Genomic DNA, 144,179 nt, shown 5'->3' with positions numbered 1-144,179 from the left:
AAAAATGAACAGACTATTGCTGGTTAAATGCACTTGGTGTGACAGCTTCACCCTGATGTAGGCTTTAGCCAAAAAACAACCACACCATTGAGGGTTAAATGCACTTGGTGACAGGCGCAGCTTGCCCCTGATTTTGTATATGGCCAAAAAATGAACAGACTATTGCTGGTTAAATGCACTTGGTGTCACAGCTTCACCCTGATGTAGGCTTTAGCCAAAAAACAACCACACCATTGAGGGTTAAATGCACTTGGTGACAGGCGCAGCTTGCCCCTGATTTTGTATATGGCCAAAAAATGAACAGACTATTGCTGGTTAAATGCACTTGGTGTGACAGCTTCACCCTGATGTAGGCTTTAGCCAAAAAACAACCACACCATTGAGGGTTAAATGCACTTGGTCGCAGCTTGTGCTGGCGCACCACAAGACACAAAATGGCCGCCGATCACCCCAGAAAAATGAGACTGACAAACGGTCTGTGCAGCCTAAAAACAGTGAGCAATTGAGGATCAGCAGCTCAATGATCCACAGCTGCAGATCGATCAGTTAATCAAGTCCTTTGGAGGAGTTAATCTGCCTAATCTCGCCCTACTGTCGCAGCCGCAACCTCTCCCTACGCTAATCAGAGCAGAGTGACGGGCGGCGCTATGTGACTCCAGCTTAAATAGAGGCTGGGTCACATGGTGCTCTGGCCAATCACAGCCATGCCAATAGTAGGCATGGCTGTGATGGCCTCTTGGGGCAAGTAGTATGACGCTTGTTGATTGGCTGCTTTGCAGCCTTTCAAAAAGCGCCAAGAAAGCGTCACAAAAGCGCCAAGAAAGCGACGAACACCGAACCCGAACCCGGACTTTTACGAAAATGTCCGGGTTCGGGTCCGTGTCACGGACACCCCAAAATTCGGTACGAACCCGAACTATACAGTTCGAGTTCGCTCATCCCTACCTATGACATACAGTAGACAACCACACAAAGGCTATATGCCAAAAGCCAGGTATGTGCAAGCCAGCAATCTATCCATGAGACAAATAACAGTCAGCATACCTTACAATGGCAGCTTTGTGCACTATGAGACATTTCAAACCAGCTCTTATCTGACTGAGAGACAGTAAGCCTCAAAGTTGCTTCTTATCTGTTGGATGGCTTGGGTGGACCTGCGTACCTAGATCAATATCATTAGGGTGATAAAAAGTTTTCTGATTGTCCTCACATAATATTCAATAACCTTTCTATACAGTTTTGTCATGTAAACAAATTTGCATAAACATGGGAAAGACATGCAAATGAGCAGAATCTGCTTAGTTTTTAAGCTGAAAAACCATTTGCATGGAAAATTTGTTATCTACACTACTCATGAACAGTGTCATCTATGGGATTCATAGTCTTGTCATAAGAATATGAAACCAAAAGATGGTGCTGTTCATGACTCATGAACAGTGCCATTTATTTGTTTCATAGTCTTATGACAAGACTATGAATCCAATAGATGGTGCTTTTCATAAGTAGTGTAGATCGCGAAAATTCTAATCGCAAATTTTCCAGACATACTCGCAATGCTGTTTCCAAACTTTTTTGTGGGGTTTACATCAATTTTTTTACTTTTTTTGTGAACTAGACACCCTCTTTTCTTCTGAGCAGGGGGTGCCTGGGGTTCTCCCATTGGCTTCCATTGTGCTTGGTAGAGCACACAAGCATATCAATGTGTTCGGCCCGAGCACTTTGGTGCTCGATCAACACCACCACACATAGCAGTCTTATTATTAAGTTCAGAATATTACATATTTAGTTCTTAATTTGGCCTTAATGGCAGCCAGGCGAATCCCAGGGGGGTTCAGAGAGGGGTTCACCCAGCTTTCACTCTCCCAGGCACTGTCCCTGCCTCTTTATTTGCAACTGTCCCTGACTTTGTCCCTTTCTCAGCCTCAGATCTGCCCTCGCCTTCATCAGCCTCAAATCAGCTTCCTATCAGACCCCCATGCCTACATCAGCCTCATATAAGACCTCTCAGCCACAGATTAGACCCCATAAGACCCTCCCTAGCTTCAGATCAGACTCCCATAAGACCCCCCCAGCCTCAGATCAGACCACCATCAGATCCCCCAGCCTCAGACCAGACCATCATCAGACCCTCGCCAGGCTTAGATCAGCCCCCCAGCCTCATATCAGACCCCCCAGCCTTAGATCAGCCCCAAACAGACCCCCCAGCCTCAGATTAGACCCCCAATAGCCCCCCCAGCCTCAGATCAGACCCACCCAGCCTCAGATCAGACCCCTAGCAACAAATCTGATCCCCCCCACCTATTATTACCCTGAAACAAACAAACAATTGGTTGGGTGCTTAGTACGGGCTGGCCTGCGGTGCAACACAACAGTTCACAATCTTAATGTGCTGTATATTATTCCCCCTCCCATAACTAGTGCAATACCATGTGACTATTATTATACCTGAGCAAAACGCTGAATGGGAAGAGTTTGCGGGGGTGTTTATCAGCTCCCAAATGTGCAATGTCCATTTTTGTAATGGAGTCCTTGTCATACCGGTAGCAACTCTTTAGACCTGACACAAAGAAAACACCCTAACAATCTAACTACAGGCCTGGTCTAAGTCTCTAGGCACCAACATTGCAGTGTGATGTGTGCACGATCTTATCGACCTGGGTCTGCTCTTTATCCACTGATGTCTCTGAACCGAACAACCAGTCTCTCCAGTAAACCTGAAGTCCCACAGGGTATGCAGCTTGTTCTTTAGCCCTTGTCAGGCTTCCTGGATACAATCCTCCTTTACCCGGACAGGATCTGGGTCTTGGACAATGATCAGCTTCACTCAGCTGCAGCTGTGGTCACAGAGGAGGTCCTCCGACTCCTGGATCCATTAGCTTTTCTGCTCACACACAGTTTCTCAGCTCGCTCCTAGGATGGTTGCAGCTCCTTCTTTATGCTCTGAAGAACCACACCTCTCATGAATATGGAAATAGATATGCAGTCAGTCAGCTGTGCCTAGCAAACAGCAGCATCTTGTGGCCAAATAGCAGAATGTTAGTCCAGAACATTTAATTTAATCCACACACAGTGTTCAAAAAGAGCTGTTTCTCAATCTCACACATCAGACCCCCCAGCCTCAGATCAGACCCGCCAGCCTCAGACCAAACCCTCATCAGGACCCTCCCCAGCCTTAGATCAGATCCCCAGCCTCAGATCAGACCCCCAGCCTCAGATCAGCCCCCATCAGACCCTCTAGCTTTAGATCAGCCTCCATCAGACCCACAGCCTCAGATCAGCCCCCATCAGACCCCCCAACCTTAGATCGTACCCTCAATAGGTGCCCAGCCTTAGATCAGACCCCTAGCCACAAATCAGATCCCCCAGCCTCAGATCAGACCATCCCCACTCTCCATTAGCCTCAGATCATCCCCAATCAGACCTCAGATCAGACATTTAAAATAAATAAATAAATGTATTTCTCTAGCTCCGGGCGGTGCTGCCTATTGCCAGATTCACTTACCCTCCCTGGTATTCTTCCCGCTGCGCTGTACTGAGACCTGACAGCGCACAGTATCAGGTCATAGTGCGAGGGCTAGAAGAAGTCTAGGGAAGGTGAGGACAGCCAGTGCAGTTCTCGCCATCCTGTGCCTCCCAGATGCTAAAGACTGCCTCCATAATGGAAGCGGTCATTAGCATTTTCACAATATGTTCTGGTAGGGGAGTGTAGCCTCAGATAACTATAGTCTATAAGGTATGTGTGTATAGGTTACGTGTAGTCCACACGGCTTTTTATTTTTTTTATTTTTTTTATCTTCTGATGGTAAAGTGGAGGAGTACCATTTATCCTAAAGTCTGCCCTGGTGCTAGATATAAACTAGTAGTACAGATAGAAGCGATCACTGCTAGAGCACTGAGGAACTGTTCTGTTCTTACTGAATGCTCAGCTCCCCATGCTCCTTCCCTCAATGAAACGTTCCCTGCTTCACCATTCAGCCTTCCATAGATTGTGCTACCGAACTGTGTAGGTGCAGGCCCTGTGCCTGCTCACTCCTCTCATAAGGCAGCTCAGAGAGGGCATTACTACTATGAAAAGGCAGAACAACTGTTATAAGGGTACAAAGAGGGTATATCTACTGTGAAGGGAGCAAAGAGGTGGCATATCTACTTTGAGCGAGGGCACAATGAGATCATACTGTAACTACTCTACAGGGGTACAGAGAGGGTATAACTACTTTGAGGGTGAGCACAATGAGGGCATGACAACTGTGGGGAGGGGAATAACTAATGCCAAGGAGTCAAAATGAAAGCATAAGTACTGTGAGGGGATGCAATGAATGCATAACTACTGTGTACTGTGGGGAAGCACAGTGTAGGCATAACTACCATGAGGGAGCACAATGTGGACATAACTCCTGTTAGAGGTACAGTGTTGGCATAACTACTATGAGGGGGCAGGCAGAATGTGGACATAACTACTCTGAAGGGGCACAATGTGGGCATAACTACTGTGAAGAGACCTATAACTACTGTGAGGGAGACACAATGGGGGAATACTGTAACTATTGTGAGGGTTCACCATGTGGGCATAACTACTGTTAGGGGGAAAAATTAAGGCATAGCATCTGTGAGGGGGCACAATTTTTTTAAAGTAAGGGTGGGGGTGTCAGAGAAAGGCCCTGCCACAGGTACTGAACACCTTAGGCATGCCACTGTCTAAGAGTCCTTTAAGGTGCTTTTATGCAAATGTTCATGTTTATTTTACAGATGATAGGCTTCCTTTTGGCTTTTGACTTCTGCCATAAAGGCCAGATTGACTACTGACATAGAAGTTTTTTCCCATTTGCACTCAGGATCTTTGTGACCATTGGGTCCTTGGTCACCTCTCTCTTACCAAGGTCCATCTCCCCCGATTACTTAGTTTTTTTTAGGCAGACTACTTTAGTGGATCCAAACCTCTTCCATTGAAGAATTATAGAGGCCACTGTACTCTAGGGAACTTTCAATGCAGCGGAGATTTTTCTATAGGCAGTTCTTTTCACTCATTGCTTAGTTTTGGTCTGATATTCATTGTCAGCTGTGAGACCTTATATAGACACGGGTAAGTCTTTGCAGATCATGTCCAAACAACTGAATTTACCACAGGTAGACACCAATCAAGATGTAGAAATATCTCAAAGATGATCAAGAGAAATGGGAGGCCCCAGAGCTAAATTTCTAATGTAATAGCAAAGGGTCTGCATACTTATAGCTAATACAGTTGAAAAAAAACAAAACAAAAACATAAGTCCATCAAGTTCAACCAAGGGCTAGGTGCGGACCCAAATCCTAGAAAATGTATTAAATCTTAGTTTTTCCTTTTTAATAAGTTTGCAAACATTTCTAAAATTCTCTTTTCATGTTCTCACTAAGACTGCTATTGAATCTCCACCAGAAGCTCCGTGCGTGGCTTCCATCATAGAATTTGTCAAAAATAAGGGAGAATAAAGTTTTGCATCCAGGACTTTTTTCTCTGCTAAAAAAAATGTTAAAATTCCCAAATGGAAATCGAATGGATCCTATTATAGTCAATAGGATCTGTTAGGCTCGGGTGATGCTGCTTTATGTGATTCAACAGAGTTGTGGTGACTATTAGAGATGAGCAAATCAAAGAGGAAAAATTTGATTTGCAACAAATGCGAATTTTATTGCGCTTTGTGGTAATGAATCACAATTTTTCTTACAATTTCAGCTTAAATGGCAGCTACACGTGTGAGGATATGGGGCAAGGAACTCTGAGAAGGCGGTGTGACCCATAATGCCATGCATGCAGACAATCAACAGCCAGCCCCATGATGTTATAGCCCTATAAATACGGCAGCAATCTTGGATTCAGATATTTTCCAGTGTTCGGAGTGCAGGGACAGATGTGAGAAGGCGCTAGAGACAGCAATAGGAAAAACCTCACTGTGACAAAAAAAGAAAAAACAATTTATAAGTGCAGGGAAAGGATACGGAGGAATCAATTTGCAGCATCTTAGTGCAGGGGGAGATGTCAGAAGGTTCTAGGGACAGTGATAGGAAAAACCTCATTGTGAAAAAAAAAAAGCGATTTACAATTGCAGGGAAAGATTATTTGGGGATCCAAATAGAGAATACACAGAACTATCATTCCAGCTATTTGTTTTTGAAGTGCAAGTGCTATGCTGAAAAACCTTTAGTGGCGTTTTTGAGTACAAAAAGAAAAAATATATATATACGCAGTTCACTTCTGGAGCTATATGTGGTAAGAGCGTTTAGTGGAGTATTTCAGCACAAAAAGAAAAATATATACGCAGTTCACTTCTGCAGCTATATGTGTTGAAAGCGTTTAGTGGCGTATTTCATTACAAAAAGAAAAATATATTCTCAGTTCACTTCTGCACTTATATGTGGCATATTTAAGTAAAAACCTCAGCAAAGGCAGGAAACGGGAACAAGAAATCCCTAGTACACCCTGGTGAAGGGACAGGGACTAAATTACCCTACCTGCTTATACGAGGTACTTGCCCCACAAGGAGCGTCCCCGTCCGGATACCTATCCCTAAAAGCGGGTGGAATCCCTAGTACACCCTATAAAAGGTAAACTCCCGACGTGTCACGTTTCATTCAGGACAAATGCATTGCCAAAAAGCAAAAAGAGGGGAAAGGGGAGGGTTGTAGAAACAAGCATGCAGTGGTTAAAGCTGGTATACAAATGTTCCAGCAAATATAGAAGGGGCCCGGCCAGTGGAGCCAAGACCACCAAAAACCACAAGCAGCTTGAATGCAGACTCACCAGTGGGTGATGCCTGTGGGAGTCCAGATATGACCCAGGATAAATATCAAAATCGGCTGTCAGCAAAGGGCGCTTACCTGTCAGCGCTTTTAAATACATGGACCAGCGCGCCAGTATCCCGGACCCGCCCCACTTCCGACCACATGACTCCAGGTAAAGGAAGTCACGTGACCGGTGGAACGCAGGGAAGAGAGGCGGCGCATCGTGGCGATGCACCCCAAGGTCCACAACGTCATCTAGTGAAGTCGCGTGTCACATGACTACATCACATGATCGGACCAGACCTACCAAGGAGCCCAGCGCCGCAAACAAGCCACATCCTCCAAACGCATGCGTGCCACAGTAGGGGCGGTTAGATGTGTAGTCAGGGGGCGGGCTGTATGTAAAGCAACCCAGATGCCTCAGGCTAATGAGCCGGGCGTCATGGGTAACAAAGCCCCTAGTAACTTTATTTAAAATATTAATAATACAGAGCTATACATGGCTGGCTGAGGGGACACCAGCCTCAATCAGAGAACTAATAAGCTGGAGTTCACTATAGGGACCAGAGCAACAAAAAGAAACCAGAGCAAGGCATAATATGGAACAAAGAAGATTTTCAAATGTAACAACTGAAATTCAGTTGTTTATTCAAGCCTAATGGGGCCATAGTTTTTAAATAATAAATCTGATGAATCTCGCGTTGGAGAATGGCACGGTCCCAACCCCCCCTCCCCCAACGCCGTGGAGGAAAAACACCATCAATACCCATTACTGATATACAGGCTTTCCCATTGTGGTGGCTATGAATGTGATTGGCCACAGGTGTATCTTTGACCTATCGTTTAAATGTTCGACAACTCTTCTACGAAGCTCACGGATGGTCTTGCCCACATATGCCTTACCGCATTCGCATGTCAGGAGATATATCACCCCACGGGTGCGGCAGTTAATAAAATGATGGATAGAATATTCCTTGCCCATAACAGTGCTACGGAATGTCTTCCCGGTGCACAAATGAGTGCAGGCAATGCAGCCAATGCACCTATAGCAACCCTTAACATTAGATTTTGCTGAGGTTTTTATGTTGGCATCATCTCCTTATGGTAACACATCAACCTAATCTATTGTATGGGAGGTTGCATCCATCCAAGTGACAACATCCATGCCTACAGCATCTGATGGGTGAGAATGTTCCTTTTGTTTGCTTCCTACCTGTGGTACTATTCAGGGTTTGTGTGTCGAGGCCCATTTGGGTGTCTTCATGTTAGTTTGCCTGCCAGGCCCTCTGGGCTAGTGCTTTACGTCAGTGCTACACATTTTTTAGATTTAGTAATAAATGTTAAGTTTTACCCCTTTGTCCCCTAGGGGATCAGTATATGTTGTCACTTATTGGGAGTAATCTGTCAAGTCTAGAGTTGAGCGAACACCTGGATGTTCGGGTTCGAGAAGTTCGGCCGAACATCCCGGAAATGTTCGGGTTCGGGATCCGAACCCGATCCGAACTTCGTCCCGAACCCGAACCCCATTGAAGTCAATGGGGACCCGAACTTTTCGGCACTAAAAAGGCTGTAAAACAGCCCAGGAAAGAGCTAGAGGGCTGCAAAAGGCAGCAACATGTAGGTAAATCCCCTGCAAACAAATGTGGATAGGGAAATGAATTAAAATTAAAATTAAATAAATAAAAATTAACCAAAATCAATTGGAGAGAGGTTCCATAGCAGAGAATCTGGCTTCCCGTCACCCACCACTGGAACAGTCCATTCTCAGATATTTAGGCCCCGGCACCCAGGCAGAGAAGAGAGGTCCCGTAACAGAGAATCTGTCTTCATGTCAGCAGAGAATTAGTCTGCATGTCATAGCAGAGAATGAGGCTTCACGTCAGCCACCACTGCAACAGTCCATTGGCATATATTTAGGCCCAGCACACACACAGGCAGAGGAGAGAGGTCCCGTAACAGAGAATCTGGCTTCATGTCAGCAGAGAATCAGTCTGCATGTCATAGCAGAGAATCAGGCTTCACGTCAGCCACCACTGCAACAGTCCATTGTCATAAATTTAGGCCCAGCACCCAGGCAGAGGAGAGAGGTCCCGTAACAGACAATCTGGCTTCATGTCAGCAGAGAATTAGTCTGCATGTCATAGCAGAGAATCAGGCTTCATGTCAGCCACCACTGCAACAGTCCATTGGCATATATTTAGGCCTAGCACACAGGCAGAGGAGAGGTTCATTCAACTTTGGGTAGCATCGCAATATAATGGTAAAATGAAAATAAAAATAGGATTGAATGAGGAAGTGCCCTGGAGTCCAATAATATATGGTTATGGGGAGGTAGTTAATGTCTAATCTGGACAAGGGACGGACAGGTCCTGTGGGATCCATGCCTGGTTCATTTTTATGAACGTCAGCTTGTCCACATTGGCTGTAGACAGGCGGCTGCGTTTGTCTGTAATGACGCCCCCTGCCGTGCTGAATACACGTTCAGACAAAACGCTGGCTGCCGGGCAGGCCAGCACCTCCAAGGCATAAAAGGCTAGCTCTGGCCACGTGGACAATTTAGAGACCCAGAAGTTGAATGGGGCCGAACCATCAGTCAGTACGTGGAGGGGTGTGCACACGTACTGTTCCACCATGTTAGTGAAATGTTGCCTCCTGCTAACACGTTGCGTATCAGGTGGTGGTGCAGTTAGCTGTGGCGTGTTGACAAAAGTTTTCCACATCTCTGCCATGCTAACCCTGCCCTCAGAGGAGCTGGCCGTGACACAGCTGCCTTGGCGACCTCTTGCTCCTCCTCTGCCTTGGCCTTGGGCTTCCACTTGTTCCCCTGTGACATTTGGGAATGCTCTCAGTAGCGCGTCTACCAACGTGCGCTTGTACTCGCGCATCTTCCTATCACGCTCCAGTGCAGGAAGTAAGGTGGGCACATTGTCTTTGTAGCGTGGATCCAGCAGGGTGGCAACCCAGTAGTCCGCACAGGTTAAAATGTGGGCAACTCTGCTGTCGTTGCGCAGGCACTGCAGCATGTAGTCGCTCATGTGTGCCAGGCTGCCCAGGGGTAAGGACAAGCTGTCCTCTGTGGGAGGCGTATCGTCATCGTCCTGCCTTTCCCCCCAGCCACGCACCAGTGATGGACCCGAGCTGCGTTGGGTGCCACCCCGCTGTGACCATGCTTCATCCTCATCCTCCTCCACCTCCTCCTCATCCTCGTCCTCCTCGTCCTCCAGTAGTGGGCCCTGGCTGGCCACATTTGTACCTGGCCTCTGCTGTTGCAAAAAACCTCCCTCTGAGTCACTTCGAAGAGACTGGCCTGAAAGTGCTAAAAATGACCCCTCTTCCTCATCCTCCTCCTCCTCCTCCTGGGCCACCTCCTGTTCCATCATCGCCCTAAGTGTTTTCTCAAGGAGACATAGAAGTGGTATTGTAACGCTGATAACGGTGTCATCGCCACTGGCCATGTTGGTGGAGTACTCGAAACAGCGCAACAGGGCACACAGGTCTCGCATGGAGGCCCAGTCATTGGTGGTGAAGTGGTGCTGTTCTGTAGTGCGACTGACCCGTGCGTGCTGCAGCTGAAACTCCACTATGGCCTGCTGCTGCTCGCACAGTCTGTCCAGCATGTGCAAGGTGGAGTTCCACCTGGTGGGCACGTCGCATATGAGGCGGTGAGCGGGAAGGCCGAAGTTACGCTGTAGCGCAGACAGGCGAGCAGCGGCAGGATGTGAACGCCGGAAGCGCGAACAGACGGCCCGCACTTTATGCAGCAGCTCTGACATGTCGGGGTAGTTGTGAATGAACTTCTGCACCACCAAATTCAGCACATGCGCCAAGCAAGGGATGTGCGTCAAATTGGCTAGTCCCAGAGCTGCAACGAGATTTCGCCCATTATCACACACCACCAGGCCGGGCTTGAGGCTCACCGGCAGAAACCACTCGTCGGTCTGTTGTTCAATACCCCGCCACAACTCCTGTGCGGTGTGGGGCCTGTCCCCCAAACATATAAGTTTCAGAATGGCCTGCTGACGTTTACCCCGGGCTGTGCTGAAGTTGGTGGTGAAGGTGTGTGGCTGACTGGATGAGCAGGTGGAAGAAGAGGAGGAGGAAGCCGAGAAGGAGGAGGTGGCAACAGGAGGCAAAGAATGTTGCCCTGCGATCCTTGGCGGCGGCAGGACGTGCGCCAAACAGCTCTCCGCCTGGGGCCCAGCTGCCACTACATTTACCCAGTGTGCAGTTAGGGAGATATAGCGTCCCTGGCCGTGCTTACTGGTCCACGTATCTGTGGTTAGGTGGACCTTGCTACAGATGGCGTTGCGCAGTGCACACTTGATTTTATCGGATACTTGGTTGTGCAGGGAAGGCACGGCTCTCTTGGAGAAGTAGTGCCGGCTGGGAACAACATACTGTGGGACAGCAAGCGACATGAGCTGTTTGAAGCTGTCTGTGTCCACCAGCCTAAATGACAGCATTTCATAGGCCAGTAGTTTAGAAATGCTGGCATTCAGGGCCAGGGATCGAGGGTGGCTAGGTGGGAATTTACGCTTTCTATCAAATGTTTGTGAGATGGAGAGCTGAACGCTGGCGTGTGACATGGTTGAGACGCTTGGTGACGGAGGTGGTGGTGGTGGTGTTGGTGGTACATCCCCTGTTTGCTGGGCGGCAGGTGCCAACGTTCCTCCAGAGGCGGAGGAAGAGGCCGAGGCGGCAGCAGCAGAATAGGCCGAGGCGGCAGCAGCAGAAGAGGTAGCAGGGGGAGCCTGAGTGACTTCCTTGGTTTTAAGGTGTTTACTCCACTGCAGTTCATGCTTTGCATGCAGGTGCCTGGTCATGCAGGTTGTGCTCAGGTTCAGAACGTTAATGCCTCGCTTCAGGCTCTGATGGCACAGCGTGCAAACCACTCGGGTCTTGTCGTCAGCACATTGTTTGAAGAAGTGCCATGCCAGGGAACTCCTTGAAGCTGCCTTTGGGGTGCTCGGTCCCAGATGGCGGCGGTCAGTAGCAGGCGGAGTCTCTTGGCGGCGGGTGTTCTGCTTTTGCCCACTGCTCCCTCTTTTGCTACGCTGTTGGCTCGGTCTCACCACTGCCTCTTCCTCCGAACTGTGAAAGTCAGTGGCACGACCTTCATTCCATGTGGGGTCTAGGACCTCATCGTCCCCTGCATCGTCTTCCACCCAGTCTTGATCCCTGACCTCCTGTTCAGTCTGCACACTGCAGAAAGACGCAGCAGTTGGCACCTGTGTTTCGTCATCATCAGAGACATGCTGAGGTGGTATTCCCATGTCCTCATCATCAGGAAACATAAGTGGTTGTGCGTCAGTGCATTCTATGTCTTTCACCGCTGGGGAAGGGCTAGGTGGATGCCCTTGGGAAACCCTGCCAGCGGAGTCTTCAAACAGCATAAGAGACTGCTGCATAACTTGAGGCTGAGACAGTTTCCCTGGTATGCATGGGGGTGATGTGACAGACTGATGGGGTTGGTTTTCAGGCGCCATCTGTGCGCTTTCTGCAGAAGACTGGGTGGGAGATAATGTGAACGTGCTGGATCCACTGTCGGCCACCCAATTGACTAATGCCTGTACCTGCTCAGGCCTTACCATCCTTAGAACGGCATTGGGCCCCACCATATATCGCTGTAAATTCTGGCGGCTACTGGGACCTGAGGTAGTTGGTACACTAGGACGTGTGGATGTGGCAGAACGGCCACGTCCTCTCCCAGCACCAGAGGGTCCACTAACACCACCACGACCATGTCCACGTCCGCGTCCCTTACTAGATGTTTTTCTCATCGTTATGGTTCACCACAACAACAAATATATTATTTGGCCCAATGTATTGTATTCAAATTCAGCGGGATATAAATTTGAGGCCTAGTATTTAGGCGCTGGGTGACCGGTATGGATTTAGTGACAGAATTAGACTTGGAAATGCACAGAAGCGTGTGTGTGAAGTTATTCTGAATGACCCAATGTGCACCTTGAATATTATATACCCTTTTTGGGATAGATTTCAAATAGCTCTGATATAGCAGGAACCACTAAATTATGAAATTGCTAAATTGGGAATTGTACTTCAACCCAGAACAAAAAATGTGCTTTGACGGGCACTAAATAACTTTCCCAGCTACAACAGGACAGCGGTAACGAGAGATTTAGAGGGATTTAAATTTGAGGCCTAGTATTTAGGCGCTGGGTCACCGGTATGGATTTAGTGACAGAATTAGACTTGGAAATGCACAGAAGCGTGTGTGTGAAGTTATTCTGAATGACCCTATGTGCACCTTCAATATTATATACCCTTTTAGGGATAGATTTCAAATAGCTCTGATATAGCAGAAACCACTAAATTATGAAATTGCTAAATTGGGAATTGTACTTCAACCCAGAACAAAAAATGTGCTTTGACGGACACTAAATATCTTGCCCAGCAACAACAGTACAGCGGTGGGTAACGAGAGATTTAGAGGGATTTAAATTTGAGGCCTAGTATTTAGGCGCTGGGTGACCGGTATGGATTTAGTGACAGAATTAGACTTGGAAATGCACAGAAGCGTGTGTGTGAAGTTATTCTGAATGACCCAATGTGCACCTTGAATATTATATACCCTTTTTGGGATAGATTTCAAATAGCTCTGATATAGCAGGAACCACTAAATTATGAAATTGCTAAATTGGGAATTGTACTTCAACCCAGAACAAAAAATGTGCTTTGACGGGCACTAAATAACTTTCCCAGCTACAACAGGACAGCGGTAACGAGAGATTTAGAGGGATTTAAATTTGAGGCCTAGTATTTAGGCGCTGGGTCACCGGTATGGATTTAGTGACAGAATTAGACTTGGAAATGCACAGAAGCGTGTGTGTGAAGTTATTCTGAATGACCCTATGTGCACCTTCAATATTATATACCCTTTTAGGGATAGATTTCAAATAGCTCTGATATAGCAGAAACCACTAAATTATGAAATTGCTAAATTGGGAATTGTACTTCAACCCAGAACAAAAAATGTGCTTTGACGGACACTAAATATCTTGCCCAGCAACAACAGTACAGCGGTGGGTAACGAGAGATTTAGAGGGATTTAAATTTGAGGCCTAGTATTTAGGCGCTGGGTCACCGGTATGGATTTAGTGACAGAATTAGACTTGGAAATGCACAGAAGCGTGTGTGTGAAGTTATTCTGAATGACCCTATGTGCACCTTCAATATTATATACCCTTTTAGGGATAGATTTCAAATAGTTCTGATATAGCAGAAACCACTAAATTATGAAATTGCTAAATTGGGAATTGTACTTCAACCCAGAACAAAAAATGTGCTTTGACGGACACTAAATATCTTGCCCAGCAACAACAGTACAGCGGTGGGTAACGAGAGATTTAGAGGGATTTAAATTTGAGGCCTAGTATTTAGGCGCTGGGTCACCGGTATGGATTTAGTGACAGAATTAGACTTGGAAATGCACAGAAGCGTGTGTGTGAAGTTATTCTGAATGACCCAATGTGCACCTTCAATATTATATACCCTTTTAGGGATAGATTTCAAATAGCTCTGATATAGCAGAAACCACTAAATTATGAAATTGCTAAATTGGGAATTGTACTTCAACCCAGAACAAAAAATGTGCTTTGACGGACACTAAATATCTTGCCCAGCAACAACAGTACAGCGGTAACGAGAGATTTAGAGGGATTTAAATTTGAGGCCTAGTATTTAGGCGCTGGGTGACAGGTATGGGTTTAGTGACAGAATTAGACTTGGAAATACACAGTAGCGGGTGTGTGTGAAGTTATTCTGAATGACCCAATGTGCACCTTCAATATTATATACCCTTTTAGGGATAGATTCCAAATAGCTCTGATATAGCAGGAACCACTAAATTATGAAATTGCTAAATTGGGAATTGTACTTCAACCCAGAACAAAAATGTGCTTTGACGGACACTAAATATCTTGCCCAGCAACAACAGTACAGCGGTAACGAGAGATTTAGAGGGATTTAAATTTGAGGCCTAGTATTTAGGCGCTGGGTGACAGGTATGGGTTTAGTGACAGAATTAGACTTGGAAATACACAGTAGCGGGTGTGTGTGAAGTTATTCTGAATGACCCAATGTGCACCTTCAATATTATATACCCTTTTTGGGATAGATTTCAAATAGCTCTGATATAGCAGGAACCACTAAATTATGAAATTGCTAAATTGGGAATTGTATTTCAACCCAGAACAAGAAATGTGCTTGAACGGACACTAAATAACTCGCCCAGCTACAGCACTAGGGACAGATTTAGCTGGATATAAATTTGAGGCCTAGTATTTAGGCGCTGGGTGACCGGTATGGATTTAGTGACAGAATTAGACTGGGATATGGCCAAAAAATAAACAGACTATTGCTGGTTAAATGCACTTGGTGTGACAGCTTCACCCTGATGTAGGCTTTAGCCAAAAAACAACCACACCATTGAGGGTTAAATGCACTTGGTGACAGGCGCAGCTTGCCCCTGATTTTGTATATGGCCAAAAAATGAACAGACTATTGCTGGTTAAATGCACTTGGTGTGACAGCTTCACCCTGATGTAGGCTTTAGCCAAAAAACAACCACACCATTGAGGGTTAAATGCACTTGGTGACAGGCGCAGCTTGCCCCTGATTTTGTATATGGCCAAAAAATGAACAGACTATTGCTGGTTAAATGCACTTGGTGTGACAGCTTCACCCTGATGTAGGCTTTAGCCAAAAAACAACCACACCATTGAGGGTTAAATGCACTTGGTGACAGGCGCAGCTTGCCCCTGATTTTGTATATGGCCAAAAAATGAACAGACTATTGCTGGTTAAATGCACTTGGTGTGACAGCTTCACCCTGATGTAGGCTTTAGCCAAAAAACAACCACACCATTGAGGGTTAAATGCACTTGGTCGCAGCCTGTGCTGGCGCACCACAAGACACAAAATGGCCGCCGATCACCCCAGAAAAATGAGACTGACAAACGGTCTGTGCAGCCTAAAAACAGTGAGCAATTGAGGATCAGCAGCTCAATGATCCACAGCTGCAGATCGATCAGTTAATCAAGTCCTTTGGAGGAGTTAATCTGCCTAATCTCGCCCTACTGTCGCAGCCGCAACCTCTCCCTACGCTAATCAGAGCAGAGTGACGGGCGGCGCTATGTGACTCCAGCTTAAATAGAGGCTGGGTCACATGGTGCTCTGGCCAATCACAGCCATGCCAATAGTAGGCATGGCTGTGATGGCCTCTTGGGGCAAGTAGTATGACGCTTGTTGATTGGCTGCTTTGCAGCCTTTCAAAAAGCGCCAAGAAAGCGTCACAAAAGCGCCAAGAAAGCGACGAACACCGAACCCGAACCCGGACTTTTACGAAAATGTCCGGGTTCGGGTCCGTGTCACGGACACCCCAAAATTCGGTACGAACCCGAACTATACAGTTCGAGTTCGCTCATCCCTAGTCAAGTCCATTTACTTGGCGTTAGAGATCTTTTGCATATTTAAGTGCAAAAAGAAAAATATATAAGCAGTTCACTTCTGCAGTTATATGCGGTGAAAGCGTTTAGTGATGTATTTCAGTACAAAAAGAACAATATGTACATAGTTCACCATAGTTATTTGCAGTAAAAGAGTTTAGTGGCCAATTTCAGTAAAATAGAAAAATATATCCTCAGTTCACTTCTTTACTTATATGTGGTGAAAAAGTTTAGTGGCCTATTTTAGTACAAAATAAAAATATGTTCTCAGGTGTGTGTTATTCCCTCATTATCCCAATTACAATGAGCAGATAAAAGGTCCAGAGTTCATTTCAAGTGTGGTATTTGTATTTGGAATTTGTTGCTGTCACCTCTCAAGATGAGATCCAAAGAGCTGTCACTATCAGTGAAGCAAGCCATCATTAGGCTGAAAAAACAAAAACAAACCCATCAGAGAGATAACAAAAACATTAGGCATGGCCAAAACAACTGTTTGGAACATTCTTAAAAAGAAGGAATGCACCAGTGAGCTCAGCAACACCAAAAGACACGGAAGATGACGGAAAACAACTGTTTTGGATGACTGAAGAATTCTTTCCCTGGTGAAGAAAACACCCTTCACAACAGTTGGCCAGATCAAGAACACTCTCCAGGAGGTAGGTGTATGTGTGTCAAAGTCAACAATCAAGAGAAGACTTTACCAAAGTGAATGCAGAGGGTTCACCGCAATATGTAAACCATTGGTGAGCCTCAAAAACAGGAAGGCCGGATTAGAGTTTGTCAAACGACATCTAAAAAAAACCTTCACAGTTCTGGAACAACATCCTATAGCCAGATGAGGCAAAAGATCAACTTGTACCAGAGTGATGGGAAGAGAAGAGTATGGAAAAGGAAAGGAACTGCTCATAATCCTAAGCATACCACCTCATCAGTGAAGCATGGTGGTGGTAGTGTCATGGCGTGGGCATGTAGGGCTGCCAATGGAACTGATTCTCTTGTATTTATTGATGATGTGACTGCGGACAAAAGCAGCAGGATGAATTATTGAAGTGCTTCGGGCAATATTATCTGCTCATATTCAGCAAAATGCTTCAGAACTCATTGGACGGTGCTTTGCAGTGCAGATGGACAATGACCCAAAGCATACTGCAAAAGCAACCAGAGTTTTTTAAGGGAAAGAAGTGGAATGGTATGCAATGGCCAAGTCAATCACCTGACCTGAATCCGATTGAGCATTTCACTTGCTGAAGACAAAACTGAAGGGAAAATTTCCCAAGAAAAAGCAGGAACTGAAGACAGTTGCAGTAGAGACCCGACAGAGCATCACCAGGGATGAAACTTCAGGCTGTAATTGACTGCAAAGTATTTGCAACCAAGTATTAAAAAAGTGAAAGTTTAATTTATTATTATTATTCTGTCCCATTACTTTTAGTTCCTTAACAAGTGGGAAGCACATATGCAAACTGTTGTAATTCCTACACCGTTCACCTGATTATGATGTACATACCCGCAAATTAAAGCTGATCATCTGCAGTTAAAGCACATTTTGTTCATTTAATTTCAAATCCATTGTGGTGGTGCAAAGAGCCAAAAATGTTAGACTTGTGTTGCTGTCCTAATATTTATGGACCTGACTGTATGTGTTGAAAGTGTTTAGTGGACTATTTCAGTACAGAAAGAAAAAATATATAAGCTCTTCACTGTTGCCGTTATTTGTGGGGAAAGCGTTTAGTGGACTATTTCAGTACACAAAGAAAAATATATAAGCACTTTAATGTTGCAGTTATTTGTGGAAAAATCTTTCAGTACTGAAAGAAAAAAAAAGAAAAAAAAAATATATATATATATGTGTGAAGGCAGTTTGCCTGGATTTGTGGGAGGGGCTGAGGTCCGCCTCCAGCCTATTTAGGGCACCCCCTTTACCTGGCTCCTGCACCATCCGAGGTCTGAGCTTTGAAGGAGGAAGTCGCTGGTGGAGTTACTGGAGAGTTACCTGCGAGTTGCTGAGTCTTGGAAGTTTTGCGTTACTCGGTTCACTGTGGGTCACGTTTGCCCGGTATACTATGAGTCATCCATACGGTACAGCTGGGGCCTCACGGTTGCCCCCTGTACCGGCTCATTTCATTTCACCAAACTTTGCACTCATGTCACAAATTCTCGTTACAAGTCACTATCATTTCATGTCTGCGGTACAGCACAGGGCCTCACGGTTGCCCCCTGTACTAGCTCAATTCATTTCACTATTTTCATTTCAACCATGTCACAGTTTCACTCCAAGTCACGGTTTTCATGTCTGCCTCCATTTCCGGTCATGCATGCACGCGTACCACACCGCATCCCCACTCCTAGCACCACCAGCACGTGTACCAGGTTCCCATGGCGGCCACCAACGCCGTTTCCCCTCCTCACCAACATCTCTCTCACACACATTCAGGTCACAATTTTCGTCACAGTCACCATCATTTCATGTCTAGCAGGCTTGTTCACATGAAGATTGGTCACACCACACCACCACTCCGGTCTGTACCCCTGCAGCAAGCAGGCAGGTTGTCTCCTGGGCTCACCCCCCCCCCCCATTCCTGCTCATTTCACATCATGCCTCCCCTCGTTCATCACAGCGGCATGTTCACAAACACTCACACTTGCCCACAGGTTGGCTCGTTCCAGCAGCACCACACATTCTCCCCCTCCACATTCAGCGCTGCTGCTACGGACTTCCTCGTTCTCCCCACCGCTGCACCGGCCCATCCCGCTGCTTCTCCTGCCGCGCTGCCGATGGCGGCCGCCCGCGTCCCGGTCCCTGGTCTGCGCACGCGCGGCCGGGGTACTGCGCATGCGCGGCGGCGTCGGCGCATGCGCGGTATCCCGACGGCCGTCCGCTGGTGCGGCTGGTGTGTGGGGAGGGGGCCGCCACAGGTCTGCTCGGCCCCGGTCCATACCACAATACTCTGCCCCAGGCTGCAGCCACTGCCCCCCTCCCCCAGGCGGCGCAACCCAGGAGGGGCTCAGACTGTTCCCCATCACACCCACACCCCCCACCACAACAGCCCCCTTCATTTTAAAACCCGTCATTTCGCACCACAATAAAAATCCACACCATCTGTTACTTTTGTTGGATAAGTTGTTCCCCTCGCCCAGCTCAGCGGCACGCCCGCCCTCTCACAGTCACCAGTTGCTAACCGCAACCCGACCGCCCCACGCTCCCCCTCCACACACCACACCAGTACCACGGTCCCTCTCTTCCCCGCGTCTCCGTCCTCCTGCCACGCTGCCAATGGCGTCCGCCGCGTCCCGACGCCCGGTTTGCGCATGCGCGGCGCGTGCGCGGCCGCGGCGCATGCGCGGTGACCGGCGGCCGGCCGGATGCCGCGCGCGTGCGCTGTGCGGGGGGGAGGGGGAGCCGCACATACACCCCTGCACCAGGCACCTCAAGATTCGGCTACCGCTCCCCTCCATCAGCCAGCACATTCAGGAGGGGGGCGCCACATCCATGTACCAAAATCCACCGCAATAAAAACCTTAAACGCTTCACACAACCACCAGAACAACCCGCATGGGAAAATAGAAACGAAAAAAAAAAAAAAAAAAAAAAAATATATAAACCCGCCATATGGAAAAACAGAAAAACCCGCCACATAAAAAAAAAAAAAAAAAAAAAAAAAAAACGCCATATGGAAAAAAATAAAACAAAAAAAAACCGCCGTCTGCGAATCACACCTTCCTCCACGTCACGGGGGCTCATTTCGCACCACAATAAAAATCCACACCATTCAAAACGCATCACACAATCACCAAAGAAACCCGCCATATAGAAAAAAAAAAAAAAAAAAAAAAACCCATGGAGGAAAAAAAAAAAAAAAAAAAAAAACGCCATATGGAAAGGAAAAAAAAAAAAAAAAAAAAACCCGCCATATGAAAAAAAAAAAAAAAAAATCAATAAATAAATAAATAATAAAAAATAAATAAAGAAATAAATAAATAATAATAAAAAATAAATAAATAAATAAAAAAAAAAAATTAAAATTTTTTTTAATTCTGCCATTAGTCGCCCACGCATGGCTTCTCCGTTTTAGTTTCACTCGCAGCACTCCGCCATTTGGTCCTACGCGGGTCTTCTCCGGTTTAGCACGCACCCACGACTCCACCATTAGTCTCCCACGCATGGTTTCTCTGGTTCAGTTGCACACATACGACCCCGCATTTGAGTCTCACGCCTGGCTCCGCCATTAGAGTCTCTCGCGCATGGCTTTCTCCATTTTAGTGTTTCACATACAAATCCGCCATTAGTCTCACACATGGCTTCTCCGTTTCAGTTTTCACACATAACGCCGCCATTAGAGTCCCTCACGCATTGCTTCGCCGGTTAGTTGCACACACATTTCTCCGCCATTACAGACTCTCACGCATTACTTCGCCGTTCTAGGTTACACACAATTCTCCGCCATTACAGACTCTCACGCATTACTTCGCCGTTTTAGTTACACACAATTCTCCGCCATTTCAGACTCTCACGCATTACTTCGCCGTTTAGTTTCACACACATTTCTCCGCCATTACAGACTCTCACGCATTACTTCGCCGTTCAGTTTCACACACATTTCTCCACCATTACAGACTCTCACGCATTACTTCGCCGTTTTAGTTACACACAATTCTCCGCCATTACAGACTCTCACGCATTACTTCGCCGTTTAGTTTCACACACATTTCTCCGCCATTACAGACTCTCACGCATTACTTCGCCGTTTTAGGCTACACACAATTCTCCGCCATTACAGACTCTCACGCATTACTCCGCCGTTTAGTTTTACACACATTTCTCCGCCATTATAGACTCTCATGCATTACTTCGTCATTTAGGTCACACTTATAACTCCGCCATTAGAGTCTCACGCATCACTTCGCCGTTGGTTTCACACAATAACTCCGCCATTAGAGACTCTCTCGCATCACTTCGCCGTTGGTTTCACACAATAACTCTGCCATTAGAGTCTCTCACATATGACTCTGCCATTAGAGTTTTCTCACGTATGGCTTCTCCGTTTTAGTGTCACACACATGACTCCGCATTAGTCTCACGCATGGCTTCTCCGTTCAGTGTTACATACATAACTCCGCCATTAGAGTCTCTCACGCATCACTTTGCCGTGTTAGGTTACACATATGACTCTGCCATTAGTCTCACGCATGGCTTCTCCGTTGGTGTCACACATATGGCTTCGCCAGTAGAATCTCTCACGCACGGCTCTGCCATTAGAGTCTCTCACGCATGGCTTCTCCGCATTTACACATATGGCTCCGCCATTAGTCTCTCACGCATGGCTCCGCCATTAAAGTCTCACGCATGGCTTCTCCGTATTAATTTCACACACATGACCCCGCCATTAGAGCCTCTCACGCATGGCTTCTCCGTATTATTTTTACACGAATGGCTCCGCCATTAGCGTCTCTCACGCATGGCTTCTCCGTATTAATGTTCATACATATGGCTCCGCCATTAGAGTCTCACGCATGGCTTCTCCGCATATATCTCATACACATGACCCCGCCATTAGAGTCTCTCACGCATGGCTCCGCCATTAGAGTCTCTCACGCATGGCTTCTCCGTATTAATTTCACACACACGACCCCGCCATTAGAGTCTCTCACGCATGGCTTCGCCATTAGAGTCTCTCACGCATGGCTTCTCCTTGTTATTTTACACACACGACCCCGCCGTTAGAGTCTCTCACGCATGGCTCCGCCATTAGAGTCTCGCACGCATGGCTTCTCCGTATTCAATTTCACACACACGACCCCGCCATTAGAGTCTCTCACGCATGGCTCCGCCATTAGAGTCTCTCACGCATGGCTTCTCTGTCAACTTTCACACATATGGCTCTGCCATTAGAGTCTCACGTATCGCTTCCCCATTCAAATTCCACACACATAACTCCGCCAGTCGAGGCCGGCTGCGTGGTCCCACAACCAGCAGGTTCCATGTCTTTTCTGCCTTCAGACCCGCTCGCATGGCTCGGTCATCTGTGGCTTGCAATACATTATCTTGTGGTGACTCGCACGCATGGCTTGCGCCATTAGAGTCTCCCTCACGTTATCATTTTCTCTGACTTTTAATTTCTAGGTTGTCAGATTCCTCCTGGGGCACAACATCACCCCCCCTTTTGTCATGTCTTCTCTTCTGGGGTTGCTTCTTTTTGCCACCTTAAACTCAAATGTCATACAACGCCATCATACTCCATCTCACTGGCATTTTACACCGTGCATTTTACGCGTGCGCTGTGCGGGGGGGAGGGGGAGCCGAGGGGTGCCGCACATACACCCCAAATCTTACACCCTAATAACATCAGTTGCGTGGCCTCTCACCAGATCAAAACCATACTCAGAGGTTTTCGGAAGCGGAACCCGCACGTCCTGCCCAGAGGCTACCCGTTAACAATCATATTTTCGAGGCATCATCTGAATTACTAGACGCCAAGCCTTCTGAAGCAGATACCAACTCCATCCTCAAAACAGAAATTTACTTGGCCTTTTACGGTTCCTGAGGCCCGGGGAATTCACCACAACCTACACGACCCAAGCCACACCTTGTCTTCTTGTCTCCCACTTGGCAAACACATGGATCATTACGTCCTGACCTTACCTCACTCCTAGAGTAGTCAGCACTTACCCGTCAACATTTCATATCACCCCACGCACAACAGATGGTGTCCAGTCAGGGTTCTGGATGCTTACAGACAACGTCACAAGTTCTACCCTCTCAACCGCTACTTCACTACATGGTTCGGTACTCACCACCACCACCTTCATGACCCTTGTCAGGTCATCCCTCACACAACTGGGCCTCACGCAGCCAACTACTCAGGGCACTCCTTTCGCTTTGGAGCCGCATCCACGGCCTCCAGTGCCAACGCCCCTACTCATGTCATCGGGAATTGGGGCGCTGGAAGTCATCCGCTTACTCGCGATACATTCCCAATCCAACACAAGAGTTAAGAGATACTTTCCAAAGCATGTCGGGTTGAGCTATTCATGTATATTTGACTACAATAACTGGTTATTTCATTTTTGCCCTCTTCTTTCTCAGGCCTACCTCATCCTCGGTTTCGGCACACCACAACCGACTACGCTTATTCCCTGATTTCCTAGGGTTCTTCACTGTACTACCGTAAGCGCCTCACACAAGTGTGAAGGCAGTTTGCCTGGATTTGTGGGAGGGGCTGAGGTCCGCCTCCAGCCTATTTAGGGCACCCCCTTTACCTGGCTCCTGCACCATCCGAGGTCTGAGCTTTGACCCTCCCACCACTCCACTCATTCACAACTCATTTCTTCCATATCTCTATCCTTGGGTGGGCCCTCTTCTTTCTCAGGCCTACCTCATCCTCGGTTTCGGCACACCACAACCGACTACGCTTATTCCCTGATTTCCTAGGGTTCTTCACTGTACTACCGTAAGCGCCTCACACAAATATATATATATATATTTGTGGTAGGAGCTAATCGAGGAACAGAGTAGGCATGCCTATGTACTGCCCTGAACCAACTGGCTGGAGTGTGCCCGGTGCCAGTGACGAGGTAAGGCCTAGATAAGTGGGCCACCCAGAAGGAGTGAATGAAAAAGGGGATGGGAGGGAGGGGAAAAGAACGGGCGCCCTCCTGCTTGGACCAGGGGGTTTAAATAGGGTAAGTCGCTCCACCCACAATTACAGGCTGCACGCAGCCTTAACTATTTGTGGTAGGAGCTAATCGAGGAACAGAGTAGGCATGCCTATGTACTGCCCTGAACCAACTGGCTGGAGTGTGCCCGGTGCCAGTGACGAGGTAAGGCCTAGATAAGTGGGCAAAGAGAACCGGCCCAGAGTAGGGTGCAATGTATTTATTGGAGCATCATGGAACCCATAAAGCCCAAAGAACGAAAGGCTCCGGCAATCTCAAATCGTGGATTGGGAATGTACCTTGCGTAGCAGGACGACCGCTAACGACCCACCTTGTGGATGACGTGTGCTGGTACCTGGTGGCTAGATGCTGCGGAAGCGGCCCCTTCATGAGAGGAGTGCCCGGATACCGTGCTAGGGTCGAACCCCAACCCTGCCGCCAGGGTGCGGATATTGGAGACAAACTGGGCCGAAGAAGGGGGGCCTACCATTAATCGGGAGCAACGGGTCGTCTAACGCGGGATACCGGAGTGAGGCCAGAACTCTTGGAGCGTCTTGATGGGACATCAACAGTTGGCCGTGGGGAAGAACTCTACCTCGGTGGGAGGACCAGCCTGATTGGACTTGGTGGCTGGGATGGACAGTATAAAATGGACCGAATGCCAGGCGAGATGTCGCCTGAGCAGGGTCGCTCGGTTGACCGTGCCGCAGGTGAACTCCCCGGGTCTAAGAACCCATAGAACCCTAGGTACATGGCTGCTTTGGTGATGATGCTTGCCGAGTGCCCAAAAGGGAGACCGTCTAGGGCTACGGACAATCTGCGGAAAGCTCGCCTGACACTGGTTGCCTACGCACCTGGACCGCCGCGCTAACCCTGAGGGTGGCTTGATGGCCTGATACGAAAAATGGATTTGGCAGAGGGGTCGCCGAGCATCCGATGGTGTTGAATGCCGGCCAAATACAGCTTGACGGTGTTAAATGACAGGTGGCGGTGCGTGTGGCAATGAAACGTGACCTCCCCCACCTCCCCCCGAGGATGGGTGTTTTTTTTGTTTTTTTTTGGAGACTGAGGAGCCGGGAAGTGAAAGACCTGCCCTGGGCATGATCGTAAATGCACGGTGAGGAACCCTAACAGGGACTGGAGCTCCCACTTGGACAGGACCCTGGAAGAAGGCGCGGATGAAACGGCGGCTTGGATCTTACCCAGCTTGGCGGCCGCCATGGGGGTCTCAAGCCTGGCGAAAGCTGGAGCAACTAGCCCAGCCCGAGGGGACACCCTGAGGTCCCTTGATGATCAGGAATCAGGGTGCAGACTGCCTATGACGTAGCAATGAACAGGCAAATGCCGCTTGAGTGGGAGCAGAGTACAATACCTGATGTAACAACAATTGTCGAGATAATGGTTGACCATGTCCAAACCCCCGTGATGAACCCGGATCCAATGCAATCAGGGATTCAACATGCGGAACCCGAACCGGGTAAACAGGAACCACTGGATACTGCTGGAAAACCCCGAGCGTTTCAGCCAAATATATCGGATCCTGAGTGATTCAGGCAAATGTGTACCACCAGAGGGAAAAGACCTGAGCAATTCAGGCAACTGCGTACAACCTGTGGGACAAAAGACCTGAGCGATTCAGGCAAATGCGAACACCTGCGGAAAAAAGACCTGAGCGAATCAGGCAAATGCGAACAACCTGTGGGAAAAAAGACCTGAGCGATTCAGGGAATACATAACCTGAGTGAATCAAGAAAATACACACAACCTGGAAATGCCGCCAACCTGAAAGACAGGAAAATACAAAACCTGAGTGATTCAGGGAAATACGTAACCTGGGTGAATCAGGAAAAACATACCGCCTGGAAATACCGGCAACCTGAAGACAGGAAATACAAACCTGAGCGATATGCTTGCGTTGACACGAGACCCGGAGAGAGGTGTGATCTGGTGGCACTGGAAAGAGGCGACGGAGAACCAGGATGCAGCCTGGGCACCGTGGCCAACTGCTGGGTGACCCTGGACAGCCAGAATAAGAGCCCGAAGTTGCGCCGCATGCAACAAACCTGTGGAAAACAGGAATCCAGACACGAGTCGGGTAACCAGGAACCAGCCGGACGCTGCTGAACAAACCCCCGAGAATTACAGGCTGATGCAAGGAACCCTCGTAATTCGGGCGATACACTGAATCATGAGCAAAGCAGGCAATTACATACACCTTCATAAGGAGGATGGACACCTGGGTGGGTCGGGCAGTACCTTGAACCTGGTTGGACCTAGCCACTACCTACCCACTGGGGGACCAGGGAAAAACAGAAGCCTGGGTGAATCAGGCAAACCTGACCTGAGTGAATCAGAGGAATACATAACCAGACTGTTCAGGAAAATATGCAACCTGGGAAACAACCGACCTGGAAGAGGTAGGAAAAACAAAACTCGAATCAGGGAGAACATGGCACCTGAGTGATTCAGGGAATACATGACACCTGAGCGAATCAGGGAACACACACAAGACCCAAGCGATCCAGGGAACACACAAGACCTGAGCGATTCAGGGAACACACAAGACCTGAGCGATTCAGGGAACACACAAGACCTGAGCGATTCAGGGAACATTACCCCTAAGTGACTAAGGGGAGGCACAACACCAGAGCAATTCAGGGGACCTGACCCCTGAGTCACTTAGGGAAGACATGACACATGCAATTTTTGGGAACATGAATTTTCGAGTATGACACCATCATTCCGAAGGGTCTCAATGCTGAGATGGAGGTGTTCGGGTTCCTGTGAGTGATGGGGGGTTGTCCGGTGGAGATGAGAGATCGCAGGAGGGTCAGTAATTGACACTGTGATTCTCCTCCCCACCAGACAACTCCTCCTATATACGACTGTCAACTACCCTGAACATGAAATGCAATTAGCCATGTATAGGATTTAGATTATAATGACTGAATCTGGGTTCAATTTGCCTGACTTTATATAACATAGGAATGCAGAAACCGCAGGGAGAGCGCATTTTATATTGTTGCGCTTTCAATGCGGTTTTTTCTAAAAAACGCAGTTTTGACCTTGCAGTCCTAACTCTAAAATATTTTTATTTTTTTATATTTTTATAATTTTATATAGAAATTTTCTATATATATATGTTTATAATTATATTCTTATACCTCATATATATATATAAATATGTTTTATAATAAATCAATGAATGGGGAGTATATATGTATGTTTTTAACCATGTTCTAAATGTGAATCTAACATTGAAAAGCAGCAGTAATTAAATCCATCCCACATATTGAAACAAGCTGAAGATAGTGCTATTGTGGGAGGGTATACACCATATATAAGGAGTGAGAATCCACTCACTCGGTGGCCACTGAGGAAGGGGCGTAAGACCCCGAAACGCGTCTGGCATTGTGGAGTGAGCGTGGATTCAAGGAAAGCAAAAGAATAAAGAATAAAGAAACAGAATATCAAGTTGCCAGCACATGAGATCCGCTATCAGATTTGAAATTACCGCCGCATAGCAGTGACGTCATCTAAGCGTCCGCCCGGAACCCCAGAGCATTAGGTCACGTGGGACGCCACAGACGGCCGTGCTCGGCTACCTGGAAAATCAGCGCTACAGCCGTGCAACAAGGAGGGGTGAGACCGGGTGAGACTGGGAGACTGCAAGCAGCTGGACACTGTGAGTAATCTGCGGATCTGTGCATATATTCATATACAGACGTGGACAAAATTGTTGGTACCCTTTGGTCAATGAAAGAAAAAGTCACAATGGTCACAGAAATAACTTTAATCTGACAAAAGTAATAATAAATTAAAATTCTATAAATGTTAACCAATGAAAGTCAGACATTGTTTTTCAACCATGCTTCAACAGAATTATGTAAAAAAATAAACTCATGAAACAGGCATGGACAAAAATGATGGTACCCCTAGAAAACACAGAACATAATGTGACCAAAGGGACATGTTAATTCAAGGTGTGTCCACTAATTAGCATCACAGGTGTCTACAACCTTGTAATCAGCCATTGGGCCTATATATATGGCTCCAGGTAATCACTGTGTTGTTTGGTGATATGGTGTGTACCACACTCGACATGGACCAGAGGAAGCAAAGGAAAGAGCTGTCTCAAGAGATCAGAAAGAAAATTATAGACAAGCATGTTAAAGGTAAAGGCTATAAGACCATCTCCAAGCAACTAGATGTTCCTGTGAGTACAGTTGCACATATTATTCATAAGTTTAAGATCCATGGGACTGTAGCCAACCTCCCTGGACGTGGCCGCAGGAGGAAAATTGATGACAAATCTAAGAGACGGATAATCCGAATGGTAACAAAAGAGCCTAGAAAGACTTCTAAAGAGATTCAAGGTGAACTTCATGCTCAAGGAACATCAGTGTCAGATCGCACCATCCGTCGTTGTTTGAGCCAAAGTGGACTACATGGGAGACGACCAAGGAGGACACCATTGTTGAAAACGAATCATAAAAAAGCAAGACTGGAATATGCCAAACTACATGTTGACAAGCCACAAAGCTTCTGGGAGAATGTCCTGTGGACAGATGAGACAAAAATCGAAGTTTTTGCCAAGGCACATCAGCTGTATGTTCACAGACGAAAAAATGAAGCATATCAAGAAAAGAACACTGTCCCTACTGTGAAACATGGAGGAGGCTCTGTTATGTTCTGGGGCTGCTTTGCTGCGTCTGGCACAGGGTGTCTTGAATCTGTGCAGGGTACAATGAAATCTCAAGACTATCAAGGAATTCTAGAGAGAAATGTACTAGCCAGTGTCAGAAAGCTTGGTCTCAGTCGCAGGTCATGGGTCTTGCAACAGGACAATGACCCAAAACACACCGCTAAAAACACCCAAGAATGGCTAAGAGGAAAAAATTGGACTATTCTAAAGTGGCCTTCTATGAGCCCTGACCTCAATCCTATTGAGCATCTTTGGAAGGAGCTGAAACATGCAGTCTGGAAAAGGCACCCTTCAAACCGGACACAACTGGAGCAGTTTGCTCATGAGGAGTGGGCCAAAATACCTGCTGAGAGGTGCAGATGTCTCATTGACAGTTACAGGAAGCGTTTGATTGCAGTGATTGCCTCAAAAGGTTGCGCAACAAAATATTAAGTTAGGGGTACCATCATTTTTGTCCATGCCTGTTTCATGAGTTTATTTTTTTACATAATTCTGTTGAAGCATGGTTGAAAAACAATGTCTGACTTTCATTGGTTAACATTTATAGAATTTTAATTTATTATTACTTTTGTCAGATTAAAGTTATTTCTGTGACCATTGTGACTTTTTCTTTCATTGACCAAAGGGTACCAACAATTTTGTCCACGTCTGTATGTTATACTGGACATTGCTATCCAATCAGCAGTATTGTTCCATTGCATTTGAATTGAATACACCCGTTGGTGCCATCTTCTGGATACTTCGTACCATTCTGTGCCACTATACATCTTTTATAGCACAGTACGAATTGGGTAATCATTTGGATGAACTTTATTTTATTGTACCCACAATAGTATCCAGAGCACTGCAGTTGAACAGTGGACATTATCATCTATACCAGTGGATTTAAATACACATGAATTATAGGTTGTTATTTATACCCTTTATGTATGTTTTATATATATCTTTTTAGGGGAGTGTTTTTAGAGTAATAAATATTAATTATTCATCCATCAATTGTTTCCCTGGTGTGTGTGCCCCCTCATTTCACCAATTAATTTTTGGGAACATGACACCTGTGAATTGAAGAAAACATAACCCTGAGCGATTCAGGGAAGACATGACACATGCAATTCTTGGGTAAATGACACCTGCAATTTGGAGAAAACATAACCCTGAGCGATTGAGGGAAGACATGACACATGCGATTTTGGGAACATGACACCTGTGATTTGGAGAAAAACATGACGCTTGAGCGAATCAGGGAAGACAAACCTGAATGATTCAGGGAAGACATGACACCTGCGATTCCGAGAACATGACACCTGCGATTTGGGGAAAAACATGACACCTGCGATTTGGGGAAAAACATGACACCTGCGATTTGGGGAAAAACATGACACCTGCGATTCCGAGAACATGACACCTGCGATTTGGGGAAAAACATGACACCTGCGATTCCGGGAACATGACACATGCGATTTGAGGAAAAACATGACACCTGAGCGAGTGATTCTGGGAAGACATGACCTGCGATTCCGGGAACATGACACCTGTGACTCGGGGAAAAACATGACACCAGAAGACATAACACTTGAGTGGTTTAGGGGAGACATAACACATGAGCGATCCGAGGAGCCATACTACCTGAGCGATTCAGGTAAGACATTACACCTGAGCGATTCAGGGAAGACATTACACCTGAGCGATCCGAGGAGCCATACTACCTGAGCGATTCAGGGAAGACATTACCCCCTGAGGGATTCAGGGAAGACATTACCCCCTGAGGGATTCAGGGAAGACATTACCCCCTGAGGGATTCAGGGAAGACATTACCCCCTGAGGGATTCAGGGAAGACATTACCCCCTGAGGGATTCAGGGAAGACATTACCCCCTGAGGGATTCAGGGAAGACATTACCCCCTGAGGGATTCAGGGAAGACATTACCCCCTGAGGGATTCAGGGAAGACATTACCCCCTGAGGGATTCAGGGAAGACATTACCCCCTGAGGGATTCAGGGAAGACATTACCCCCTGAGGGATTCAGGGAAGACATTACCCCCTGAGGGAATCAGGGAAGACATTACCCCCTGAGGGATTCAGGGAAGACATTACCCCCTGAGGGATTCAGGGAAGACATTACCCCCTGAGGGATTCAGGGAAGACATTACCCCTGAGCGATTCAGGGAAGACATTACCCCTGAGCAATTCAGGGAAGACATTACCCCTGAGCGATTCAGGGAAGACATTACACCTGAGCGATTCAGGGAAGACATTACACCTGAGCGATTCAGGGAAGACATTACACCTGAGCGATTCAGGGAAGACATTACACCTGAGGGATTCAGGGAAGACATTACCCCCTGAGGGATTCAGGGAAGACATTACCCCCTGAGGGATTCAGGGAAGACATTACCCCCTGAGGGATTCAGGGAAGACATTACCCCTGAGCGATTCAGGGAAGACATTACACCTGAGCGATTCAGGGAAGACATTACACCTGAGCGATTCAGGGAAGACATTACACCTGAGCGATTCAGGGAAGACATTACACCTGAGCGATTCAGGGAAGACATTACACCTGAGCGATTCAGGGAAGACATTACACCTGAGCGACTTTAGGGAAGACATAACCCTAAGCGATTCAGGGAACATATGACACTCGGTGGTTACAGGGATGACATAACATCAGAGCGGGTCGGGGAACAAGTGACACCTGAGCGGTATCAGGAATGACATCACACCTGAGCGATTCAGGGAAGACGGGACCCCTGGGCAATTTTAGAGCAGCTGTAATCCTGAGAGGTTCAGGGAACACCTGGCCCCTGAATTCAAGGAATACCACAGCCCCCAGCCCCCAGGGGGTGAAGATTTACAAACGCAATAGCGTGATTGGCATAGGAGCCCAGGGTGACCGGGGCCTGCACCTGGCAGTAAATCACAATCTTCCCTTTTCTCAGCAGTCCGGGGGTTAAGGGCAGAAGGCCAACAGCCAGGCAGCCATCGACTCGCCCGCACGGAGAAGCGGCGCCCACTGCAGACAGGGCGGCTGTGCTGCTAGTCCTGCCGCCCGGGACCCCCGCACCGGGTAAGACAATCAGGAAGAAGGCATGACTGCCACAGTGCCAACCTTCCCTGGCAGCCACAACAACCCAAAAGTATTCAGTATAGAGCCTACAACAACGGCCCCAACATTCACACCTGCGGCGCCGTCCCCGTCTGCCCCCCTTTTTCCCGGGCCGTGCCGCACCAACTTGCGGCGCATTCGCCGGAGGTGCCCGATACCTGGAGGGGGGAGGCGACTGGGCGATGCATGCTCCGGCAGCCGGTGTGAGGCAGGGGGCCTGATGTGGAGCTACCGGCCGGGCTGTGAATCGGTGTAACACGAGGTGCAGGTGGCAGGCGCGTCCACCCGGGCCGCAGAGCGGTGATACTCTGCTAGGCTGCAGGGAGAGAAGCGGGGGTGCGTCCGCACTTCCAACAGGGCTCGGCTACCCAGCCGGGACCAACTTACCAGAGGCGCCGTGAACTGCATTCCACGAGGACTCGAAACCGGAAGTGATGTCACAGCAGGTGCCAAAACCGGAAGTGACATCACAGACGGGCGGAACATCAAAGAACGGGCGCCCTCCTGCTTGGACCAGGGGGTTTAAATAGGGTAAGTCGCTCCACCCACAATTACAGGCTGCACGCAGCCTTAACTATATATATATATATATATATATATATATATATATATATATACTTCACTGTTGTAGTTATATGTGGTGAAAATGTTTAGTGGCCTATATCATTACAAAAATAAAAATAAATTCTCAGTTCACTTCTGTAGTTATATGTGTTGAATGTGTTTAGTGGGCTATTTCAGTGCAGAAAGAGAAATAGATACGCACTTCACCATTGCAGTTATTTGTGGCGAAAGCATTTAGTGGCCTATGTCAGTATAAAAAGAAAAATATATACACACTTCACTGCTGCAGTAATTTGTGGTGAAAACCTTTTTGTGGCCTATAGCAGTACAATAAATAAAAATGTATTCTCAGTTCACTTCTGCAGTTATATGTGTTAAAAGCATTTATCGGCTTACTTCAGTACAAAAAGAAAAACATAAAAACTTCACTATTGCAGTTATTTTTGGTGAAAACTTTTAGTGGCCTATATCATTACAAAAATAAAAATATATTCTAATTTCAATTTCAGTTGAAGTTATATGTGTTGAAAGTGTTTATTGGACTATTTCAGTGCAAAAAAGAAAAATATATACGCATTTCGTTGTTGCAGTTATTTGTGGTGAAAGCTTTTAGAGGCCTATTTCAGTACACAAAGAAAAATATATATGCACTTTACTGTTGGAGTCATTTGTGGTGAAAGCCTTTTGTGGCCTATTTCAGAACAAAAAGAAAAGTATATACGTACTTTATTGTTGCAGTTATTTGTGGTGAAAGCATGTAGTGGCCAATTTCAGCAGAAAAAGAAAAATATATATGCATTTCACTGTTGCAGTTACTTGTGTGAAAGCATTTTTGTGGCCTATATCAGTAAAAAATATAAAAATGTATTCTCAGTTCAATTCTGCAGTTATATGTGTTAAAAGTGTTTGATGGCCTATTTCAGTACAAAAAGAAAAATATATAAAAACTTCACTGTTGCAGTTATTAATGGTGAAAGTGTATAGTGGCATAAAAAATAATAATATACAGTCACCAAAAGAATTATTAGGAACACCATACTAATACGGTGTTGGACCCCCTTTTGCCTTCAAACTCCCTGAATTCTACGTGGCATTGATTCAACAAGGTGCTGATAGCAGGCTTTAGAAATGTTGGCCCATATAGATAGGATAGCATCTTGCAGTTGATGGAGATCTGAGGGATGCACATCCAGGGCACAAAGCTCCCGTTCCACCACATCCCAAAGATGCTCTATTGGGTTGAGATCTGGTGACTGTGGGGGCCATTTTAGTACTGTGAACTCATTTCTATGTTCAAGAAACCAACTTGAAATGATTTGAGCTTTGTGACATGGTGCATTATCCTGCTGGAAGTAGCCATCAGAGGATGGGTACATGGTGGTCATGAAGGGATGGACATGGTCAGAAACAATGCTCAGGTAGCCCGTGGCATTTAAAAGATGGCCAATTGACACTAAGGGGCCCAAAGTGTGCCCAGAAAACATCCCCCACACCATTACACCACCACCACCAGCCTGCACAGTGGTAACAAGGCATGATAGATACATGTTCTCATTCTGTTTATGCCAAATTCGGACTCTACCATTTGAATGTCTCAACAGAAATCGAGACTCATCAGATCAGGCAACATTTTTCCAGTCTTCAACAGTCCAATTTTGGTGAGCTCGTGCAAATTGTAGCCTCTTTTTCCTATTTGTAGTGGAGATGAGTGGTACCCAGTGGGGTCTTCTGCTGTTGTAGCCCATCCGCCTCAAGGTTGTGCGTTTTGTGGCTTCATAAATGCTTTGCTGCATACGTCGGTTGTAACGAGTGGTTATTTCAGTCAACGTTGCTCTATCAGCTTGAATCAGTCAGCCGATTCTCCTCTGACCTCTAGCATCAACAAGGCATTTTCGCCCACAGGACTGCCGCATACTGGATGTTTTTCCCTTTTCACACCATTCTTTGTAAACCCTAGAAATGGTTGTGCGTGAAAATCCCAGTAACTGAGCAGATTGTGAAATACTCAGACCGGCCGTCTGGCACCAACAACCATGCCACGCTCAAAATTGCTTAAACCACCTTTCTTTCCCATTCTGAAATTCAGTTTGGAGTTCAGGAGATTGTCTTGACCAGGACCACAATCCTACATGCATTGAAGCAACTGCCATGTGAATGGTTGACTAGATAATCACATTAATGAGAAATAGAACATGTGTTCCTAATAATTATTTAGGTGAGTGTATATTCTCAGTTCACCTCTGCAGTTATATGTGTTGGAATTGTTTAGTGGCCAACTTCAGAACAAAATGAAAAATATATACGAATTTCATTGATGCAGATATTAGTAGTAAAAGCATTTAGTGGTGTATTTCAGTACAAAAAGAAAAAATATATACAAATTTTACTGTTGCAGTTATTTGTGGTAAAAGCGTTTAGTGCCCTATTTCAGTACAAAAATAAAAAAAAATATTCTCAGTTCACTTCTGCAGTTATATGTGTTAAAAGCGTTTATTAGCCTATTTTTGTACAGAAAAAAATACACACTTAACTGTTGTAGTTACTTGTGGTAAAAGGGTTTAATGTCCTATTTCAGTACAGAAAGTAAAATATTTACCCACTTCACTGTTGTAGATAATTGTGATGAAAGCAAAATTGTTTAGTGGCCTAGTTCACTACAGAAAGAAAAATATTTACACACTTCACTGTAGCAGTTATTTGTGGTAAAAGCGATTTTGTGGCCTATTTCAGTACAAAAATAAAAATATATTCTCAGATCATTTCTGCAGTTATATTTGTTGAAAGCGTTTAGTGGCCTATTTCAATACAGAGAGAAAAATATACATGCACTTCACTGTTGCAGTTATCTGTGGCAATAGTGTTTAGTGGTCTATTTCAGTACAGAAAGAAAAATATATACGCACTTCACTATTGCAGTTATTTGTGTTAAAAGCTATCAGTACAAAAATAAAAATATATACACACTTCACTGTTGCAGTTATTTGTATTGAAAGTGTTTAGTTGCTTATTTCAGTACAAAAATTAAAATATATTCTCAGTACACTTCTGCAGTTATATGTGATGAAATTGTTTAGTGGCCTAGTATAGTATAGAAAAAATATATATATGCACTTCACTGTTGCAGTTATTTGTGGCAAAAGCATTTAGTGGCCTATTTCATAGTCAGAAGAGAAAGAAAAATATATACGCACTTCACTGTTGCAGTTATATGTGTTGAAAGTGTTTTGTGGCCTATTTTTGTACAAAAATAAAACTATATTTTTATTACTTTTGCAGTTATATGTGTTAAAAGTGTATAGTGGCCTATTTCAGTACAATAAGAAAAAATATATAAAACCGTCACTGTTGCAGTTATTTATGGTGAAAGTTTTTAGTGGCATATTTAAATAAATAAAAAGTCAATATATTCTCAGTTCACGTCTGCAGTTATATTTATTGGAATCGCTTAGTGGCCAATTTCAGTACAAAATTAAAACATTTATACACATTTCACTGTTGCAGTTATTTGTGGTAAATGCGTTTAGTGGTGTATTTCAGTACAAAAAGAAAAATATATACAAATTTCACTGTTGCAGTTATTTTTGGTGAAAGCATTTAGTGGCTTATTTCAGTACAAAAATAAAAATATATTCTCAATTTACTTCTGTAGTTATATTTTTTGAATGTGTTTAGTGGCTTATTTCAGTACAGAAAGAGAATTAGATAATCACTTCACCATTGCAGTTATTTGTGGTGAAAGTGTTTAGTGGCCTATATCAGTACAGAAAGAGAAATAGATACGCACTTCACTGTTGCAGTTATTTGTGGCAAAAGCGTTTACTGGCCTATGTCAGTATAAAAAGAAAAATATATACGCATTTCACTGTTGCAGTTATTTGTGGTGAAAGCCTTTTTGTGGCCTATATCGGTACAAATAATAAAAATGTATTCTCAGTTCACTTCTGCAGTTATATGTGTTAAAAGCATTTAGCGGCCTATTTCAGTACAAAAAGAAAAATATATAAAAACTTAACGGTTGCATTTATTTATGGTGAAAGTGTTAAGTGGCAAATTTAAGTAAACAAATTAATTTATATTCTCTGTTCATTTTTGCAGTTATATTTGTTGGAATAGTTTAGTGGCCCATTTCAATAGAAAAATAAAAATATATACGCATTTCACTGTTGCAGTTTTTTGTGGTGAGATCGTTTAATGGCCTATTTTAGTACAAAAAGAAAAATATAAATTATTTTTATTGGAGGTAAAAGCGTTGGTGGTGTATTTCAGTAGAAAAAGAAAAATATATGCAAATTTTACTGTTGCAGTTATTTGTATTAAAAGCGTTTAGTAACCTATTTCCTCTCCTCTTTCCAGCTCCTCCTCCACTGGCTATACCCCCATGCTCCAATAGGAGGAGCTCAGTTTTAGCTTAGTGTCGGATAAGGAGGTGACACTCCTGCTCCTGCATGTTGTCCCTGTAGTTTTTTCTTCTCCTGTTTGTTTTTTTTCTAAACAGAGGACGCAGGGTCGCATGGTGCCTCCCTGGTCTCTCAGTGGAGCGAGGCCGGGGTCGAATTGCCATCCCCGGCTCCCTCCTTTTCCCCCCAGAAGATAAGTGAAACCGGGCTTGACCTGCAGCTCTGGTGGCCTACCAGAACCGGGGTCATCTAGTCCTGCCCTTTATCCAGTGCACTGCCACTCCTTATGCCAGATGACTGAAGAGGTGACCCCATGCTGGTCCTGAACAGAGGGTGAAGACTGCAGGACTCAGATAAGTACATCGGCTCTCCTGCAGCTTCCCCTCCCCCCGTGCTCACACTGTGACACGGTTGTTTAGGGCTTACCTGTGAGAGGGCCGGCTGGTTGAGAGGGAGTAGGGATTCCTTCTTGTCCCTTGTATCCTGGCGGCATTTTCAGAGCCGGGGTCTGCCTTTTTTCATATTCCCGCGCGAGCGCAATTTTTCCGCACAATGCTTCCCCTCCTCGCCTGGAAGCGTGTTCAGCCTCTCCCTCTCACAGGGATTACAGGTCAGAAGGGGAAAGGTCCGGCTCGAATGAGGACACGGAGCCGGAACCCTCACCTAAGCTCTCCACCATGGTGGCAGACTTGGTCACGGCGGTACATGACACCTTTGACATCCAGGGGGAACCTCCTTCTCCTAGTAGCCAGGAATTCCCCCTCTCCCAATCCAGAAAACCGGAGGCTGTCACATTCCCCATTCATGGAGAGTTCGCCAAGGTTTTTTCTAAGGCTTGGGAATGCCCTAATCACCGTTTTTCTGCTACAAGGCGCATGGATACTCTTTATCCTTTCCCGATAGATAACGTGCAGCAGTGGTCTTCTCCTCCTAAGGTCGACCCGCTGGTGGCCAGATTGGGTAAGAATACGGCAATACCAGTCCTGGACGGGTCCTCCCTACAGGACTCCATTGACAGTCATTTGGACTCTCTTTACAAAGCCATCTTCTCTCTGGCGGGCACAGGTCTGCGGCCTGCATTCGCCTCGGCCTGGTTAGCCAGGGCGCTTTCGGTGTGGTTGCAGCGCCATCATCAGGACCTCGCGGAGCAGGATGCCTTTGCGGACACCCTAAACTTCATCCTCCAGATGTCCCAGGCGACAACATTCCTCTGTGATGCCTCATTGGACGTCAGCACTCTCTTTGCGTGGATTTCACCCCTCTCGGTCACGCAGCACAGGGATGTCTGGTTGAAGGTCTGAGACGCTGACGTTTCCTCCAATCGCTCCCTCACTAACCTCCCCTTTGCGAGCTCCAGGCTCTTCGGTGCTAAGCTGGATGACATTATCTCTGATGCTACGGGGGGCAAGAGCACACACCAGCCCCAATCTAGATCCAAGCGCATCTTCAGAGCTCGGCCCTCTGGCTCTGGAAACCAGTCCTTTCGGCGCTTCTCCTCCTCCAGGTCTGCGACAGCCCCCTCCTCCGGTGGCTCTCAAGACTCCCGCAAGAAGCCTTCCTTTAAGCCTCAACCTTCCTGGCGCCCGCAGGCACAATTCCAGGGGAGTTCTGCCCGCCCCGCAGCTCCCAAGCAGTCCTCTGCCTGAAGGGGCGCCTTGGTGGGGGGCCATCTGCTCTCCTTTCAGCATGTTTGGAGAGCTCACGTTCAAGACGCCTGGGCCCTGGAAATTGTAACTTCCGGTTACAAGATAGAATTCGTTTCTTTCAGTCTCGTGTTCCGGGGAATCCGGCCCGAGCCTCGGCCCATTTACAAGCGGTTTCTTCCCTTCTGGTCAGGGGAGTAGTTGTCCCAGTTCCGCTGGCGGGTTTCTACTCAAATCTCTTTGTAGTGCCAAAGAAGGAGGGATCAGTGTGTCTGGTCCTAAACCTGAAGCTGTTAAACAAGTCCCTGCAGGTGCGGAGGTTCCGGATGGAATCCCTCCGCTCTGTTATTGCTTCTCTTCTTCCAGGGGAGTTCCTCGCATCAGTGGACATCCGGGACGCATATCTGCATGTTCCTATTGCAGAATCTCACCACAGGTTCATGCGCTTCGCCATTGGCGACCGTCATTATCAGTTCATTGCCCTTCCCTTTGGGCTGGCAACAGCCCCACGGGTATTCACAAAGATCGTGGCGCCGATCATGGCGCTTCTCCGTACCAGGGGCATATCTTTGCTGCCCTACCTGGACGACAGTCTGATAAAGGCTCCTTCTCGTCCCCAGGCCGAAGACAGCGCCAGGATCACTGTTCAGACTCTGCAACAGTTCGGCTGGCTGATCAACTTCCCGAAGTCCTTTCTCCAACCTTCCAAGAGAGTGACCTTCCTGGGGATAATTATGGACACTACTGCAGCCCAGGTATTCCTCCCGGATTGCAAGTTCTCACGGATACGGGAGTCGTGTCTCGCCTTCTACATTCCTCGTGTCTCTCCATCCAGGAGTGCATTCAGGTTCTGGGGCTTATGGTGGCCTCCTTCGAGGCAGTCCCCTTTGCCTAGTTTCACACTCGGCCTCTGCAGCAGGCGATCCTGTCCTTCTGGGACAGGACATCAAGGGGTCTGGACTGTCGGATCTGCCTTCCTCCTCGGTTTGGCATGGAACTCTCGTGGTGGCTGTCCCCTCAGAATCTGACTTCGGGGAAATCCTTCCTCCCAATCTCGTGGACAGTAGTCACCACCGATGCCAGTCTCCTGAGTTGGGGCGGCGTTCTCAAGGCTCGGACGGTTCAGGGGGTGTGGTCAGAAGTGGAAGCCCGCCTTCCGATCAACATATTGGAGCTCAGAGCAATTTTCCTCTTTCTGTCTCATTGGACCCCCCTCCTAACGGGTCTCCCAGTAAGAATCCAGTTGGACAATGCCACAGCCGTGGCCTACATCAATCACCATTGGGGTGTAACCCGCAGCCGGCCGGTGATGCAGGAGGTGAAGAGGATCCTCCAGTAGGCGGAGGCTCACGTTCCAATATTGTCTGCAGTATACATCCCAGGGGTCGAAAACTGGATGGCGGATTTTTTCAGCCGCAACAGGGTGGATCCGGGAGAGTGGTCTCTGCATCCGGGCGTATTCGAGGACCTCTGTCGCCATTGATGCCGCCTGGACGTGGACTTGATGGCGTCCAGGCTCAACAACAAGGTTCCCATGTTCCTGGCCCGAGCTCGGGATCCGGAGGCGTACGGGGAGAACGCTCTGGTGTCTCCGTGGCAAGACTTTGCACTCCTCTATGTCTTCCCACCATTGCCTCTACTCCCAAACGTTCTTCGCAGGGTCGCGGCAGAAGGAATCCCGACCATCCTCATCACCCCCGATTGGTTCTCGGAGGTCACTTGGATGCTGGCGGACGTTCCGTGGCCTTTTCCTCTCAGGGAGGACCTACTGTCTCAAGGACCTCTCTTCCACCAGAATTTACAACCACTTTGTTTAATGGCGTGGCTGTTGAGACCACCATCTTGAAGAAGAGGGGCTTCTCGGACTCTGTCGTGAAGACCATGGTCAAAGCCAGGAAACCAGCTTCCTCCCGGATATACTATCGTACCTGGAAGGCCTTTCTTGCCTTTTGTGAGAAGATGGGCTTTTTTCCCCCTTCATTTCTCCGTTCCGGTGGTCCTCTCCTTTCTTCAGTCGGGTCTTGAGATGGGAATGTCCCTGAGCTCTCTGAAAGGTCAGGTCTCCGCTCTGGCCATTCTCTTTCAGCGGTCTCCGGCGCATTCGGTCCCTCCGTATGTCCCTCTTCTGCCCCCCTGGGATTTGAAAAAGGTTCTGTCTTCTCTCCAGGTGGCTTCTTTTGAGCCCCTGAGGGACATTTCTCTGAGTATTCTCACCTGGAAGGTGGTCTTTTTGGTGGACATCACCTCTGTCAGGAGGGTATCGGAGCTGGCCGCCCTTTCCTCTAAGGAGCCCTTTTTGGTCTTTCACAAGGACAAGGTGGTACTGCTCCCTGTCCCTTTCTTTTTGCCCAAGGTGGTCTCCGCCTTCCACCTTAATGAGGACATAGTCCTGCCATCCTTTTGCCCAGCTCCGGCAAACCCCAAGGAGCACGCTCTCCATTCTCTGGATGTTGTCCATGCTTTACAGGTGTACCTGTCGGTTACTGCCCCATATCGTCGCTTGGACTCCCTTTTTGTGGTTCCTAAGGGGCCTCGTAATGGTCTGGCGGCCTCTAAGGACACTGTGGCTCGGTGGATTCGGTCGACTATTGCCATGGCCTATCGATCCCGGGGTAGGGTTCCCCCAGTGGGGGTTACCGCACACTCCACCAGGGGCCTCCTGGGCCAGGCGCAATCGAGCTTCTACATCACAACTTTGTAAGGCGGCCACCTTGTCGTCCTTACATACCTTTACAAAGTTCTACCAAAGTTCTACTACTCTTTGTCGTCGGCTGATGCTGTCCTTGGGTGCAAGGTATTGCAGGCTGTGGTTCCCGTTTAAGCGTTGACCGTTTTCCCTCTGGAGGTGCTGGTCTTCCCACCCCATGGACTGCTCTAGGACGTCCCATGGTCTGTGTCCCACAATGGAATGGAAACTCACCTGTAAAATCTTTTTCTCGTCTTTTCCATTGGGGGACACAGCTCCCACCCATTCTTGTCTGTTGCAGGAGGGGTTGGTTCTATTCTAGTGAGACCTTATGGTTAACGGCCCGATGGCGGTGTTCCTTGGTTCTGCTTTTCCTTGTTAATATTTGGTCTCTGATCTCCTTCTCCTACTGCTTTTGCACGCACTGAGGTCCTCCTGTTGGAGCATGGGGGTATAGCCAGTGGAGAAGGAGCTGTTTTTTATTATTTGCATAGTGTCTCTTCCTAGTAATGGCCTAAGCTATATCCATGGTCTGTGTTCCCCAATGGAAAAGACGAGAAAAAGATTTTACAGGTGAGTTTCACAAAAAATCTCCTTTTTAGTACAATAAGAAAAATATATAAAAATGTCACTGTTGCAGTTATTTGTGGTGAAAGCGTTTAGTGGCATATTTAAGTTTTCAAATTGTTAATATATTTTCAGTTAACTTCGGCAGTTATATGTGTTAAAGCATTTAGTGGACTATTTCAGTACAGAAAGAAAAATATATAAGCACTTCAATGTTGCAGTTATTTGTGGTAAAAGCTTTCAGTACAGAAAGAAAAATATACATGCACTTCACAGTTGCAGTTATTTGTGGCAATAGCCTTTAGAGACTTATTTCAGTACAAAAAGAAAAATATATAAAAAACTTCACTGTTGCAGTTATTTGTGGTGAAAGTGTTTAGTGGCATATTTTAATACAAAAATAAAAATATATTCTCAGTTTACTTCTGTAGTTATATTTTTTTTTTATGTGTTTAGTGGCTTATTTCAGTACAGAAAGAGAAATAGATACACACTTCACCATTGCAGTTATTTGTGGCGAAAGCGTTTAGTGGCCTATGTCAGTGTAAAAAGAAAACATTTATACGCACTTCACTGTTGCAGTTATTTGTGGTGACAGCCTTTTTATGGCCTAGATCAGTACAAAAAATAAAAATGTATTCTCAGTTCACTTCTGCAGTTATATGTGTTAAAAACGTTTAGCAGCCTATTTCACTACAATAAGAAAAATATATAAAAAAACTTCATGGTTGCAGTTATTTATGGTGAAAGTGTTTAGTGGCATATTTAAGTAAAAATATTAATATGTATTCTCAGTTCACTTCTGCAGTCATATGTTTTGGACTATTTCAGTACAAAATGCAAAATATGTGCAAATTTTTATTGTTGCAGTTATTGGTGGTAAAAGCATTTAGTGGTGTATTTAAGTAAAAAACAGAAAAATATATACAAATTTTACTGTTGCAGTTATTTGTATTGAAAGTGTTTAGTTGCCTATTTCAGTACAATAAGAAATATATATATATATATATATATATATATATATAAACTTCACTGTTGCAGTTATTTGTGGTGAAACCGATTATTGGCCTATTTCAGTACACAAACACAAATATATAAGCACTTCAATGTTGCAGTTATTTGTGGTAAAAGCTTTCAGTACAGAAAGAAAAATATACAATCACTTTACTGTTGCAATTATTTGTGGCAATAGCGTTTAGTGGCCTATTTCAGTACACAAAGAAAAATATATATGCACTTCACTTTTGCAGTTATATGTAGGGTTCGTACCGAACTTTTGGATTTTTGGACTCCGAATCCGAACATTTCTGTAAAAGTTCGGGTTCGGTGTTCGGTGACTTCATAGCGCTTTTTGAAAGGCTGCAGAGCAGCCAATCAATAAGCGTTAAACAGTGTTCTCTTAGAAGCCATCACAGCTATGCCGACTATTGGCATGGCTGTGATTGGCCAGTGCAGCATGTGACAGCCTCTAGATAAGCTGGAGTCACGTAGCGTTGCACGTCACTCTCCTGTGCTTAGTGTAGGGATAGGATGCTGCTGCTGTGAGGGAGAGAATGGGACAAAATCTTTAATCAGAATTCCAATTGAACTCAGCACTCTACATAGATTTTGTTGTGTGGGTGCAGTGCACAATCTTTTTACCCTGCCCTGAGCCCATTGACAGAAAAAAATAACTTTTATCCATCTGTTAGTTAGGTGGGCGGTGGCGTCAATTTTATGCAAGGTCAGTGCACCAGCACTGCATATGTGCTTTTGTGACATTCAAATCCAAGCTTGAAATACTGCAATAATAATCTTTTTTTTTTAACACCCTTTTTTTGCCAATATCCGACATCTGGTGCCTTTGCAGCATTAGTCAGTGTGCAATTTAAGCTAGAAATACAGCTATAATTTTCTGGGTTTTGAAAAACACCCTTTTTGGGCAAAATATACAATTTTACAGCCCTTGCTGCATCTGCACGTGTGAAATTCAAGCGTTATTGTCACGGAAGGTGTGCAGGAAACTAGAAAACACAAAACGAATATACGACTAACTGGATCCAAAACTAAGGAACAAAAAGGGAGAGCCCTGCCTCAGACCTGGCTCTCTCCCTTACTGCTCAGCCTATGCGAAAATCCCAATGGTAGATGATCGCATATCCTCGTACCTCGACTATATAACACCTGAACACCCTATAATAGTGAGGGGACACGACCACCGGCTCCCTACACTAGATACGGAGGGAGTCAGGGTCACCTGGGATCCAGCAAACAGAAAAACACAAATGAATGAACAAAACTTATCTTGTAGAAGACTCAGAAGTAGGAACAGCATGCACACACTCCAGGAAGGAATATAAACTGAAAAGTGATGCACTATGGGAAAGGATTTAAAGGGATGCAATCAGTGCAACTACATGACAGCTGAGAGAGGCTAACGAGATGAGAAAATGAAAGCAAAACAAAGGAAACTCAAGGAGGAGGTTCTAGACGTCTGTCAGAGCTTCTCAGATGTCTGGTGGTGACAGTACCCCTCCTTCTACGAGTGTACTCCGGACACTCAGAGCCCACCTTCTCTGGATGGGACCTATGGAAAGCCCTGATGAGACGAGTGGCCTTAATGTCTGTCACTGGGACCCACATCCTCTCCTCAGGACCATAACCCTCCCAATGAACGAGGTACTGGAGAGAACTGCGGACAACACGAGAATGCAAAATCCTAGAGACCTGAAATTCAAGATTACCATCAACCACAATTGGAGGAGGAGGCAAAGATGAGGGTACAATGGTTTGGACATAAGGTTTTAATAAGGACTTATGAAAAAACATTATGGATCTTCCAAGTCTGAGGAAGATCAAGACGGTAGGCAACAGGATTGATGACGGACAAGATTTTGTAAAGCCCAATAAACTTAGGACCCAACTTCCAGGAGAGAACCTTCAATTTGATATTCTTAGTAGACAACCACACCAGATTACCAACATTCAGGTCCGGACCAGGCACACGTCTCTTATCCGCCACACGCTTATATCTCTCACTCATGCTCTTTAGATTATCCTGAATCTTTTGCCAAATAGATGGCAAAGACGAGGAGAATCTGTCCTCATCAGGTAAACCAGAAGACCCCTCTCCAGAGAATGTCCCAAATTGCGGATGAAACCCATATGCACCAAAAAATGGTGACTTATCAGAGGACTCCTGACGACGGTTATTTAAAGCAAACTCAGCAAGGGACAAAAAAGAACACCAATCCTCCTGATTCTCTGCCACAAAACAGCGCAGATATGTCTCCAGATTCTGATTGACGCGCTCTGTCTGGCCATTCGACTGCGGGTGGAAAGCAGAAGAGAATGACAACCGAACCCCCAAGCTAGAACAGAAAGCCTTCCAGAATCTGGAAACAAACTGCGTGCCCCTATCAGAGACTATGTCTGAAGGAATACCATGCAGTTTGACAATATGATCCATAAATGCCTGCGCCAGCGTCTTAGCATTGGGCAAACCAGGAAAAGGGATGAAATGCACCATTTTGCTAAAACGGTCCACTACCACCAGAATCACAGTCTTCCCCGAGGAACGGGGCAGGTCCGTAATGAAGTCCATGGACAGATGTGTCCAAGGACGGGAAGGAATGGGTAAGGGAAGGAGAGGACCTGATGGCCGTGAATGAGGGACTTTGGCACGAGCGCAGGTCTCGCAGGCTGCCACAAAACCCTCAACCGACTTACGAAGCGCCGGCCACCAGAATCTCCGAGCGATGAGATCCACTGTGGCTCTTGCCCCCAGGTGCCCAGCAAGGACAGTATCGTGGTGTTCCTTAAAAATCTTGTGTCTTAAAGCGAGAGGCACAAACAACCTCCCAGGAGGACAAAGATCAGGAGCCTCTGACTGGGCTACCTGAACCTCTGCCTCCAATTCAGGATAAAGAGCAGAGACCACCACACCTTCAGCCAAAATGGGACCCGGGTCTTCAAAATTCCTCCCTCCCGGAAAACAACGTGACAGGGCATCCGCCTTCACATTCTTAACCCCAGGGCGGAAAGTGACAACAAAATTAAACCTGGAAAAGAACAAAGACCATCTGGCCTGTCTCGGGTTCAGACGCTTGGCTGACTCCAAGTAGGCCAGATTCTTATGGTCAGTAAACACGGTAATAGGGTGTCTGGCTGCCTCTAGCCAATGGCGCCATTCCTCAAAAGTCAACTTGATGGCCAACAACTTCCTATCTCCCACATCGTAATTTCTCTCTGCAGAGGAGAGTTTCTTCGAGAAAAAGGCACACGGCCGCCATTTGGCAGGAGAGGGACCCTGAGACAAGACCGCACCCACACCCACCTCAGAAGCATCAACCTCAACTATGAAGGGTAGAGAAATATCAGGTTGTACCAAGATGGGAGCGGAAGCAAAACTCTCCTTGATATTAGAAAAGGCCTTACGCGCCTCTACCGACCAGGAGGAAAAATCTACCCCCTTTCTAGTCATATCAGTGAGTGGTTTAACAACAGAGGAATAATTCAAAATAAACTTCCTGTAATAATTGGCAAAGCCCCAAAAACGCATCAGCGCCTTCAGATTCTCAGGAAGCTCCCACTCAAGCACAGTGCGGACCTTCTCAGGGTCCATGCGAAAACCAGAAGCGGAGAGAAGAAACCCCAGAAATTGAATTTCTGGAACCGCAAACACACATTGCTCCAGTTTAGCGTCCAATTTATTCTCCCGCAGGATGAGCAAGACCTGACGTAAGTGTTCCTCATGAGTTTTGAAGTCAGGAGAAAAAAATCTAAAATGTCCTCTAGATACACTAATACAAATTTCCCCATTAAATGATAAAAAATGCTGTTCACAAAATGCTGAAAGACGGCTGGAGCATTCATCAAACCAAAAGGCATAACCAAATTCTCAAAATGGCCCTCAGGGGTATTGAAGGCCGTCTTCCATTCGTCTCCTTCTCTGACCCTGTCCAGGTTGTATGCCCCTCTTAGATCCCACTTGGAAATTTTTTTAGCCTCAACAATCTGGTTAAACAGGTCCGGGATCAGAGGAAGCGGATAAGGGTCACGAATTGTGATACTGTTCAGCTCCCTGAAATCCAGACATGGTCTTAAAGAACCATCTTTTTTCTTAACAAAGAAAACAACAGTGGCAACAGGTGACTTCGAGGGTCCCTTTCTCAGACTCTCAGAGATATAAGAACGCATAGCGACCCTTTCAGGTTGAGAGAGATTATATAAACGAGATTTAGGCAGCTTGGCGCCTGGGGTGAGATTAATAGGGCAATCGTACTCCCTGTGCGGGGGCAAGTCCTGAACACCACTCTCAGAGAAGACATCCGAAAACTCAGAGAGAAAAGATGGTACAGTCTTAGTAGAAACCTCAGAAACAGATTTCGTGAGGCAATTCTCTCTGCAAAAGTCACTCCAACCATTTATTTGCCTCGCTTGACAATCAATGGTGGGGTTATGTTTAGTGAGCCAGGGTAGCCCCAACACTAGAGGAGTAGGCAACCCGCTAAGGACGAAACATGACACATCCTCAACATGAGCATCACTCACAATCAAACGGATATTGTGAACTATGCCCTTTAACGATTTCTGAGAAAGTGGAGCGGAATCAATAGCAAAAACAGGTATATCCTTTCCCAAAGTGCATACCTGTAAACCATGAGTTATAGCAAATTGATTATCAATAAGATTGACAGCTGCTCCACTATCTACAAAAATCTCACAAAAAATGTTCTTGCTCTCTAGCGCCACCCTGGCAGGTTGGACAAAATGGGAACTACAAGCAAACGGAAAACCTTCAATTTCCGCATCAACCTTGCCAATGGTAACAGATGGAACATTTTTAAAGGATTTTTTTCTTTTTGTTTCTTTATTACTCTCAAAAAACTGCCTGAATCTCCAAGAGGGACAAACATTTGCCAAATGATTTATACCTCCACAACAGAAACAAACCTTCCCATGAGGGCTGAATCTTCTGTTGTCAGAGGCAATCAAACCCAGCTGCATGGACTCCTGCTCAGAAGGGATTGACAGCGACTGAGACCCCTGTGCACTGAATGAGACCACCTGGGATTGAGTATGACAGGAAGGAGTGATCTCTCCTCTCTCTCTAAGACGCCTGTCAATACGAATGGCCCAAGACATGGCAGAGTCCAAGGAGGTAGGTCTCTCATGAAAAGCAAATGCATCTTTCAATCTCTCTGAAAGACCATGGCAAAATTGACTTCGGAGTGCAGCATCATTCCAACCAGTATCAGCTGCCCATCTCCGAAATTCTGAGCAGTATATCTCTGCGGATTGTTTACCCTGACATAAAAGACGTAGTCTAGACTCAGCCAGAGCAATACAATCCGGATCATCATATATCTGACCCAGGGCTAAAAAGAATTCATCCACTGAACGGAGGGGCCCCCACCGGCAGCGAAAAGGCCCAGGACTGACCGTTATCCCTGAGCAGCGAGATGATGATCCCCACCCTCCGTTCCTCATCACCAGAGGAATGGGGAAGTAGGCGAAAATGGAGTTTGCAAGCCTCTCTAAAACGCACAAAATTCTTACTACCCCCGGAGAACGTATCCGGGAGCGAGATCTTAGGCTCAGAATAAACTCCATGAACGCAAGCTGAACCGGTCACTTGTAACTGAGAAAGAGTCTTATGGAGATCTGCTACCTCCAATGAAAAACCCTGCATGCGTTCAGTCAAAAGTGAAACCGGATCCATGCTTGAGACGGTTTTGGCGGTTTATAATGTCACGGAAGGTGTGCAGGAAACTAGAAAACACAAAATGATTATACGACTGACTGGATCCAAAACTAAGGAACTAAAAGGGAGAGACCTGCATCAGACCTGGCTCCCTCTCCCTTACTGCTCAGCCTATGTGAAAATCCCAATGGTAGATGATCGCATATCCTCGTACCTCGACTGTATAACACCTGAACACCCTATAATAGTGAGGGGACACGACCACCGGCTCCCTACACTAGATACAGAGAGAGTCAGGGTCACCTGGGATCCAGCAAACAGAAAAACACAAATGAATGAACAAAAATTATCTTGTAGAAGACTCAGAAGTAGGAACAGCATGCACCCACTCCAGGAAGGAATATAAACCGCAAAGTGATGCACTATGGGAAAGGATTTAAAGGTATGCAATCAGTGCAACTACATGACATCTGAGAGAGGCTAACGAGATGAGAAAATGAAAGCAAAACAAAGGAACCTCAAGGAGGAGGTTCTAGACGTCTGTCAGAGCTTCTCAGATGTCTGGTGGTGACAGTTATATACTGCAGTAATTCAACGAGGGTCAGCCGGCACTCCGTTTGTAGGCGTGGTGCACGTGTCCAGGGCCGAAGTCCAAGTACAAGTGAAAGAAAAGACCGGCACTCACTTGTCTTCAAAGGTTTTTTCTCTTTATTCGCCACACATAGAAATGTTCAGTGACGCGCGTTTCGGCTCTGTTACGAGCCTTTCTCAAACCAATGGCATATAACAAAGTCATACAATACAGGTGATTTAAATAGACCGCCAAAGCGGAAATGACATCATGTAGTCATGGTAATTTAGACAAACAAAATGGAAAAAAGGGAAAAAGAGAAAGCAAAGGGGAGGGAACAAAAGAAAGGGAAAAACACAAAGTAACAATTTAAATAATCAGATACACGTGAGAAACAGCCCAATCGCAACAGCATCAATGAGAATGGTAGCAATCATAAATTCTTTTGAAGTTCTCTAGATATTCGTACTAGCTTGCAATTCAGATGATGCGGTTGGGGGGTTCCTCACGTTTTCTGTAAAATACAAGAAAACAAAATATAAATTTAACATACATATAGAAGAAACAGACATCTACAGAAAGCTATGGAGATCATACTCCCGGTTTAACCCCATGGGTTCCAGTGTCTGAAGTGTATGAATCCAATAGGATTCACGCTTCTTTAGCATTTTTAAACGATTACCACCTCTGCGAGGTTGTTGTACCTGCTCAATAATTTGAAAGCACAATTGCGCAATATTGTGCTTACAGCGGTCAAAGTGATGAGGGACGGGTAGGAGTAAATTATTTTTTCTAATAGTGGACTTATGCTTGGAGAAGCGGTCCTTCATGCGCATGGATGTTTCACCTATATATAACAGTCCACAAGGGCACTTGAGTAAATATATGATGAAACTGCTATTGCATGTGAAAAAGCCTCGAACTGGAAAGCGCTTGCCTGTATGGGGATGCGTAAAATATTCCCCTTTAATTACACTTGAGCAGTGTATACACCCTAGGCAAGGGAATGTGCCCTTTCTAGGAGTTGATAGAGTCTTCTGTCGCTTCTCAGTTTGAGCACTGCCCACATCCGCCCTCACCACCATATCGCGGATATTTTTGTTACGTTTATAACACAATAATGGAGGATTTTTAAACTCCTCAATAGAGGGATAAGCCCTTGACAATATATTCCAATGCTTAGAAAAAATAAATCGACACTTATTGACCCATGGGTGGAACTTAGTAACGAACGGTATACGTTGCCCCCTGGACTCCTGTTTAGGGGTCAAGGAGGTAATCCTACTTCTCTCACTATCCAGCAGTGCTGTGGGATATCCTCTATTCTCGAATCTCATAGACATTTCATCAAGACGTTTTTCTTTCACTTCAGTATTAGAAACAATCCTACGTACCCTTTGAAATTGGGAGTGGGGTAATGCTTTTTTTACTGTGGGAGGATGATAGCTTGAGAAATGGAGAAGAGAATTTTTGTCGGTATTTTTGATGTACAAATCAGTCACAATTGACCCACCTGCACCCTTAATGACCAGGGTATCTAAAAAATTAATCTCATGATCACTATAATGTAAAGTAAACTGCAGCTCGGGCCAAATTGAATTCAGAAATTCTGCAAAGGCACGAAGGGATCGAATGCCGCCCCGCCATACACAAAACACGTCATCGACGAATCTTCGCCAAAAAATACAATGAATTTTAAACAGATCATCAGTGTAGATATACTTGTCTTCAAACCATGACATGTATGAATTTGCATATGGCGGTGCGGCATTCGAGCCCATCGCGGTCCCACAGCACTGCTGGTAGTAGGTGTCCTGAAATAAAAAATAATTTTCAGTTAAAATGATTTCAAGAAGTTTCAGGAAAAATTCTTTGGCACCTTCACTGTGAGAGGAGAAGGATAGAAGCCACTCTACAGCCCGTATACCCTTCCAGTGAACAATAGAAGTGTACAGAGAACAAACATCGAAGGTAACTAATAAATCATCATCCTGTAACACCAGGGTCCCAACCTCACGCAAAAATTGGTTCGTATCAAGCAGGAAAGACGGCATGTTTTTGGTTAGGGGTGTCATAACCTTTTCAAGTAAAATAGCTGGTGGAGACAAGATAGAGTCAGTCAAGGCCACAATGGGCCGACCCGGTGGTTGGGACAAAGATTTGTGCACTTTGGGCAGTGTATAAAACACTGGTGTTACAGGATGATGATTAATCAGATATTCCCCCAATTTGGGGTCAATAATCTGCTGTGAAATGAATGTATCAACCAAAGTACACAATTTCTTTTTTATAATGTATACCGGATCGCCGTCCAAAGGACGATATACATCGGTATTGGCCAACTGGCCCAAGATCTCACTGACGTAATACTCCTTGTCCATAAGGACAAGAGCACCCCCCTTGTCAGCAGGCTTGAAAATCAGGCTATCGTCCCCCAATAAGTTATCGATAGCCTGCTTCTCAAGGCGCGACAAGTTGTGGTTTACATGAAATCCACCCTGCCGTATCTCCTGCAGAGATTTTGACATGTCACGTTGGACCAATAAAATAAAAGTTTCAACAGGATGATAACACTTAGGTGGTTGAAAGTGTCCAAAATCCTTCAATGATAAACAAGTGTCACTGGTGGTTGCTGTACTTGCGCTTTTTTCAACATTAGTGGACTGCAAGCCTGAGAAGTGTGCCTTAAGTTGGAGATTCCTAAAGAAGCGCTGACAGTCCATGTCAAATTCAAAACTGTCGAGCGGACTAGTAGGACAAAATGATAGTCCCTTCTCCAATACCTGCAACTGGAGAGGACTTAAACTTTTAGAGGATATATTGAAAATTAAAGTGTCATCTCTACCTGAGAGCGTGTTATCCGTGGTGCGTCGATGCCCCCGATAATGGCGTCCTGCTCGTCTGGTATTTTTCTTTGTTGAGGTCTTTGTCTCCTTCTGCCTAAAAAAGGCGCACGCGGAGGTCCAATAGTGGAATCACTTCCCGATCCGGATGACATCGAGGTTCCCCGACGTTGCTGCCTGGTGAATAGAGGTATAGCTGTGCCAGAGAGATCTTGCCATTTATATACACGTTTATTCTGATAGTCCTCAGAATCTCTGATAAATTTCTGGCGTTTAGTGCTTTCTATCTCCCTTTTCAGGTCAGCGCCAATTTTTTCCACTTTGGATTTTAGAGTAATCAATTCCTCAGCTGGTAAAGCGTCCTTCAGTTGCGTCTCAATGGTGGCAATTTTCTGCCTGCTAGTCATGATAGCTTCCGTCAGGTATTCGATGGTTAATACCATCAAGTCCATGGAGCACTTATTTAAAATATTTGAGAAATTAGTGCAGTAATCAATGTTGTCACAAAAAAACGTAGGTCTCAAATGGACTCGCAATCCACGTGGGATACGGTGCAAGCGGCAATATTCAGCAAGTGTGGATACATGTAGTTCCCAGGAGGTTAATCTCCTCACCTCCTTTTCAAGTTCTCTCCCTCGATACTCCGTGGGAGGTATTTTGAGAAAGTCCACATTAGCAGTCACATTGGACACGATCTCCCGTGCCCGCTCTTCCGTATAGGAGAATGAAGCCATATTGTATAGAAAATACACAGGTGCTCACGCTGAAAAAAACTGAAGTAATTCAACGAGGGTCAGCCGGCACTCCGTTTGTAGGCGTGGTGCACGTGTCCAGGGCCGAAGTCCAAGTACAAGTGAAAGAAAAGACCGGCACTCACTTGTCTTCAAAGGTTTTTTCTCTTTATTCGCCACACATAGAAATGTTCAGTGACGCGCGTTTCGGCTCTGTTACGAGCCTTTCTCAAACCAATGGCATATAACAAAGTCATACAATACAGGTGATTTAAATAGACCGCCAAAGCGGAAATGACATCATGTAGTCATGGTAATTTAGACAAACAAAATGGAAAAAAGGGAAAAAGAGAAAGCAAAGGGGAGGGAACAAAATCACCTGTATTGTATGATTTAAATCACCTGTATTGTATGACTTTGTTATATGCCATTGGTTTGAGAAAGGCTCGTAACAGAGCCGAAACGCGCGTCACTGAACATTTCTATGTGTGGCGAATAAAGAGAAAAAACCTTTGAAGACAAGTGAGTGCCGGTCTTTTCTTTCAGTTATATACTGCAGTCATATTCTGTTAGTAAAGAACAGCCTTTTTGGGCAAACTACTTAATATTGCAGCCCTTGCTGCATCTGTGATTGTTAAAAACAAGTTTGAAATAATTTTCTGGCTTTGAAATAATACCAATTTTTGGCAATAACTTTCATCATGGGCCTCTGCCGCATTAGTCAGTGTGCAATTTAAGCTAGAAATACAGCTATAATTTTCTGGGTTTGAAAAAAAAAAACATTTAAAGCAAAAAACAATTTTTTTCAGCTTTTGCTGCATATGTCATTTTGATATACACCCTTTACATACTGTTGTTCTATTCTACTATAAAAAAAACCACACATTTTGGGCAAAAATCTTTAATTGCGGCCTAGTCTTTATCTGTACGTTTAAGATACACCCTTTAGATACTATGGTTCTATTCTGCTATTAGAAAAACACCCATTTGGGACAAAAAAATTATTTTTGTAGCCTTTGCTGCATATATCATTGTGAGATACACCCTATAGAAACTGTTGTTCTATTCTGCTATTAAAAAAAAATAAAAATATTAGGAGAGCGTCAAATAAGGGACGTGGCCCCGGTCGTGGTGCTGCTGGTGGAGCTCCTGTTGCAAGGAGAGGATGTGGTCGATCTGTGCCAGCTACACGCACAAGTGAAACACCTTCCTCAGGTGCGAGCAGGCAACAGAACCTTCAGCGGCATTTGGTCAGGCCTAACGCGGCTCTACGAATGGTAGATGAACAAGTACAGGCGACAGTAGATTGGGTTAATAACAGTGCCTCTAGTTCCTTCACATTTTCTCCTACCCAGTCTCCTGCTGAAAGATCAGAGTTGGCACCTGCAACTGATGTCCATCAGTCTTTCAACTCACCACCTTGCAAATCAGCCAAGCAAGTCGTGCAGCAGTCTCTTCTGCTTTTTGATGACTCTGTTAGCAGGGTTTCCCATGGCCATCCACCTAGTTCTGCACCAGAAGTAGGAGAGATCGAGTGCACCGATGCCCAACCACTTCTGTTTCAAGATGAGTACATAGGAGGACCATCTCGTACGATGACGAAACACAGGTGCCAACTGCTGTGGCTTTCGAAAGTGTGCAGACAGACAAGGAGGGCAGGGGTGAAGACTGGGTGGAAAATGATGTGGAGGACGACCCCACATGGAATCAAGGTCATGTGAGTGACCTATGTAGTTCAGAGGAAGAGGCGGTGGTCGCACAGAGCCACCAGCACAGCAAAAGAGGGAGCAGAGTGCAAAAGCGAAGCGGCCGTCCCCTAGACAGTATGCCTGCTACTGTCCACCGCAGCAAGGGACCGAGCACACCAAAGACAGCTCCAAGGAGTTCCCTGGCGTGGCAGTTCTTCAGATAATGTAAAGACACAAGTGGTTTGCAAGCTTTGCAATCAGAGCCTGAAGCGAGGCATAAACGTTCTCAACCTGAGCACAACCTGCATGACCAGGCATCTAAGTGCAAAACACGAGCTGCAGTGAAGTAGACACCTCAAAAAACAAGAAAGGGGGGGGCGTGGCCGGATGCCGGGAGGAGAGGACGCTTAGAGCTTGAGCTCTGTCCGTGGATCCCCATACAGCGGCCTAAAGCGAAGAAAAACAAGCAATTATCTCGATCTTACCTGCCTCTGGATGGTCCTTGTCCCCCGCAGCTCCTCTGATGATGACAAGGGGGAAAAAGAAGGGATCGCAGCCACAGAAAATGACCGCGTTTTTTCACCCGGCTCCTGGCTCGATCCAAAATGGCGCCGATTCCCGCCACACGGAGGGAGCGCTCCGTGCATCTCCGGCAGCGACTCCGGACCACCGCTCTTCAGGGTCTCCTTCCTCAGCAGGCTCCAGCCCTCCAGCTTCACAGGAGCCTAAAAAACAAAAAAGGGTGAGTGAGCAACATACATTTATACCTCCCCTTGATACTTACCCTGCTTCACCAGGCATAGACCCTGGACTCACTGTCAATGCAATGCAGGACATGCTGACAGACTTAAAAAGATCCATTCATGGAGATTTCAAAGAGACAATCTCAGTCATCCATGCTGATATAGTAGCCATAGGAGAGAGAACGGCGCATTTAGAAGAAAAAATGGAGGAATTTGTTACAGCTCACAACTCATTAGTGGACAATCACAACGTGGTCGAGGATGATATAGCGGCCATTAAGCTTAAAATTGCTGATCTGGAAGACCGCTCCAGAAGAAACAACATCAGATTTAGAAATATCCCTGAAAACGTTTCAGACTCTCAGTTGCAAGATTTTATTTCAGATCTTATTATATCATATCTTCCAGATACCCCAGAGTCAGAGCTAATCATTGACCGGGTACACCGGGTTCCTAAGCCCAAAGCTCTCCCTGCCTCTGTTCCCAGAGACGTCCTTGCTAGGATCCACTTTTACCACTTGAAAGATTCCCTGATGAGGGAAGCTCAAAAAAAGAAGAAAGATATTCCTGATAGATTCAATAATGTCCTCCTTTTCACAGATTTATCCCCAGCGACACTAAGCAGGAGACGGGAGTTTCAAATATATACTAAAGCGTTAAGGGATAACAATATCCCCTACAAATGGGGCTTTCCTGTCAAACTTATTGTGAGACATCAAAACTCAACACATGTCCTAGCTTCTCCTCAGGAGGCATCAGAAGCTTTCTCCAAATGGAACATTATTCTACCACAAGAGGGCACCAAAGACAAAGATAAAGCTACGACTGCTTCTCCTATTAAATCGCCTGCTGATAAGAGTCATCTCAACCTAACTCCAGAATGGACAAGAGTAGGAAGAACCCCACCATGACTTCACTCCGGGACAGTAAATATAGCTACTTTTCCCTTTGTCTAAATTGCTTGTTTTACAAGCCTTGCGGGGAGTCACACCCTGCTACTTTATTTTTTCAGGACACTTTTTCCATCTAAGTGTTCACAATCCCTAATCCTTTGTTCACTTTACGCCTCTTACACTAAGTGATAGACATCACTACTTATACGGTCACTGTTAGACCCTTACTATGTTATTGTTATGTATTATTTATGTTATGTTTTACATTTTGATTTATTATTTTTTAAGGTTACACATAGGGGGTCTATTCTCACCTCGTCATGAATATGAAAACAAAGAAATATTCCACGGTCCCCTCAATCATACAATGGTAACATTGGGGTACTCTGCTTTGTATTACCTGTTCTCTTTTTTTTCTACAATTTCCTCAGGATATTGTTTTCAACAGGATTACTTCATCTGAAAATTCAAGATGGCTAACAATGGCATAAAGTTCCTATCTACAAATGTTAAAGGTTTGAATAGCCCCTATAAACGCTCCACATACTGGAATGAAGTGAGAAGACAGAGAGCTGACATTATTTGCATTCAGGAATCTCACCTTAATGAGGAGGATTCCCACAGGTTCTGTCACCCCTCTTTCCCACACATATTTATGTCTCCAGCTTCAAATAAAAAGAGAGGTGTGATTATAGGTTTTAAAAACACTATTGCATTTCAGTGCCACAATATCTTATTAGATAAGGAGGGTAGATACATTATAATCATTTGTGACATAAACAATTCCAGATACACGATAGTAAATCTTTATGCTCCCAACTCTGATCAGATAAATTTTATCAAACGCACTATTAGATTGGCTCAAGAATCCAAACAAGGTTCTCTGCTGGTCTGTGGGGACTTTAATATGTGCCCTGACTCTTCAATTGATAGGATCCCTGTCCATCCCCCCTCCAATAAGTCCTCCCGTCTACAAGATTTTTTTTTCCAAGAAGGTCTACATGATATTTGGAGAGTGTACCATGCAAATGAAAAAGACTTTTCGTTTTTTTCACATCCACACAATGCATACTCTAGAATTGATCTGTTTATCTCAGATAAATGGCTTCTCCAAAAAGTATTAGATGTATCCATATCTAACATAACATGGTCGGATCATGCATTTATAACCCTTATTCTGGACGATATGTACAACAATAGAGTTTACTCCCCTTGGAGACTTAATAATTCACTACTCCAGAATTCAAGTATCCGTGTGGATGTGGAAAATTCGCTCAAAGAATACTTTAGGACTAATGATAATAACCTGATATCAGATACTACACTCTGGAGTGCACACAAGGCGTTCATAAGAGGGATACTGTTAAAACACACGGCTATCCAAAAAAGAAATAGAAAGAAAACCTTAGATAAACTATTAACTGATATTAAATCCCTTGAGGATACATTTAAATCCTCTCTTGACCCGAAAATTCTCAGCAAGTTAAAAACGGCTAGACACCACTTATATCTTTACCTGCATGAGAAGCATGAATTCCACTTACGGAAAATCAAAGCAGACCATTACTCACAAGGCAACAAAGCTTCAAAAATCCTAGCAAAGAGAATAAAAAAGAGAGAAGTTAGATCTAGAATCCCCTTTTTGTATGATTCCCAAGGCAAAAAACTATTCAACCCTAAACAAATAGCAGATGAATTTGCAAACTATTATGCAAATTTATACAACTTAGGAAATTCAACAGACGTTCTGCAGCCCACATCTAATTATATTAACGAGTTCCTTGATGGTGTTTCCCTTCCTTCACTATCATCAAGTCAAAAACAATCTCTAAATGCTGAAATTACGCATTCAGAAATCTCAGAAGCAATCCATTCCCTCAAAAATAACAAATCCCCTGGTCCAGACGGTCTCACAAATGAGTATTATAAAACTCTTTTGAATATTTTAAATCCCTTCCTAAACAGAACCTTCAACTCAATAGCAGCTCAAAAGTCAATCCCAAAAGATATGTTAAGTGCACTGATTATAACTTTGCCAAAGCCTGGTAAACCAGCAGACACTCCAGCTAATTTCAGACCTATTTCACTTTTAAATTCCGATATTAAGATTTTTGCAAAAATACTGGCAAAAAGGCTGTCCAATATCTTACCCACATTAATCTCCAATGACCAGATAGGGTTTGTTTCTAATAGGCAATCGTCAGATGGTACTAGAAGATTTATAGATTTACTAGATGTGGCTCATTATACTCGGACGCCTTCTCTGCTTCTATCCTTGGATGCAGAGAAGGCGTTTGACAGAATACACTGGGACTATATTTCAGCAACACTGAAAAAGTTTGGGTTTGGAGACTTTTACTTATCTGCGGTGATGTCTCTATACTCTAATCCAAGTGCCTCTATATACTCGTCTAGCTTTCTTTCCGCCCCTTTAAATATCAACAACGGAACTAGACAGGGCTGCCCTATGTCACCCTTGATATTTGCGCTTGCAATGGAGCCCTTTGCAGAGCATATTAGATCCTCCTCGCTTATTAAAGGGATAAAAGTTGGAGAAGTAGACCATCGCATAGGTCTTTTTGCGGACGATGTCCTAATTATTACTTCAAATCCAACCATAGCTTTGCCTGCCATTAATGACATCATCTTAAAATTTGGTAAAGCTTCCTTCTATAAAGTAAACATTAATAAATCTCAAATTCTGGACTTGGGTTTACCTCCTTCTACTAAACGTTTAATTTCCAGATTATATAAATTTCCTTGGGCACATGAGTCCCTGACTAATCTAGGTATTCAGCTTGCCTTTCCAACTAGCAAACTATTTAAGGTCAATTTTTGGCCATTATACGATAAAATTAATAGCTCCTTGAACAGCTTAAAGATGGATTATATTTCTTGGCTAGGGAGAATAGCCGCTGTGAAAATGGTTATTCTTCCCAAAATTATTTACTTGTTTCGCAATATCCCTATTTCTATTCCCTCTGGATACATAATTAAGCTCCAATCACTAATTAATCGCCACATTTGGGGTAAACTAAGACCCAGAGTGAAAACCCTCATACTTAATAAACCACTCAAAACGGGAGGCCTTAATGTACCCTCTGTTAAGCATTATCATGCCTCTTCTATACTTGACCAACTGAGATATTTGCTCAAAGATGACTCCAAAAAAAAATGGGTAACACTAGAAAAAACTATTATGGGTCCCTATAATATAGAAATGCGCCTTTCTGCCGTAGCGGCTTTTGGTACCAGACATAACTCTCCTTTATTAACCTTGACAACAATGCTAAACACTTGGTATTCTGTTGCTAGAGTAGTTAAATTAGTTAGTACCTCTATCTTCACATTGCCCCTGAAGGTTTGTGAGCTAGCCATTCCAGACATTAGTCTAGACAACTGGGTGGGGTTGGGCATTACTGAAGTCAAACAACTATGGAGAGATAAGGTGTTTGTAGATTTTGCCTACCTTAATAAAAACTTTAAATATCCCCAATACAGATTTCTACAAATATCTAAGGTTAAGACACTTACTGAAATCCCCAAAGTGTTTTACATACAATACAAACAATCAAGCTTTCTTACAGTGGATACACTTGACCCAAAGGCTGGACAAAGGCATCACTAAAGGATACACCTTACTGAAAGAGTCATGCGCTAACCCCTTACAGAACACCCTAGACCTATGGAATCATGAATTGGGTTTTTCTCTATCGGACTCAGAGTGGTCAGAAGCCTTTATCTCTGTATCCAAATTGTCTAAATGCTCTGATCATTTGGAAGGGTTGAGAAAAATACTCTATAGATGGTATAGAACGCCTGTGTATCTTAACAAAATTTTTCCCGATTCATCCCCAGAGTGCTGGAGATGCGGCCATAATCCAGGTAGTTTCTTGCATATGTGGTGGGACTGCCCAACTGTTAAAGTCTTATGGATCTCAGTATTTAAATTTATATCAGCATTAGCCTGCTACCCATTTGAACCTTCATCTAAGATGGCCTTACTGTCTGTGGGGTTGATAGACCTTCCGTATCACTTTAGATTCGTAACTGGCCACTTAATTTTTATTACTCGCTTGAAAATAGCTGCTTGTTGGAAATCTGGGAGCCTTCCCAATCTTAGTAGGATTTGCAGATCCTTGGACAATAGCTGCTTATATGAAGGTCTATGGGCATCTTCTAATAATATGAAAACTACATTTCTGAAGAGATGGGAAGTTTGGTTGAACCACAAAAGATGTAACTTACCTCCTAGTGCTTCCATTAGAATGTAAGGTTCTTGATTTACGATTATTTTAGCTGTAGTACCTCAGAGGAAATACTCCCTTTCTGTATCTTCCTCCTGCGCAGCCTTTAACTGTACCCGTACAACCCTCTACCTTTTCCAAGCTTTACATTTGCAACTGTATGCTGGGAAAATTTATGTACCTGTATATTAGCTACATTTATGCCATAATGTTACCTATTACTCGATGCACATGTAGTGCTTCTCATTTGCTATGTAACCTATTGTTTTAAAACTTCTCAATAAAAATTATTGTTCAAAAAAAAAAAAAAAAACAAGAAAGGTCTCCTGCTCCTTCTGCTTCCTCTTCTGCTGCAGTCTCAGCCTCTTCCCCCCACCTCTGTAGTGACAGTGCCACTTGCCACCCTGCAAACAGAGGATCTGCCAGCAACACCACCACCTGGGTCACCAAGCATCTCCACAATGTCCCACAGAAGCGATTAGCTCTCCATTTCCCAAACACTGGAGTGGAAGAGCAAGTGCCCCCCTACCCACCCACGATCCCTGGCCATGAATGCCAGCATTTCAAAATTACTGGCCTTTAAAATGCTGTCATTATGCCTGGTGGAGAAGGAGAGATTTAAAAGCCTTATTGTGGTGGCTGTCCCACAGTATATCGTGCCCAGCCGCCACTATTTTTCCAGGAGTGCCATCCATTCCCTGCACAACCAAGTGCGGGACAAAACAGGTGTGCGCTGTGCAATGCCATCTGTGGCAAGGTGCACCTCACTACGGATACGTGGACCAGTAAGCATGGTCAGGGATGATATAGCTCCATAACAGCACACTGAGTAAATGCAATCCAGAGGCGGTAGCAGTTAGCCACATGTCCTTCCACCACCGAGGATTGCAGGGCATTTCAGTTTGCCTCCTGTTGCTTCCTCCTCCTCCTCCTCCGCTTCCTCATCCTCTACCGGCTCCTCATCCGGTCAGCACAACACCTTCACCACCAACTTCAGCACAGCCAGGGGTAAACGACAGCAGGCAGTTTTAAAACGTATCTGTTTAGGGGACAAACCCCACACTGCGCAGGAGCTCTGGGTGGGCCTTGAACAATAGACCGATGAGTGGTTCTTGCCAGTGAGCCTCAAGCCCAGCCTGGTAGTGTGCGATAATGGGCAAAATCTCGTAGCAGCTCTGGGACTAGCCGGTTTGACGCACATCCCTTGCCTGGCGCATGTGCTGAATTTGGTGGTGCAGATATTCCTTAAAAATTACCCCAATATGTCAGAGCTGCTGCATAAAGTGCGGTCCGTCTGTGCTCACTTTCAGCATTATCACCCTGCTGCTGCTCGCCTGTCAGTGCTGCAGCGTAACTTCGGTCATCCCGCTCACCGCCTCATATGCGATGTGCCCACAAAGTGGAACTCCACCTTGCACATGCTGGCCAGACTGTATGAGCAGCAGCAGGCAATAGTGGAGTTTCAGCTACAGCAAGCACGGGTGAGTCGCTCTGCGGAACAACACCACTTAACCACCAATGAGTGGGCCTCCATGCGAGACCTGTGTTCTTTGTTCTGAGTACTCCACCAACATGGCCAGTGCTGATAACCCGTTCTCAGCGATACTATCCCACTTCTATGCCTATTTCATAGGGTTTCCCAGCCAGTCATTCACAAGTGGCTCCGAAGGTGGGTTCCTGCACCCACAAACGCCAGGTACACAATTGTCCAGCCAGGGCATAGTTCTGGAGGATGACGAGGTGGAGGATGAGGAGCTGGAGGAGGAGGAACCATGTTCACAGCAGAGTGGAACCTAGACCAGCTCATGGCCATCACTGGTGCGTGGCTGGGGGGATACAGAGGACACAGACGATACACCTCCCACAGAGGACAGCTTTTCAATGCTTCTGGGCAGCCTGGCACACATGAGTGATTACATGCTGAAGTGTCTCCGCAATGACCGCCGAATTGCCCACATTCAAACTTGTGCTGATTACTGGGTGGCCACGCTGCTGGATCCCCATTACAAGGACAATGTACCGTCCTTAATTCCCTCACTGGAACGTTATCGTAGGATGCGCGAGTACAAGCGCACGCGCTGCTGGTGGCATTCCCAACTGAGAGCACAGTGGAAGCACAAGGCAAAGGCAGAGGAGGAGGAAGAAGTCGCCAATGCAGGTGGTGCACCGCCAGCACCTCAGAAGGCAGGGTTAGCATGGCCAAAATGTGGAAAAGCTTTGCCAGCACGCCACAACAACCAGCACCACCAGCTGATATAGAAGGTCTTAGCAGTAGGCAGCATTTCAACAACATAGTGGAGCAGTATGTGTGCACACGCCTACACATACTGAATGACGGGTCTGCCCCCTTCAAACTTCTGGTTTTCCAAATTGGGCATATGGTCTGAGCTTACCCTTTATGCCTTGGAGGTGCTGGCCTGCCGTGCAGCCTATGTATTATCTGAACGTGTGTTTAGCATGGCAGGGGGCACAGCCGCCTGTCCACAGCCAATGTGGACACGCTATACCTAGCAGACAGGTTTTAAAAAAAAAAACACTAATTTGTCTGTTACATTTTTGGGTGAAATTCACCAATTTTTGGCTGTGATAGACCCCTGCTCTACCTAGTAGACAGGTTAATAAATTTCAAAAAAATTTCTGTTACATTCTTGGGTTGACATTTTGCCATTTCTGCAGTGAATAAACCCCTGCTTTGCATAGGTGACAGGGACCAAAATTTATAAAAATAATCTGTTCCATTAGTGGGGGACATTAACCCATTTCTGGTGATGAAAAACCCCTGCTCTGCATAGGTGACAAGGACTTAAATTTCTAAAATTCGTCTTTAATTGGGCCTTTCATTTGATCCTTCTGCTTTAATAATTTGTCCCACATTTCCGCAACATCCCATTGCAGCTATTGACCTCCCTTGGATGAGATCTCCCTTTCTCATGCTCCCTCTCTGGCGTGGAACCCTGATTCGCTGATAACCGAGATTAACATGGTAGGCTCAGAAAAGAACATCAAAAGTTGATATCCAAATGGATGGTGGAAGTCACAGGGATGTGCGATCAGGCAAAAGTTATCTAGAGTCAACAAAGCGGCAGTAGGGCCTCTCCTGGCTAACATTTCCAATTCAAAAATACCCAGTGACATTCACTATAATTTTTTATTAAACATTAGAGTTGAGCGGACACCTGGATGTTCGGGTTCGACGGGTTCGGCCGAACTTTACAAAAAAGTTTGAGTTCGGAACCCGAACTTGACCCCGAATCCCATTGAAATCAATGGGGACCAAAACTTTTGAGCACTATAATGGCTGCAAAAATTTCATGGAAAGGCTAGAGGGCTGAAAATGCCAGCAAAATGTGGTTAAGAGCATGACAAGTGCTCTGCAAACAAAAGTGGATAAGGAAATGACTTTAACCACTTCCCATCTGGGCCATTTGCCCCCTTCCTGACCAGGCCTAATTTAGCAAAACTGACATATCTCACTTCATGTGGTAATAACTTTGGAACGCCTTTATTTATCCAAGTCATTCAGAGATTGTTTTCTCGTGACACATTGTACTTCATGATAGTCATAAATTTGAGTCAAAATATTTCACCTTTATTTATGAAAACATCCCAAATTTACCCAAAAATTTGAAAAATTCGCAATTTTCTAAATTTCAATTTCTCTGCTTTTAAAACAGAAAGTGATACCTCATAAAATATTTATTATTTAACATTCCCCATATGTCTACTTTATGTTGGCATCATTTTGGAAATGTCATTTTATTTTTTTAGGACGTTAGAAGGCTTAGAAGTTTAGAAGAAATTCTTCAAATTTTTAAGAAAATTGCCAAAACCCACTTTATAAGGACCAGTTCAGGTCTGAAGTCACTTTGTGGGGCCTACATAGTGGATACCCCCATAAATGACCCCATTGTAGAAACTACACCCCTCAAGTTACTCAAAACTGATTTTACAAACTTTATTTACCCTTTATGCGTTCCACAAGAATTAAAGGAAAATGGAGATCAAATTTTTAAATTTCACTTTTTGGGCAGATTTTCCATTTTAATCCAATTTTTTCTTTAACACATCGATGGTTAACAGCCAAACAAAACTCAATATTTATTACCCAGATTCTGCGGTTTACAGAAACACCCCACATGTGGTCATAAACTGCTGTATGGGCACACGGCAGGGCGCAGAAGAAAAGGAACTCCACATGGCTTTTAGATGCCATGTCCCATTTGAAGCCCCCTGATGCACCCTTACAGTAGAAACTCCCAAGAAGTGACCCCATTTTGGAAATTAGGGGATAAGGTGCCAGTTTTATTAGTACTATTTTTGGGTACATATGATTTTTTGATCATTCATTATAACACTTTATGGGGCAAGGTGACCAAAAAATTGGTTGTTTTAGCACAGTTTCTATTTATTTATCTTTACAGCGTTCACCTGAGGGGTTCAGTCAAGTAACATTTTTATAGAGCAGATTGTTACGGACGTGGCAATACCTAATATGTATACTTTTTCTCATTTATTAAAGTTTTACACAATAATAGCATTTTTGAAACAAAAAAAATATGTTTTAATGGGTCCATGTTCTGATAGCTATAGTTTTTTTTATTTTTTGAGAGATTTTATTATGTAGTGGCTCATTTTTTGCGGGATGAGGTGACTGTTTTATTGGTACCATTTTGTGGGACATACGCGTTTTTGATCACTTGGTGTTGCACCTTTTGTGATGCAAGGTGACAAAAATTGCTTGTTTTGACACAGTTTTTTTTTTTTTTACGGTGTTCATCTGAGGGGTTAGCTCATGTGATATTTTTATAGAGCTTGTTTTTACGGATGCGGCAATACCTAATATGTATACTTTTTTTTATTTGTTTCACTTTAACACAATAATAGCATTTTTGAGACCAAAAAATGATGTTTTAGTGTCTCCATGTTCTAAGAGCTATAGTTTTTTTATTTTTTGAGAGATTTTCTTATGTAGGGGCTCATTTTTTGCGGGATGAGGTGACGGTTTTATTGGTACCATTTTGTGGGACATACGCATTTTTGATCACTTGGTGTTGCACCTTTTGTGATGCAAGGTGACAAAAATTGCTTGTTTTGACACAGTTTTTTGTTTTGTTTTTTTACGGTGTTCACCCGAGGGGTTAGCTTATGTGATATTTTTATAGAGCTGGTTTTTACAGATGTGGCAATACCAAATATGTCCATTTAAATTTTTTTTTTCTATTTTTAATTATTTTTTTTTATTCCTTATTTGGGGACCTTTTTTTTTTTACATGTGAAACTTTATTTTATTTTATTTTTTTCAACCCTTTATTTATTTTTATTTTATTTTACACTTTTTGTCCCCCATAAGGTCATACAAGACCTCTGGGGGACATTTGCTTCACATTTTCTTTTTTTTTTTCACTGTTGATTTCTCCTGTAACTGGGGCTGACATAGTAGCCCCAGTTACAGAAGAAATGCACCCCCCAGAGAGGCTGTACAGCGTGATTCTGCGCTGTACAGCCTCAGAGCAGGGCTGATCGAGGTCTCTGTAAGACCTCACACAGCTCCTGCTCTCTCCGTTCCCGGCGGTCACATGACCGCCGGGCCGGAACAGGAAGCGCACAGCGCTTCCTGCTCTGCAGACACAGCGCTCTGTGAGCGCTGTGTTTGCAGCGATCCGGAAGGCAGGGACACCTGGGCACTGTCCCTGCCTTCTCTCTGGGTTGCCCTGCTGTCACTGACACGATTAGCGTGCAGCTGCTATTTCTGAAAGGACGTTTTAAAACGTGCTTTCAGAAATAGAGGTCCACCCATAGGATGTTTATATCCTATGGGCGGACTTAAAGCGGTTAAAGAACATAAAATACGTAAAAATAAAAAATAATAATAATCTTGATCTAGGAGGACGAGGTCCATATGGAGTAGGAAGTTGAGGCGATGGTGGATGTGGAGGTGTAGGTGGAAGCGGCGGTGTAGGAGGAGGTAGCCTACACAGTTGTTTGGTTTCAAATTTATTTTTATTTTTTTAATTAGGGTACACCCCAAAACATTGGGAAATATAACCTGTGATAACACACTCCAGTCGTGCTAAACACACGTTCAGACAATACACTGGCTGCAGGGTAAGCAAGCACCTCCAAGGCATAAAGGGCAAGCTCAGGCCATGTGCCAAATTTGGAGACCCAGAAGTTGCAGAGGACAGACCCATCATTCAGTACGTGTAGGCGTGTGCATACATACTGCTCCACCATGCCGCACGTCCCCGTGTTTTCCATGATCCAATTGGATATCTTCTCTATCAACTTTCGATGTTCTTTTATACGCCTACCATGGTGATCATGGGTGGCTGGGATTCAGGGTTCCAGGCCGGAGAGTGAGCCTGAGAAAGGGATACCACATCCAAGGGAGGTCAATGAATGAAATTAAATGCAATCGAGCGGAAATGTGGGACAAAGTATTGAAGCATAAGCTTACAAGTTAAGGAGAGGGCGCGCGGCAATTACCCTCTTCCGACTCGGGGAAGTAGTGACGATAAAGAACAATACAGGACTCTTAAGATGCCCTGTTATTGGAATGATTAATAAAAACTGATAGGGAATGTCACTGTGGTATTTTGGATTTGAAAACTTTAGCCAGGAGATGCCCTGCTGCTGCTTTGTTGACTCTAGATAACTTCTGCCTGATCGCACGTCCCTGTGATGTCCACCATCCATTTGGATATCTTCTCTATCAACTTTTGATGTTCTTTTCTGAGCCTACCATGTTGATCGTGGTTTTCGGCGAATCAGGGTTGCACGCCGGAGAGGGAGCGTGAGAAAGAGAGACCACATCCAAGGGAGTTTAATTGTTTCAAATGAAATATGATAGAATGGAAATATGGGACAAAGTATTGAAGCGCAAATGTGGGACAACTTGTAAAATTTTAAGCATTGAATGAAAGGAGGGGGCGTGCATGAATTACAGAAACATTTCAGAAATTTTATTCCCTGTCACCTATGCAGAGCAGGGGTTTCTATCCGGCAAAATTAGAAAAATGTCACCTGACAATGTAACAGACAATTTGTTTACATTTATGTTCCTGTCACCTATGCAGAGGTGCCCCAGTGACATACACCATCCATTTGGATATCGTCTCTATCAACTTTCGATGTTCTTTTCTGAGCCTACCATGCTGATTGCGGTTATCAGGGAATCAGGGCTCCACGCCGGAGAGGGAAAATGAGAAAGAGAGACCACATCCAAGGGAGATGGATTTTAAAAAATTGTGATCGAGCAGAAATATGGGAAAAGTTATTGAAGCGCATATGTGGGACAAATTATTGAAGCGCATATGTGGGACAAATTATTGAAGCGCAAATGTGGGACAAATTATTGAAGCGCAAATCTGGGACAAATTATTGAAGTGCAAATGTGAAACAAATTATTAAAGCGCAAATGTGGGACAAATTATTGAAGCGTAAATGCGGGACAACTTGTTAAAGTTTAAGCATTGAATGAAAGGAGGTGGCACGCATCAATTAAGAAAAATTTCTTAAATTTTATTCCCTGTCACTTATGCAGAGCAGTGGTTTATTCACATCCAAAATTGTAAAATGTCAACCCAAGAATGTAACAGAAAAAATGGTGAAATTTATTAACCTGTCTACTTGGTAGAGCAGGGGTCTATGACAAAAAAAAAATTGTTTAATGTCACTCGAAAATGTAAAAGAAAAATGTTTGAAAATTATTAAGCTGTCAACTAGGTAGAAGGAGGGGTATCTTACACACAAATTTTGGTGAATTTCACCTACAAATGCAACAGACAAATTCATATTTTTTTTTTACCTGTCTACTAGGTATAGAAGTGGTACATCACACCCAAAAATTTCACCTGAAAATGTAACAGACAAATTTGTGAATTTTTATAACCTGTCTACTACGTATAACAGTGGTACATCACACTCAAAAATGCATGAATTTCACCCAAAAATTTAATCGACAAATTTGTGAATTGTTTGAACTTGTCTACTAGGTATAGCAGTGGTACATCACACCCAAAAATGTGTGAATTTCACCCGGAAATGTAACAGACAAATTTGTGAAATGACATGAAATAAAATACGTACAAATCCAACAAAAAAATAGATTTATGAGGTCGAGGTCCATATGGAGTAGGAGTTTGAGAAGGCAGTAGATGTAGCGGTGTAGGTGAAGCAGCGTTGGAGGAGGACAAGTAAGAGAACACTGGTTTTTGGATTTAATTTTATTTAAAAATTAGGGTACACTCCAAAAGAGTGGCAAATATCCAAATACAAGAATGAGCAATTCCGCTGCAGTTTAACAAGGGCTGGTTAAGGCCAGTATACATGTCTATTCTGCACAAGGTACAGACATGTCCTGTGGGATCCATGCCTGGTTCATTTTAATTAATGTGAGCTTGTCCACATTGGCTTTGGACAGGCGGTGTCACGCATGTAGTAGGGGAAACACCAAACGACAATCAAGAAGGAAGGGGAAAGACACTAGGCCTCACCGCTAGGGAAAGAAAAGGGTCACCACCTATAAAACCCTGCTCCTGGCCCTAATTTCTATCCGTATGGGCACCTCTCGATGGTAGAGATACCCATACACAAGAACCTAGAAAACTCTGGTGACTCTCAGCTGCCCTAAAGATAATGACAGGGCAGAGACCACCCGTTCCTTCTCTGGTGAAGGAACTAGCGTCTCACTGAGGCCTAGTAAACAACCGGGGGGGAATACAAAACACAACAAGCAGAACATTTAACTTCAGAGGATGATGTATGAACAGGACTTCAACACGAACCACACTCCAGCTCTTCCAAGAACAAATGAAGCTATCCCAAGCAAGGAGTGATGGGAAAAGTCAGACTAAATAGGGCGAGGTAAAGGTCACATGATCCACACCTGAACAGTAGGTGTGGACATACCAGCAACATACAGACAAAGTGAAGCGGAAAGAGGCTGTCAGATCACTAATGCGTAGATAATCTTTCAGACCTTCTGAGACCTGTCACAGATGTGACAGGCGGCTCCGCTTGTCTGTGATAAAGCCCCCTGCCATGCTAAACACACGTTCAGATAATACACTGGCTGCAGGGAAGGCCAGCACCTCCAAGGCGTAATAGGCAAGCTCAGGACATGTGCCCAATTTGGAGACCCAGAAGTTACAGGGGGCAGACCCGTCATTCAGTACGTGTAGGCGTGTGCACACATACTTCTAAACCATGTTGGTGAAATGCCTCCTGCTAAGACGTTCCATATCAGCTGGTGGTGCTGGTTGTTGTGGCGTGCTGACAAAGCTTTTCCACATTTCGGCTATGCTAACCCTGCCTTCTGAGGTGCTGGCGGGGCCCCAGCTGCATTGGAGACCTTTTCCTTGTCCTCTACCTTCGCCTTGTGCTTCCACTGTGCTCCCGTTGTCAGGTGGGAATGCCACCAGCAGCACGTCTACCAGCGGCCGCTTCTACTCGCGCTTCTTACGATCACGCTCTAGTGAGGGAATTAAGGATGGTAAGTTGTCCTTGTAATGTGGATCCAGCAGCGTGGCCACCCAGTAATCAGAACAAGTTAGAATGTGGGCCAACTCGGCGGTCGTTGCGGAGACATTGTGGGACATTGTGGAGATGCTTGGTACCCAGGTGGTGGTATTGCTGGCAGATCCTCTGTTTGCCGGGTGGCAGGAGGCACTGTCACTCCAGAGGTGGATGAAGAGGCAGAGAATGCAGCAGAAGAGAAAGCAGGAGGACCCAGAGACCTTTCTTGGTTTTTGAGGTGTCTACTCCACTGCAGCACGTGCTTTGCACATAAATGCCTGCTCATGCAGATTGTAATCAGATTGAGAACGTTTATGCCTCGCTTCAGCACATTGTCTGAAGAACTGCCACACCAGGGAACTCTTTGGTGCTGGCTTTGGTGTGCTTGGTTTCTTGCTGCGGTGGGCAGTAGCAGGTGTACTGTCTAGGGGACGGCAGATCCGCTTTTGCACCCTGCTCCCTCCTCTGCTGTGCTGGTGGCCCTGTGCAACCACCGACATTTCCTCCCAACTACACAGGTCACTCGCATGACCTTGATTCCATGTGGGGTCCTTCACATCATCTTCCACCCAGTCTTCACCCCTGCCCTCCTTGTCAGTCTGCACACTTTTGAAAGCCCCAGCAGTTGGCACCTGTGTTTCGTCATCGTCTATCGTCATGGTCCTCCCATGTTCTGATCTTGAAACATAAGTGGTTGGGCATCGGTGCACTCAATCTCTTCCACTTCTGGGACAGGGATAGGTGTATGGACCTGGAAAACCCTACTAACAGAGTCATCAAAAAAGCAGAAGAGACTGCTGCATGACTTGGGGCTCAGACTGCTTGGCTGATTTGCCAGGGGGCTAGGTGAAAGACTGATGGACATCAGCTGCAGGTGCCAACTCTTTTAGCAGGAGACTGGGTCGGAGACAATGTGAAGTAACTGCAGGCACTGTCATCAACCCAATTTACTATCGCCTGTACTTGTTCTGTCCTCACCATTCGTAAAGCCGCATTAGGCCCGACCAAATACCGCTGCAGGTTCTGTCGCCTACTCGCACCTGAGGAAGAGGTTTCACTTGTGGGTGTAGCTGGCATAGATCGACTACGTCCTCTCCCTGCAACAGGAGCTCTACCAGCAGCACCACAACCCTTATTTGACGCTCTCCTCATCATTTCTCAAATTTAGGATCTTGCCCTAAAAGGGTGTTTAATTAATAGCAGAATAGAACGACAGTATGCAAAGATTGTATCTCACACGTACATATGCAGACTGGGCCGCATTTAACGTTTTTTTTGCCCAAAAAGGGTGTTTTATTAAAGGGGTTGTCCAGGTTCAGAGCTGAACCTGGACATCCCTCCATTTTCACCCCGGCAGCCCTCCTGACATGAGCATCGGAGCAGTTCATGCTCCGATGCTCTCCTTTGCCCTGCGCTAAATCGCGCAGGGCAAAGGCATTTTTCAGAGTTCCGGTGACGTACCGGGGCTCTCTATGGGGCTGACAGGAACCCCGGTGACGTCACCGGCACTGATGGGCGGGATTTGGCTCTGCCCTAGCCAGTAAAACGGCTAGGGCAGAGCTAAAGCCCGCCCCTCAGAGCCGGTGACGTCACCGAACACACTGCTGGGCGGAAGTTACCGCCCGGCAGTGTGTTATTGTAAACACAAGAGCCCGTGCCCTGCGCGATCTAGCGCAGGCACTGGAGCGCATCAGAGCATGAGATGCTCCGATGCCAGGCTCAGGGGGGCTGCCGGGGTGAAAATAAGGGTATGTCCGGGTTCAGCTCTGAACCCGGACAACCCCTTTAATAGATGAATATAACCACAGGTACAGATCTAGACTAGGCTGCAATTAAATATTTATGCCCAAAAGGGCTTTTTTTCTAATTACTGAATAGAACCACAGTATCTAAAGGGTGTATTTAAAACGTCCTGATCGAGACTAGGCCAGGATTTAATTTGTGTGCACAAAATAGCATTTTTCAAATAACTGAATAGAACCACAGTATCTAAAGGGTGTCTCTTACACAACCTGATCCAGACTAGACCGGAATTTAAGTTTTGCACACATAAAGGCTGTTTTTCAAATATCTAAATAGAACTACAGTATGTAAAGGGTGTATCTCCCATGTCCTGATCCAGACTATGCCGGAATTTATGTTTTTTGCCCAAAATAGCTGTTTTTCAAATAACAAATAAAACAAAAAAAAAACAGTATCTAAAGGGTGTAGATCACAATGAAATATGCAGCAAAGGCTGCAAAATTAAGTTTCTGGCTCAAAATTGGTGCATCTCACACATCCTGATCCAGACTAGGCAGGAAGTTTTTTGCCCAAAATGTCTGTTTTTCAAATAACTGAATAGAACCACAGTATTTTAAGGGTGTATCTCACACGTGTATCCAGACTAGGCCACAATTAAAGTTTGTTGCGCAAAAAATGGTTGATTTTCAGATGACTGAATAGAGCCGCAGTATCTAAAAGTGTGTATCTCACAATGACATATGCAGCAAAGGCTGCAAAATTAAGTTTTTGGCCCAAAATTGGTGTTTGTTTAATAATAGATTATGACAGTAGAAAATAAACCTTGATTTTCACACGTTCGGATGCATGAAGAGCTGTAACATTGTGCATTTTGCCCAAAAGGGTGTTTTATTAATAGAAGACTATAACCACAATGTCTAAAGTGTGTATCTCACATGTCCTGATCCAGACTAGGCAGCAATAAAAGTTTTTTGCCCAAAATGGCTGTTTTTCAAATAAATGAATAGAACCACAGTTTTTAAATAGAGTTGAGCGGACACCTGGATGTTCGGGTTCGAGAAGTTCGGCCGAACTTCCAGGAAATGTTCGGGTTCGGGATCCCAACCCAATCCGAACTTCGTCCCGTACCCGAACCCCATTGAAGTCAAAGGGGACCCAAACTTTTCGGCACTAAAAAGGCTGTAAAACAGCCCAGGAAAGGGCTAGAGGGCTGCAAAAGGCAGCAACATGTAGGTAAATCCCATGCAAACAAATGTGGATAGGGAAATGAATAAAAATAAAAATAAAATAAATAAAAATTAACCAATATCAATTGGAGAGAGGTCCCATAGCAGAGAATCTGGCTTCACGTCACCCACCACTGGAACAGTCCATTCTCAGATATTTAGGCCCCGGCACCCAGGCAGAGGAGAGAGGTCCCGTAACAGAGAATTTGGCTTCATGTCAGCAGAGAATCAGTCTGCATGTCATAGCAGAGAATCAGGCTTCACGTCAGCCACCACTGCAACAGTCCATTGTCAAATATTTAGGCCCAGCACCCAGGCAGAGGAGAGAGGTCCCGTAACAGAGGATCTGGCTTCATGTCAGCAGAGAATCAGTCTGCATGTCATAGCAGAGAATCAGGCATCATGTCAGCCACCACTGCAACAGTCCATTGGCATATATTTAGGACCAGCACCCAGGCAGAGGAGAGAGGTCCCGTAACAGAGGATCTGGCTTCATGTCAGCAGAGAATCAGTCTGCATGTCATAGCAGAGAATCAGACTTCACGTCAGCCACCAGTGCAACAGTCCATTGTCATATATTTAGGCCCAGCACCCAGGCAGAGGAGAGAGGTCCTGTAACAGAGGATCTGGCTTCATGTCAGCAGAGAATCAGTCTGCATGTCATAGCAGAGAATCAGGCATCATGTCAACCACCACTGCAACAGTCCATTGGCATATATTTAGGCCCAGCACCCAGGCAGAGGAGAGAGGTCCCGTAACAGAGGATCTGGCTTCATGTCAGCAGAGAATCAGTCTGCATGTCATAGCAGAGAATCAGGCATCATGTCAGCCACCACTGCAACAGTCCATTGGCATATATTTAGGACCAGCACCCAGGCAGAGGAGAGAGGTCCCGTAACAGAGGATCTGGCTTCATGTCAGCAGAGAATCAGTCTGCATGTCATAGCAGAGAATCAGGCTTCGCGTCAGCCACCAGTGCAACAGTCCATTGTCATATATTTAGGCCCAGCACCCAGGCAGAGGAGAGAGGTCCCGTAACAGAGGATCTGGCTTCATGTCAGCAGAGAATCAGTCTGCATGTCATAGCAGAGAATCAGGCTTCACGTCAGCCACCACTGCAACAGTCCATTGGCATATATTTAGGCCCAGCACATAGGCAGAGGAGAGAGGTCCCGTAACAGAGAATATGTCTTCATGTCAGCAGAGAATTAGTCTGCATGTCATAGCAGAAAATCAGGCTTCAAGTCAGCCACCACTGCAACAGTCCATTGTCAGATATTTAGGCCCAGCACCCAGGCAGAGGAGAGAGGTCCCGTAACAGAGAATCTGTCTTCATGTCAGCAGAGAATCAGTCTTCATGTCATAGCAGAGAATCAGGCATCATGTCAGCCACCACTGCAACAGTCCATTGGCATATATTTAGGCCCAGCACCCAGGCAGAGGAGAGAGGTCCCGTAACAGAGGATCTGGCTTCATGTCAGCAGAGAATCAGTCTGCATGTCATAGCAGAGAATCAGGCTTCACGTCAGCCACCACTGCAACAGTCTATTGGCATATATTTAGGACCAGCACATAGGCAGAGGAGAGAGGTCCCGTAACAGAGAATCTGTCTTCATGTCAGCAGAGAATTAGTCTGCATGTCATAGCAGAGAATCAGGCTTCAAGTCAGCCACCACTGCAACAGTCCATTGTCAGATATTTAGGCCCAGCACCCAGGCAGAGGAGAGAGGTCCCGTAACAGAGAATCTGTCTTCATGTCAGCAGAGAATCAGTCTTCATGTCATAGCAGAGAATCAGGCTTCACGTCAGCCACCAGTGACACAATCCATTGTCATATATTTAGGCCCAGCACCCAGGCAGAGGAGAGAGGTCCCGTAACAGAGGATCTGTCTTCATGTCAGCAGAGAATCAGTCTGCATGTCATAGCAGAGAATCAGGCTTCACGTCAGCCACCACTGCAACAGTCCATTGTCAGATATTTAGGCCCCGCACCCAGGCAGAGGAGAGAGGTCCCGTAACAGAGAATCTGGCTTCATGTCAGCAGAGAATTAGTCTGCATGTCATAGCAGAGAGTCAGGCTTCACGTAACCCAACATTGGAACAGTCCATTGGCATATATTTAGGCCCCGGCATCCAGACAGAGGAGAGGTTCATTCAACTTTGGGTAGCCTCGAAATATAATGGTTATATGAAAATAAAAATAGGATTGAATGAGGAAGTGCCCTGGAGTACAATAATATATGGTTAAGGGGAGGTAGTTAATGTCTAATCTGCACAAGGGATGGACAGGTCCTGTGGGATCCATGCCTGGTTCATTTTTATGAACGTCAGCTTGTCCAAATTGGCTGTAGACAGGCGGCTGCGTTTGTCTGTAATGACGCCCCCTGCCGTACTGAATACACGTTCAGACAAAACACTGGCCGCCGGGCAGGCCAGCACCTCCAAGGCATAAAAGGCTAGCTCAGGCCATGTGGACAATTTAGAGACCCAGAAGTTGAATGGGGCCGAACCATCAGTTAGTACGTGGAGGGGTGTGCACACGTACTGTTCCACCACGTTGCGTATCAGGTGGTGGTGCAGTTAGCTGTGGCGTGTTGACAAAACTTTTCCACATCTCAGCCATGCTAACCCTGCCCTCAGAGGAGCTGGCCGTGACACAGCTGCCTTGGCGACCTCTTGCTCCTCCTCTGCCTTGGCCTTGGGTTTCCACTTGTTCCCCTGTGACATTTGGGAATGCTCTCAGTAGCGCATCTACCAACGTGCGCTTGTACTCGCACATCTTCCTATCACGCTCCAGTGCAGGAAGTAAGGTGGGCACATTGTCTTTGTACCATGGATCCAGCAGGGTGGCAACCCAGTAGTCCGCACACGTTAAAATGTGGGCAACTCTGCTGTCGTTGCGCAGGCACTGAAGCATGTAGTCGCTCATGTGTGCCAGGCTGCCCAGGGGTAAGGACAAGCTGTCCTCTGTGGCAGGCATATCGTCATCGTCCTGCGTTTCCCCCCAGCCACGCACCAGTGATGGGCCCGAGCTGCATTGGGTGCCACCCCGCTGTGACCATGCTTCATCCTCATCCTCCTCCACCTCCTCCTCATCCTCGTCCTCCTCGTCCTCCAGTAGTGGGCCCTGGCTGGCCAAATTTGTACCTGGCCTCTGCTGTTGCAAAAAACCTCCCTCTGAGTCACTTCGAAGAGACTGGCCTGAAAGTGCTCAAAAAATGACCCCTCTTCCTCCACCTCGGCCACCTCCTCTTCCATCATCGCCCTAAGTGCTTTCTCAAGGAGACATAGAAGTGGTCTTGTAACGCTGATAACGGCGTCATCGCCACTGGCCATGTTGGTGGAGTACTCGAAACAGCGCAACAGGGCACACAGGTCTCGCATGGAGGCCCAGTCATTGGTGGTGAAGTGGTGCTGTTCCGCAGTGCGACTGACCCGTGCGTGCTGCAGCTGAAACTCCACTATGGCCTGCTGCTGCTCGCACAGTCTGTCCAGCATGTGCAAGGTGGAGTTCCACCTGGTGGGCACGTCGCATATGAGGCGGTGAGCGGGAAGGCCGAAGTTACGCTGTAGCGCAGACAGGCGAGCAGCGGCAGGATGTGAACGCCGGAAGCGCGAACAGACGGCCCGCACTTTATGCAGCAGCTCTGACATGTCGGGGTAGTTGTGAATGAACTTCTGCACCACCAAATTCAGCACATGCGCCAGGCAAGGGATGTGCGTCAAATTGGCTAGTCCCAGAGCTGCAACGAGATTTCGCCCATTATCGCACACCACCAGGCCAGGCTTGAGGCTCACCGGCAGCAACCACTCGTCGGTCTGTTGTTCTATACCACGCCACAACTCCTGTGCGGTGTGGGGCCTGTCACCCAAACATATGACTTTCAGAATGGCCTGCCGATGTTTACCCCGGGCTGTGCTGAAGTTGGTGGTGAAGGTGTGTGGCTGGATGAGCAGGCGGAAAAAGAGGAGGAGGAAGCCAAGAAGGAGGAGGTGGCAACAGGAGGCAAAGAATGTTGCCCTGCGATCCTTGGCGGCTGAAGGACGTGCACCAAACAGCTCTCCGCCTGGGGCCCAGCTGCCACTACATTTACCCAGTGTGCAGTTAGGGAGATATAGCGTCCCTGGCCGTGCTTACTGGTTCACGTATCTGTGGTTAGGTGGACCTTGCTACAGATGGCGTTGCGCAGTGCACACTTGATTTTATCGGATACTTGGTTGTGCAGGGAAGGCACGGCTCTCTTGGAGAAAAAGTGGCGGCTGGGAACAACATACTGTGGGACAGCAAGCGACATGAGCTGTTTGAAGCTGTCTGTGTCCACCAGCCTAAATGACAGCATTTCATAGGCCAGTAGTTTAGAAATGCTGGCATTCAGGGCCAGGGATCAAGGGTGGCTAGGTGGGAATTTACGCTTTCTCTCAAATGTTTGTGAGATGGAGAGCTGAACGCTGCCGTGTGACATGGTTGAGACGCTTTGTGACGGAGGTGGTGGTGGTGTTGGTGGTACATCCCCTGTTTGCTGGGCGGCAGGTGCCAACGTTCCTCCAGAGGCAGAGGAAGAGGCCGAGGCGGCAGCAGCAGAAGAGGTAGCAGGGGGAGCCTGAGTGACTTCCTTGGTTTTAAAGTGTTTACTCCACTGCAGTTCATGCTTTGCATGCAGGTGCCTGGTCATGCAGGTTGTGCTCAGGTTCAGAACGTTAATGCCTCGCTTCAGGCTCTGATGGCACAGCGTGCAAACCACTCGGGTCTTGTCGTCAGCACATTGTTTGAAGAAGTGCCATGCCAGGGTACTCCTTGAAGCTGCCTTTGGGGTACTCGGTCCCAGATGGCGGCGGTCAATAGCAGGCGGAGTCTTTTGGAGGCGGGTGTTCTGCTTTTGCCCACTGCTCCCTCTTTTGCTTTGCTGTTGGCTCGGTCTCACCACTGCCTCTTTCTCTGAACTGTGAAAGTCAGTGGCACGACCTTCATTCCATGTGGGGTCTAGGACCTCATCGTTCCCTGCATCGTCTTCCACCCAGTCTTGATCCCTGACCTCCTGTTCAGTCTGCACACTGCAGAAAGACGCAGCAGTTGGCACCTTTGTTTCGTCATCATCAGAGACTTTCTGAGGTGGTATTCCCATGTCCTCATCATCAGGAAACATAAGTTGTTGTGCGTCAGTGCATTCTATGTCTTCCACCGCTGGGGAAGGGCTAGGTGGATGCCCTTGGGAAACCCTGCCAGCAGAGTCTTCAAACAGCATAAGAGACTGCTGCATAACTTGAGGCTCAGACAGTTTCCCTGATATGCATTGGGGTGATGTGACAGACTGATGGGGTTGGTTTTCAGGCGCCATCTGTGCGCTTTCTGCAGAAGACTGGGTGGGAGATAATGTGAACGTGCTGGATCCACTGTCGGCCACCCAATTGACTAATGCCTGTACCTGCTCAGGCCTTACCATCCTTAGAACGGCATTGGGCCCCACCATATATCGCTGTAAATTCTGGCGGCTACTGGGACCTGAGGTAGTTGGTACACTAGGACGTGTGGATGTGGCAGAACGGCCACATCCTCTCCCAGCACCAGAGGGTCCACTAACACCACCACGACCATGTCCACGTCCGCGTCCCTTGCTAGATGTTTTCCTCTTTGTTATCGTTCACCACAACAACAAAAATATTATTTGGCCCAATGTATTGAATTCAAATTCAGGCCTTTTTTTACAGACACCTAACACTATCTGGCTATCTATTTAGGTACCGTATTACACTAATACAGGCACAGCAGTAACCACCGATTTAGCTGACTATGAATTTGAGGCCTAGTATTTAGGCGCTGGGTGACAGGTATACGTTTTACGGACAGAATTAGACTGGGATATGCACAGTAGCGTGTGTGTTAAGTTATTGAGAATGACCCTATCAGCACCTTGATTCTGATATACCCTTTTAGGGATGTATTTAAAGTAGGCCTGATACAGCAGAAACCACTAAATTAGGAAATTGCTAAATTGGGAATTGTATTTTAACCCAGAACAAAAAATGTGCTTTGACGGACACTAAATAACTTGCCCAGCCACAACAGTACAGCAGTAATGACAGATTTAGCAAGATATAAATTTGAGACCTAGTATTTAGGCGCTGGGTGACAGATATAGGTTTACTGACAGAATTAGACTTGGAAATGCACAGTAGCGCGTGTGTGAAGTTATTCAGAATGACCCTATGTGCACCTTGAATCTAATATACCCTTTTAGGGATAGATTTCAAATAGCTCTGATACAGCAGAAACCAATAAATTAGGAAATTGCTAAATTGGGAATTGTATTTAAACCCAGAACAAAAACTGTGCTTTGACGATCACTAAATAACTTGCCCAACCACAACAGTACAGCAGTAACGACAGATTTAGCAGGATATAAATTTGAGGCCTAGTATTTAGGCGCTGGGTGACAGTTATACGTTTTACGGACAGAATTAGACTGCGATATGCACAGTAGCGTGTGTGTGACGTTATTGAGAATGACCCTATCAGCACCTTGATTCTGATATACCCTTTTAGGGATGTATTTAAAGTAGGCCTGATACAGCAGAAACCACTGAATTAGGAAATTGCTAAATTGGGAATTGTATTTCAACCCAGAACAAAAAATGTGCTTTGACGGACACTAAATAACTTGCCCAGCCACAACAGTACAGCAGTAATGACAGATTTAGCAGGATATAAATTTGAGGCCTAGTATTTAGGCACTGGGTGACAGGTATACGTTTTACGGACAGAATTAGACTGCGATATGCACAGTAGCGTGTGTTTGACGTTATTGAGAATGACCCTATCAGCACCTTGATTCTGATATACCCTTTTAGGGATGTATTTAAAGTAGGCCTGATACAGCAGAAACCACTAAATTAGGAAATTGCTAAATTGGGAATTGTATTTCAACCCAGAACAAAAAATGTGCTTTGACGGACAATAAATAACTTGACCAGCCACAACAGTACAGCAGTAACGACAGATTTAGCTGGATATAAATTTGAGGCCTAGTATTTAGGCGCTGGGTAATAGGTATAGTATTACTGACAGAATTAGACTTGGAAATGCACAGTAGCGTGTGTGTGAATTTATTCAGAATGACCCTATGTGCACCTTGAATCTGATATACCCTTTTAGGGATAAATTTAAAGTAGGCCTGATACAGCAGAAACCACTGAATTAGGAAATTGCTAAATTGGGAATTGTATTTCAACCCAGAACAAAAAATGTGCTTTGACGGACACGAAATAACTTGCCCAGCCACAACAATACAGCAGTAACAACAGATTTAGCTGAATATAAATTTGAGGCCTAGTATTTAGGCGCTGGGTGACAGGTATAGATTTACTGACAGAATTAGACTTAGAAAAGCACAGTAGCGTGTGTGTGAAGTTATTCAGAATGACCCTATGTGCACCTTGAATCTGATATACCCTTTTAGGGATAAATTTAAAATAGCTCTGATACAGCAGAAACCACTAAATTAGGAAATTGCTAAATTGGGAATTGTATTTCAACCCAGAACAAAAAATGTGCTTTGACGGACACTAAAAAAACTTGCTTAGCCTCAACAGTACAGCAGTAACGACAGATTTAGCTGGATATAAATTTGAGGCCTAGTATTTAGGCACTGGGTGACAGGTATAGGTTTACTGACAGAATTAGACTTGGAAATGCACAGTAGCGTGTGTGTGAAGTTATTCAGAATGACCCTATGTGCACCTTGAATCTGATATACCCTTTTAGGGATAAATTTAAAGTAGGCCTGATACAGCAGAAACCACTGAATTAGGAAATTGCTAAATTGGGAATTGTATTTCAACCCAGAACAAAAAATGTGCTTTGACGGACACTAAATAACTTGCCCAGCCACAACAGCACAGCAGTAATGACAGATTTAGCTGGATTTAAATTTGAGGCCTAGTATTTAGGCACTGGGTGACAGGTATAGGTTTACTGACAGAATTAGACTTGGAAATGCACAGTAGTGTGTGTGTGAAGTTATTCAGAATGACCCTATGTGCACCTTGAATCTGATATACCTTTTTAGGGATGTATTTAAAGTAGGCCTGATACAGCAGAAACCACTAAATTAGGAAATTGCTAAATTGGGAATTGTATTTCAACCCAGAACAAAAAATGTGCTTTGACGGACATTAAATAACTTGCCCAGCCAAAACAGTACAGCGGTAATGACAGATTTAGCTGGATATAAATTTGAGGCCTAGTATTTAGGCGCTGGGTGACAGGTATAGGTATACTGACAGAATTTAACTGGGATATGGCCAAAAAATAAACAGACTATTGCTGGTTAAATGCACTTGGTTTGACAGCTTGACCAACCACACTACTGAGGGTTAAATGCACTTGGTGACAGGCGCAGCTTGCCCCTGATGTAGTATATGGCTAAAAAATAAACAGACTATTGCTGGTTAAATGTACTTGGTGTGACAGCTTTACCAACCACACTACTGAGGGTTAAATGCACTTGGTGACAGGCGCAGCTTGCCCCTGATGTAGTATATGGCCAAAAAATAAACAAACAGACTATTGCTGGTTAAATGCACTTTGTGTGACAGCTTGACCAACCACACTACTGAGGGTTAAATGCACTTGGTGACAGGCGCAGTTTGCCCCTGATGTAGTATATGGCCAAAAAATAAACAGACTATTGCTGATTAAATGCACTTGGTGTGACAGCTTCACCCTGATGTAGGATTTAGCCAAAAAACAACAACACCATTGAGGGTTAAATGCACTTGGTGTGACAGCTTCACCCTGATATAGGATTTAGCCAAAAAACAACCACACCATTGAGGGTTAAATGCACTTGGTGACAGCTTGCCCCTGATGTTGTATATGGCCAAATAATAAACAGACTATTGCTGGTTAAATGCACTTGGTGTGACAGCTTCACCCTGATGTAGGATTTAGCCAAAAAACAACCACACCATTGAGGGTTAAATGCACTTGGTGACAGGCGCAGCTTGCCCCTGATGTAGTATATGGCCAAAAAATAAACAGACTATTGCTGGTTAAATGCACTTGGTGTGACAGCTTCACCCTGATGTAGGCTTTAGCCAAAAAAACAACCACACCATTGAGGATTATATGCGCTTGGTGGCAGCTTGTGCTGGCGCAACACAAGACACAAAATGGCCGCTGATCACCCCAGAAAAAAGTGACTGAAAAATGCTCTGGGCAGCCTAAAAACAGTGAGCAATTCAATAGCAGCAGTTCAATCATCCACAGCTGCAGATCGATCAATGGATGGAGTCTTTTGGAGGAGTTAATCAGCCTAATCTCGCCCTACTGTCGCAGCTGCAACCTCTCCCTACGCTAATCAGAGTAGAGTGACGGGTGGCGCTATGTGACTCCAGCTTAAATAGAGGCTGGGTCACATGGTGCTCTGGCCAATCACAGCCATGCCAATAGTAGGCATGGCTGTGACGGCCTCTTGGGGCAAGTAGTATGATGCTTGTTGATTGGCTGCTTTGCAGCCTTTCAAAAAGCGCCAAGAAAGCGACGAACACCGAACCCGAACCCGGACTTTTACGAAAATGTCCGGGTTCGGGTCCGTGTCACGGACACCCCAAAATTCGGTACGAACCTGAACTATACAGTTCGGGTTCGCTCATCCCTATTTTTAAAGTGTGTATCTCACACGGACTGTTCCAGACTAGGCCGCATTTTAAGTTTTTTGCCTAAAATTTTTTTTTTTCAAATATCTGATGTAAGAGAATGTCTGGATTGGTAGTGGATGGAAGATACGTACCACCGGGGGTCATAGCCCCGGTGGAGTAAGTGCAGGGTGGGTGTCTGTTCCCCACAAACCACCACGGGTGGACAGGTGTCAGTTGTTGGTGTCAGTCTACACTGACCCTGGCAGGTTGGTTAGCTCTGGCCTTAGTTGGGTAGGGAAGGAGTTAATCCTTCACTATGCTTGCTGGGTGTGGTCTGCCTGCTACACCCAGGGCTGTGAATATAGGTTTGATGCTCACTGACTGTGGGGCTGATGAAGTGCGGTCTCCTGTCTCACTGCAGGAAGCTGTATGGGAGGCTGATCGCACGGTCGGGTTGAGCTCTGTAGTCCACTCGTCTAACAAGGACTGCCCAATTGCTGCAGGCTCAGCGAAGGACCAAAAGAAGGGATCCTGTGGCCGGAGCCAATCCCTTGTCCAGGCCGACACGTGGCCTGTCTAACTTGGACAAAACCACCCTACGACAAGGTTTAGTATTGATCACGGATGTGAGAGACTGTGTGAACAGGCACCAAGACGCCTGCAGCGTTTGGGGATCCTTTGTGGAAGGTGGGGTTTATGGACATTGCTGTTGTGTGAATTGCACAGTTTTGATGTGATGCACTGATGTGAATAAAAGAGCACGGTTTGGACACAAAGCCTGTCTCCTGAGCCTCTATACTGCCACCATCTGCCTACCAGAGCAAACCCCCACACTGAATAGAACCACAGTATCTAAAGTGTGTATCTCGCAATGACATATCCAGCAAAGGCTGCAAAATTACATTTTTGGCCCAAAATGGCCATTAAAAAAAATAAAAGAATATAACCATAGTTTCTAAAGTGTGTATCTCACACATCCTGATCCAGACTAGGCCGCAATAAAAGTGTTTTGCCCAAAATGGCTGTTTTTAAAATAACTAAATAGAACCACAATTTATAAAGGGTGTTTCTCACACGTCCCGATCCAGACTAGGCCACAATTAAAGTTTTTTGCCCAAAATGGTTGTTTTCATATATCTGAATAGAACCACAGTATCTAAAGTGTGTATCTCACAATGACATATGCAGCAAAGGGTGCAAAATTAAGTTTTTGGCCAAAATTGGTGTTTGTTTAATAACAGAATATGACAGCAGTAAATAAACCTTGAATTTTACACGTTTGAATGCAGCAAGGGCTGTAACATTGTGTATTTTGCTGAAAAAGGGTGTTTTATTAATAGAAGAATATAACCACAATATCTAAAGGGTGTATCTCACACATCCTGATCCAGAGTAGGCCGGAAATTACGTTTTTTGCCCAAAATGGCTGTTTTGCAAATTACTGAATAGAACCACAGTATCTAAAGATTGTATATCACAATGACATATGCAGCAAAGACTGCAAAATTAAGTTTTGGGCCAAAATTGGTATTTGTTTAGTAACAGAATATGACAGCAGTATACACTCACCAAAAGAATTATTAGGAACACCATACTAATATGGTGTTGGACCCCCTTTTGCCTTCAGAACTGCCTTAATTCTACGTGGCATTGATTCAACAAGGTGCTGATAGCATTCTTTAGAATTGTTGGCCCATATTGATAGGATAACATCTTGCAGTTGATGGCGATTTGAGAGATGCACATCCAGGGCACGAAGCTCCCATTCCACCAAATCCCAATGATGCTCTATTGGGTTGAGATCTGGTGACTGTGGGGGCTATTTTAGTAGCGTGAACTCATTGTCCTGTTTAAGAAACCAATTTGAAATGATCCGAGCTTTGTGACATAGTGCATTACCCTGCTGGAAGTAGCCATCAGAGGATGGGTACATGGTTGTCATGAAGGGATGGACATGGTCAGAAACAATGCTCAGGTAGCCCGTGCCATTTACACGATGGCCAATTGGCACTAAGGGGCCCAAAGTTTGCTGAGAAAACATCCCCCACACCATTACACCACCACCAGCCTGCACAGTGGTAACAAGGCATGATGGATACATGTTCTCATTCTGTTTACGCCAAATTCGGACTCTACCATTTAAATGTCTCAACAGAAATCGAGACCCATCAGACCAGGCAACATTTTTCCAGTCTTCAACAGTCCAATTTTGGTGAGCTTGTGCAAATTGTAGCCTCTTTTTCCTATTTGTAGTGGAGATGAGTGGTACCTGGTGGGGTCTTCTGCTGTTGTAGCCCACCTTTCTTTCCCATTCTGGCATGTTTGGAGTTCAGGAGATTGTCTTCACCAGGACCACAACCCTACATGCATTGAAGCAACTGCCATGTGATTGGTTGACTAGATAATCGCATTAATGAGAAATAGAACAGGTGTTCCTAATAATTCTTTAGGTGAGTGTATAAACCTTGAATTCTGCATGTTTGAATGCAGCAAGGGCTGTAAAATTATGTATTTTGCTCAAAAAGGGTGTTTTATTAATAGATAAATATAACCACAGTATCTAAAGGGTATATCTCACACGTCCTGATCCAGACTAGGTCGTAATTAAAGTGTTTTGCCCAATATGGTTGTTTTTCAGATCTCTGAATTGAACCACAGTATCTAAAGTGAGTATCTCACAATCACATATGCAGCAAAGGCTGCAAAATTATGTTTTTGGCCCAAAATTGGTGTTTGTTTAATAACAGAATATGACAGCAGTATATAAACCTTGATTTGTCACACGTTCGGATGCAGCAAGGTCTGTAACATTATGTATTTTGCCCAAAAAGGGTGTTTTATTAATAGAATTGTTAAATTTCAACTGAAAATGTAACTGGCATTTTTTATTTTTATTTTTAAACCTGTCTACTAGGTATAGCAGTGGTCTATCATACCCAAAAAAAAAAAAAAAATTCAACTTAAAATATACATGACAATTTTTTATTTCTTTTACCGGTCTACTAGGTATAGCAGTGCTACTATACACACAAAATTTTGTGATTTTTAAATTTCAACTGAAAATATACATGACAATTTTTTTTTTTTTTTTTTTTACAGGTCTACTAGGTATAGCAGTGGTACTATACACCCCAAAATTTCACCCGTAAATGCAAATAACTATTTTATTTAGTTTAACCTGTCTACTGAGTATAGCAGTGGTACGATACACAAACATTTGTAAATTTCACCCGTAAATGTAAAAAAAAAATTATTTTTTTTCTGGTCCACTAGGTATAGCAGTGGTACTATACAAAAAAAATTGGTGAATTTTACCAGAAAATGTAACTGACTATTTTATTTATTTTTTTAACCTGTCGACTAGGTATAGTCGACTAGGTATAGTATATAAAATTGTTGAATTTCAACTGAAAATGTAACTGACAATTTTTTTAAAGTTTTTTTTTTTTTTACTGGTCTACTTAGGTATAGCAGTGGTACTTCACACCCCAAATTTGGTGAATTTCAAAACTGGCAATTTTTATTTTTTTAAACCTGTCTACTAGGTATAGGAGTTGAAATATCATATCCAAAAATTGTTGCATTTCAACTGAAAATATACACGACAATTCTGTTTTTTTTTTTTTTTTTACCGGTTTACTAGGTATAGCAGTGGTACATGACACCCAAAATTTGGTGAATTTCACTGGAAAATGAAACTGACTAATTATTTTGTTTAACCTGTCTACTAGGTATAGCAGTGGTACATCGCACCCAAAAATTTGTGAATTTCACCCGAAAATGTAAATTTTTATTTTTATTTTTCCCCCGTCTACTAGGTATAGCAGTGTACATCACACCCAAAAATTTCACCCGAAAAAGTAACTGACAATTTTTTTTATTTCTTTTTTATATATAGCAGTGGTATTATACACATAAAAATTGGTGTATTTCACCTGAAAAAGTAAATGACGATTTTCATTTTTTTAACCTGTTTACTAGGTATAGCAGTGGTCTATACACCCAGACAATTTTATTTTGTTTAACCTGTCTACTAAGTATAGCAGTGGTATTATACACACAAACATTTGTAAATTTCACCCAAAAATGTAAATTACAATAATTTTTTTTCTGGTCTACTAGGTATAGCAGCAATACTATACAAACAAAAATTGGTGAATTTCACCGGAAAATGTAACTATTTATTTATTTTTTTAACCTGTCTACTAGGTATAGAAGTGGTACTAAACACCCAAAAATTTGTGAATTTCACTGGAAAATGGAACTGACTTTTTTTTTTTTACCTGTCCACTAGGTATAGCTGTGGTACTATACAAAAAAAATTGGTGAATTTTGTCAGAAAATGTAACTGAGTGGTACTCACACCCAAAATTTGGTGAATTTCAAAATTTTACCTGTCTACTAGGTTAAAAAAGTGGTACATCAGACCCCAAAAATGTTGAATTTCACCTGAAAATGTAAATTACAATATTTTTCTGGTCTACTAGGTAAAGCAGTGGTACTATACAAACAAGAATTGGTGAATATCACTGGAAAATGTAACCGACTATTTTTTTAGCCTGTCTACTAGGTATAGGTGTTGAAATATCACATCCAAAAATTGTTGAATTTTAACTGAAAATATACATGAAAATATACAATTCTTTTTCTTTTTTTACCAGTTTACTTGGTATAGCAGTGGTACTATACACCCAAAAATTGGTGAATTTCACCAGAAAATGTAACTGACATTTTTATTTTATTTTAAACCTATCTACAAGGTATAGCAGTGGTACATCACACCCAAAATGTGATGAATTTCACTGGAAAATGAAACTGACTAATTATTTTGTTTAACCTGTCTACTAGGTATAGCAGTGGTACATCACACCCAAAAAATTGTGAATTTCACCCGAAAATGTAACAGAAATTTTTGTATTTCTTTTTTACCGGTCTACTATGTATAGCAGTGTACATCACACCCAAAAATTGATGAATTTCACCCAAAAATTTAACTGACATTTTTTTTTTTAAACCTGTCTACTAGGTATAGTAGTGGTATATCACACCCAAAAATCGGTGAAATTCACCCAAAAATTTAACTGGCAATTTAATTTTTTTTCAAACCTGTCTACTAGGTATAGCAGTGGTACATCACACCCAAAGAATTTTGAATTTCAACTGAAAATATACATGACAATTTTTTTTAACCTGTCTACTAGGTATAGCAGTGGTACATCACACCCAAAAATTGTTGAATTTCATCTGATAATCTAACTGACTATTTATTATTTTTTTTTAGCCTGTCTACTAGGTATAACAGTGGTAAATCACATCCAAAAATTGTTGAATTTCAACTGAAAATGTAACTGACAATTGTTTTTAATTGTTTAACCTGTCTACTAGGTATAGCAGTGGTACATCACACCCAAAAACTGGTGAATTTCACCCGAAAATGTAAATGACATGTTTTATTTTTTTTATTTTTACCTGTCTATTAGGTATAGCAGTGGTACTATACACACAAAAATTTGTGAATTTCACCAAGAAATGAAAATGACGAGGGAACTCTCTGCCTGAGGTGGTGGTGATGGTGAGTGCAATAAAGGAATTCAAAAGGGGCCTGGATGTATTTCTGAAGTGTAATAATATTACAGGATATAGCTACTAGAGAGGGGTCGTTGATCCAGGGAGTTATTCTGATTGCCTGATTGGAGTCGGGAAGTATTCCCCTAAAGTGAGGAAAATTGGCTACTACATCCCAGTTTTTTTTCTTTGCATCCTCTGGATCAACTTGCAGGATGACAGGCCGAACTGGATGGACACATTTCTTTTTTCGGCCTTATGTAATATGTTATTTTATTTTTTTACTGTCTACTATGTATAGCAGTAGTAGTATACACCCAAAAATTTGTGAATTTCCCAAGAAAATGCAACTGACATATTTTTTTTATTTTTTTTTAAACGGTCTACTATGTATAGCAGTGGTACTATACATACAAAAATTGGTAAATGTAAATGACAAAGTAGTGAAATGCCATAAAATAAAATACATACAAATAAAAAATAAAAAAAAACATTTTGATTTATGAGGTGGAGTTCCATATGGAGTAGGAGATTGAGAAGGAGGTAGATGTAGCGGTGTAGGTGGAAGTGGCAGTGCAGGATGACGAGGTGACCAGGTTGTTGGTTTTAATATTTTTTTTTTTAATTAGGGTACACGCTAAAAGAGAAATATCCAAAATACAAGAATGAGCAATTGCACTGCAGTATAACAATGGCTAGTTAGTGCCGGTATACATGTCTATTCTGCACAAGGTACGGACAAGTCCTGAGGGATCCACGCCTTGTTATTTTAATGAACATGAGCTTGTCCACATTGGCTGTGGACAGGCGCCTGCACTTGTCTGTGATGACACCCCCTGCCGTGCTAAACACACATTCAGATAATACACTGGCTGCAGGTCAGGCCAGCACCTCCAAGGCGTAAAGTGCAAGCTCAGGCCATGTGCCTAATTAGAAGACCCAGAAGTTGAAGGTGGCAGACCCGTCATTCAGTACGTGTTGGCGTGTGCACACATACTGCTCCACCATGTTGGTGAAATGCTGCCTGCTGCTAAGACGTTCTATATCAACTGGTGGTGCTGGTTGGTGTGGCGTGCTGACAAAGCTTTTCCACATTTCGACCAAGCTAACCCTGCCTTCTGAGGTGCTGGCGGTGCCTCAGTTGCATTGGCGACCTCTTCCTCTGCCTTCGTCTTGTGCTTCAACTGTGCCCCCGCTGTCAGGTGAGAATGCCACCAGCAGTGCCTCTACTAGCGTGCGCTTGTACTCGCACATCTTATGATCACGCTCCAGTGAGGGAATTAAGGACGGTACATTTGTCCTTGTAACAGGGATCCAGCAGCGTGGCCACCCAGTAATCAGCACAAGTTAGAATGTGGGCAACTTGGCGGTCGTTGCAGAGACACTGCAGCATATAATAGCTCATGTGTGCCAGGCTGCCCAGAGCTAACGAAAAGCTTTCCTCTGTGGGAGGTGTATCGTCTGTGTCCTCTGTATCCCCTCAGCCACACACCAGTGATGAGCTGGTCTGGGTGCCACCCTGCTGTGAACATGGTTCCTCCTCCTCCATCTCCTCATCCTCCACCTCGTCATCCTCCAGAACTGTGCCCTGGCTGGACAATTGTGTACCTGGCATTTGTGGGTGCAGTAATCCACCCTTGGAGACACTTGGGAATGACTGGCCGAAAACCCTACTAATTGATCCCTCTCCTTTCTCCTCCTCCTCCTCCTGTGCCACATCCTCTTACATCATCACCAGGAGCATTTTTTCGAGGAGGCATAGAAGTGGGAAAGTAATGCCGAGAACGGCGTTATCGGCACTGGCCATGTTAGTGGAGTACTTGAAACAGCGCAACAAGGAACACAGGTCTCGCATGGAGGCCCAGTCATTGGTGGTGAAGTAGTGTTGTTCCGCTGAGCGACTCACCTGTGCGTGCTGCAGCTGAAACTACACTATTGCCTGCTGCTGCTCGCTCAGTCTGGCCACCATGTGCAAGGTGGAGTTCCACCTTGTGGGAACGTCGCATATGAGGTGTTGAGCGGGAAGGCCGAAGTTACGCTGCAGAGCTGACAGGCGAACAGCAGCAGGGTGAGAACGCCGAAAGCGCGTGGAGACGGCCCGCACTTTATGCAGCAGCTCTGACATATCGGGGTAATTTTTAAGGAATCTCTACACCACCAAATTTAGCACAAAATGGCCACGTCCTCTCCCTGCAACAGGGGCTCCACCAGCAGCACCTGGGCCACGTCCCTTATTTGACGCTCTCCTCATATTTCTCGAATTTAGGATCTTGCCCTAAATTGGTGTTTAATTAATAGTAGACTAGAATGACAGTATGTACAGGGTGTATCTCACATGCCCTGAACCCAGACTAGGACTCAATTAAATTTGTGTTCCCAAAATGGCTGTATTTCAAATACCTGCATCAAACCCCTGTATTTACAGGGTGTATCTCACACGGCTTGAACCAGACTAGGCCTCAATTAAAGATTTGTGCACTAAATGGCAATATTTCAAATATCTGAATATAACCCAAATATATAAAGGGTGTATCTCACAATGACCTATGCAGCAAAGGCTTCTAAATAAACATTTTTTTGCCCAAACGGGTGTTTGTTTAGTAACTGAATATTGCAGCAATATATAACCCTGGAATTTCAAACATCAAGATGCTGCAAGGCCTGAAAAACTGTGTATTTTGCCCCAAAAAGGGTGTTTTATTAAAAGAAGAATATAAGCCCTGTATATACAGGGTGTATCTCACACGGCCTGACCCACACTAGGCCTCAATTAAAGATTTGTGCGCCAAATGGCAGTATTTCAAATATCTAAATATAACCCAAATATATAAAGGGTGTTTCTCACAATGACATATGCAGCAAAGACTCACAAACTTTTTTTTTGCCCAAACGGGTGTTAGTTTAATAACTGAATATGGCAGCAGTATATAATTCTGGAATTTCAAACGTGCTGATGCTGCAAGGCCTGAAAAATGTTGTATTTTGCACCAAAAAGGGTGTTTTATTAATAGAAGACTATAAGCCCTGTATATACAGGGTGTATATCACACGGCCTGACCCACACTAGGCCTCAATTAAATATTTGTGCACCAAATGGTGGTATTTCAAATAGCTGAACAGAACCACACTATGTAAAGGCTGTATCTCACAATGATATATGCAGCAAAGGCTGCCAAATAAACATTTTTTTTTTTGCCCAAACGGGTGATAGTTTAATAACTGAATATGACAGCAGTATATAACCCTGGAATTTCAAACGTCAAGATGCTGCAAGGCCTGAAAAATTGTGTATTTTGCACCAAAAAGGGTGTTTTATTATTAGAAGAATATAAGCCCTGTATATACAGGGTGTATCTCACACGGCCTGACCCACACTAGGCCTCAATTAACCCCTTAAGGACTCAGCCCTATTTCACCTTAAGGACTTAGCCATTTTTTGCAAATATGACCAGTGTCACTTTAGGTGCTGATAGCTTTAAAACGCTTTGACTTACCCAGGCCATTCTGAGAATGTTTTTTCGTCACATATTGAACTTGACACTGCTAAAATTGGGTCAAAAAAGTTAATTCTTTTGTAAAAAAAATACCAAATTTACCAAATATTTGGAAAAATTTGCTGATTTCAAAGTTTCAGCTTCCCTACTTCTGTAATACATAGTAATACCCCTCAAAATTGTGATGACTTTACATTCCCCATATGTCTACTTTATGTTTGTATCATTTTGGGAATGCCATTTTATTTTTTGGGGATGTTGCATATCTTAGAAGTTTAGAAGCAAATTATGAAACTTTTCAGAAATTTTCCAAAATCCCACTTTTTATGGACCAGTCCAGGTCTGAAGCCACTTTGTGAGGCTTATGTAATAGAAACCACCCAAAAATGATACCACTCAAGGTATTCAAAACTGATTTTACAAACTTTGTTAACCCTTTAGGTCTTCCACAAGACTTCATGGCAAATGGACATAAAATTTAAGAATTTCAATTTTTTGGGAAAATTTTCCAACATAATTTTTTTCCAGGAACAAAAGCAAGGGTTAACTGCCAAACAAAACTCAATATGGGTTTCCCTGAATCTGTAGTTTGCAGAAACACCCCATATGTGGTCCTAAACTACTGTTTGGCCAAACGGGAGGACATAGAAGAAGGGGAACGCCATATGGTTTTTGGAAGGAAGATTTTGCAGGACTGGTTTTGTTTATACCATGTCCCATTTCAAGCACCCCTAGAATAGAAATTCCAAAAAAGTGACTCCATCTATATTAGAAAGTACACCCCTCAAGGTATTCAAAACTGGGTTTGCAAACGTTGTTAACCCTTTAGGTGTTCCATAAGAGTTAATGGCAGATGGAGAAACAATTTTGGAATTTCTATTTTTTGGAAAAATTTCCATTTTAACCCTTACTTTATTATTGGAAAAAATGGGTTAACAGCCAAACAAAACTCAATATGGGTTGCCCTGATTCTGTAGTTTGCAGAGACACCTCATATGTGGTTGTAAACTACTATTTGGCTTAACGGCAGGACATAGAAGAAGGGAAACGCCGTATGGTTAGTGAAAGGCAGATTTTGCTGGACTGGTTTATTTACACCATGTACCCTTTCAAGCCCCCTGATGCACTCCTAGAGTAGAAACTCCATAAAAGTGACCCCATCTAGGAAACTATGGGATAAGGTGGTTGTTGTTTTGGGACTATTTTAGGGTAAATATGATTTATGGTATGTTTTGGTTGCTCTATTTTACACTTTTTTGAGGCAAGGTAACAAAAAATTTAAATTCTAAAATAGTTTCTACATTCCCTATTAAGTTTTGTGGAACACCTAAAGGGTTAACAAAGTTTCTAAAGTAACTTTTGAATATCTTGAGGGATATAGTTTCTTAGATGGGGTCACTTTTTTGGAGTTTCTAGTCTAGGCTACATCAGCGGGGCTTCTAATGGGACATGGTGTAAATAAACCAGTCCATCAAAATCTGCCTTCCAGAAACCATATGGCGTTCTCTTCGTTCTATGCCTTGGCGTGTGGCTATATAGCCATTTACGACCACATACAGGTTTTTTCTGAAAACTACAGAATCAGGGCAATAAATATTTAGTTTTGTTTGGCTGTTAACCCTTGCTTTATTACCGGAAAAAATGGATTCAAATGGAAATCTTGCCCAAAAATGGGTGTTTTGGCACAGTTTTTATTTTATATTTTTAACGCTGTTCATCCGAGGGGTTTGGTCAAATGTTATTTTTATAGGGCAGATTCTTACGGATGTGGCAATACCTAATATGTCTACATTTTAAAATGTATTTCGATTTTACACTATATTATCATTTTAGGAACAAAAATATATATATTTTAGTATCTCCATAGCCTGGGAGCTACAGTTTTTTGGGCGACTATCTAATGTAGCGGCCTCATTTTTTGCGGGATGAGATGGCGGTTTTATTGGCACTAATTGGGGGTGCATACGACATTTTGATCGCTCGCTATTGCACTTTTTGTGATGTTAGGTGACAAAAAATTGCTTTTTTTTTTACACGTTTTTTTTTCTTAACACTGTTGGGTTAAATGTTATTTTTATAGAGAAGATTTTTACGGATGCGGCAATGCCCAATATGTATGGCTCTCAGACTTTGGAGATACTAAGCAGGCATCCTGAAACTGCGGGCTTCCAGATGTTGTAAAACTACAATTCCCACCATGCCCTGTTGATAGCTGTAAATTGTCTGCGCATGCTGGGAGTTATAGTTTTACAAAATCTGGAGGGCCGCAGTTTGAAGATGCTTGCACACTAAAACTAATATTTTTTGGGAATTTTTTTTTCTGAGAGACATAGTTTTTTATGTTCTCTAGGGGACTGTTGAGGATTATAAAATTGTAGTACTCCATGGAAGTGTGATACTCCCTGAAGCAATCGATAACGTAGAGGCCCGGATGATCGGGGCACGTGTCACATTGAGTGGTGGTGTCCTTCCGTATTTCCCTCCTGCAACACACTCTGCACTATTTTTGGGCTCGTCTCTTCTTTCCAGTATGGGGGACCACACCAATTCCCGAGGTACTCCGGCCTGCTCTTTCCCGGTCCGAAAAGATCAGGGCCTTGAGGACTGCCTCATAGAATTGGAGGAATGTCCCTGTGCTGCCAGCGCTTCGGGATAGTACAAAAGAGTTGTACAAGGCAACCTGCACGAAGTAGACCGCAACTTTTTTGTACCATGCCCGGGTTTTGCGCATGGCATTATATGGCTTGAGGACTTGATCAGAGAAATCAACTCCTCCCATATACCGATTGTAGTTGACGAGTGTTTTGTTTTGGTAACAGAATATAAAAGCTGTATATATTAAACTTGAATTTACCACTTTCAGATCTGGAAAATAGTGTTTTTTGGTTTTTAAAAACACAGAAAATTATGTTTGTATTTCTAGCTTAAATTGCACACTGACTAAGCCTGCAAACTCACCAGATGTTGTAAATTGCCAAAAATATGGTGATTTTAAAAAAAACTGATTATTTGTGCTGTTTTTAAAACTTGGATTTCAATGTCCCAAAAGCTCAGATGCAGTGCTAGTGCACTGAGCTTGCATAAAATGGCAGATTTTTTTTTTTTTTTCGTCACTGGGCTCAGGGTAGGATAAAAAAATTGTGCCCTGCACCCACAGAACACAGTGTATGTAGATCACTGAGTAAGATTCACATTTTGAGCAAAGATCCTCTCCTATTTTCTCCCTGAAATCACCAGCAGCATCCTCTCCCTACACTAAGCACAGCAGAGTGACGTGCAGCGCTACATGGCTCCAGCTTATATAGTGGCTGGGTCACATGCTACACTGGCCAATCACAGCTATGCCATTAGTATGTGTTAAACACTCTTTGTTTGGCTGCTCCACAGCCTTTCAAAAAGCGCAGAGAAATCACCGAACACCGAAACCAAACTTTTACTGAAATCTTCGGGTCAGGGTTCCAAAAATCCTAAAGTTTGGTACGAACCCAAACTTTACAGTTTGGGTTCGCTCAACCCTACTCCTAGATCAAGATTTTTTTTTCAACGTATGTTATGTAAAGTCATTTCCCCAATCACATTTGTTTGCAGAGCACTTGCCATGCTCTTAACCACATTTTAATGCCATTTGCAGCCCTCAAGCCCTTTCCATTGCATTTTTACAGCCATTTTTGTGCTCAAAAGTTCGGGTCCCTATTGACTTCAATGGGGTTCGGGGTCAAGTTCGGGTCCCGAACTCGAACTTTATTTTGAACTTCGTCCGAACCCCTCAAACCCGAACATCCAGGTGTCCACTCAACTCTAGTTATATGTGTTAAATGCATTTAGCAGCCTATTTCAGTACAAAAAGAAAAATATATAAAAACTTCACTGTTGAGGTTATTTGTGGTGACAACGTTTAGTGGCATATTTCAGTACAGAACGCAAAATATATACGCACTTTACCGTTGCAGTTATTTGTGGAAAAAGCGCTTAGTAGTCTATGTAAGTATAAAAAGAAAAATATATACGCACTTCACTGCTGCAATTATTTGTGGTGAAAGCCTTTGAGTGGTGTATATCAGTACAAAAAATAAAGATGTATTCTCAGTTCACTTCTGCAGTTATACAGTACAGACCAAAAGTTTGGACACACCTTCTCATTCAAAGAGTTTTTCTTTTTTCTTTTTCATGGCTATGAAACTTGTAGATTCATACTGAGGGCATCAAAACTATGAATTAACACATGTGGAATTATATACATAACAAAAAGTGTGAAATAACAGAAAATTTGTCATATTCTAGGTTCTTCAAAGTAGCCAAATTTTGATTTGATTACTGCTTTGCACACTCTTGGCATTCTCTTGATGAGCTTCAAGAGGTAGTCACCTGAAATGGTCTTCCAACAGTCTTGAAAGAGTACCCAGAGATGCTTAGCACTTGTTGGCCCTTTTGCCTTCCCTCTGCGGTCCAGCTCACCCCAAACCATCTAGATTGGGTTCAGGTCAGGTGACTGTGGAGGCCAGGTCATCTGGCGCAGCACCCCATCTTTCTCTTTCATGGTCAAATAGCCCTTACACAGCCCGGAGGTGTGTTGGGGTCATTGTCCTGTTGAAAAATAAATGATGGTCCAACTAAACGCAAACCGGATGGAATAGCATGCCGTTGCAAGATGCTGTGGTAGCCATTCTGGTTCAGTATGCTTTCAATTTTGAATAAATCCCCAACAGTGTCACCAGCAAAGCACGCCCACACCATCACACCTCCTCCTCCATGCTTCATGGTGGGAACCAGGCATGTAGAGTCCATCCGTTCACCTTTTCTGCGTCGCACAAAGACACGGTGGTTGGAACCAAAGATCTCAAATTTGGACTCATCAGACTAAAGCACAGATTTCCACTGGTCTAATGTCCATTCCTTATGTTCTTTAGCCCAAACAAGTCTCTTCTGCTTGTTGCCTGTCCTTAGCAGTGGTTTCCTAGCAGATATTCTACCATGAAGGCCTGATTCACACAGTCTCCTATCACGATCGGCGTAACTGTCACATACGTGACACGGAGGGAGGAACAGAGGGAGGCCCTGCCCTAGTGAGAGGGAAGGTGGTGACCCCTGACTCACCTTGCGTCTGGCACCTGGCTGCCCTGTCGTCCCTAGACGGGTTCCTCACCCGTACGCCGATCACGTGCCTAAAACCCTGGCTTTCCCTAGGATGAGCCCTAGATAGTGAACAGGGCGGTGGGAACACTAGTCCGCACCACTAGCTCTAGAGGAAAACACCAAGGGGAGGACAGACAATACAAACTAAACATATAATCCCAGGTGGGCAACAACAGGAGACAACAAAAGCCCAACAGGGATCCGGAGGATAGCACTCTGGAACAACAACCAGATTCTCAGCTCCAGTGGGTCAGTATAGATGTCCAGGCAGGAAGCTCTATAACTGGCAACAAGAGAAGTGTGAGAGGCGAATATAAGGAGTTTGGGAGTGGCAGACAAGAAACAGCTGAGGAGGAGAAGCTACGGATCCCTGAGTGAGACAAAAAGGATAGCAAGGCAAACACAGAAAACAAACACTAAGAAACACCGTGATCTTTAGGCATAGAGCGCGCAGCCACCCGCTGCGACTTCCTGACCCCGGGTATAACGGAGTCAGACGTGGCTCTTGACACCCTCGTGACAGTACCCCCCCTTTCACGAGGGGCCTCCGGACACTCAGGACCAGGTCTCTCCGGATGAGAGACATGGAAAGCCTGAATCAACCTGTTGGCGTTTACCTCTGACGCTGGAACCCACATTCTTTCCTCGGGACCGTAACCCCTCCAATGCACCAGATACTGAAGAGAGCGGCGGACCCGACGAGAATCAACAATTCTGGATATTTGAAACTCCAGATTACCATCCACAACAACAGGAGGAGGTGGCAGCGGTGATGGTTCTAGAGGTGGAACATACTTCTTGAGCAACGACTTATGGAAGACGTTATGGATCTTAAAAGTCTGAGGTAGCTCCAGGCGAAAAGCCACAGGGTTAATGACGGCTACAATTTTATAAGGACCAATGAACCTAGGACCCAGTTTCCAAGAGGGAACCTTCAACTTAATATTCCTAGTAGACAACCACACATAGTCATTCACTCCTAGGTCCGGACCTGGCGACCGTTTCTTATCGGCCATGCATTTGTATTTACCACTCATATTTTTCAAGTTAGCTTGCACCTTCTGCCATACCGATGAAAGAGATGAAGAAAACCGTTCCTCTTCGGGAACCCCAGAAGACCCCCCCTCTTTGAAAGTACAAAATTGGGGATGAAAACCGTATGCACCAAGAAATGGTGACTTGCCAGTGGATTCCTGACGGCGATTATTTATGGCAAACTCGGCTAACGGTAAATATGATGACCACACCTCTTGGTTTTCAGACGCAAAACACCTTAAATATGTTTCTAGGTTTTGGTTGGTACGCTCAGTCTGTCCATTCGACTGAGGATGGAAAGCTGAGGAAAAGGATAAGTGTACCCCTAAACGGGTACAAAAAGCTTTCCAAAACTTGGAAATAAACTGGGTTCCCCGATCCGAAACCACATCGGAAGGGACCCCGTGAAGCTTCACGATTTCACTGATAAACACCTGAGCAAGAGTCTTAGCATTAGGAAGTGCGGGTAGCGCAATAAAGTGTACCATTTTGCTAAACCTGTCTACTACTACCAAGATAACTGTTTTACCCGCAGACAAAGGTAAGTCAGTGATGAAATCCATTGATAGATGTGTCCATGGTCTATTGGGGATGAAAAGTGGCAATAAAGACCCTGCTGGACGTGTATGAGAGACTTTCGCGCGTGCACAAGTAGAACAAGTAGACACGAAATCTATTACATCCTGACGCAACCTTGGCCACCAAAAACGACGAGACAATAGCTCCAAGGTTGCTTTACTACCTGGGTGCCCAGCAAGTGCCGAATTATGATGTTCCTTCAATAACTCAAGACGCAGGTTTAACGGTACAAACAATTTCTCTGAGGGGCAAGAGGCCGGGGCGTCCCCCTGGGCCTCTAACACCTTTCCCTCTAGAACAGAGTGTACAGCCGAGACAACCACTCCTCTTTGTAAAATAGGTACCGGATCACTAACATTACCCCCTCCAGGGAAACTACGAGACAATGCGTCTGCCTTGGTATTTTTTGCCCCAGGACGATAGGTGATTACAAAGTTAAATCTGGTAAAGAATAGCGACCACCTAGCTTGTCTAGGGGTGAGACGCTTAGCCGATTCTAGGTACAGAAGGTTTTTGTGATCCGTAATTACCGTGACGGGGTGGATTGCTCCCTCTAAGAAGTGACGCCACTCTTCAAACGCCAGTTTAATCGCCAACAGTTCCCTATTTCCAATATCATAGTTCTTTTCTGCTGCAGATAATTTTTTGGAAAAGAAAGCGCAAGGACGCCATTTGCCAGGAGACGGACCCTGAGACAATACAGCCCCCACTCCCACCTCCGACGCATCAACTTCAACAATAAAAGGCTGGGAGACATCAGGTTGAATTAGAACAGGTGCCGAGGTAAATCTCTCTTTTAGAGAGGAAAATGCAATTTTAGCGGCGTCAGACCATTTAGAAAAATCAGTCCCCTTCCTAGTCATGTCAGTAAGGGGTTTAACGATCACTGAATAATTTTTAATAAACTTTCTGTAGAAATTTGCGAAACCCAAAAACCGTTGTAGAGCTTTAAGGTTCTCAGGAAGATCCCAATCTAAAATTGCCTGGACCTTCCCAGGATCCATACGGAAACCTGAAGCAGATAATAGATATCCCAGGAATTGTATTTCCTGAACGGCGAAGACACATTTTTCAATTTTCGCATATAATTTATTCGTCCGTAGGACCTGTAGTACTTGCCTGACATGTACTTCATGTGTTTTCAGATCAGCCGAATAAATTAAGATATCATCTAGGTATATGACTACAAACCTGCCGATGAGATGACTAAAAATATCATTAACGAAATGTTGGAAGACAGCAGGGGCATTGGTCAGACCGAAAGGCATGACTAAATTTTCGTAATGCCCCTCAGGGGTGTTAAAAGCTGTCTTCCACTCATCCCCTTCCTTGATACGAATCAGATTGTAGGCCCCCCTAAGATCAAGTTTGGAGAACCACCTAGCACCCGCAATCTGATTAAACAGGTCAGGAATGAGAGGAAGAGGGTATGGGTCTCGGACGGTTATCCGGTTTAGCTCACGGAAATCTAGGCAAGGACGCAGGCCCCCATCTTTCTTTTTAACAAAGAAAAACCCTGCAGCCACGGGTGAAGAAGAGGGTCTGATGTGTCCCTTGGCCAGACTCTCGGAGATATAATCTTTCATGGCTTGTCTCTCGGGACCCGAAAGATTATACAACCTGGACTTGGGTAATTTTGCACCGGGAATCAGGTTAACCGGGCAATCATAAGGACGATGAGGTGGTAGCTTCTGACAACCCTTTTCAGAAAAAACGTCCTCAAAGTCCGAAATAAATGTAGGTAGGGAAGCTATGGAGGCGATTAAGCAATTGTTATTTAAGCAATTCTCTCTGCAATGCTCACTCCACTCCAATATCTCCCTGGCCTGCCAATCCACCACTGGATTGTGCGCTACCAACCAGGGAAGACCCAATACCACAGGAGAGGGAAGGCCCTCCAGAACGTAACATGAAAGACGCTCCTTATGGTGGTCCCCTACCCGAAGATGTAAGTTATGGACAACGTGAGTGAGGTTTCTCTGAGACAGAGGAGCAGAGTCAATAGCGAATATGGGAATGGGTCTCTGCAGCGTACAGAGAGACAAACCCATAGTGCGGGCAAAATGGGCATCTATCAAATTTACCCCTGCACCACTGTCTAGAAAAAAAGAAATAGACTCCGTCTTAACACCAAAAACAATAACCGCTGGCAACACAAATTGAGATGTTCGTATGGAGGAAACGTATACCCCCCGGCTGACATCCTCCGCACAGCCTGGGGTTAGTAGTTCCGACGGTCTTTTGTTTTTGGGAAAGGAGGGACAGACATTAATTAAATGACCCTTCCCCCCACAGAAAAAACAAGCCCCCCACCTACGGCGAACCTCAGGAGGACGGATCTGACGAGAAGTTCCTCCTAGCTGCATAGGCTCATCCAAGTCCGTACAGACTAACTGCTGCTTGGGAGAGGTTACCGATTGCTCAGGAATTTTCGATCTCTCCCTAAGACGTCTATCTATCCTGATAGAGAGGGACATAACAGCATCAAGGGAAAGGGGAGTCTCATACAGCGCCAGCGCATCCTTAACCCTTTCAGATAACCCAGAGCAGAACTGACTCCTGAGAGCCGGGTCGTTCCACTGAGTATCCGTAGCCCACCTGCGGAACTCTGAGCAATATTCCTCTGCTGGCCGATCTCCTTGTAGGAGTCTCCGTAACTTCGACTCAGCCAGGGCGACACGGTCAGGGTCATCATATATGAGACCCAAAGCCCCAAAAAATCCCTCCACTGACCGGAGAGCCTGGGAACCAGGGGGTAACGAGAACGCCCAGGATTGCGGGTCCCCCTGAAGCAGGGAAATAACAATCCCCACCCGCTGTTCTTCATTACCTGAGGAGTAAGGGCGCAGCTTAAAATATAATTTGCAGGCCTCACGGAACAACACAAATTTGTCCCTTCCCCCAGAGAATCTGTCAGGAAGAACAACCTTGGGTTCTGTAACAACCTGGTTACCCATAGCAACCGCTGGGCTTACGGTCTGCTGCATTTGCTGCTGCTGTTGGAGGACAGACGCCTTCAATCCTGCCACCTCCAAAGACAGGCCTTGAAGCTGTTTTGCCAAAGCAGCAATAGGATCCATATTGGATTCTAAGTAGAGAAAAAAAAATTAAATAATTTTTTTTTTTTTTTTTTTTTTTTTCTCAAAAAATAAGGGCCAGTTATAATATCACGATCGGCGTAACTGTCACATACGTGACACGGAGGGAGGAACAGAGGGAGGCCCTGCCCTAGTGAGAGGGAAGGTGGTGACCCCTGACTCACCTTGCGTCTGGCACCTGGCTGCCCTGTCGTCCCTAGACGGGTTCCTCACCCGTACGCCGATCACGTGCCTAAAACCCTGGCTTTCCCTAGGATGAGCCCTAGATAGTGAACAGGGCGGTGGGAACACTAGTCCGCACCACTAGCTCTAGAGGAAAACACCAAGGGGAGGACAGACAATACAAACTAAACATATAATCCCAGGTGGGCAACAACAGGAGACAACAAAAGCCCAACAGGGATCCGGAGGATAGCACTCTGGAACAACAACCAGATTCTCAGCTCCAGTGGGTCAGTATAGATGTCCAGGCAGGAAGCTCTATAACTGGCAACAAGAGAAGTGTGAGAGGCGAATATAAGGAGTTTGGGAGTGGCAGACAAGAAACAGCTGAGGAGGAGAAGCTACGGATCCCTGAGTGAGACAAAAAGGATAGCAAGGCAAACACAGAAAACAAACACTAAGAAACACCGTGATCTTTAGGCATAGAGCGCGCAGCCACCCGCTGCGACTTCCTGACCCCGGGTATAACGGAGTCAGACGTGGCTCTTGACACCCTCGTGACATCTCCTCTTAACAGTTGTTCTAGAGATGTGTCTGCTGCTATAACTCTGTGTTGCATTGACCTGGTCTCTAATCTGAGCTGCTGTTAACCTGCGATTTCTGAGGCTGGTGACTCGGATGAACTTATCCTCCGCAGCAGAGGTGACTCTTGGTCTTCCTTTCCTGGAGCGATCCGCATGTGAGCCAGTTTCTTTGTAGCACTTGATGGTTTTTGTGACTGCACTTGGGGACACTTTCAAAGTTTTCCCAATTTTTCAGACTGACTGACCTTAATTTCTTAAAGTAATGATAGCCACTCGATTTTCTTTACTTAGCTGCTTTTTTCTTGCCATAATACTAATTCTAACAGTCTATTCAGTAGGACTATCAGCTGTGTATCCACCTGACTTCTCCACAATGCAACTGATGGTCCCAACCCCATTTATAAGGCAAGAAATCCCACTTATTAAACCTGACAGGTCACACCTGTGAAGTGAAAACCATTTCAGGTGACTACCTCTTGAAGCTCATCAAGAGAATGCCAAGAGTGTGCAAAACAGTAACCAAAGCAAAAGGTGGCTACTTTGAAGAACCTAGAATATTAAATATTTTCAGTTGTTTCACACTTTTTTGTTATGTATATAATTCCACAAGTGTTAATTCATAGTTTGATGCCTTCAGTGTGAATCTAAAATTTTCATAGTCATGAAAATAAAGAAAACTCTTTGAATGAGAAGGTGTGTCCAAACTTTTGGTCTGTACTGTATGTGTTAAAAGTATTTAGCATCCTATTTCAGTACAAAAAGAAAAATATATCAAAACTTTACTGTTGCAGTTATTTGTGGTAAAAAAAAGTTTATTGGCCTATATCAGTACAAAAATGAAAATATATTCTCATTTTACTTCTGCAGCTATGTGTGTTGAAAAGGTTTAGTGGTCTATTTTAGTACAAAAAAGAAAAATATATACCCACTTTGCTGTTGGAGTTATTTGTGGTGAAAGCCTTTAGCGCACCTCTGCTCCTCTCACTCATCAGTTAACCGGCTCATTATGAGCAGTTCTCGAAACTGATTGGTTTGAGATGGAAGGCGTGCTCACAGAGGAGTGATGTCTGCCCTACAAATTAAGGTGTGTTGCTGACCGCCTTGCGGCCATCATAGTGCCGGGGCTATGTTTGTAGATGCAGCACACAGCCTCCCACACTAGGGTTTCGGCTTAGACAGATTTAGGTGTACTGCTACTCTGGCTCCTGACGAAGTGCACGAGACATGTGCAAAGAAACGCGTTGAGCCGTAGCCAAATGTTGATTTGTAAGGGACTTCTGTTAGCTGGTGGTACATTAGACAGAACAGCAATTGCCCTTTACAGTCTGTGCACCGTACGAGTGTCAGCGTATGATGGGTGGCAAGGAGCACAGCTATTCCCCCTGCTTACTTTAACTGCCCAGTGGCTATGGTTACTGGACAGTTTGGTATGCTGTAAAACTATATTATCAGTTCACTTCGGCAGTTATATGTGTTAGCCGCATTTAGGGGCTTATTTTAGTACAGAAAGTAAAATATATATGCACTTCTCTGTTGCAGTTTTTTGTTGTAGAAGCCTTTAGTGGCCTATTTCTGTACAGAAAGAAAAATATATGCAGACTTCACTGTTGCAGTTATTTGTGGTGAAAGCGTTTAGTGGCCTATTTCATTATAGAAACAAAAATATATACACACTTCAGTGTTGCAGTTATTTGTGGTGAAAGTGTTTAGCGGCCTTTTAAATTACAGAAAGAAAAATATATATATATACGCACTTAACTGTAGTAGTTACTTGTGGTAAAAGCGTTTAATGGCCTATTTCAGTACAGAAAGAAAAATATATTCTCAGATCACTTCTGTAGTTATATGTGTTGAGATCGTTTAGTGACCTATTTCAGTACAGAGAGGAAAATATATAAAAACTTCACTGTTGCAGTTATTTATGGTAAAAGGGTTAAGTGGCCTATTATAGTACAGAAAGAAAAATATATAGGCACTTCACTGTTGCAGTTATTTTTGCCGAAAGCTTTTAGATGCCTATTTCAACACCAAATAAAAAATATATTATCAGTTCACTTCTACAGTTATTTGTGTTGAAAGGGTTTAGTGGCCTATTTCAGTACAGAAAGAAAAATAAATACGCACTTTACTGTTGCAGTTATTTGTGGTGAAAGCATTTAGTGGACTAGTTCACTAAAGAAATAAAAATATATATGCACTTCAATGTTGCAGTTATTTTTGGTGAAAGTGTTTAGTGGCCAATAAAGTACATTAAAAAAAAACATATACTAACTTAACTGTTGTAGTTATTTCTAGTTGTTTAATTGCATATTTCAGTACATAATGAAAAAATTATACACACTTCATTGTTGCAGTTATTTGTGGTGAAAGCGTTTAGTGTCCTAGTTCAGTACATAAAGAAAAATATTTACCCATTTCTCTGTTGCAGATATTTGTGATGAAAGTGTTTATTGGCCTTTTTCAGAACAAAAATAAACATATATTCTCAGTTCACTTCTGTAGTTATATGTGTTGAAAGCATTTAGTGGCCTATTTCAGTACAAAATAAAAAGTATATGTGCATTTCACTGTTGCAGTTATTTGCAGTAAAAGCGTTTAGTGGTGTATTTCAGTACAAAAAGAAAAATATATACAAATTTTACTTTTGCAGTTATTTGTGGAGAAAGCTTTAAGTGGCCTATTTCAATACAAAAATATATATATAAGCGTTTCACTGTTGCAGTAATTTGTTGTTAAATCATTTAGTGGCCTATTTCAGTACAAAAAGAAACATATATACAAATTTAACAGTTGTAGTTATTTGTGGTAAAAGCATTTAGTGACCTATTTCAGTACAGAAAGAAAAATTTATACTCACTACACTGTTGCAGATATTTGTGATGAAAGCGTTTTTTGGCCTATTTCAGTACAAAAATATATTGTCAGTTTACTTCTGTAGCTATATGCATTTAAAGTGTTTAGTGGCCTATTTCAGTACAGAGAGAAAGATATATACACACTTCACTGTTGCAGTTATTTGTGGCAATAGCATTTAGTGGCCTATTTCAGTACAGAAATAAAAATATATTCTCATTTCACTTCTGCAGCTATGTGTGTTAAAATCATTTAGTGGTCTATTTTAGTGCAAAAAAGACAAATATATACACATTTCACTGTTGCAGTTATTTGTGGTGAAAGCTTTTAGTGATCTATTTTAGTACAGAAAGAAAAATATATACACACTTTACTGTTGGAGTTATTTGTGGTGAAAGCCTTTAGCGCACCTCAGCTCCTCTCACTTGTCAGTTAACCGGTTCATTATGAGTAGTTCTCTAAACAGATTGGTTGGAAATGGGAGGCGTGCTCACAATGGAGTGGTGTCTGCCCTACAAATTACTATTATCAGTTCACTTCTGTAGTTATTTGTGTTGAAAGGGTTTACTGGACTATTTCAGTACAGAAAGAAAAATAAATACGCACTTTACTGTTGCAGTTATTTGTGGTGAAAGCGTTTAGTGGACTATTTCAGTATAGAAAGGAAAATATATATGCACTTCACTGTTGCAGTTATTTTTGGTGAAAGTGTCTAGTGGCCAATAAACTACATAAAGAAAAATATATACTCACTTAACTGTTGTAGTTATTTCTAGTAAAAGAGTTTAATGGCCTATTTCAGTACATAATGAAACAATTATACACACTTCATTGTTGCAGATATTTGTGAAGAAAGTGTTAAGTGGCCTATTTCAGTAAAGAAAGCAAAAATATTTACGCACTTCACTGCTGCAGTAATTTGTGGCGAAAGCGTTTAGTGGCTTATTTCAGTACATAAAGAAAAATATTTACCCATTTCTCTGTTGCAGATATTTGTGATGAAAGCGTTTATTGCCCTATTTCAGAACAAAAATAAACATATATAGTCAGTTCACTTCTGTAGTTATATGTGTTTGAAAGCGTTTAGTGGCCAATTTCAGTACAAAATAAAAAGTATATGTGCATTTCACTGTTGCAGTTATTTGCGGTAAAAGGGTTTAATGGTGTATTTCAGTACATAAAGAAAAATATATACAAATTTTACTGTTGCAGTTATTTGTGGTGAAAGCTTTAAGTGGCCTATTTAATTACAAAATATATATATATATATATATGTATATATATATATATATATATATATATACACGCTTTTCACTGTTGCAGTAATTTGTGGTGAAATCGTTTAGTGGCCTATTTCAGTACAAAAAGAAATATATATACGAATTTAACTGTTGCAGTTATTTGTGGTAAAAGCATTTAGTGGCCTATTTCAGTACAGAAAGAAAAATATATACCCACTTCACTGTTGCAGATATTTGTGATGAAAGCGTTTGTTGGCATATCTCAGTACAAAAATATATTCTCAGTTTACTTCTGTAGCTATATGTGTTTAAAGTGTTTAGTGGCCTATTTCAGTATAGAGAGAAAAATATATATGCACTTCACTGTTGCAGCTATTTTTATTGAACGTGTTTAGTCGCCTAGTTCAGTACAAACATAAAAATATATTCTCAGTACCCTTCTGCAGTTATATGTGTAGAAAGTGTTTAGTGGCCTATTATAATATAGAAAGAAAAATATATACACACTTCACTGTTGCAGTTATAATGGGTTAAAGCGTTTAGTGGTGTATTTCAGTGCAAAAAGAAAAATATATACACATTTCACTGTTGAAGTTATTTGTGGTGAAAGTCTTAAGTGACCTATTTCAGTACACAAAGAAAAATATATACACACTTCAATGTTGCAATTATTTGTGGTTAAAGTGGTCAGTAGAAAAAGAAAAATATATATGCACTTCAATGTTGCAGGTATGTCGGGTGGTAATAATTCAATTAAGAATTATTAATTATGGTCATAAAAATAATTAACCATAAAAAAAATAACATTTATAAAATTTGTCATAAATTCTTAAAATCATGACCTGGTGAATTGTAGACAACCTAATTGATATAATTCACATCTGAGTCCGACTATTTCCTCAGATAAATAAGTTCTTTTTGACGTGAGATGACGTTAATGATAAAACATGTAGTTCTGCATTATACAATAATACACAGGTTTTATAAAAATATGCAGATTTATTGGTTACAAGGTTATAAACATATATAAGTAAATAAACACAATGATACATGCAAATTAATATATATAGCGTTAATATAAAGCATTACAAGCTTAACAATACATGTGAGTGGAAAAAACTTGTCACATTATAACAAAGCTATTATTAGGTTAGGATATCAAAATAGGAACATAAGTTATATATATTACCCTTGTTCAGAGAAAACCTCATGATATCAGGACGGGCATGTCTAATCCTAGACATCAATATAGAATGCTAAATACATTCTTCCCCCCTCTAACCAACTACACATCACATGACCTCAAGATGGGAAAATCCATTCAAGGATATAACTTAGAAGAAATAACTGTATCCTTCCGCCCCATCCTGGACTATTTTCACACATATAACTTTGGTAAGACTATTAAGACAAATAACAGGGATCTAGGATCATTGCTAGATCATATCTTAAATGGGAAGGACTTGAAATAAGTCTTTCCTGTGGGAATCCATCACTTAGCTTGGCGAAGAATGTTCTATCTATATATATATATATATATATATATATACACACACAATCATTTAATGCTTTGCTAGATTATGAGTCTAGATTCTTCTGCAGGTAGAATGAAGCCTCACAATATCCTAAGACTACATCTCAATATGGAGATGATCAATTAATTAATTTATTCGCCAATCTAGATGGTATAATTTCCCCCACACTATCAAATTAGTCTTAATAAAATGAAATATCATTTTCTGTGTCTCTTACCAAGTTCTAGTAGAAATCTCACTTCTGCTCCTAGGAAAGCTGGGTGGTCCATCATAGCGCATGTAACCATGGCTTTCATCTTGATAGACACCTCTAGAGAGCTCCACTTCTCTCTCCTCTTTCTTGTGTCTCTGCTCCCCCCCCCCCCCATGTATGGTTTATGATCACAAACTTATCAGTTAGACACACCTTCCTAATTTGGAAGTTTCTAATCATAGTCGGATGGGCTTGACTATTGATAAGAAATGACACCATAACCTTACCCAGAATGCACTTTTGCTACTGTTGTAATGTCACCTACTCATACCTAGGTGGCACTGCTGTGTAAGCTATTTGCATCATAGTATAAAGGGTTAACTTCTGTAAGTCTGAATAAAGGTCTAATATACATTTTGACCTTAAAAGCTTTAATTCAAAGCTATAGGGATTAATTGTGACACTTGTAGTAATTAGAGACAGACCTCTAGGCATCTCTCTGAATGTTTCTCACTCTGTTTATTTGTGCATCATAAATAACTTCAATGGCTTTGTTTTCTCAGAGATATCAGTACCTCCTTTCATACCAAAGAGGTGAATAATTGTTACAAAACACACATCTTCACAGACACTCTTTTAGAGACAAAGATTCTCCTAATGAGAAATATATACAATATACTGGATATATGTTGTCTTCATAACATATACCAGTATAATATAATATATATCTTATGTTCTACTGATTGTCTTATGCTAAGGACTAAGGCTCATTAAATGAATACATGAATATTATATATTTGCTTCATTGATAAATGCCTAATTGTATAGGTAATTATCACCAGCTGCATAGAGCTTATCTTTATCTTCCGTCATAAATTTATAAGTAGATAAGGAAGATTCTTCTCAGACTGGTACACTCATGAGACGAATAACACTAAAGTGCATAAACCTTCGTGTGACCTTACTTTGGCCTTCTCAAGACATACAAAATTGTAACTATAGTCGAGCATGGCTCTTAAAGGTAATGAACATTCATCTTTACTAAAATAAATTGGATATCAATGCATTTACCTATGAAAAGGCACAACAGGTATTTGTATTGAAAGCGTTTAGTGGCCTATTTCAACACAAAAATACAAATATAGTTATTGTTCACTTGTGCAGAGTAATGTGTTGAAAGTGTTTAGTGGCGTATTTCAGTACAAAAATAAAAATATATAAAAACTTAAATGTTGAAGTTATTTGTGGTGAAAGCGTTTAGTGGCCTATTTCAGTTCAAAAATTTAAATATATGCAAAGTTCACTTCTACAGTTATATGTGTAATTGAACACATAACTGCATTAGTTTAGTGGCCTTTTTCAGTATAGAAAGAGAAATATATGCGCACTTCACTGTTGCAGTTAATTTTGAAGAAAGTGTTTTTGTGGCCTATATCAGTACAAAAAATAAAAATGTATTCTCAGTTCACTTCTGCAGTTATATGTGTTAAAAGCATTTAGCGGCCTATTGCAGTACAAAAAGAAAAATATTAATAAATTATATAAAAACTTTACTGTTGCAAAAAAATATATATACAAACTTTACTGTTGCAGTCATTTGTGGTCAAAAGTTTCAGTGGCCCATATAAGTACAAAAATAAAAATATATTTCCAATTCACTTCTGCAGTTATATGTGTTGAAAGCATTTAGTGGCCAATTTCAATACAGAAAGAAAAATATATACCCACTTCCCTGTTGCAGATATTTGCGATGAAACTGTTTATTGGCCTATTTCAGTGCAAAAATAAAAATATATTCTCAGTTCACTTATTTAGTTATATGTGTTGAAAGCATTTAGTGGCCTATTTTAGTACACAGAGAAAAATATATAAGTACTTCACTGTTGCGGTTATTTGTGGTGAAAGCGATTATGTGGCCTATTTCAGTACAAAAAGAAAAATATATTCTCAGATCACTTCTGTAGTTACATGTGTTGAAAGAGTTTAGTGGCCTATTCAGTACAGAGAAAATATATACGCACTTCACTGTTGCAGTTATTTGTGTTAAAAGCTATCAGTACAAAAAATAAAAATATATACACACTTCAATGTTGCAGTTATTTGTGGCAAAAGCGCACTTCAGTACAAAAATAAAAATATATACGCACTTCACTGTTGAAGTTTTTTGTTGTGAAATTGTTTATTGTCCTATTAAATTACAGAAAGAAAAATATATGCACACTTAACTGTTATTTGTGGTTAAAGCGTTTAATGGCCTATTTCAGTACCAAAAGAATAATATTTACACACTTCACTGTTGCAGATATTTGTGATGAAAGCGTTTAGTAGCCTATTTCAGTACAGAAAGAAAAATATATACACACTTTACTGTTGCAGATATTTCTGATGAAAGCTTCTGCAATCAAAAAAAAAAAAAAAAAAGTAAAACGAAAATTTTCTTTTTTCCCTTTTGGCGTGTCAGACCACCGTGTGAAGCAGGCTTATTCACATTCAAACCAGTCAATTCAAAGAAGGAGTCTTGTTGCCTCACTTTGGCACTTTGGCTATATTTCATGAGCCCTGATCAGGATAGGATACGCCAGCTTTTTGGTGATCCCAAACAACGAGATTCCACAGGAGGATAATCTTTATCACAAAATAACCCTTCTGTAGATATAAAAGTTAAGGCACATAGTGAAGGTCCACCAATCTTCCTTATAATAACTGGTTTTATTATACTCACAAAGGTATAAAATCAGTAGGCATAAAACAAGATATAAAATGTCCATGGTTATAACACTGCCCGACCCAGGTTTCACCACACCAGCTTCATCAGGAGCGGATACTACACCCTTATATGGGCGTTCCTTTTATATGAGTCTTGGGATGACATATATACTTCTCCCATCCCCTTCCATTAAAAAAATATAAAAAAAACACTATTCCTTAAACTTCTGAAATAAATAGAAATATATCAAAGATAATCTTGTACCAGCTTCCATTATATTATTCAAATAATATACAACATATACAACACCTCCTACCAGCTCATATTAGCTCCTTATGCTCATGCACTCGTAATAAATCGACCCATACTTTTCACCACCTATTAAAAATTCCTTCTCTAATCCAATTGTTTGTAAGCATTGTTTCACAATACTCATGAATGCAGTTAGAAATCATATATATAAAAAAATTAAAAAATATATATTATAAATCCATTCAAGAAATCCATTTATAAAAAAGAAGAAAAGAAAAACTCTCCGTAATCCATACCAGCCATTGGGAGCTTCTAGTTCCTATGTCACTATTAGATCAAACTTCCTTTCACTATTCAACAAGACAGGGTTTCAAATCAAAGTCGATGTTCAGACTATCTGGCTGTAGGGACCGCATTCTAAAAATCCATTCTACTTCCCAGAGGTTGATTGCCGCCTCCGGATCTCCTCCTCGCCAATTCTGTTTAACTGTTTCAATCCCTGCAAATCATAACCCCTTCTTATTTTTTCCATGCATGTTCTATGGACACACTGAGTCTCGAGACCTTTCTTAATATTATTCATATGTTCTTGAATTCTTGTTTTAAGTTTGCGCATGGTCCTCCCAATGTATTTTAATCCACAGGGACACTTCAAGAGGTACAGTCCTGATCAAAAGTTTAAGACCACTTGAAAAATAGCAAAAAATCATATTTAGCATGGCTGGATCTTAACAAGGTTCCAAGTAGAGCTTCAACATGCAGCAAGAAGAAATAGGAGTGAGACAAAACATTTTTCGAGCATTCAGTTTAATGAAAACAATGAATAAACTGAAACAGGCTGTTTTTCAGCTGATCAAAAGTTTAGGACCACACCTCCCCAAAAAAACTAAACCCCCCCCCCCCCAAAACAGAAATCCAACTTTCAAACATGAACTCAGTAATGAGTAGCTACGCCGTTATTGTTGATCACTTCAAAAATCTTTTTCGGGATGCTTGATGCAAGCATTTCCATAAGGTGAGTGGGAACATTTCTCCAAGTGGTAAAGACTGCCTCACAAAGGACATCTACTGTCTGGAACGGTTGTCCATTTTTGTAAACTTCCCTTGCCATCCTTCCCCAAAGGTTCTCAATTGGATTTTGATCAGGGGAACACGCAGGATGGGCCAAAAGAGCAATGTTATTCTCCTGGAAGAAGTCCCTTGTTCTGCGGGCATTGTGTACAGTACTGTAGTGTTGTGCTGTTGAAAAACCCAGTCGTTACCACACAGATGAGGGCCCTCAGTCATGAGGAATGCTCTCTGCAACATCTGGACATAGCCAGCGGCCGTTTGACGCCCCTGCACTTCCTGAAGCTCCATTGTTCCACTGAAGGAAAAAGCACCCCCAGACCATTATGGCGCCCCCTCCAGTGTAGGGTGTAGAAAACATCTCAGGTGGGATCTGCTTGTCATGCCAGTAACGTTGGAAACCATTAGGACCATCAAGGTTACATTTTTTCTCATCAGAGAATAAAACTTTCTTCCACCTTTGAATGTCCCATGTTTGGTGCTCTTTTGCAAAGTCCAAACGAGCAGTACTGTGGCGTTCAAGGAGACAAGGTCTTTGAAGACGTTTTTTTTTTTTATTTTTTTTTTATTTTTATAAATTCTTTATTTTTCGAGTTTTTCAAGTTATTAACAGCCATGAAAATCAGTTACAGCTCCGACAGGTAACATCATTAAGGCATCAGTTAGGTACAGAAACCAAAAAACTGCAACAAATGAATATTATTATTGTTGTACAGATTAAATTAAAATGGTATGTAATATGTTATAAGAGCATATCCAATTCAAACTGCACATAAGAGCTCTTGCGCCTCGATACTGGTATATCCCAGCTATCTTGCTATGATCTTACTCTATGGAATACGATCTGTTCCTCTGTGGAAAACATCAATGTAGAAAACATGAAACATAAAAAAAAAAAGAAAAAAGGGGGGGGGGGGGAGAAGGGGAGGGAAGGAGTGGGACTGGGGGGGGGGGAGTAGCCTTGTATCCCGTATCATGTTTAATAGTATCTGGATCACTCCCAAATGACCAGGGCTTGTTCCCGAAATACTCTATGGTAACATCACTTTACAACTCACACGCCCCTAAGTGAAACTCAGACTCCTGATTTCACTATCTCCCATAGACTCCATATCTTGTTAAAGCTATCATGTCTTCTGTTTATCCAGCTAGTCATTTCTTCAAATTTGTAAATTTGCTCCACTTTTGCCTTCCATTCTTGAAGGGTGGGAGGCTGCGTATCTAACCAGTGCAATGGTATAAGAGACTTAGCTATTGCTATCAGATGAACTATAAGGTTTTTCTTTGTTGGTGAATAGTGACTCGTAGGTTTTGAAAGAACTACCGTCTCTAGAGATATATTAAAATCTGGTGTAGCTATCTTTTTGACTGCTTTATTTATTCCCTCCCAAAACTTTGTGATACAGGGACAGGCCCACCAAATATGTGATAGAGATCCTACCCCCTCCCCACATCTCCAGCACTCCTGGGATTCAGACAGACCCCTTTTGTATAGAAATTCTGGTGTTCTGTACCATCTAGAAAGGAGTTTGTAATGGTTTTCTTGCAATCGTACACATTGTGAGAACCCATGTGACGTTGCTAATATCTTCTTTGTCTCTTGTTCTGATAGTACAATATTTAGTTCTTTTTCCCATTCCAGTAAATAAGACGGCTTTTCGGTCTCACCCTGACCTCCCAGCACCAAATAAACCTCGGAAATCTTCCTTCTCTTTGTCTGGGCAGTTTTCAGCAGATCTTCCAGATCAGTGAGGGGTCTCTGGAATGAGAATCTCTTTGCAGCTCTCCCGCACACAGAATTTATATGTGAATTGGTCAGGAAGAATGTTGGAGATTTCCTAAGTGTTTCAGTGAGCTGTTCTTTTAAATGACGTTCTACATCTCCCATGAAATCTCTCACTCCAATTTTGGCCAGGTTGGACCAGAGGTCTGGGAATATATTTATTGGGATCTCTAACAAGTCGGGGAGAAGGCTTGCTGGCATCAGTGGAGATGGAGAAGGGGCCAAAACATCCCTCATTGAGCTCCATGTCGTGTAAATTCCCTTAAACAGAGGATCCATACTATCTACCGAGTCTTTCTTGATTTTAGGGAGCCAAAGACATTTTTGGAATGAATGCCCAATACTGTATTCACACAGTTCCCCTACATCTGACTTTCTCAGTGGTTGCACTAACTCTAGCCACCTTTGTATTTGGATTGCTTTATAATATGTGCCCACATCCGGTATTCCAAGACCCCCTCTTTCTCTTCTCCTCGTCAAGATTTTATATGACAAGCGCGGCTTCTTCCCTGCCCATAAAAAACTAGAAAGGAGGCGTTTCATTTCTACAAAGAAATGCGACTCAATGTGTATGGGTACCATTTGTAAAGTGTATAGGATCTTGGGCATTATATATGCTTTGATGATATTTTTTCTACCCATCCATAACAAAAATGGTATATTATATTTTTGAAGAAGTTGTAAGGGCACATAGTTGTATTTAAAAAGGTCTCCCAGCTTCTGTGGGATTTTTATTCCAAGGTATTTAATGGGATTTTTAGTCCAGCAAAATGGGGATACTCTCTCTAGTTTCGCTGCTTCTTCCTCTGGAAGTGTAATATTCAGGATCTCCGATTTGGCTGTGTTCACTTTAAAATCTGAGATTTTACTAAATTCCTCTAACCTTTTCTCTAAACTAAGCAGTCCTACTCTAGGGTTCGTCACAATGAAGAGGAGGTCGTCAGCGAATGCCGTGCATTTTAACTCTTTCCCTCCGTATTTGATGCCAGTTATTTCTAGGTCTTGTCTGACTGCTTGCAGAAGCGTCTCGGCCACTAGAATGAACAGGGAAGGTGACAAAGGACAGCCTTGTCTAGTGCCGTTCGTGATCTCAAATGTTGGTGAAAGTGTACCATTAACTCTTAATTTAGCGTTTGGCTGCTCGTATAGGGTGAATATCGCATCAATAAAGGACTCTGGCAAGGCAAACTTACCAAGAGTTGCTCTCATGAAACTCCAATTCACCCTATCGAACGCTTTTTCGGCGTCAATTCCTAATAACACTAATGGTAGTTTTCTTGTTTGAGCAATATGGATGGAGTGGAAGACTCGATGTGAATTGTCCCTGTCCTCTCTCCCTTTTACAAATACCGCCTGTTCTGGTCCTATCAGTTTTGGAAGAAACTTACTCAACCTAGTAGCCATTATTTTCGCCCATATTTTTAAGTCAAGGTTCAACAGCGAGATAGGTCTATAGCTGCCACATTGTTGTGGGTCCTTACCCTCTTTATGTATCAGCGTTACAAAAGATTCTTGCGTTTGTCGTGTCAGCGACTCTCCTTGTAGAAGGGAGTTGCAAACTTCGGTGAGTTTAGGTATAAGGAGATCCTCAAACTTTTTATAGTAAGCTAGGGGGAGTCCATCCGGACCTGGGCTTTTACCGGGCGGAAAGCTGTTTATTATGCATCTAATCTCTTCTGCTGAGATCGGATTTATTAAGAAGGATGCTTCCTCCGTTGTAAGAGAGGGTAAATTCAGGGAGCTGAGGAATTTTGTGATACTTTCCTTCCTAATGCTTGCACTTTCACTATCCTTATTTTTATTAAGATTATATAGTCCCTCATAAAACTTTTGAAAGGCTTTTGCTATAGAAGGAGTGTCTGAATGAATTTTCCCCATTACATCTTTAATTTTGGGTATGTGTGTTACTTGCTTGTTTTTTTTTAGTAATGAAGTCATCATTTTCCCTCCCTTATTGCCATGTGCATATATTTTATGTTGGAAATATAGCATCTGCTTTGCGGCTTTTCTGGAAAGCAAGTTGTGTAAATTTAGTCTGAGGCTTTTCAGATCTTCTTGGAAGGCTCTACTGGTTGACTGTTTATTCAGCCTCTCTAGGGTCGCTATCTGAGCTAGGATTGAATCAATCTCTTTTTGTTGATCTTTTTTTACCTTAGATCCCAGGGCTATGAAGATTCCTCTTATGTAAGCTTTGTGCGTCTCCCAGATGACTGTGTTTTTGCTATGAGCAGGAGAGTTAACTGCAAAGAAAGTTTCCAGATGCGACCTAACCTGATCCGAATTCTGCTTGCTGTTCAACAGCGACTCGTTCAGTCTCCAGTTCCAATTCCTCCTAGGCAGGGAGGCCAGGGTGAGACTCGCCGTACATGGAGCGTGGTCTGAAATCGTGATGTTTCCTTTCCCAGAAGTGCTAAAGAGAGGCAAAAGAGAAGCAGAGGTTAAAATATAGTCAAGTCTCTGGTAGGATTTGTGTGGGTTAGAGTAAAAGGAGAAGTCTTTTACTGTGGGATTGAGAGATCTCCATACGTCTACCAGATGTAGCTCTTGCAATTTCTTATATAATTTACTAATATGTTTTTGCGAGATATGTGTTTTAGTAGTGGATGAGTCTATTGCAGGATTGAGGGTTAAATTGAGATCTGTCCCTATGGTTATCTGTCCTTCTGCGAATGCTTTGATTGTGTCGAGACTTTTTATTATCCATGGGACTGTGGCCGTGTTAGGAGCGTATAAGTTGGCGAGGGTGAATCTGTGGGTACCTATGTCACCTTTAAGCAATAATAACCTACCCTCTGCATCTGTTAATTGTTGGTTCAATATGAACGGGACTGTGTGGTGTATAGCAATCGAAACTCCTTTTGAAGCAGAGGATGGGTGTGTGCTATGGAACCATTGTTTGTATGGATGGGTGTGTATTTTTGGTATTTTATTCTGGCGGAAATGTGTTTCCTGAAGAAATAGGATATGTGTGCTTATTTTCTTCAGTGTTAGCATCAGTTTGCTACGCTTGGCAGGGGTGTTCAGACCCTTTACATTAAAGGTTGTGACCTTTAAAACACTCATGATACGTTTCCACTCTGAGGCTGATAATATGGTTCTTATTCCTGTTTGAGTAGAACTCTCTTATAGGTGCTAAACTGCCCTGTAGAGGATGAGAAGCTGGCTAATGGGGAGGGATGGTTAGGTATGAAAGGGAGGAAAGACACGGATAAATAATAAGACTATCACAAGTTATTAACAGTAACTGTAAAAGTAATAAACTGTATTGATAAGTAGATGCTGGCTTATGAAGCTTTTAGCGTAGAGTATTTTAGCGTACTTACACAACCAGCTTCGATAGACTCAACTATGTCTATCAAGATACACTAAACCCCTATGGACGTAGTATACTAGGTATTAGGATAGAGTCAGTCAATCCCTGCGGACTCTCCCCAATATCTGTGACTCAAGAGAGGGCAAAGGCCTGTTGCCGGAGTCCCAGATATCGTCATATACTTTGTCGTGTTGTTACCCGTAGTAGGGCGGTAAGTAGGGGTATGTGTATTTACCTTATAGCCTACCCGCCTACCTCAGGCTGAAGGCCAGTGCAAATATTAAACATTATGAATTAACCTGAACCGTAGAGAACATGTTAGCAGAAAATGAACATCTCCACAAAACTCTGCAATTACATCATAATACATTGAAGCATTGCTATCCTGTAAGACACTCAGGAACCCTGAGAAGCTAGTGTGCTATAAACCAGAGGGTTTCTAAAAGGAAGGGGTATAGGGGGTTGAGAGGGAGGAAGTTTATGGAAAAAAGAGGGCGGGGGGTGGGGGGGAGGGTATGGGAGGCAAAGTGAAGGGGGGGGGAATTCAATTGGATCTTCAATTTCCTAAGCTGCAGACGCATGTCTGCCTCATAAATCTCCCTCTTTTTTTTTTTCTTTTTTTTTTTTATTCCAATGCTTCATGACCAATTGCCATTTGTTAACTCATTTAAAACTTAGGGCCCTTTGTCACACCCCTACCCTATACTAGACAAGACAGGATTAAATGTGGCTGAATGGACCCTTCTAACTAGTGATCTGTAGATTCGCCTGATACTCTGGTTAGTCACGGCGGAGGTGAAGATGGACGACTCATGCTTCTCAGTGCCTTGCTTGTTTTGGAGATAGGGATCTTCTTCCAGGCCTCCATTTTTGGTAGATGTGGAAGCGAGATTGGATGAACTATAGGCATCCAGGTAGGGACCTCTATAGGTTGAATTCCCAGGACCGACCACGCTTTATTTAAGTCCTCCGGTGTATGGATTGCTATCCTTTTACCATTTTTGAGGATGGAGATTCCAAATGGGTACAGCCAGGAATAGGGTATCTTTTGGTTTCTCAAAACGTCCAGCAACGGTTTCATGATGCGGCGTTTTGCTAAAGTGGAGGGTGCAATGTCCTGAAACAGAGCTATTTCTGCCCCTTCATATAAAATCCGCTCTCGTTCTCTGGCCGCAGCTAAAATGCGCGCTGTGTCTACAAACGATAAGATACCGCAGACAACGTCTCTAGGTCTCTCAGAGGGCTTTGGAGCTGGTTTAAGCGCTCTATGCACACGCTCAATTACTATGGACGCAGCCGCCTCCTGCCCGACTAAGTCGGAGAAGATCTCCATTGTTACCTTGCGCAGTGCCTCGTTCGCCCAGGACTCTGGCAGGCCCTTTATGCGGACATTCCGCCTCCTGCTGCGGTTCTCCTGGTCCTCAAGTAAAGTCATGGCTCTATTCAGCTCAGCCGTGTGAAGCTCTATATGTTCCGCCAAGCCCGCTGAGTGCGCCACTACATCATGGGCTGTTGTTTCTAAAGATTCCACCCTGTGGCCGATTTGTTTTAGGTCTGATTTAATGTCCGACAATTCGTTGAGGACAGGTTTTATAGCTCTCTCAAGTGCCTACCCCAGTACCTTAGTTAAGAAGGTTTTAGATACCGGAGAGCTGTCCTGTGTTTCAGTATCTTCTTCTCTGGTGCTTTCCACTTCCGATTCTTCCTCAGCCCGCGCTGCAGCCGCCGCCATCTTAGCGCTCAAGCCTGGTGAGTGTGCCGCTTTCTTGCTAAAGAATCTACGCATCTCCTGCTGCCCTTTATGCGACTTCGGTGTGTCAGTAGGTTCAGCTCCTCTGTCTCTACCATATTTCACCATTTTTGTTCAGGTTCTTTTTCTGTACTAGCCTTCTTGTGCCTAAGTGTGGAGGAGCTGAAGCTTCACGCTGCCATCCACCTCGGCGTCTGACGTTTTTTGTTTTTGAAGCCCTTCAGTCTCAGATGCCATCTGATGATTATGGGGCTGCAATCAGCACCAGTAAGGGCCTTAATTTGGGTCAAGGATCGTCCAGTGTCTTGACGGACAGCAAATTGGATCCCCCGGATCAGTGCTGGTGAAATTTTTTGGGGTCTTCCACTTGACTTTTTTGTTCCATAACCCTCAGGATCATTTAAGAAATTCCAAATTACTGTTTTACTGTGTCCCACCTCAGCAGCGATGGCGCGCTGTGGCAGACCCTGCTTATGCAGTTCAACAACCCGACCACGTTCAAAAAGGGAGAGGTTTTTTTTGCCTTTGCCATCCCAACGTGTGACTACCTGCCAGAAAATGACAATGAATCAACATCTTTGCACATATTTGGCCTTTTAACCACCTCAGCTCCCCTAGCTTAAACACCCTTAATGACCAGACTACTTTTTACAATTTTGCACTACACTACTTTCACCATTTATTGCTCGGTCATGCAACTTACCACCTTTTCTTCTCACTAATAGAGCTTTCATTTGGTGGTATTTTATTGCTGCTGACATTTTTACTTTTTTTGTTATTAATCGAAATTTAACAAAAATTTTGCAAAAAAAAATGACATTTTTCACTTCCAGTTGTAAAATTTTTCAACAAAAACGACATCTATATATAAATTTTTCTCTAAATTTATTGTTCTACATGTCTTTGATAAAAAAAATGTTTGGGTAAAAAGAAGCGTTTACAAACTATGGTACAAAAATGTGAATTTCCGCTTTTGAAGCAGCTCTGACTTTCTGAGCACCTGTCATGTTTCCTGAGGTTCTACAATGCCCAGACAGTAGAAAACCCCCACAAATAAACCCATTTCGGAAAGTAGACACCCTAGGGTATTTTCTGATGGGCATATTGAATTCATAGAACTTTTTATTTTTTGTCACAAGTTAGCGGAAAATGATGATTTATTTATTTTTTATTTTCTTTCTTGCAAAGTCTCATATTCCACTAACTTGTGACAAAAGATAAAAACTTCCATGAACTCACTATGCCCATCATGAAATACCTTGGTGTGTCTTCTTTCCAAAATTGGGTCACTTGTGGGGTAGTTATACTGCCCTGGCATTTTAGGGGCCCAAATGCGTGCAAAGTAGTTTGAAACAAAAATCTAAAAAAAATGGCCTGTGAAATCCAAAAGGTGCTCTTTGGAATGTGGGCCCCTTTGCCCACTTAGGCTGCAAAAAATTGTCACACATCTGGTATCATCGTACTCAGAAGAAGTTGGGGAATGTGTTTTGGGGTGTCATTTTACATATACCCATGCTGGGTGAGAGAAATATCTCGGCAAAAGACAACTTTTCCCATTTTTTTTTTATACAAAGTTGGCATTTGACCAAGATTTTTATCTCACCCAGCATGGGTATATGTAAAATGACACCCCACATTCCCCAACTTCTCCTGAGTACAGAGATACCACATGTGTGACACTTTTTTGCAGCCTAGGTGGGCAAAGGGGCCCACATTCCAAAGAGCACCTTTCGGATTTCACAGGCCATTTTTTACAGATTTTGATTTCAAACTACTTTGCACGCATTTGGGCCCCTAAAATGCCAGGGCAGTATAACTACCCCACAAGTGACCCCATTTTGGAAAGAAGACACCCCAAGGTATTTCATGATGGGCATAGTGAGTTCAAGTTTTTTTTTTTTTTATAAATTCTTTATTTTCTGAATTTTTAATATAGATACAAACAGATAGTATCCTGAAGACATTTGTTTGAAATCTATAGAAAGGGAGTTACACATTTTTACAGGCATAACAATATTAGGTAACACATAGCAATGTCATAGTCATTCGAAGAGTAGCAGCTAGCTATGATGAAGAAGGTACATAACCATGCGCTACACCTAAATAAACTTTTATTCCTAGGTCCAAAGTACCATAAGTCTGACTATTTAGGGTCATCCTGGCAACATGACGCTGAGCAGGTCATATATTAAATATATGCAGTAGGAGACATAGACATTAGTATAAAGAACGTAATATAAAAAGAAAAGTTGAAGTAGGAAAAGGAGGAAGAAACTAGGGGAAAGAGGGGGGGGGGGGGAGGAAGGGGGGAGATGTATACGCCGATTCATAAGAGTATTTAAGTCTATAAATATCCTGAGAAACCTTACGAATATTTGCCCTGTTGGTTATGTGATGGTCGTCTTCTCTGAATGTACTCTCAGTCCATCCCGTCCATCCCTAGATCAAGCCACCTCACTCACCCTCATTCAGTGCCCTCCAAGGTTGCCAAGTTTTTAAGAATTTCTCATGACTTCTATTGATCCAACTCGTCATTTCTTCAAAATGGGATATTTGATTAACTTTAGCTTTCCATTCCTGTATAGAAGGAGTATTGGTATTCCTCCAGTGGAGAGGGATAATGGCCTTAGCTGCCAATATGAGATGGGTCACTAAGTTGCGTTTTGATGGTCTATATAGGTCAGTTGGTAGGGAAAAGAAAACTATTTCTGCTGTGATCTTGAGCTCAGGGGTGGTAACTTTATTAATTAACTTGGAGATATTCTCCCAGAAGGGTATAATCAGAGGGCAAGACCACCATATGTGAGATAGTGAGCCTGAACCTCTGCCACATCTCCAGCACAGCCGATCAGGGGCCATACCACACCTGTGTAAGAACTCTGGAGTTCTGTACCATCTGGTAAGAAGCTTGAAGTGGTTTTCCTGTAAGCGTATACATGGTGACGTTCCATGTGAGAAAGCTAGAATCTTTTTGAGATCCTGATCCGAGAAGACAGTGTCAAGCTCTCTCTCCCATTCCCTGACGTCGAGTGTTTTTTTCACCTCGCCCTCAGCTCCCACCAAAGCATAGAGTGATGCGATTCTCCTCTGCTTAGGGAGTGGTGAGATTATGATCTTTTCGAAGTCAGTTAAAGATCTACCTGGGCTGCACCTCTTTTCCAGTCCACCGCACACAGCACCTAAGTATGATTTTGTTAGGAAAAAGCCTGGTGAGTTTTTAATTCGCTCCGGGAGTCTGCTCAATATAGATGCTTCTGTGTAAGAGTGGAGATGGGTTGGGGGCTACTGTATTATTTAGCTCTTTCCAAGTCTCTCTGATCCCTTTTAATAAGGGGTTGAGATCCTTATCCTTATTGTGGCTTATGTCAGGCAACCAGAGGAGTCTCTGGAGCATGGGTCCTACATTTTGTCGCATTAAGTCTTGTACATCTGGTTGTCTCTTTGGATCCACTGATTCTAGCCATCTGTTTAGCTGTATAGCCTGGTAATATTTTGAAACTTCCGGGAGATCCAAACCCCCTCTATCTTTATGTCTAACTAAAAGATTGTGTGAGAGTCTAGATCTCTTTCCGTTCCATAAGTACTGAGAAAAGATTTGTCTTATATCCTGGAAGAATGTTTTTGGCAAGTAGATCGGGACCATTTGCATTACATACAGGATCTTGGGAAAAACATAGGCTTTAATCACATTCTTCCGGCCCATCCAGGATAAATATGGCAAATTGTACTTTTGTAACAGTCATGTAGTGTATCTTTTGAGAGGCGTAAAATTGCATCTAAGTAGATCCTCCAAACTTCTTGGTATCAATATCCCAAGGTATTTTAAAGGACCCTTGGTCCAATGGAATGGAAGGTGGGGCCGTAGGGAAGTTGCTCGTGATTCAGAGAATGAGATGTTTAATATTTCGGACTTAGAATGGTTGACCTTAAAGTCTGAAATTTGGCTAAAAGTCTCAATCTTTTTGGTTAAGTGATCTAGTCTTGTCTCAGGGTTAGTCACCAGAAATAAAAGATCATCTGCGAAAGCAGTTCATTTCAAGTCTTCTTGGCCATGACTAACTCCTTTTATTCCCGGGGCCTGTCTGACTAACTGGATGAGCGTTTCTACAACCAAGATTAATAGGAAGGGGGACAATGGGCACCCCTGTCTTGTGCCGTTTGAAATCTCAAAGGTCGGAGACAGCGTGCCATTGACTGTCAGTCTAGCATGAGGTTGCTGATAGAGAGTGAGTATTGAGTGTATAAAAGGTTCTGGTATGGCAAATTTTTCTAGTGTCATTTCCATGACGTTCCAGTTGACCCTGTCGAACGCCTTCTCAGCATCTATGCTTAACAGAGTCAACGGGAACTTTTTTGTTTTAGCTGCATGAATTGCATGGAAGATTCTGTGGGCGTTATCTTTCCCTTCTCTACCCTGAATGAATCCCGACTGTTCTGGGCCTATTAGGTAGGGAAGTAGCTTGCCTAGTCTGGTTGCTAAGATTTTGGCCCAAATCTTCAGGTCCAGATTCAAGAGGGAAATCGGCCCATAGCTTCCGCAATTCTGGGGGTCTTTGCCTTCTTTATGGATGAGAGTGGCATAAGATTCTTGTGTCTGTCTAGGCAATTGGCCTCCTTGTAATAGCGTGTTACATACGTCAGTAAGTCTGGGTGATAGGATGTCTTGAAAACTCTTATAGTAGAGAAGAGGCAGACCATCTGGTCCTGGGCTCTTTCCCGGTGGGAAGCTGCTCACAATGGAGTTCACTTCCTCTAGTGTAATTGGGGTAGTCAGGGAGTCTAAGTCAGCTGTGCGTACTACCGGAAGCTTTAGGGAATCTAGAAAGTTTTTGATGTGTGTCCGCCTAATTTCATTTTGGTTTAGGGGTTTATCTTTATTTAGGTTATAAAGATCTTCATAGAATTTTTGAAAGGCCTCAGCTATTTCAGGTGTTTCCTATGTGACGCTTCATCTGCCTTTCTTATTTTGGGAATGTGTGACATATTTTTAGTCTTTTTTAAGATCGCTGCCATCAGTTTGCCTCCCTTGTCACCATGTGTGTACACTTTGTGCTGAAAGTTTAGCCACTGTTTCCTCACTCTTTGGGCTAACAGTTTTTTAAGCTGGGTTCTGAGCTCCACTAGTTCATCTTGTTTTTTTTTTACATGCAGACAATTTGTTTAGTTTTTCAATCTTCGATATCTGGGCTAGTATGGAATCGAGAACCTTCTGCTGCTCTTTTTTGACCCTAGTCCCAATAGAGATGAAGCATCCCCTAATGTATGCCTTATGTGCTTCCCATTCTATAGGAGAGGTGCTGTGTGCGGTGGAATTGGTCTCGAAATACAGCTCCAGTTGAGATCTAACCTGTTCAATATGTAGTCTGTTGTTCATCAGGGATTCGTTACGTTTCCAGTTCCACTCTCTTCTTGGTAGGGAGGCCAGGGCGAGGGTCATGTGGCAGGGAGCATGATGGTGATACTCCCAATCTCGGCCACGCTGGAGATAGGCAAAAGAGAAGCAGAAGTTAAGATGTGGTCAAGTGTCTGATAGGAGCCGTGCGGATTGGAGAAAAAGGAATGGTCTTTAACAGAGGGGTTGCTAGTTCTCCATATATCAATCAGTTGCAAGTTCTGTAATTTTCTATGTAACCTGCTGTGTTTGAGTGATGTGTAACTTGGCGGTAGAGGAATCGAGTTCCGGGTTAAAAACCAGATTAAGATCAGCGCCCAGAATCACCTGACCGTCTGCAAAATGCTTGATGGTTTCCAAAGCTTTGAGAAGCCATTGGACCGTAGTCTTGTTGGGGGCGTATAGGTTAGATAAGGTGTATTTTTGCGAGGTTATCTCCCCTTTCAGGATCAGAAGTCTACCCTCTTCATCCGTGTGTTGCTGGTGTAGTATGAAAGGTATAGTATGATGGATGGCAATAGAGACTCCCTGGGAGGCTGATGTAGGGTGGGCACTGTGAAACCATTGGCTAAATACGCGAGATGGAAGTTTTGGCATTTTTTTCTGTCGTAGGTGTGTCTCTTGTAGGAAGACTATGTGAGTGCCCATTTTTCTTATGGCTAGGAGCACCTGACCTCTCTTTTGAGGAGAGTTGAGGCCCTTGACATTAAATGTTGTTATTTTCACTTCCGCCATTATCTCTTAGGTGACAAGACTCTGATTATCCTTACATACTAGTGTAGTAAAATCATGGGCGTCAGCAGTGTTGGGGGGGATAGTAGTGGGTAGAATAGAACTAAGCAGGCAGGAGGAAAAGAGAGAAGAAAAAAATAAATTATATAAAAATGCAAGTAATAAACAGTACAACAGTATCTAGTGAGTAGGAGTCAGGAGAGAGTAAGAAACTTGACTTACCCCTCGCACTCCAAGCCTGCAAACCAGGCTACATTTTTCTAACTGGTTGGTAATCCCACTAAACTAAGCAAGTTTTCCCTTCTCCTTGGGGTGAATAGAACATTTTTTTTGTCAAAATCTATAACTTACTAATGGGTCATAAACCTATGTGAGGCAGGTGGAGGTGTATATCAACGTGTATTCCTTTCCTCATCAGCATGCTAGGGTTAAATGAGCCTTTTTTTGTTTTTGTTTTGTTTAGGCCTAAGTGCAAAAGAAGGAATGTGGGGAAGAGAGGTGGGAGAGAAAGGGGGGGGGGGGATAGGGAGAGAGGGGGGGAGGGGGGGAGAGGAATATGTACTAGTGGTTTGGGTGCTGGGAAGCATTAGAGTACCGCACAATAAGGGGGTAATGTCAGTACGAACATTTTGGCATCTATCTGTTCGAATACAATATAGATATACAAACCGGATTCCCAAAAAGTTGGGACACTATACAAATCATGAATAAAAACTGAATGCAATGATGTGGAGGTGCCAACTTCTAATATTTTATTTAGAATAGAACATAAATCACGGAACAAAAGTTTAACCACTTAAGGACCACAGGTTTATACCCCCCTAGTGACCAGGCCCTTTTTTACAAATCGGCACTCCACAACTTTAGCGGTTTATTGCTCGGTCATGCAACTTACCACCCAAATGAATTTTACCTCCTTTTCTTCTCACTAATAGAGCTTTCATTTGGTGGTATTTCATTGCCGCTGACATTTTTACTTTTTTTGTTATTAATTGAAATTTAACGATTTTTTTGCAAAAAAATGACATTTTTCACTTTCAGCTGTAAAATTTTGCAAAAAAAACGACATCCATATATAAATTTTTCGCCAAATTTATTGTTCTACATGTCTTTGATAAAAAAAAAATGTTTGGGCAAAAAAAAAAATGGTTTGGGTAAAAGTTATAGCATTTGCAAACTATGGTACAAAAATCGTTAATTTCTAACGATAATTTGTTTTCCCTTAGTCCTAACAGCAGCACAGATGGGGTTAACTGCCCCCCGTGGACTGGTAGGACCGGCGGAATTTTAATGAGCCCAAAGATTTAAACCAATAAAAGAACTCCAGCTCCCTTAAAGGGAGGGGTTCATCCCCCAGCCCACCGTGTATGTTACAAGAAAAAAAGTACTTTAGGGCGGGAAATTTGTGTGCTGCTGTTAGGACTAAGGGAAAACAAATTATCGTTAGAAATTAACGATTCCCTTACGTCCTACCAGCAGCACAGATGGGGAGATAGCAAGAAGAATCCCCTAGGGAGGGTCCTCATGCTCGGCAGAAGTAAGGACTGTCTGCCCAAAGGCCGAGAACTCCGATATCCTAGCATCGATCCTATAATGGGAGATGAAGGTAGACTCAGAGCTCCAGGAGGCTGCCTTACAGATCAACTCTAGGGGGAGAAGACTTCTTTCCGCAACAGAGGTAGCTACGGCCCTTGTAGAATGGGCCCTCACAAACTCCGGAGGATCCAAGGCTTGGGAAATAAAGGCTTCCCTAATGGCCTCCTTAACCCAGCGACTAATAGTCGTCTTGGACGCTTTCCGGCCTTTTGACTTACCGGCAAACAGGATAAAGAGATTTTCATCCAACCTGAATTCTTTAGATCTATCCACATAGATCTGAAGGCATCTAGCTATGTCCAGTGGATGTGGAACTGGAGCATCAGAGGAGGAGGCAGAGAGCAATACAGGTAGAGAGACTACCTTATTAATATTTTGGAAGGTAGAAACCTTAGGTCTAAAGTAAGGTAGAAATTTCAGAAGGACCCTGTCTTGTAGAAACATGGTATAAGGGTAAGATGCGGAGAAAGCTTGAAGCTCCGAGACTCTTTTGGCCGAAGTTATGGCCAGAAGAAAAACCATCTTAAGAGTTAAAAGTTTAAAACTTGCCTCCTCCAAGGGTTCAAAGGGGGGAGATGCTAGCCCCTTAAGAACAACTGACAAATCCCATTGAGGAACGGGTCTCAGTATTGTAGGCTTCAATCTTTCCGCTCCTTTAAGGAAGCGCTTGATGAGCGGGTCCCGAGAATATGGTCTGTTAAGACAGGCCGAGATGGCAAAAACTTGGACCTTCAGGGTAGAAGGGGAGAGACCTCTGTCTATCCCATCCTGGAGGAACTGTAAGATTGCTGCGAGGGGCGGATCTGCGGACGCCACCTGGTTGGAGCTACACCACGAGGCGAAGATCCTCATAATCCGAGAGTAGGCCTTTCTGGTAGACTCTGCTCTGGAATGCGATAAAGTTCTCAGGACCGACTCAGAGAGCCCTTCCACTCTGGGAAGGGACTGGTCAACCTCCAGGCTGTCAGGTTGAATCTGTGCAGATCTGGGCAGAGATGCGTGTCCCACGACACCAGGGTCTGCTCCGGGGGGAGTCTCCAATATTGTCCCCGACTCATCTGAATGAGCTGGGTAAACCAGGATCTCCTGGGCCAGAACGGTATGATGGCTATTACCGAGGCCTGATCCTGACGGATTTTCATCAATACCCTCGGGATCATGGAAAAAGGAGGGAAGATGTACGCCAGCCTGAACCTCCACGGTATTGTCAGAGCATCTATCGCCAGGGGGTTGTCCTCCCTGTAAAGGGAACAGAACCTCTGTACCTTGGCGTTGAACTTGGTTGCCATGAGATCCACCTCTGGCATCCCCCACCTGAGGATTAACTGTTTGAAGATCTCCGGATGTAATGACCATTCCATGGTCGGTAGGCCGCGACTTAGGCGGTCCGCGATTACATTGAGGGAGCCTTTGATGTGAGTGGCGGATAGATGGGATAGGTTCAGCTCTGCCCACCGAAGAATTACCCCAATCTCTAAGAGAAGGGGTACGGATCTTGTGCCCCCTTGCTTGTTTATATAAAGCACGGCAGTCATGTTGTCTGACTGGACTTTCACTGCTTTGCCCCGAATTTGAGGGGCGAAGTGAAGGAGGGCTAGCCGGATAGCACGCATCTCGCGGAGATTTGAGGAAAGATGCCGCTCCTGAGGAGACCAGGACCCCCGAACTGGGGACCCGTCTAGATGAGCGCCCCAGCCTACAAGGGACGCGTCCGTGGTCAATATGAGCCAAGCAGGTTGGGTCATAGACCTCCCTTCTGGTAGATGAAACCACCATGTGAGGGAATTCCGGGATTGATTGGATAGGGAGCACAGGGAATCTAGCCCCCTGGGGCTGCCGTTCCACTTGCTTAAGACCTCCGATTGAAGGGGTCGGAGGTGCCATAAAGCCCAAGGGACTGCATCCGCAGCCGCTGACATGAGCCCCACCATCTTCATGAGGGTCCGTATGGAGACTCGTCGTGGTATGTAAAGGAACCTTGCTAGGTCCTGAATCCGCATTCTTCTTTCTGGTGTCAACCGGAGGGACATCTGTAAAGAGTCGACTATGAATCCTAGATAGTGGATAGAAGTCGAAGGGCTCACGTTCGACTTCGACCAGTTGACCATCCAGCCTAGGCGGAGCAGAAAGGATATTGCGACATGAAGTTGGTGGGAAAGTAGAGGGACTGAAGAGGCTAGAAGAAGCCAGTCGTCCAGGTAAGGGACAATGGTCAGTCCTTGGAGTCTCAATGCTGCCACTACCGATACTACCACCTTGGTGAAGATTAGGGGGGCAGAAGAGATTCCGAAGGGAAGGGCGGCAAACTGGAAATGTTTGCACACACCTGATATCTGGACCGCGATCCTGAGAAACTTCCGGGAGGAAGGGTGGATCGGGATGTGGAGGTAAGCGTCCTTGAGGTCCAGAGTAGCCATCACATCCCCAGGGTTGAGGAGGTGGCTGACTGACCTTATGGTTTCCATGCGGAACCTGGTCCTTTTTATGAAACGATTGAGAAATCTCAAATCTATAATCATCCGGAGATCTCCCGTTTTTTTGGGTACCAGAAATACCGGGGAATAAATCCCTGAACCCCTCTCCCCTGCCGGTACCTCCTCCAGGGCTCCCTTGGAAAGGTAGTCTTGGATATAGGCTTCCAAGACCCTCTGCCTGGTTGGCAAAAAACTGCGTGTAGCAATGAATCTTCCTGGGGTCTATTAGATAGCCGGTGGTTACTATATTTTGGACCCAGGGGTCTCGAATTTCCTGGGCCCACACGTGGCTGAAAAAGAAAAGACGCCCCCCCACAGGGAGGTGGGGGAGGGGTACGGGATAATCGAGAGGCGTGACGGTAGGGACAGCAGGGTCTATCCAAGAGCCTCTGAGAGGCCCATAGTCAGGAGGGCTTTGCCTCCCTGGGTTTGCGGGAACGCCTGGAAAATTTTCTAGGCGGTCCCCCCCAATCCTTACGTCCCTGCTGTCCTGATCGACCTCCGCGGGCTTGTCTTCCCCTGCCTCGAAAGGACTGCTGGGGAAGGCTCTTCCCCTTCTTGTCTGATAGACCCTCCATAATAGTGTCTAGCTCGGACCCGAAAAGACGGCTAGGTTCAAAGGGGAGCCCACAGAGGTTATATTTGGATGCGTTGTCCGCATTCCAAGGCTTGAGCCACAGAGGTCTCCTGGCGGCAGACACCAAAGCCATAGTCTTGGCCGCCAATTTCAATTGGAGTTGGGCTGTGTCACAGAGGAAATCCACCGCTAAGTTGACGGACTTGAAGGCAGCAAGAATATCGTCCCGAGAGACACTCTGGTCAACATCAGTCTGAATTTGGTTCAGCTTGGATCTGAGGAAGGAGGAGACCTCTGTGGCAGCAATAGAGGTCGAGGCCGAGGCTGCGGCCGCTGAGTAACCTCTCCTGAGGGTGCACTCTGCCCTTCTATCTAGAGGGTCCTGCAGGCTAGACCCATCGTCTGCAGGAACCAGAGTGCCCCTGGACAACTTGGCAATCGCCATGTCCACCTTAGGAATGGAACCCCATGATTCCACTAAGGGTATAGCCATAGGAAACATAAGCTTAAACTTCCTAGTAAGGACTGGGCCTTTCTCAGGCTTTTTCCACTCCGTGCGCATCACGGAGAGAAGGGTCTCATCTGCCTTAAAGACCCGCTGGGTCCGGCAGGCGGGATCGGAAGACTCCCCGACGTCAACATCATGGTCCCCCGACCTGATGGACCTTAGAAGCTTCTGGGTCTTTTCCGGTGGAAAGAAGCCAGAAGACGTCTCTTCCTCATCCGAGGAAGATGACCCCACAGAAAGGGGCATAGGCCTATCGGTGGGGAGGGGCACCTCCATTGGTGTTTGGGAGGGAACAGGTAGTCTCTCATTAAGGAGACTTACGACCCCTTTAATGGAGTCGTCGACATAAGTCTTAGCCCACTGGTACATGTCCTGCATGGAAGGCTCAGTAGCAGTGGCGGAACGACAGCTGTTGCATCTGGAAAATGGGCAGCTGTCCTCAAGAGGCGTATTGCAGTCATAGCAAGCCAGGTGTCTCCTCTTGGTGGCTGATTTCCGAAGCTGATCGGGCTCTCTGGGAGAGGCCATAGCTAAAAAGGGAACAAAAAGGGAGAGGAATTTAAAGCATCATTAAATGGAAAAAGAAAAAACCCCTCCAGTGTTGTAAGCACGAACCAGAGGAGAGAACAAGATAGCTGAGCAAAAGAGAAAGAGCAGTCTGAAGGCAATGTCTCACAAATCAGGAGACTCTGGAGCTAGCTTGTTAAAGCAGCGCAACCAGAGACCGACTGAGGGAATCAGGGAGCTTAAATAGGATAGCTCCGCCCAGGGGAGTGGCAGTAAAGGCTAAAAACCTCCCCCTAAGCACAGCTACAAACAAACTCCCTTTAGAAAGAAAAAAGGGGGGAAAAAAAGGCATAGGCCTGTAAGGAAATGTCCCCACCCAGCATGGGTATATGTAAAATGACACCCCAAAACACATTCCCCAACTTCTCCTGAGTACGGCGATACCAGATGTGTCACACTTTTTTGCTGCCAAGGTGGGCAAAGGGGCACATATTCCAAAGTGCACCTTTCAGATTTTGCAGGCCATTTTTTACACATTTTGATTGCAAGGTACTTCTCACACATTTGGGCCCCTAAATTGCCAGGGCAGTATAACTACGCCACAAGTGACCCCATTTTGGAAAGAAGACACCCCAAGGTATTCCATGAGGGGCATGGCGAGTTCCTAGAATTTTTTATTTTTTGTCACAAGTTAGCGGAAAATGATGATTTTTTTTTTTTTTTATCTTTTTTCCTTACAAAGTCTCATATTCCACTAACTTGCGACAAAAAATAAAAAATTCTAGGAACTCGCCATGCCCCTCACGGAATACCTTGGGGTGTCTTCTTTCCAAAATGGGGTCACTTGTGGCGTAGTTATACTGCCCTGGCAATTTAGGGGCCCAAATGTGTAAGAAGTACCTTGCAATCAAAATGTGTAAAAAATGGCCGGTAAAATCCGAAAGGTGCACTTTGGAATATGCGCCCCTTTGCCCACCTTGGCATCAAAACAGTGTGACACATCTGGTATCGCCGTACTCAGGAGAAGTTGGGCAATGTGTTTTGGGGTGTCATTTTACATATACCCATGCTGGGTGAGAGAAATATCTTGGCAAAAGACAACTTTTCCCATTTTTTTATACAAAGTTGGCATTTGACCAAGATATTTTTCTCACCCAGCATGGGTATATGTAAAATGACACCCCAAAACACATTCCCCAACTTCTCCTGAGTACGGCAATACCACATGTGTGACACTTTTTTGCAGCCTAGATGCGCAAAGGGGCCCAAATTCCTTTTAGGAGGGCATTTTTAGACATTTGGATCCCAGACTTCTTCTCACACTTTCGGGCCCCTAAAAAGCCAGGGCAGTATAAATACCCCACATGTGACCCCACTTTGGAAAGAAGACACCCCAAGGTATTCAATGAGGGGCATGGCGAGTTCCTAGAATTTTTTTTTTTTTTTGCATAAGTTAGCGGATATTGATTTTTTTTTGTTTTTTTCTCACAAAGTCTCACTTTCCGCTAACTTAGGACAAAAATTTAAATCTTTCATGGACTCAATATGCCCCTCACGGAATACCTTGGGGTGTCTTCTTTCCGAAATGGGGTCACATGTGGGGTATTTATACTGCCCTGGCTTTTTAGGGGCCCTAAAGCGTGAGAAGAAGTCTGGAATATAAATGTCTAAAAATGTTTACGCATTTGGATTCCGTGAGGGGTATGGTGAGTTTATATGAGATTTTATTTTTTGACACAAGTTAGTGGAATATGAGACTTAGTAAGAAAAAACAAAAACAAAAACAAACAAAAAATTTCCGCTAACTTGTGCCAAAAAAATGTCTGAATGGAGCCTTACCAGGGGGGGGTGATCAATGACAGGGGGGTGATCAATGACAGGGGGGTGATCACCCATATAGACTCCCTGATCACCCCCCTGTCATTGATCACCCCACCTGTAAGGCTCCATTCAGACATCCGCATGATTTTTTACGGATCCATGGATACATGTATCGGATCCACAGAACGCATGCGGACGTCTGAATGGAGCCTTACAGGGGGGTTATCAATGACAGGGGGTGATCAGGGTAATCAGGGTGATCACCCCCCTGTCACTGATCACCCCCCCTGTAAGGCTCCATTCAGACATCCGCATGATTTTTTTACGGATCCATGGATACATGTATCGGATCCACAGAACGCATGCGGACGTCTGAATGGAGCCTTACAGGGGGGTTATCAATGACAGGGGGTGATCAGGGTAATAAGGGTGATCACCCCCCTGTCACTGATCACCCCCCCATGTAAGGCTCCATTCAGACATCCGCATGATTTTTTACGGATCCATGGATACATGTATCGGATCCACAAAACGCATGCGGACGTCTGAATGGAGCCTTACAGGGGGGTTATCAATGACAGGGGGTGATCAGGGTAATCACCCCCCTGTCACTGATCACCCCCCCTGTAAGGCTCCATTCAGACATCCGCATGATTTTTTACGGATCCATGGATACATGTATCGGATCCACAAAACGCATGCGGACGTCTGAATGGAGCCTTACAGGGGGGTTATCAATGACAGGGGGTGATCAGGGTAATCAGGGTGATCACCCCCCTGTCACTGATCACCCCCCCTGTAAGGCTTCATTGAGACATCCGCATGATTTTTTACGGATCCATGGATACATGTATCGGATCCACAAAACGCATGCGGACGTCTGAATGGAGCCTTACAGGGGGGTTATCAATGACAGGGGGTGATCAGGGTAATCAGGGTGATCACCCCCCTGTCACTGATCACCCCCCCTGTAAGGCTCCATTCAGACATCCGCATGATTTTTTACGGATCCATGGATACATGGATCGGATCCACAAAACGCATGCGGACGTCTGAATGGAGCCTTACAGGGGGGTTATCAATGACAGGGGGTGATCAGGGTAATCAGGGTGATCACCCCCCTGTCACTGATCACCCCCACTGTAAGGCTCCATTCAGACATGCGCATGATTTTTTACGGATCCATGGATACATGGATCGGATCCACAAAACGCATGCGGACGTCTGAATGGAGCCTTGCAGGGGGGTTATCAATGACAGGGGGGTGATCAGGGAGTGTATATGGGTGATCACCCGCCTGTCATTGATCACCCCCTGTAAGGCTCCATTCAGACGTCCGCATGCGTTTTGCGGATCCGATCCATGTATCCGTAAAAATCATGCGGACGTCTGAATGGAGCCTTACAGGGGAGTGATCAATGACAGGGGGTGATCAGGGAGTGTATATGGGTGATCACCCGCCTGTCATTGATCACCCCCCTGTAAGGCTCCATTCAGACGTCCGTATGCTTTTTGCGGATCCGATCCATGTATCCGTGGATCCGTAAAAATCATTCGGACGTCTGAACGGAGCCTGACAGGGGGGTGATCAATGACAGGGGGGTGATCAGGGAGTTTATAGGGGGTGATCATGGGTGATCAGGGGTTTATAAGGGGTTAATAAGTGACGGGGGGGTGTAGTGTAGTGTAGTGTGGTGTTTGGTGCGACTGTACTGACCTACCTGAGTCCTCTGGTGGTCGATCCTAACAAAAGGGACCACCAGAGGACCAGGTAGGAGGTATATTAGACGCTGTTATGAAAACAGCGTCTAATATACCTGTTAGGGGTTAAAAATTCGGATCTCCAGCCTGCCAGCGAGCGATCGCCGCTGGCAGGCTGGAGATCCACTCGCTTACCTTCCGTTCCTGTGAGCGCGCGCGCCTGTGTGCGCGCGTTCACAGGAAATCTCGCGTCTCGCGAGATGACGCCTATTGGCGTTAGTGTGACCTGGGAGCGCCGCAGCATTGACGCCTTTCGGCGTTAGTGTGACGGGAGGAGGTTAAACTGAGAAAATTTACCATTTTAAATATGTTGAATCAGAATTTCATGGTGTCAACAAATCCCCAAAAAGTTGGGACAAGGCCATTTTCACCACTGTGTGGCATCTCCCCTTCTCCTTACAACACTCAACAGACGTCTGGGGACCGAGGAGACCAGTTTCTCAAGTTTAGAAATAGGAATGCTCTCCCATTCTTGTCTAATACAGGCCTCTAACTGTTCAATCGTCTTGGGCCTTCTTTGTTGCACCTTCCTCTTTATAATGCACCAAATGTTCTCTATAGGTGAAAGATCTGGACTGCAGACTGGCCATTTCAGTACCCGGATCCTTCTCCTGCGCAGCCATGATGTTGTGATTGATGCAGAATGTGGTCTGGCATTATCTTGTTGAAAAATGCAGGGTCTTCCCTGAAAGGGATGATGCCTGGATGGGAGCATATGTTGTTCTAGAACCTGAATATATTTTTCTGTATTGATGGTGCCTTTCCAGACATGCAAGCTGCCCATGCCACACGCACTCATGCAACCCCATACCATCAGAGATGCAGGCTTCTGAACTGAGCGTTGATAACAACTTGGGTTGTCCTTGTCCTCTTTGGTCTGGATGACATGGCGTCCCAGATTTCCAAAAAGAACTTCGAATCGTGACTCGTCTGACCACAAAACAGTCTTCCATTTTGCCACACTCCATTTTAAATGATCCCTGGCACAGTGAAAACGCCTGAGCTTGTGGATCTTGCTTAGAAATGGCTTCTTCTTTGCACTGTAGAGTTTCAGCTGGCAACAGCGGATGGCACAGTGGATTGTGTTCACGGACAATGGTTTCTGGAAGTATTCCTGAGCCCATTCTGTGATTTCCTTTACAGTAGCATTCCTGTTTGTGGTGCAGTGTCGTTTAAGGGCCCGGAGATCACGGGCATCTAGTATGGTTTTACGGCCTTGACCCTTACGTACAGAGATTTGTTCCAGATTATCTGAATCTTCGGATGATGTTATGCACAATTGATGATGATAGATGCAAAGTCTTTGCAATTTTTCGCTGGGTAACACCTTTCTGATATTGCTCCACTATCTTTCTGCGCAACATTGTGGGAATTGATAATCCTCTACCCATCTTGGCTTCTGAGAGACACTGCCACTCTGAGAAGCTCTTTTTATACCCAATCATGTTGCCAATTGAACTAATTAGTGCTAATTGGTCTTCCAGCTCTTTGTTATGCTCAAATTTACTTTTTCCAGCCACTTATTGCTACTTGTCCCAACTTTTTGGGTATTTGTTGACATCGTGAAATTTTAATCAACATATTATTCCTTTAAAATTATACATGTACTCAGATTAAACGTTTGATCTGTCATCTACGTTCTATTACAAATAAAATATTGACATTTGCCATCTCCACATCATTGCATTCAGTTTTTATTCACAATTTGTTTAGTGTCCCAACTTTTTTGGAATCCGGTTTGTACATTGGGATCTAGAGTAAATTCAAAAGCCCCATTTTTTTTGACTCGCACAATGACATGTTAAGTAACAAGTGACTAAAACAAAAGAGAAAAACTCAGAGTGCGAAACCTGCAAGAGGTAGCAGCTCTCTAAGGGCCGGCGTTCAGTTATTGCTATCCGACCGTCCTTCGTACGATGTGGCCTGCGATCTCAGGTTCCGCTTTCAGGTCAGAGGAGAACGCATCTCAGCCGCCGCTCTGTTCATCTTGGACTTCTGTTTCTGTATCTTCCTCCAGGGTTCCATCCGCGGGAGGCTCGGTAAGTCAATAGGTTGCGCTATCGGCATCCATGATGAGACTTCTACTGGGCGAATACCGATGGCATCCCAGGCTCTTTCCAGGTTGTCTGGGGTGTGGATCGCAATGCTCTTTCCATTTTTTATAATCACAATTCTGAAAAGGTACAGCCAAACATATGGAATCTTATGCGCTCTCAGTTCATCCAGAAGTGGCTTCATTGTGCGCCTCTTTGCGAGTGTGGTAGGTGCAATGTCTTGGTACAATGCTATGTCTGTTCCACCATAAACTATTTGCCTTTTTCCCTGGCAGCCGCCATTATGCGAGCGGTATCCACAAACCTATGCAGAGCAGGGATTTATTCACGAAAAAAATGGTAAAATGTCACAGAAAAATGTGTGACATTTTTTAAATTGTCTACTATGTAGGTAGAGCAGGGGTATATCATAGCCAAAAATTGGTGAATGTCACCCGACAATGTAACAGACAAATTAGTGAAATTTGTTTACCTGTCTACTAGGTAGAGCAGGGATATATTACAGCCAAAAATTGGTGAATGTGACCCGAAAATGTAACAGACAATTAAGTGAAATTTGTTTACCTGTCTGCTAGATAGTGCAGGGGTATATCACATCCAGAAAATGTAACAGACAAATTAGTGGAATGACCTAAAAAAAAAATATGTACAAATAAAAAAATAATAATCTTGATGTATGAGGTGGAGGTCCATATGGAGTAGGAGGTTACAGAGGTGGTGGACGTAGCGGTGTAGGTGGAACCGATGGTGGAGGAGGACGAGGTAGCCAACACTGGATTTTTGTTTTGATTTAGATTTTATTTTTTAAAATTAGTGTACAGTTGTGGCCAAAAGTTTTGAGAATGACACAAATATTTGTTTTCACAAAGTCTGCTGCTAAACTGCTTTTCAATCTTTGTTTCAGCTGTTTCTGTGATGTAGTGAAATATAATTACACACACTTCATACGTTTCAAAGGCTTTTATCGACAATTACAAGACATTTATGCAAAGAGTCAGTATTTGCAGTGTTGGCCCTTCTTTTTCAGGACCTCTGCAATTCGACTGGGCATGCTCTCAATCAACTTCTGGGCCAATTCCTGACTGATAGCAACCCATTCTTTCATAATCACTTCTTGGAGTTTGTCAGAATTAGTGGGTCTTTGTTTGTCCACCAGCCTCTTGAGGATTGACCACAAGTTCTCAATGGGATTAAGATCTGGGGAGTTTCCAGGCCATGAAACCAAAATGTCAACGTTTTGGTCCCCGAGCCACTTAGTTATCACTTTTGCCTTATGGCACAGTGCTCCATCGTGCTGGAAAATGCATTGTTCTTCACCAAACTGTTGTTGGATTGTTGGAAGAAGTTGCTGTTGGAGGGTGTTTTGGTACCATTCTTTATTCATGGCTTTGTTTTTGGGCAAAATTGTGAGTGAGCCCAATCCCTTGGATGAGAAGCAACCCCACACATGAATGGTCTCAGGATGCTTTACTGTTGGCATGACACAGGACTTATGGTAGCGCTCACCTTTTCTTCTCTGGACAAGCATTTTTCCTGATACCCCAAACAATCGGAAAGAGGCTTCAACGGAGAATATGACTTTGCCCCAGTCCTCAGCAGTCCATTCACTAGATTTTCTGCAGAAGATCAATCTGTCCCTGATGTTTTTTTTTTTAGAAAAGTGGCTTCTTTGCTGCCCTTCTTGACACCAGGCCATCTTCCAAAAGTCTTCGCCTCACTGTGCTTGCAGATGCGCTCACACCTGCCTGTTGCCATTCCTGAGCAAGCTTTGCACTGGTGGCACTCCGATCCCGCAGCCGAATCCTCTTTAGGAGACGATCCTGGCGCTTGCTGGACTTTCTTGGATGCTCTGAAGCCTTCTTAACAAGAATTGAACCTCTTTCCTTGAAGTTCTTGATGATCCTATAAATTGTTGATTGAGGTGCTATCTTAGTAGCCACAATATCCTTGCCTGTGAAGCCATTTTATGCAACGCAATGATGGCTGCACGCGTTTCTTTGCAGGTCACCATGATTAACAATGGAAGAACAATGATTTCAAGCATCACCCTCCTTTTAACAGGTCAAGTCTGCCATTTTAACCCAATCAGCCTGACATACTGATCTCCAGCCTTGTGCTCGTCAACATTCTCACCTGAGTTAACAAGACGATTACTGAAATTATCTCAGCAGGTCCTTTAATGACAGCAATGGAAAGTTTTTGGGGGGATTAAGTTAATTTTCATGGCAAAGAAAGACTATGCAATTCATCTAATCACTCTTCATAACATTCTGGAGTATATGCAAATTGCTATTATAAAAACTTTTCCAATTTCCAATATTTATGAAATTCTCAAAACTTTTGGCCACGACTGTACACCCTAAAATAGTGGAAAATATCATAACTACAACAATGAACAATTGCGCTGCAGTATAACAATGGCTGTATAGGGCCGGTATACATGTCTATTCTGCACAAAGTACGGACAAGTCCTGTGGGATCCATGCCTAGTTCATTTTAATGAACGTGAGCTTGTTCGCATTGGCTGTGTTCAGACGGCTGCGCTTGTCTGTGATAACATCCCCTGGCGTGCTAAACACACGTTCAGATAATACACTGGCTGCAGGGCAGGCCAGCATCTCCAAGGCGTAAAGGGCAAGCTCAGGCCATGTGCCCAATTTGGAGACCCAGAAGTTCAATACGTGTAGGCATGTGCACACATACTGCTCCACCATGTTGCTGAAATGCTGCCTCCTGCTAAGACTTTCCATATCAGCGGGTGGTGCTGGTTGTTGTGGCATGCTGACAAAGCTTTTCCACATTTCGGCCATGCTAATCCTGCCTTCTGAGGTGCTGGTGCTGCTCCAGCTGCATTGGCGACCTCTTCCTCCCCCTCTGCCTTCGCCTTGTGCTTCCACTGTGGCCGCGCCGTCAGGTTAGAATGCCACCAGCAGCGTGTCTACTAGCGTGTGCTTGTACTCGCGCAACTTACGATCACGCTCCAGTGACTGAATTAAGGATGGTACGTTTTCCTTGTAACGGGCAGCGTGGCCACCCAGTAATCAGCTCAAGTTAGAATATGGGCAACTCAGTGGTCGTTGTGGAGATGCTGCAGCATGTAATCGCCCATGTGTGCAAGACTGCCCACAGGCAACGACAATCTGTCCTCTGTGGGAGGTGTATCGTCTGTGTCCTTTGTATCCCCCCAGCCATGCACCAGTGATGGCCAGGAGCTGGTCTGGGTGCCACCCTGCTGTGAACATGGTTCCTCCTCCTCATCCTCCACCTCATCGTCCTCCAGAACTTTGTCCTGGCTAGACAATTGTGTACCTGGCGTTTGTGGGTGCAGGAACCCACCCTGGGAGCCACTTGTGAATAACTGGCCGGAAACCCTATGAAATGATCCCTCTTCCTCCTCCTCCTCCTCCTCCTGTGCCACACCCTCTTCCATCATCACCAGCAGCGTTTTTCCAAGGAGGCATAGAAGTGGGATAGTAACGCTGAGAACAGCGTTATCGGCACTGGCCATGTTGATGGAGTACTCAAAACAGCGCAACAAGGAAAACAGGTCTCGAATGTAGGCCCAGTCATTGGTGGTAAAGTAGTGGTGCTGTTCTCCAATATCGCCTGCGGCTGCACAATCAGCCTAGCATGTGCTGAAGTTGGTGGTGAAGGTGGAAGAGGATGAGGAAGCGGAGTAGGAGGAGGAAGAAACAGGAGGAAAAGAGAAGCACCCTGCAATCCTCAGTGGTGGAAGGACATTTGCCAAACTGCTATCTGCCTCAGGCCCAGCCCACACTGCATTTACCCAGTGTGCTGTTAGAGAGATATAATGTCCCTGACCGCATACTGGTCCACGTATCCGTAGTTAGGTGGACCTTGCCAAACATGGCGTTGCGCAGTGCACACCTGATTTTGTCGCCCACTTGGTTGTGCAGGGAAGGGAAGGCAGCCACCGCCATAAGGCTTTTAAAACTCTCTGTCTCCACCAATGGCAGCATTTCAAAGGCCAGCAATTTTGAAATGCTGGCATTTAGGGCCAGGGATCGCGGGTGGGTAGGGGGGTACTTCCTTTCCGCTCCAGTGGTTGGGAGATGGAGAGCTGAATGCTTCCGTGGGACATTGTGGAGATGCTTAGTGACCCAGGTGGTGGTGTTGCTGGCAGATTCTTTGTTTGCGGGGTGGCAGGTGCCACTGTCACTCCAGAGGTAGATGAAGAGGCCGAGACTGCAGCAGAAGAGGAAGCAGGAGGAGCCAGAGACTTTTCTTTGTTTTTAGCTGTTTGCTCCACTGCATCTCGTGCTTTGCACTTAGATGCCTGGTCATACAGGTTGTGCTTAGGTTGAGAACGTTTATGCCTTGCTTCAGGTTCTGATTGCACAGCCCTCAAACCACTCGTGTCTTGTCGTCAGCAGATTGTATGAAGAACTGACACACCAGGGAACTTGGAGCTGGCTTTGGTGTGCTCGGTCCCTTGCTGCGTTGGGCAGTACCAGGCGTACTGTCTATGGGGCGGCCGCTCCACTTTTGCACCCTGCTCCCTCTTCTGCTGTGTTGGTGGCTCTGTGTGACCACCACCTCTTTCTTTGAACTACACAGTTCACTCGCATGACCTTGATTCCATGTGGGGTCGAGGACCTCATCGTCCACCCATTCTTCACCCCTGCCCAAATGGTTGGTCTGCACACTGACAGATGCAGCAAAGACTGCAAATTTAGTATTTTGTGTTGGGTGTTTTTTTTTTCTATAACAAAATAGAACACCAGTATCTAACGTGTGTATTTCACACTGTCGGATGCAGCAAAGACTGCAAATTTAGTATTTGACCAGAATTGTTTTATTTTTATTTTTTTATAACAGAATAGAACACCAGTATCTAACAGGTCTATTTCACACTGACAGATACAGCCAAGGCCGCAAATTTAATATTTTGCACAAAATGAGTGGGGGGTTTTTTAAACAAAAAAAAAATTTGAAGTATTTCAAGCTTGTCTTTCACATTGACAGATGCTGCAAATGCACCAGATGTAGGGTATTGCCAAAAATTGGTGTTTTTTTTTAAACCCAGAATATTATTGCAGTATTTCTAGCTTGTATGTCACACTGACAGATGCAGCCAAGGCTGCAAATTTTATATTTTGCCCAAAATGGGTGTTTTTTGTACTAACAGAATAGAACACCTAACGTGTGTATTTCACACTGACAGATGCAGGAAAGGCTGCAACTTTAGACATTTTGTCCAAAATGAGTGTTTTTTTAAATATAGAACACTAGTATCTAACGCGTGTATTTCACACTGACAGATGCAGCCAAGGGCACTGTGATGAATACCACCCCTCGTGTCCGCTGACGTCAACCACTTCGAGCTCACGGGACCTGGTATGATCACGGGGTTTACCAAAAACGTGAAGTTACTCCCTCCAGAGGAGCACGTAAGGTCAGGCTGGTATAGTTTACACACACACACCTCCTGTCCACGCGGGCACAGAGAGGCAACAAGCTGGAAGGGCCTTTTCACTGCCGCAGTGAAAACAGCCCACACTCAGCCCGGGTAACTGCCACCGGTTTCTCGTTTGATATAAGCCCGGTCCGCTAACGGGATTATATAGGGTCAGAAACCAACCCGCGGTAGCTTATAACTAGGCCAAAACACGGACGTGGGGATTTGTGATCGAGATACAAGATAGCACAAGATTAAATTATAGATTTAATCGCTGTAAGAGCACACTAGATGTGACACAATATACACAGACAATATATACAGTGGTCTGAGATTACAGATACAGATTATATGAGTACAATAGGATTAAGCAGTGTGAAAGTAAGTTACCAAGTATGATGAAAGTTCCTTGGGATGTCCTGAGCCGGAGGCCACATGAGGGGCTGTGATCTCCTGCTATTTCCTGGGTCCCTCTAAACACATGTGCAGGATGTGACCCCTCTTCAGAGAAAAGACGCCGCCTACTTGCTGGCACCAGGCTTTTAACCTGTAGCTGGCCCCTCCCCTCCATGCCTCAGGGAGGGGTCAACTCCCCCTCTTCTGGGCTGACGGTGAATGACCCACAAAACCCTTTAGGGGTCATAGCTCCAGACCAGAGGGTCACAGGGAGATGGTTCTGGGACTAATGGACCTGCCTGGGTTCCGGCTACAAGTAGAGCCCAAACCTGGTACCGGTAGGTGGCTTCTATGGGGAGATATGGGTATCTCCCTACCCGACTGGGTACGAGTAAACAAAGACCATGAGACCGTACCTCATGGCCACCGTGACACAAATATGTATCTGGTTTGCGCCTGCGATGGCCAGGTGATTCATAATTCCTTATGAGAGGTAGGTGCCAATATGTCTAGGAAATCTCATTGATCCAGGCAAAAGCAGATACCCACAGCAGGGGTTTTTCCTGCAGATTCAGGTGTCTCCCAACTGCTGCACAGAGGTGTGAACCTCTCCTTGAAGCTTGGACCCCCTGAGGGGTGTCTTCCTGGCGTACTGACACTCAGTTGGCTGGGGGGGGGGGAGTGGAAACTTATTTGGCATGTACACTGAGTCATGCCAGGAGGTGCATCAAATGGCAATCAGGGCTGGGGGACTTTGAAGCAGGGAAATCCCTACCTCTGCTGTCTGTCAGCAAATGGGGGGTGTGAGGACATGGCTGACAGTAAATATTAATCCATATTCCTCACAGGCACAAATTTAGTATTTTGCCCAAAATGGGTGTTTTATTAATATAAGAATAGAAATATGAATATCAGAATAGAACACCTGTATCTATCACATGTATTTCACACTGACAGATGCAGCCAAGGCCGCATCTGTCCAATACCTTCTGTGTGTCAGGGACAGAGATTTGAGAACCATAAGTGAAAACTGAAAAGAATGGCGTGGTATTAAACAGGCAGGAAGTGCTCAAACCCACAGGCAGTTGTGCATGTGTATACAGGGGAGCAAATCCTGCACTTGTGGCCTGTTGCTAATGACGATCCCCAGCAAAAATGCATACAGTGGAGGATGCCCACAGCGAACCACAAGTACCACAATAGACATCCTACATAAGATAGCAATTATGTGGATGTGATAATCAATTTAACAATATAACAAAAATAATAGCAAAGACAGGTGCACTCTGCGGTCTTACTAAACCCTCAAACTGATTTTAAAATGGAGAGATTAGCCAACGTGTCCTACGGTTTAGGACATGTCTTAGCCCGAGCACCGCGCCAAGGTTTCTCAAGTAGCTTGGGAACGAACACTCACCTACCTGTGCCATGTGGGCAATACCAGGAGCCAGTGGGCAAATTACAGGAGCATGAGGATGACTCACAAAAATCTCACCAGCATGTAACATTTGGCGCGGTGCTCGGGCTCAGACATGTCCTACATCGTAGGACATGTTGGCTAATCTCTCCATTTTAAAATCAGTTTGAGGGCTTAGTAAGACCGAGTCTTTGAAGCTTGTCTTTCACACTGAAAGATGTAGCCAAGTCCGCAAATTTAGTATTTGGCCCAAAATGGGTGTTTTTTTTTAAACCCAAAATATTATTACAGTATTTTTAGCTTGTAAGTCACACTAATAAATGCAGCATAGGCCCCAGATGTAGGATATTGCAAAAAATTGGTGTATTTTAAACTCAGAAAATTATTGCAGTATTTCTAGCTTGTATGGCACACTAACAAATGCAGCATTGGCCCCAGCTGTAGTATATTGCCAACAATGGGTGTTTTTTTAAACCCATTAAAAATTATTGAACTATTTCAAGCTTTTCTTTCACACTGACAGATGCTGCTAAGGCACCAGATGTAGGGTATTGCCAAAAATTGGTGTTTTTTTTAACCCAGAATATTATTGCAGTATTTCTAGCTTTTATATCACACTAACAAATGCAGCCTAGGCCCCAGATTTAGGATAGCGCCCAAAATTGATGTTTTTTTAAACCCAAAATATTATTACAGTATTTCAACCTTGTATCTCACACTAACAGATGTAGCCAAGGCTGTAAATTTAGTATTTTGCCCAAAATGGGTGTTTTTTTTTTTAAAATAACAGAATATAACAAAAGTATCTAGTGTGTGCATTTCACACTGACAGATGCAGCAAAAGCTGCAAATTTAGTATTTTGCCCAAAATAGGTGTTTGTTTTAGTAACAGAATATAACACTAGTATCTAACGCATGTATCTCACACCGACAGATGCAGCCAAGGCCGCAAATTTTGCATTTGGCCCAAAAAGAGTGGTTTTTTTTATAACGGTATAGAATACCAGTATCTAACACGTGTAGTTCACACTGACAGATGCAGCCAATGCCGCAAATTTAGTATTTTGCCCAAAATTGGTGTTTTTTTTAACTTAGAAAATTATTAAAGTA

The sequence above is a fragment of the Bufo gargarizans genome, chromosome 8, assembly GCF_014858855.1.
Source record: "Bufo gargarizans isolate SCDJY-AF-19 chromosome 8, ASM1485885v1, whole genome shotgun sequence".
Taxonomy (NCBI): Eukaryota; Metazoa; Chordata; class Amphibia; order Anura; family Bufonidae; genus Bufo; species Bufo gargarizans.
This window is presented reverse-complemented; position numbering follows the sequence as displayed.